Below are 144,179 nucleotides of genomic sequence, written 5' to 3' on the forward strand. Positions count from 1 at the left end.
GTATTTGCCCAGAATGCATGAGCCCCTTCCATATACCTAGGAAAGCCTGGAAGTGATGCTGTGGCTCAAGTGGTAGAGCATTAGCCTTGAGCAAAAGAAGCCCCAGAACTGGCAAAAAAATAATAATTCTCTAAAAATGGTTTATAATAAACACAGTTTTAAAGCCCACTTGATATTGTACTGTGAGACCATAAGAGTAATAATTTATTGGCTATTTGCTTTCCATGCATATTATTTATACCCATTTACAAATAGGAAGAGAAAGGTGAGAAAGAAAAGAAAGGGCACATACAGATTTTGCAATGTAAAAACTTAAGTCCGTGTTCATATCTAATTGAAGAGATGACCTCCGTACATCCATATGTATCTCTTCATAATCTACAGTTATTTGGGCTAGGTGGGAAGCAGAGGAGTCATTAACACTAAGACCTTAGATGAACAATATATTTTATTTTATGTAACATGGACTACAAGTTTTTTGCTATACCAAAATTGTCTATAATACTCCGCTGTGGAATTTTAAGCTTCCTCTGATCCATTCTGATTCTCTGCTTAAACCCATAATTATGAACAAAAGTACATTCTCAGAGCCAGTGCCAAGAAGCTTTTAAATGTTTTTTCATACTCAAATGTTCAAAAATAACTATATCACATTAATACTGTTGTATCCTTTGACTAAGTTATGAATCTTCCTTTATTCAAAATTACATGCAAAGTATTTCTTTTTCTTTTTTTTTTTTTGCCAGTCCTGGGCTTGAGCTCAGGGCCTGAGCACTGTCCTTGGACTTTCTCAAGGCTAGAACTCTACCTCTTGAGCCTCAGCACCACTTCTGGCTTTTTATCTATGTATGTGGTACCAAGGAATCGAACCCGGGTCTTCATGCATGTTAGGCAAGCACTTTAACCACTAGGCCAAACTCCTGGCCCCATGCAAAGTATTTCTATGTCTGTCTTTAAAAATTTATCTAAGAGCCTGGTGCTAGTGGCTCATGTGTGTAAACTAACAACTCAGGAGGCTGAGATCTGAGGATCGTGATTCAAAGCCACCCAAGACACTTAAGTCCACAAGACTCTTACGTCCAGTTAACCACCAAAAAACTGGAAGTGATGCTGTGGCTCAAGTGGTAGAGTGATAGCCTTGAGAGCTCATAGACAGCACCCAGGCCCAGAGTTCAAGCCCCACAACTGACAAAAAATTTGCCTGAAGCGCTCTATTAAGCTTGTAACCTATGCTTACAGCCTATGTGCACATTTTATCCATGTATAGCATCAGTTGAACATGTCATATACCAAATTTTTTTGTGTTAAAATAATTTAATTCTCCCTGTACATTTAAGTTCATGAGAAGACACATATTTTACAATATTTACCTGTTTTGAGACACTCAAGTCAATTCAGATGGCAAAAGTAGAATTCAATCACTAGTGAAATGTTTTAAATATATATATTAAACCAAAAAATGTTTTTTACAAGATAAAAAAATAATCTTCCACAATGCGATAAATTGAAATTTTTAACTCTTTAGATGATTTCAGTTCAGTTTTTGGTTTCAAAATTAGAGACAATTAAAAAAAATGCGCTGACAAAATTTCTATCTGGTTTTACGTTTTTCTTTCTTGCTTCGACAACCTGTTATACTGTTTAAAGATGATGATGATGATGTAGGTGCTCTTGCATGACCTGTAGCCTTTAGATGGTCAAAAAGCTTATTCCGGAATGGAAATTCACTATGGCAGGCTTTACAGCTGATAGGAACATCACTCACTGTTTGTGGTTCAGATGGTATTTTGATGGACTTTTTCATATCTTTGGTTTTCTTTCCTTTGAGTTTAGGAACACTTTTAGCTTCACGTGTTAAATCGACACAGGGTTCAATGATCTCTGTTGCAGTGACATTTTCTTGGGGGGGCTACCTTGCACTTCTTTGGCACTATCTCCATTTAAATTAGTATCTTCTGGGTCAACCTTTATTGCCTCTTCCATTCCATTTTCATTGTGATTATCATCATAATTCTGTACTGGTTTATGTTTCTTATTCTTCTGTTTTTTTAGAAAGCTTTTGTTTTGGTGCATTATCCATTTCTTCCTCAGAAGTGGCATTCAACAGATTTTCATCCACTTGAGGTTTTGAAAAAATTTCTTCCTCTTCCTCCAATTGCTGTTTTAACAAGGCAACCATTTCCCGATGCTTCTTTGATTTTTCATGGTTCTTCATCGCCTTTTCTATCTTGAAAGACTTGTCACATACTGGGCAGTAAAGATCATCATAAAACTCAGCCTCCTCAGCTTCATCGCTGTCTTTTCCATCCTGTGTGTCTTTGGTTTCCTGCTGCTCCACTTCATTTTCATCTGTTCCATCTCCAAACTCCTTTTCATACCGTGCTTCCATCTCCTGGAGCTCCTTCTCCAAATTGGCCATGCTCATCCAGCTCCGCTCTCGGTACTGCTCTGCGAGTTTGGCCTGCTTCAGCTTCTGCTACCGCCTCATCTCCTCAGCCTTCCTGGCCTTCTCTGCATTCTGCTCTTCCACCAGCTTCTGTTGGTCTTGCACTCTTTTGTCTCTTTTACGAATGAAAGCTACCAGCTGACGCACAAGCTCCTTCTTCTCTTTTCTTGCTTTGTCTCGAATCTTTTTGTTTTCTTTCTCTATAGCTCTTTTTTCCCAACGGTTTGAAGCTTGCCCTGTATCATATTCTTCCTTCCACGCAAAATTCTTTTGAGTGCAGACATTCTGCCAATAAGCGTAGAACGGATGGACCACCATATCATAGTCTCTCTGAGAGTATCCAAAACTTGGAAAATCTTCAACATTCTCCTCTAACACAGATTCTAGTTCTTCCTTTGCAATCATTTCAAAAACATTTTGATATACTGCATAAAAACCCTTTTTATCATCTCCATAACCAGAATATCAACTAATGGTGAAACAGTGAAGCAAATCTAAGCTGTCATCTTGATATTCTCCATCAAGCCCTCCTTTAAGTAAGGCCTCTCTGTGATTATAATACCATGCTCTTTCCTGAGGATCACTCAACACGTCATATGCCGCTTGGATTAATTTAAATTGTTCAGCAGCTTCTTCAGCATTATCCAGATTTTTATCTGCGTGCCATTTCAGGGCCAGTTTCCCATAGGCCTTTTTTTTTTTTTTTTTTTTTTGCCAGTCCTGGGCTTGAGCTCAGGGCCTAAGCACTGTCCTTGGACTTTCTCAAGGCTAGAGCTCTACACCACTTGAGCCTCAGCACCACTTCCGGCTTTTTTCTATGTATGTGGTACCGAGGAATCGAACCCGGGTCTTCATGCATGCTAGGCAAGCACTTTAACCACTAGGCCAAACTCCCAGTCCCTCCCCTAGGCCTTTTTGAGCTCCTCCTTGCTGGCGTCGCGCCGCACCCCCAGCGCCTTGTAGTGACACTTCATAGCCGGGCCTGGCGAGAAACTGAGGCCAGGGCCCCGTGCGCGATTGGGGCCGAGACCCTGGCCCGGGCGGCGGCGGTGCTGCCTGTCTTCTCCTATATACCAAATTTTTACCCACAAAAAAAATATACAGTTAATCAGATTGTACTTGTCTTGGTAACTATATTCATCATTTAAAACTCCAGAAAAATTAGGTTTGTCAAAGATTCTTTTTTTTTCCCTTCCACTTCAGTGACCTGCTAACATTGCTATTTTCCTTCATATAATTTAATAGGGAACATTAATTATCCATTAGCTGGTCCTTTAGCTTAAAGTTATTTGCTTGAGTCTACAAATAAGACAGCTGTGGCTTGAAGTTGTTAGCACTGGGATTCTATTAGGATATAGCATTTATCTTGGCCCTTCATATTAATTCAGTTAATTGCATTTGATTTTTATTATTATATTTAATAAAAAGAAAAAAATAGTTGCATGTAGGGCCAGCCTTATGCCACACAGTTAAACTAGTTAATACAGATCTTCAATAATCTATCCATTGGGTTTCTCTGATATTGAGGGGTAATACTGCAAGATTTTTATTATGTGAAATGATAAATTAGAAAATTGGATTTTCAAGCATGATAGCAAATGAATAACTAGCGTTCTTGGAACAACAGCATCTCTCATAAGATAATCACATGGTGCATTTGTACATTAGAACATGAATACATCATGATTTAAAGGAAGTAAATACAACAATAATATGATTCTTGAGAAAACCTGCAATATACAGTCAATGAAGTGCAGCAGAATCAATCAATGGTTGCAAGCATATGTTAGCAATCATGAAGACAATATGACAACAAGTCATTAAAAATATAGCTTCAAAAAATCATGAGTAGCCATTTTAAGTAACTATTTAAACGTAATTTCATGCTGCCATAAAATACATTAGGAGCAGTGGCTGAAAACATTGCAGAATTAGGAACAGTGGAAAAAATTCAGTGCACATGGATTTATAGTTCCAGAAACTTCTACCTTGCCCCATATCTTACCTGAAATTACTGCAAAAAATGAGGATGGCACATATATATATATATATATATATATATATATATATATATACACACTACCTAACAGTGAGGTTCCAGGATTAGAGAACCAGCATGAGGGATGGCCTATTGTTTGTCCTCTAAGGCTGAGATGAAGCCCAATCGATGTCACCTCCTAAAAGATCCTCACATGGCCTATGAAAAGCCTTTTAATTCTATTCATATGGGCTCTCCCTTCATTACCTAATACTTTTTCACTGTTCTCTCTTCAATCAGCAAAGCATTAGGGATGAGGTTTTGATATATGTATTTTGAGAAAACCAGAATTCAAACCATAGCTATCAAGAGAGTACGAAATTCTTCTTTGAAGACTGAATTAATTATAGAAGAGAGAGGATAAAGGAAGAATCATAAAACATGCTTATGTAAATACAGTGTCTTCAAATATAATATTCTCTGTATAATCTTGAATGAGAAAATACATATATATGTATATATATATAACATCATATAAAACTGGAGATCTCAAATTTACCACTGGAAAAGGAAACAAAAATCCAACAAATAAAATACCTAACATGATAATTCAGAAGGATATGCTCACCATCCTGTAATTCTTAAAAGCTTGAGGTAAAACATTTCATTTAAAATATCTTTTGATCAGATTTGTTTCCAGGTACCTGGAGGAAGCAATCGCAAATCCTCTTTGGAGAATGACTTCTTTCATTCCACAACGCACTTCACAGATAAGTGCAGAAATCAGGTTTCACATCTGAAGAGAAAACACAAGCAAATAAATGGCAAAGAGACAACTGATCATAGAACTAGAAGTGTGGAGCAATGAGGGAAAGTATTAGGAAAGGATATAGATAAACATTGAACTCAATGATTGAATTTTAATGTTCTGTATAATACTATAGTATCTAGAATACTCTAAAATATAGAAAGAATGCTTCTTTTATGAAAGTTAGTAAAGGACATATAGCAATGTTCTGCTGCTAAACCAACAGCAGTGATGGGATACATGGCGATATTCAAGTGAACCACAATAAAACATACCATTACACATGAACAAAATACTTAGGCTGGTATGTGAACGCTTCCAGTCAATATACTAGGGATATTTAGAGAAGGGGATTGAAATCAGAATGTAGGGTAGGCTACATAAGTACAATAGCATTTAAGTAATATACTCAGCACTTTTGTTTTAGTTTTTATTTCTTTCAGTCATAAATCTAGGTATTTTGCTTGGGAATAACCGTGGACTTCAGTCTTCAACATTCCTTGAATCACAGGTTTGAACCACTGTGCTGAAATATTCATTAAAATGTGGCCTAGATGGTGTATTGTTTGGTGTGGTCTTGAGCTGTTTTTCTCCTGATATCTGGGCACTACCAAAAGCCATGCAAGTATCTGCAAGAATTATCTTTCCAATAGAAATATGTATACAATATTTTTTGAAATGTTGTTTTGTATGGTACTCTTATACACGTTGAAATTGCCACAAGAATCAATGAATGCCATAGGGGACATTTTTGCAACGCCCATTTTAACAAATACTTAGGACCACTGATGATACCCTAAGACAGAAAACCTTTTCTGAGGGATGGCATGAGGAGAAACACATTGACTTATCTGAAAGCAGTAGTGGGAGTGGTGTGATCCAGAAATTTTCCAGTTTGAAATTTATTTATTTCCCAAGATATTCTATGTCATTCAAATGAATGAATCTATGTGATATCTTACTACACAAAGAAATTACTGAAGTGCCCTTTGATGTTTTCCACATTTCTGTCTTGAATATATTTTTTTCCTATTGGTGAAATCAACATACAATGTTAGGTAAAATCTCAGAGTATTGTATTAGCAAGATTAACTAAATCCACTTGAATCTTAATTTAATATTTGAACTACACTGCACTTAGTACAAGCCTGTAATGGTATGTTACATTTAGTTGGTTAAATATGTTGATTTTTGAAACATTTGACAGTTTCCTAAAGATAATGATATTTCTATTATTTAATAATGTACTGAAGAGTAATCCACAAAGTGTTGTACTTGCTGTCCTACTATTTATGGCATTTATTCATCACTGGTCATATTTTTCAATTTATAATATTCAGTATTTGTTTAAGTTTTTATGTATTTTGTATTCATGTATTATTGTATTTTTATGTGTTCTGTTCCCATTTAATGTGACAGATATGAGTGTTCTACTCCTGCTAAAATTTTGCTTTCATTTATCTTTTGTTTTAATTTTATATTCTCATACTTTCAACTAAGTTATACTTCAGACTAGATATTTCCATTTTACAGTAAATATTTTGAAAGGCTCTGTTTATAGGATTCACAGTAATCACTGGCTTTCAGTTCTAGATGTATGTAATCAAGTTTCTGGAGTCAATCTCTTAGAGAGCTTTCTGTGTGAAAAATGGTCTATAACAGTACATCCAAATGGGCTTCCTAGCCTCATAAGAAAATCACAAAATTGTTTTGTTTCAGTTTTGAGAATATTTCCTTATGATTCACAGGTAAACAAACCACTCTTCCTTTCTCTCATGAAAAGTGGTTGCTGAAGATGTGGGAGGGGAATCTTTTCCACTTTTATTCTTTTCACTGGAGATTATTTCTTGTTGTTTTATATTGAGGGAAATGCATAGTTTCTATGACTAATATACCTCTTGGTCTTAAGAGGGTTTTCATTATTCATATGCAGTAGCAATAGAATTTAGTCACATTTTGCTATGTAACTTTTGGTAAGAGGATTTGAAGTTTCATTGAATTGACATTTCTTTCCAAATTATATAAAAAGATGTTATATATGATTATAATTCATAATTATAATTACTATTCCTAATTTCATTATAAAATTTGCATTGAAATAGGAATTCTATCACTGATTTAAAAATCTGCTTAAATTATTTTAAAAAAAAACATATTTAGGGGCCGGGAGTTTGGCCTAGTGGTTAAAGTGCCTGCCTATCATGCACGAAGACCTGGTTTCGATTCCTTGGTACCACATACATAGAAAAAAGCCGGAAGTGGTGCTGTGGCTCAAATGGTAGAACTCTAGCCTTGAGAAAGTCCAAGGACAGTGCTCAGGCCCTGAGCTCAAGCCCAGGACTGGCAAAAAAAAACAAACAAACAAACAAAAAAACATATTTACTTTCTGGGAGCTGTGGCTCACTCCTGTCATCCTAACTACTCAGGAGACTGAGATCTGAGGATCACATTTCAAAGTCAGCACAGGCACAGAAAGTCCATGAGACTCTTATCTCAATTAATCACCAGAAAATCAGAAGTAGTACTATGGCTCAAGGGGTAGGGTGGTAGCCTTGAGCTGAAGAGGTCAGGGGCAACATCCAAGCCCAGAGTTCAAGTCCCATAGCCGACAAAAAAAAGCATATGTACGTTTGAGTTTGAAAATTATGGTGTACCAAATAATAAAATATAATAAATCAAAGTTAATCTAGTAAAATGATATGTTTAATTTATTAAATATATATTATTAAATGTATATTATTAAAATATAATATAGGGGAAAGAAAATTTCATAAGATAAACATATAGCAGCAAAAAATCTAGCATCTTGTACTTTATTAAAGCATATTTTAAAACATTAATTATTCATTTTTCAGTGTATTAGTAAATTTAATAAAACTTCTGTTACCAATAACTTTTTTATATTTTAATACATTATGTTCAATAAGATAATGACCTAAATAACAGATATTTGGAGCTATATATCCCAATTTCATTTGTAAAATATGACAGGACAAAAAGTATGGGATTCTGTTAGTTTAATTGAAGTGACCAATCTATTTAGAAATAGATTTTTAGAAATATATTGATATGCACTATGATAGCTCCACTTCTGCTATTTGTGTGGTTAGCTGGAGATAAGCATCTCCCAGCAACATTTTTGTTCAGGTTGACTTTGAACTACAGTCCTCAGAGCTTAGCCTCCTGTGTAGTGAGGATTAACCCAAGAGCCACAGATTTCTGGCTCTTATTTCTAAATTTATATATGTTATATTCCACGTGATTTTCCAATCATGAACTTCAAAATTTAATGTTGATTCAGGATATTTTATGTCACAGTTATAAAGGCATTTATGTTTTTGTTTAGCATTTCTCAGGACAAATGTGGGAAGACAAATCAAATCATTACTGTCATGCATGCTTCTACTATTTTCAAAATTTTATGAGGTAAATGAATAAAATCATTGGTAATCATTCTACACTGGTTAATGAATTTATAGGTAGTTATCCATACATTTATGGTTTATTCAGTGAAGAGTTTCTAGTTATTTATGGTGGTTGAAACTTTTGTAAAACATAGAGATACAAGATTCAATTAAGGGCCAGGAGTTTGGCCTAGTGGTTAAAGTGCTTGCCTAGCATGCAAGAAGACCCGCGTTCGATTCCTCGGTACCACATACATAGAAAAAAGCCAGAAGTGGTGCTGAGGCTCAAGTGGCAGAGCTCTAGCCTTGAGAAAGTCCAAGGACAGTGCTCAGGCCCTGAGCTCAAGCCCAGGACTGGCAAAAAAAAAAAAAAAAGATTCAATTAAGTAGATTATTGGCAGTCAAGTTTTACACAGTGTGTTGTGAAAAACAGTAGAATTCTTTTGAGTATAGCCTAACATTCATCACTAATTAATCTGCACAGAAACAATATTATGAAGGTATAAAATATACAGAGTGGTTTTCCCTAAAAAAGTTTTGTAATTGTAATAATAAACTTCAAATGTAATCTTTTTTTATATTGCTTACTAGCATGTCTTTATTTCATCTTGGTAAGACTGAATGATACCGATCTATATACATTGTATTTATAATCAGATTTGTTGAAATGCAAATTCTTTGTACAACTACTTAAAGATAATAAAAATATAATTTTAAAGACTGGTTTTAATCTGAGTCATACCTATAATCATGAGATATACATAAATTTTGTATAACATCCAGAACATTAAATATCACTGTCCTATGAAATACTTAATCTTGAAATGCAAAAATATTTTGATTCATAGCAATTCATTTAGGTACTTACATTTTTAAAATATATTAGAGATACTTCATCACAACAGAATCTTCATCTCAATAGAAATGAAATGTCAATAAATTCAACAAGGCATATTATCAGGTAATTTTTGTTGGTACTATTGAAAGAGTAACGTTGAGTGCCTTTCATATTGTACAGAGTATATTTTTCTAATTATAAACAGATATATTGTTTAATTCTGAAATTCTATATTTAGGAAGAATTAACTTTTCAAATGAAAAGTGATACTGAGTTGACATTTTTTTTAAAATACCAAGACACATATATTCCTGGCATGGGCCAGTTTTAGCAGATTTTCCCAATATGTAGACTACACTCAGACCACCACAGCTGTTTATCTTGCTGAAGACACTCACTCATCTTTCTCTCCTCTTCTCTTGCACTAAGCTACTTCCTATCCTGTTTGGATATAGCAGGAATATTACTAGATTACTGTGTTAATTTACAAAGTGACCATATTCTTGCAACCTTTATTAATGTAAAAGAATTATAGAAAGGAACCCTGCCAAATAAAAGGGTAGGATTAATTGAATTTCAATCAGGACTTTGAAGAATACTTAATAGCATTAGACATTTCATGGTCTAATAGTTCATTATAAAGAGAAGATAAACTTCACTAATTGTTTTCTTCAGCAGCACATACCATGAAATTACAACCATTGAGATAAAACTATCATTGCTCCTATCAAAATATGATGAATTATTTATGAACTATTCTATATAATTTTATTTTACTGAGATTTGAACTCATGTTCTCATGCTTGGTAGGAACTCTACCTAGATAGGCCCTGAAGCTTTTTCTGTTTTCTCATAGAGTCTAACATTCATGATGCATTAGTCCTCAGATCCTCTTTCTGATGACTTTCTTATTACTGAAATTACAGACATTTCTCACCAAAACTGGTTTCCTGATTGAGCTGAGATCTTAACAAGGTTTTCTCTGAAATAGCTTAGGACACAAATCCTCATAATCCTCTGCCTTCTGAGTAGCTACAATGGCAGCGATAAGCCATATAGGTCAGCTTATATTTTGAATTCTAAACATAACAATCCTAAAATTTTAGTCATGCTCAGAATAATATTTCTGTAATGGAAAAATTGCATACACAATGGTGGTCCAATAATATTGTATCATCTAGGGATAAGATGGCCATTTAGTTTGTGTAACTACACTTTGAAAAATGTGTATACTGAAGAAATAGCAAACACATTGCTGTGAGTACATTTGCAAAGTTGAAGAATAAGAGACCATATGATTCTATGACTCAATACATAACTCACCTCTAAAAATGCATTATGTTGATCATTTTTTCATGTGGTTCTGTGCCTTTCTTCCACGTGTATCTTCTCTTTTCACTACTGTGCCTTAGCTGTCTCATAGTAACAAACCACATAGAAAATTCCCATTAGGCTGAGTATATTTCTACCTTTTTGGCCCTCATTTAATCAACTGTCAAAGGAAAAGAAATCATGCAAAAAACCATAAAATTTGCACTTTTGCTTCAGAGAACACCAGATAATTATATAAGAATGATTTTAATAAAAAATTATCAAACTTGAGTCTAGTAGAGCTGAAGAAAGTCTCATAGACCACTTGTAAAGTAGCTTTAGACAGAAGCACCTCAGTGAAAGGTAGGCACACATCAATATGGATTTTTCTTTTTCTTTTTCTGATGAATATTGTCAAAGAGTAATAATGAAAAATGGTTAGCTGTTGTAAGAAACAAAGAAAATAGAAAACTTATACCTCCTCTTTAACTGAACTTTATAATGTAGAGAGTGAACATCTACTAATCATTATGTGCAAATTAGGCTACCTTATTTTTAATTTAGAAAGTCAGAATTTATACTTGAGGGGATGAATGGGATTGAGAGATACGGGAGAATATGATAGAATGGATAATGTACTCATAAGTTGATGTGCTGAGCTAAAATTCCCTTGTTCAATTATTTAAAGATAATAACAATGAAAAAAGAATCATATCTAATAAAAATATAAAATTGTTTTGAATCAGAGTCTTTTTTCACTATTTTCCACTCTCTGCATCACTCTCTCCATCTTGGTCTTTGTTTCTCTCCTCTCCCCTCTCTCTTTTCTGCAACCTTTCCTACAAAATATTAGGTGCAGTATTCCAATACCAACACAAACATTATTGCTCATCTTTCTGGGAAGATCTTAAAAGTAGCATGAAAGGAATTGGCCCATCTCAAGAAAGACAGAGCACAGTGGAGTTGAGTAAGTGTTGCTAGGGGAATAGACAGTATCACAGGAAGAAAGCATGGAAATAAAGGGAATTCACTGAGAGGCCTCTGAGAAAAAAACAAGACATCAGAGAAAAGCAAACAGCACAACAGAAAGAAAACATACCTCAACACATAAAAAAGGAATGGCACAGATAAGAAAAACAACTGAAAGAGGCTGTAAGCCTTGTTACAGGCATTATTAAAGGTCAAAAGAGAATGAATGTTAAACTCTAAGAAACTGCGAAATAAAAGAATATAGAAGGACAGAAAATAAGATTGACTAGAGACTGAGAAATCTTCTCTGTGTTAAATTTTGTGTCATCTGCAGCTACAAAATTTATCCTGGGGGGAAAAGAGGGAAGGTAGCCAAACCATGACATAGGTAAGTATGTACAAACTATACATTAAGCATTTTCTATGTTACATATTAATATGACATAACTGTACTTGAGTGAACATTACCTAAAAATAAATCTTTATTAAAAATCAAATGCTGAACTGTTTACCATAGCAAAGATATGGAACAAACCCAGATGCCCCTCAGTTGATGAGTGGATCAACAAGATGTGGTATTTATACACAATGAAATTCTATGCTGCAGTCAGAAAGAATGACATCGCCCTATTTGTATGGAAATGGAAAGACTTAGAAAAAATCATATTAAGTGAAGTAAGCCAGACTCAAAGGAACATAGGCCCAATAGTCTCCCTCATTTGCATTAATCAGTAGAAACCTTGGGCTCTCCTAGCAGAGATTTACAATAGAACAAAATCTAGACCAAATAGTATGACACTAAATGTAAGGACCTCCAAGATAAGGAAACAAAAGCCATAAAATGAGTGACTGTTGTCCTTAATATACTATGTTATCTCTCATCTCTTTTGCTGTCCCTTGGTTATCTCATATTGTTGCAATATTTCATCTTGTTATCTGATATATTTTAAATGTGCTTAATTGGTTATTTGAAATTGGATAGGGAAGGGGGGAAATCAAGATAAGCGGGGGGAGGGTGGGACGGAAATGGGGACCATATCATGAGAAAGGGTATCAATGTTTGTGAAGTTATGCACCTTCTATCTGGTGAATATAATGTATCCCTTCTATTAATCACAATAAAAATTATTTAAAAAAGAAAAAATAAAATACTGACTAAAAGAGAGCAGTTGATTAGATATTTTGGTTCCTTGAATATCTTTGAAAAATATACTGGAAGATAGTAAGTTTTCCCAGAGGAAAGAAACACTTGAAACAAGCACATCTATTGTGTTGACATGGATCAATAGCTAGATATATATAGAGATGATAGATAGATAGATAGATAGATAGATAGATAGATAGATAGATAGATAGACAGACAGACAGACAGACAGACAGGGAGTATTATCTGGGCTTCCTGGTTTTCTTGCTCTTGGCTACCATGTTAACCATGACTTTAGTCCAAAGTTTTGCAAGTTATTTTAGAGTATGGCAGAATTTATTTTTCTCAGACTTTCAGCCTAGGCTGGCCTCAAAATGTTATTTGCCAGCCCTCACTTCCTGAGTAGCTACAATCATTTGTATGAGCCATCATACCTAGGTATAATTAGAATTTTAAGAAGTTATTTACATTTTTCAGTAAACTAAATTTTAACCTTATAATCAGTAGTCCTTATAGAACTTGAATTTGAATTTATTTTTGGCTTATCAACTTGTGAGTAAGTTAAGCCATTCATCAATTTCTACAATTTATTTTCATGATAGAAAATTTCCAGCTCAAAGTAGATATGTAGTTTTTACAGAGCAGACATTGATTTAATAAGAAATTGGAGAGTTATGTCAATCAAGATTTTAATTCACCAAGATCCTACACAATTTCCTTCAATTTTTAAAGTCACACGTGTCAAGTTGAGGGTCATGCATTCTGCTTGCCATCAATAAAATGACTATCGGGGAATTTTCTGTAGATTACCAGAAAATGTCATTTTCTGACATCTCTTCTTAATACTATCATGTAATTTAAACATTTCAGAAGTCATTTCAAACTCACTAAAAGTATATTGTATTCTCCAAATGTATGTGTAAAATAACGTTACTATGTGTATTACAATTTTTAGTGATTTATTTGTCTGTTTTGGTGAAGAACATCCCAAAATTATATTTTCTTTCAACTAGTGAGCTTTAAGTATATTTGGGTTTTATTATATATTACTTATTGAATCAATGTTTCCAGGATAAAAATGGTTTATGGTATTGATCAAGATACAAATATTTGGCAGGAAACAGCTTAGTGATAGTGTGCTTGCCTAACAAATTCTTGCCTAACATGCACGAAGCCCTGGGTTTGATTTCTCAGTACCATATACACAGAAAAAGCCAGAAGTGGCAGAGCACTAGCCTTGAGCAAAAAATGTCAAGGACAGTACCTAAGCCTTGAGTTCAAGCCCCAGGACTGGCAAAAAAATATGTATATACATATATATATATGTATATATATACAAATAATGATCATTCAAATTGGCAATACAGCCTTACTTGAGACATTTTCTAGTTAAATATGTATGTTACAGACTGTTTGCATATTAGTAGACATATGAATATATTAGTATATAAATTAGTATACTAGAATATATATTAATTTTAAAAATGAATTAAAATTCAATATTTCTATTTAGTATTAAGCAACATGCACCTCTTTTTTTTCTTTAAGCAATCTGTTGTGTTCTTTCCTATTATGTTCTTCAGCTTTCAGACATTAAATTTAAAATTTCAGATTTAATGAAAGGACAGACTTCAAAGTTTACACACATGTAATTATACTTTTATCTTGAATTCTATAAATCTTGTCCATTTATATTCTGCTCACCAACACTAATGAACAGCACAAATGCAAGACCAGGATTGTGAAATAGTGGTCGAGTGTTTGCTTGGATGCATGTATTCCTGGATTCTAATTCTCAAATATATATAGAAAAGTTGGATGTGATGCTGGAGCTCAAGTGGTAGAGTACTAGCCTTAAGAAAAGCCAGGGATGGTGCTCAGGCCCTGAGTTAAAGGCCTAGAACTGAAAAAAAATATGTTATACCCAACCATGTGTCTGTCATCCATTTATCTTTATGGTAATCTATCAACCATTCATCTTTTATAACATCATTTAGCTATATTTCTAAACCAGCTTCTTCCCTTTTTTCTCCATCTATACCAATCTGTGTAGTTATTCATATTTCTTGATATTATGAACAATTATACTTGTTATAAGAGACATTATTTTCATTTAAGAAAGGTATAAATTTAAAAGGCAGCAGAAATAACCAAAAATAGTTTGCATTCTAGATCCAGAAAGCCATAGTTTCTCTGACACAAAAAAAGTCAAAGCAGAATCAAAAGCCCTTCCCTGCCCGCAAAAAGAAGGGGCAAGGTACAAGCCCAAGAAAATAATCACCAGCAAAAGGATACATGCAAAAGGAGGAATGAGGCAAACAGGAAGGCAGAGGAATGAAAAGGAGAAGGTGGAGGGTATGCAGTCAAGAATTCAATTTATCTTCTACAAATTTTTTTTAAAAAAAGGAAAAGATAGGAGTGGGTTGGAAGGAGTGGGTGAGAAAGTAGAAAGTGGTGATACTTATCAGAATGCATTTTATTCATAAAAATTGCTTTATTGAATGGCAATTCAATGATAATACTACTTAACGACAATAAAAGTGAAAAGAGGGCCTGGAGTGTGGCCTAATGGTAGAGTGCTCACCTAGCATGCATGAAGTCATGGGTTCTATCATGTACACAGAAAGAGCTGGAAATGGTGCTATGGCTTAAGTGATAGATCACCAGCTTAGGGTAAAATTTTGCCCCAGGACTGGCAAAATTAAATAAATAAATAAAAATATGAAGGAAAGGAATGAATACGAGACTATATTATACTCTCTAGGATATGGAAAAAAGAGCTTTATCTTGTGTGATTGTTATTCTTAATGTACTATATTATTTCTCTTCTCTTTTTTGCCCTTTGGTTAAATTCATATTGTTACTGTATCTGCCTCTGTTACTTGGTGTATTGTATATATGTTTGTTTATTTGAAAAAAGGAAGGGAAGGGGAAAACAAGATGATTGGGAGGGGTTGGGGAAAGAAAATGGGAAAAAAAAAAACATGAGAAGGGATATCAATGTGTGGGAAGTAATACACCTGACAAATATAACTGTAACCCCTCTATACATTACCCTAACAACAAAAAATAAAATTAAACAAGAGTACATTATACTATAGAAAGCTATATTACCTGTAGCTTACAATATGTTCTTTAATGAATAAATCATAATAAAAATGTTTTAAAAATAAAAACACTCGTGACATAAAGTTTCTCATTGTTTTCTTGAATTCGTTTTTGCAGTTTACAAATGGAGCTAATACAAAGAGTGGGCTATCATTTGAACATTATTTTTGTCTCTCAAGACTTTATCCTAGAAACTTAGCCCCCAGGAATGAGGGGTGGTAATGTTGTATGTGTGCTTTTAAGGAGTTTCCTGGGATATTCAGGCAATTCCCAGGATTCCCTTGTGAAGGGTTAGAAAGCTTATGGGCAAATATCACCATGTTTTTGATTAGGCCACTGCACATTTCACTGGGCAGGGTGATATAACACAGTGCTATATCATATATAAGATATGCATATGTTATATAGACAGAATCTTCACTGCTAAGCTGATGGTAATTGCTAGTATTTGTAATTTCCAGTTGAAGCCCATCAATAGCTATACTATAAAAAAATAACTTAAGTCACTATAAACACATTAGTTAGAAAGTAAGTTTTGTGGGCTCTCTTCAACAATATATTTTGTCTCTTAATTCTCTTGTTTACAATTGTTCAGTCTGGCTAAAGAAGTTAGCTTTTTGAATGAGAAAAGTATTTTATCTCTTCTGTGAGTGATGTGGGAAGCATTTCTACTTATTGGTGGAATTCTATTTAATAAGTTGAATAATTATAATAACTATGAGAGACATGTTTTAAAAAATCCACCTCAGTGTAAAGGAGTATGAATAAATTCTACCAAGTAGAGACTATCTAATCATGAAAGAAGTAAGAAATACCATTATATATGAAATTAGAAACAGCAACCGAATACTTGAAAAATTAGCTATAAATTGCAAAAGTAGTGCTGTGGGAGGAGGGTGTTGTGGAGGGTTGGAGAGGAAGAAAATTTCCTTCTATTGTCAATTTAGTTTTCATATAACATCATTCATGAAATAAATTATTTCATAAGCATCTAATTTGTCCTATTTTATGGATTTTTTCATTCATTTTCTCCTTAATATATAGCTACAGAAAGCTATTTTCTCTGAAAGAATTCTTAAAACATATAGTTTTGATCCCCACAAAAGGCCTCCGTATTTGACTACAAGTTAACCCCAAATTAAAGAAATATAACATCACAGCCAGGGGAAGTGGCTCATGCTTGTAATCCTAGCTACTCAGGAGGCTGAGATCTGAGGATCAAGGTTCAAAGCCTAGTCCAAGCACAAATGGACCTAAGACTTATCTCCAATTAACCTCTAGAAAATGGGAAGTGGATCTAAGAGCTCAGGGACACAATGCCCAGGACCAGGGGTAGGGTAGTAGCCTTGAGCTGTATAGCTCAGGCAGAGCACCCAGGCCTAGTTCAAGCCCATAACTCACACACAAAAAAGCAACATTATAGAAAATTATATAGCAATTTCTTTTATTGAAGAAGTAGAGCACTTTTCTCTTACATCTCAGCAATGAGTTTTCATAGCTGGTTGTCTATGGCTCACACCTGTAATTCTAGCTACTCTGGAGTCTGAGATCTGAAGATTGCTTTTCAAAGCCAGCCTAGCACTAAAGTCTCAGTGAGATGAGACTCTTATCTCAAACTGACGGCCAGAAAACCTGACATGGCATTGTGGCTCAAGTGGTAGAGCTCTAGCCATGAGCTGAAGAGCTCAGGAACAGTGGCCAAGCCCAAAATTCAAACTCCATGACCGACAAAAAAAAGAAATTGAGATTTCTTATTTTTCACGTTCTAAATTTCCTACTTCTCAATAATCTCCATTTTCTGTAGAATAAATTTAAATTCAACAGACTTCTAACCCTTATATACCCAGTTTCTCACATATTAAACTATTTTTGCTTGAATATTTTAACATAGCTTTTTTTATTGTGCACACCTCACATTAGTATATATTTATAGCTAAGCATAAGGCAGTGGTAGTAATTACCACTCATTCCCAGACATGTCTGAACTTTAAAGTAGCTACTGTCTTAATGATTTTAACCTTAACCAATTCTTGATAAAGGGTTGAGATAATTTGACTATTTGAATGAAAATGATCCTGAAGAATTCATGTCAGTTTAATGCTTTTCCCCAAAGATAGAAATCCTATGTTGTGTAATATTGGGTGTTTACAAGCCCAAACATGCCATTTATCCTGTTTCACTGGAGTTATGAAGACCTAAAAATACATATATACATTTGCAGACACACACACACACACACATACACACACACACACACATTTAGATTTTCTATGAAGCTAGAAATCTACACTTGAGAGAAAAAAGAATGCTACAAAGCTATGGCTATTTAAATCAGAGCAGCTGGTTAGGCCCAGGAGAAAGTGCTAATCTTTATACTCAGCCTCTGGTTAAATTGCAATGTGAAACAGATTTATTTGGAATGTCTTAAATTCTAAAGTTGGGCAACCTTTGTTAAACTCTGGAGAGGACAATATTTTATTTTGAGCCTAACAAATTAAAGATCAACCTGGGCCATCTGGGTCTGTAATAAGAACAAATAGCAAAATCATAGTTAGCAAATATCATAGCTTGGTGTAAGGGATGTTGCAAACATAGCTGTTCATAGAGGCTGCAATTTACAGACATTTTTCTATTTCCTGTGGTAATACATTAATTTATTCTTTGGCTATTTATTCTAGATAATTTTCCTCCTACTTTATCTGTACATTTCTATGGTGTACATAATAGGGTAGAGTTTAATATGTTCAGTAATTTTCTGCAATGTTCAGTTGCACAAATTCAAATTGCTATGAATTTTCTGTGTATATTTTTCAGTGTAAGATTTATTTCCCAAATGAAAGCTATTTGAGTGTCTAGCAAATTTATTAATGCTACCTTATTCATCAATACCATTAAGTATTAAATTAGCATGAAAGATATTTTTAAACAAATGATCATATGTATGAGATAACATGAACTGCATGAAGGAATTATAGCAACAGAGCTTCTTTTTTTTTTTAGATTTGCATTCTGCTGCAGAATTGAGCAGTCTATCTATCTATCTATCTACCCATCTACATTGTACCAATATTGAGAGTATTAGCCAGTGATTCTTTGCTTTTTACCCTGAGGCTTTTCCCATTTGATCCATAACTTTAAAGATAAAAATGTGACCAAGAAAGCAATTTGAGAATGGTACATTGATAATGAAAAATTTGTAACAGATGTAATATTATCTTCTGCCTCAGTGCTTTTCAACTAGGATGTGTACACCAACTTTTCTGGAAATTTTGGAGATATTATTTAAATTACTCTAATAAACCTACTTATTATCACACAGAAAGTGGTTTCTTGAAGTCTTTAAAATCCTGCAATGTGAGAAGCAGTGAAATGTCCAAAAATGAAGAATAGCCTCAATAAAAGTCCTGGTGTTACCCATCTAAAAAATAAAAAAAAAAATAACTCCCTCTCTGATAAAAAGTCTTCACATAAACAGCTATCACATTAATAAGTGGGCTAAAGAATTAAAAGGAGACTTCTTTAGAGAAGAAATAAGAATAGCCAATAGACACAGGAAGAAATAATCTGTCTGCATGGCCATAAAAGAAATGCAAATCAAAATAACTTTGAGATTCCACATCATCCCAGTTAGAATAGCCATTACCAAGAAAAGAAATAATAGTAGATGGGGATGAGGATGTGGCCAGAAGGGAAAACTAATGCACTGTTGGTGGTAATGTAAACTCATTTAACCACTCTGGAAAGTATGAGGTTTCTCAAAAGCCTAAACATAGAACACCCCTAGGACGCAACAATCCTATTCCTGAGCTTTTTCCCAAATGATCAGAAATAAGGCAATTGAATCTTAAGCACTGAATCTTGGTAATTGTCAAGAAGTAACTAGATTGAAACAAACTGAATTGTGGGTGCTTCCATGAATGTGTGTGTGTATGTGCATGTGTGTGTGTGTGTATGTTTGAATTGAGATTTCTTTAATGGACAGGACTGGTGCTTATCATCAAACTCAACAATCAAACCAAATAATTGATTTTGTGGCTGTGAACACCCAATTCATCTTTTTTTTTTTTTTTTTTTTTTTTTTTTTTTTTTTTTGTCTATCGTGGGACTTGAAATCTGAGCCTGGGCCCTGTCCCTGATCTCTTCAGCTCAAGGCTACCATCCTTCCCTTGAGCCATAGCTCCACTTGCAGTTTTCTGGTGATTAATTGGAGATAAGAGTCTCACAGACTTTAGTGCCTGGGCTGGCTTTGAACTGCAATCCTCAGATATCAGCCTCCTGGGTAGCTAGGATTACAAAGTACTCATAAAAAATGTTGTACTTTGGGAAGTGGTGCTGTGGCTCAAGGAGTAGGGTGGTAGCTTTCAGCTGAAGAGCTCAGGGTTACTACCCAGGCCCAGAGTTCAAGCCCCATGACCCACCAAAAACCCCCAAACAACAAAAAATGTTGTACTGCATTGTTATGTAAATGCTCCAAATTGTGTAATTTATAAAATTTGTATCTACATTAAATTGGAAGGCATATTATTTTCTTGTTATAAAATTTCATGGATGCTGAACATTTTCTCATATGCTTTTCTGCCATTTTCATCTCTTCTTTTGATTAGTCTCTCTTTAGTTCCCTTGCCCATTTAGTGATTGGTTTGTTGGGTTTGGGGGGGATTAGTTTCTTTAGTTCCCTGTAGATACTGGATATTATGTTCTAAAAACTAAGTGCCAGTGATTATATAGAGAGATTCCCTTTTTGAATACTTATTTCTTAAACACATCATTTGAAATATGATGTAAAAATAAATGTTAATAAATTCTTTAAAAAAATTTCAGAGTACTGAAAAATGGTAGACATACATAGAATTCATCACATCAATGCCATTGATAAAACTTGTTTGATTAGCTGTGCATAGTGTCTCCTGCCTATAATCTCAACTAATTAGGAAAAGGTTATTGGGACTAGCCTAAGGAAAAAGTTAGTAGAACCCAATTGATTGCAGCAAATAATCTACATATTGTGTGATGTTAATCTAAGGCACATGAAACACATAGATATGAGAATGGAAATATTAATTTGAAGATGGTACCAGAAAAAAACAGGTCATATATGTTTCTATCTCAAATAGAACAAACCTAAAAGGCTGGAGATGAGGCTAAAATGGGAGAGTGCCTGCCTTGAAAGTGTAAGGCCCTGATTTCAAACTCCAGTAGGGGTAAAGTAGAAAAAAGAAAACAGTTCCTCAGTAGCTAAAATGTTAACATTATTTTTTCTTAAATGTAAATTGGAGAAACAAAACACATCATCTGTTTTTGTTTTTGTTTTTTTTCCAACAGTGATTTCGGCAAATGACCTTGCTTTCTTTGTTATTTCTGCTTTCCATTTTAGTTGCAACAAATGTTTGACTGGAAAAAATAATAATGTAACATTTCAGGTGAACTCAATTTTGAGATACTTACCAAAGTAAAACTTTTTTTTATCATTCTCATGGCTGCACTGTATTAGTGAAAAATTTTCTTTCACTTGATAAGAACAATGTATTTTTAGTTGAATGTTTTCAATTAATCTATGAACAAAAGTGTGAAAATAGAATAGAACATCATGTAAGAGTGACCTAGTAATATAGAAAGATCATATTTTTGGTGCTTTTTGCATCTAGTTCCATCAAATACCAGATGGTCTTCAAAGGTAAGCTATAGATAATGAATCTCAAAATATTGTGTGTGAATTAGTGTAGCAAATGACATCAAATTACTATATTGGTTCTATAGAACACTTGAACTTGTAAACAGATTTATTTCATAGAAAAAGAGAAAAACATGCAATCTCTTGCTATGCACATAGATGGGTACTATATTAACATGAACATAGTTGACTTTTGGATGTGAAGGCTTGGGTACATATTAACATATCTCTGGGTGATGCTGCTGTGAGAGAAGAACTATAATCGAACCTGGACCCTGTAGATACTAAGCTGCAGTCTGATGTTCACTCTAATAGATTATAACAGTTTTTCTGCTCAACTTTTTGAAACTGTTGATGTGTATGCACTTTAAAGTATCAAAGCATAATTTGCTAATATGTTTAGCTTAACAATATATATGCATACATTTGCATATTATTTTATATACACACATATACACATATCTTTTGAATGTGTCTTTATAACTACATTCTTTTATTCTCTAGCTATGCTATAATAATATTTTAAGATGTATTCAATACTTTCAAGAATAACAATTGTTATTTACTTGGCAAATGCTTCTCAGTAAAGTGTTTGATAATTAATAACCATGAAGGAAATGCCAGTAGTATATCCAGTAACATTCTAGGATCCACCATGAATTCAAAACACTAACTGTGCATACCTTTAACACAATAATATCCTGCTCTTAATATGGATTTTCATTGTGCTGCTATAGTAACAATTATAGAGATATTTTACTAGTATAAGTGAGTTGTTGACTATTCAGTTTTCCTGTGTGAACACACTACTCTTAAGCTTTATTGTTCCATGGGTTTCTTGAATATTGACTGCTTAAATTATCTAAAATCCTTCTAAAACATTTCTGCTGAGTTATTTACCTTTATTTGTGGTAATAAGACTTGAACTCAGGAATTGGTATGGCACTGTATCACTTGAGTCATGCATTCACTTCTGGATTCATGATGGTTAATTGGAGACAGAGTGTGGAGGATTTGACACGCTCACATCTCAGCCTCATGATTACCAAAGATTATAGGCATGAGCTCATTTAATTTCTTCTTAAAGGAAAATAGATTGGGATGATGTTCAAAGTAAAAAAATCTACTGAGTGAGTGTGATATTCAGACGTAGAATTTCTAAATTCACTTAAAATGCATTGCTATTTATTTAAAGAGAAAGTAATGCTGCGTGCTCTTAGCTCACAATTGTAATCCTAGTTACTATAACTCTGAGGATAGTGGTTCAGAGTCAGCCCGGGCAAAACGTCTGCGAGAGTTCTATCTCCAATTAATCCCCAGAAAACTGTAAGTAGTGTTGTGGCTCAAAGTAGTAGAGCACTAGTCTGGAACAAAAGAGCTCAGGGACAGTACCCAGAGGTCAAACTCCACAATCAACCTAAACCTAAATGTAATGAAAGAAAAGAGGAAAGGAAGGAAGGAAGGAAGGAAGGAAGGAAGGAAGGAAGGAAGGAAGGAACGAAGGAATGAAGGAACGAAGGAAGGAAGGAAGGGAAAACTAATTTTCAAATGTTATGATGCAAAATTTGAATAGGATAATTTTATGATATTTCTATATCAAATCTTTTTTGCAATGATCTTAGATCCTCCTGTCAATGTCTTGTAAATTTAAAGCAGCTTTTAATGTTCTTAATTGAAATGTGAAGTATAAAAGGGTGACTAGTACAGAACATTTAATTTCAAAATATGTAATATCAATTTGGGTAGAAATATGTATATATATTTAGAGAAAAAGTAACTAGGGGAAAAGACAAATTTAGAGACAAATTTGCTGTATTTAGAACCCAAGAAAGTTAACCCTAATCTTTTATTTTCAATTTTCCATCTTTGGATGTGTATGTCAAAATTCAGATTGTTTATCATCCTTCAAATTATTTTATTTGAAATTCAGAATATATGGATTTTGGATGGTACCTAACTACTGTTTAAAGAAATTGTGCAAAAGAAACACATACAAATATTAAAATGATGAATTCCTGGTAAAACTGATGATTTACAAGACAATGAAGAAAATGTGGAAATCATATCAGAAAATTTAAGCAAATCAGAGAAGCAAAATCAACATGAGAATTTTCCTCTCCTCTGGAGGTGACTAGAGGAAAGGCAGCTGAGATCCTTAGTGAAGTTTTCGATGGACTAGTGGGAGAGTTCTCAAATTCAAAGCCCTGGCGTGGGGAGGGAGCGCACGATAGCTTGGTAGTGCTTTGTGCTCAGAGAGGGATATCCATCCTAACAAGAAGCAAAGTCCAGCTCTCAAAAGCAAAGGAAGCACAGGATTCTCATTACATAATTGTTATCTTCAATGTCTGGATCACTTAGAAGAAAATTAAAATTCTTATAATAAAAAAGAGCATTCAGAGAAACTTGACATGATCCATAGGGCAACATAAAACATTCAGACATATAAATGGGTAGTAATACATTGACAAGTTATTTTGACCATAATAAAATTCAGATTGTTTGCTCAGCTCTTTTTCTACATTTTATAATATGGCTTTATCCTACAACTAAAGCAAATTGCCTTAACAATAGAAGTGCTTTTATCTCTGTACCAGTAGAAGTATTTGATTAGATGTAATGGAATAGAAACAGATGAATATATAATTAAGTTTATTTTTCCTAGGTAAACAAGCATTTAGGTATGTGCTTCTACAGTTAGTTTAGTCAGTTAGCATATTAGAGAATTATTGTACATTATGAAGATGTTTGACTCTCCTCTTGAGGCAAAAATTTAATCATTGAAGCTCTAATGTGTTTTCAAATAAGAATACATAGGAACGGAAAGACTCTACCCTTTAAAATAAAGAAAGCAATTTTAAGAGTAGCATCCTCCTGAATTCCCAGTAAGACTCATTGGCTATAACTTGGTTTTGCATTGGAAGCTGGCCTGAAGAGTACAGGATTATATACAAGGTCAAGCATGATTTACATCCAGAAAGTAATTATCAAGTCTTTAATTAAATTGTGAAATTTTTGGTAACCAAAGCAGGACAGCAATTTCTTTGGCTAAGATACAAAGATAGAGTTTTGTATATCAAAGGTTGCTTTTATAGCTGAGATTATATGTAAGTAAGTAATTCAGGGAACTGACATTGATTTTAATTAAATATTTTCAGAAAACAAATATTTAAAGTGTGATGATAAAGTTGAAAACAGAGAAAAGTTTATGCTGAGATCTAAAGTCAAGATCCAAAGTCCAGTGGGCAGAAAAATTCTTGAGCTTCTTATCATCAGTTAACCAAGAGAAATCTAGAAGTGGAACTGAGCCTCAAAGTGACAGAGTAGTAGCCTTGAGCAAAAAGAGCTCAGAGAAACAAGTAGGCCCTGGATCTAGGCTGAGACCAAAAGCAAACAAACAAACAAAAAGAAAAAAAAACAACTTTAAAGATAAAAGGAATTGATTACTTTTTGCTATATTATTGGATGATGTTGTTTTTAAATAAGATAAATAGAAAATCATTCAAAATATGATGACTCATAACATACACAGGTAAAAAATGTTCATATTAGTTAAAATATGTATTGTGTACTATTACAAATCATATTATTATTTTGTCTTTTAAGGGAAAATTAAATATCTCAATATACACAAAAAATCCTCAAAAAATTGCTAAAAAAGGATTATTATTGTGTTCTTGAAAAACATAATCCACTAAAACTCTCTCAAGGAGAAATATATGCACTGAATTAGAGTTTAACCAATGCAAGGCAGAAAACAAGAAATTCAAATCTTTAGTAAAAACACAATGCACAAAAGGTGTAGAGCAGGCCATGTGAAATAAATTAATATATGTACTAGAGTTTGGAAATGAAGTGTCTGCTACAGGCTTATTGTGTAGCTGCTGTGCCATTTGAGTCAGTTACTAACACTTTAGTTCCAACTTAGTCAGAGCCATAGTCACAGTGGTCATGCATTTGAAGGTTGTTTCCAAACCCTGGTCTAAATCTGTATGCAAAAAGTTGAAAACCTTCTCCTCACATTCCTGCCACCATATTTTGCATAATCTTGAACTCAGAAACAATGGACCCTAAAATTTCAGATTCAAACCTCTGAAAAGTGGTTCAGGGAGCCGGGAGTTTGGCCTAGTGGTTAAAGTGCTTGCCTAGCATGCATGAAGACCTGGGTTCGATTCCTTGGTACCACATACATAGAAAAAAGCCGGAACTGGTGCTGAGGCTCAAGTGGTAGAGCTATAGCCTTGAGAAAGTCCAAGGACAGTGCTCAGGCCCTGAGCTCAAGCCCAGGCCAAAAAAAAAAAAAAAAAAAAAAAAAAAAAAGTGGTTCGGAATAACTCCTTCCTTGTGCATTGTTTTCTCAGGCATTTAATCAAAGTCACAGTCACACAAAATTGAATTACATAAAGGTTGTATTAAAGGAATGAGAACACTGTTGTGGCCAACATGGATTTTTTAAATTATATTTTAGTTGTGCAAGTGAGTTGTCATTTAACAAAATTTATGAATACAATGATCTTTAATCCAATGTCAGCCCTTGCAACATTCATATTATCCCTGTTCTGTACTCATCCCTTCGCTCACTTTTTCTAATTTTGTAGGCTATAAATTGGATTCTTGACAGTATTCTTCCCCTCTTCTCTTCATTTTTCTACACTTTTCCATTTTACCCTACCCCACACTTTTTGAGTGCCCTGTTATGGTGTTTCATGTTGCTTAAGTTTGACATCATTCTTCTGAGGAATAAGACTGAGATCTGTACTTCAGTTAATAAATTTGTATACTCTTGCATACCAAAGAATATATTTACTTATACATTTATAAGCTAAATATAAGTTCAACAGATAAGGGAAATGTGCATCCTTTATCCTTTTGGACAAGACTTACTTAAACATAATTTTTAAAGGTCGTTCCATTTTGTTACAAATGATATTGTATAATGTTTTCTATTGGGTGACTAAATTTTCATTGTGTCTTTATACCACAATCTCTTGCTCCATTCATCCACTGAAGAGCATCTGTGTTGATTGTATAACTTGGATATGGTAAATAGTACAACACGGATTTTTATTTTGCTTAGGTACTGTCTTTCCCTGATATTAACTTCTAATATTTTGGAATACAAATGCTTATATTGTGTTATTGTATAGTGAGAGTATGCAATCATTGTACATTGAGAGTATGTAATTTGATTTTGCTTTCCTGGGGAACACAACTGAGTCTCCCCGAGTCTAGACTTTAAACTTAACTTCTGAGCACCATTGTAACTGTTAAGAGTTTATAATTCAGACATTGATTGAATGCAGTTTGCTTTAGGCCATGGTTCTGAGACTTAGAGGGCCAGATGAAGAATTTTATAACTTAAATATGAAATATCTACTATAGCTTCATGTGTGGATACCCTGGTTCTTAAATGTTAGTGGTATTTAGTGAAATATGTCATCCTACAAATATATATATATATATATAACATATAGTTTATAAGATATACATTAAAGATAATATACAGAAGAGTTACAATTATGTAGGCAGCTAATGAGTACATTTCTTTTTGACATATGTTATCTTTTCCCTCACAATCTCCCTATTTATCTTTCACTTCATCATCCCTAAATTGTATAGTACTGGAGGAATAACAATATCAAACTTCAAATTCCATTATGAAGCTGTACACACACACACACACACACACACACACACACGTATAGATCAGCTTGTACTGGCACTTGAACAGGCTTGAGGATAAATAGAATATAATTGAAGACCCAGAAATGATTCCACATACCTATTGCCACCTAATCTTTGATAAGAGAGACAGAATTATAAGATGGCAGAAAGATAACCTTTTCAACAAATTGTTTGGGCTGAATTGTCTATACATATATAGATAACCGAATTTAGATCCTTATATATCACTTTGCACAAGAATCAACTTTAAATGAATCAGGAGACTGAGGCAAGATCAAACTCCATGAAATTAGGGGATGCACTAGGGTTCATAGGCACAGGTCAAAACTTCCAAAATAAAGATCCAAATATACAACAACAATAAATATTGGATAGGGGGGATTGCATTGAACTGAAGAGCTTCTACATTGCAAACTCCATAGCTAGCAAGATACATAGAAAGCCCACAAACTGAGGCAAGATCTTCCCTAGTTATACAACAGACAAGAGCCTCATATGAAAAATAAACCTAGAGCTCAAAAAACAAAATCAAAAACCAATCTTCAATGAATAAACCTCACATTAATAAGTGGACTAAATAATTGATAAAAGGGATTCTTTGGAGATCAAATAAGATTAGCCAGAAGACACATGAAGAAATGTTTAACACATCTGTCCATAAAATAAATGAAAATCACCAAATACAAATATATCTGATATATCAGGTAACAAAGTGAGATACTGTAACAATATGAGATAAACCAAGGGACACCAAAAGAGATGAGAGATAACATAGTACCTTAAGAACAACAATCATTCATTATATGGCTTATGTTTCTATACCCTAGAGATCTTTTCATTTAGCATTATACTATATGGCCTTTTGTATCAAGGTTTTGTTCTATTGCAAATCTCTGCTATGAGAGCCCAAGGTTTCTACTGATTATGACAAATGAGGGAAACCATTGAGCCTAAGTTCCTTTGAGTCTGGTTTACTTCACTTAATATGATCTTTTCTAAGTCTTTCCATTTCTTAAAAAATGGGGCAATGTCATTCTTTTTGACAGCAGCATAGAATTTCATTGTGTACAAATGAGTGGATCTTGTTGATCCACTCATCAACTGAGGGACATCTAGGTTGGTTCCATATCAAGATGAGGGGTAGGGGTGGTGGGGAGGGAAATGGGGACCAAGACATGTGAAAGGGTATCAATGTATGGGAATAATGCACCATCTATCTGGCAAATATCATGTAACCCTTATATTACTTACAATAAAAATAAATGAAAATCAAAACCACAATGGGATTCCACATCACCCCAGTTAGAATGACCAGTAAGAAGAAAACAAATAACAGTAGTATGTAGCAGGGATGTGGCCAAAATGGAATGCTACTACATTGTTGGTGAGAATAGAAAGAAGTTCAACAACTATGGAAAGCAGTTTGGAGGTTCCTCAAAAGACTACACATAGAGCTCCCCTGACTCATCAATATCACTTCTGGGAATTCTGACCACAAACAAGGCCACACAAAAGCCTCCTAAACAACCATGCAGCATTAGTTACCATAGCTAAGATGGAATTAACCCCACATGGCCCTCAGAAGATGAGTGAATCAAGAAAATGTGGTATTCACACACACACACACACACACACACACACACACACACACACACACACACAGTGGAATTCTATGATCCCATCAGAAACAATGACTTTGGCCCATTTGTAAGGAGATGGAAAGACTTCGAAGTCCCAATCATTTATTTCAATAATTCCTGGCATCCCATGATTGTGAGTGGTATTCTAAATTTTCAAAACATCAAATGAGAAGTCTCTACATCTCAAACCTGTAGGTATTTATACATCATGCAGTGCAGTTTTGAGGATTCAATATACAATCATTCTCATTTTCATAATAAATCAATTCAGCATCCATAGGAATTATTACCTTAGAGACATGCTCTTAAATTCAGCTCCCTTAAGGAAGATCACAAAACAGACATGTTCTCTGCTTCAGTATAGTCTTGAACTTCATCTTTTCTGCTCAGTAAGTATGTGGTAAAATCATACACAAAATCATTGGAAGAGAGAACTTAAGAACATATAAAATAAGGTTGTTAAGCTCTAATGAAGAAATATAGGAAATTCTCCTATCTCTAGATATTGTTGAATATGAACATAAAATACACATCTATCATGAAAACATGTGAGGGAGATATATAATTTATACTATTACCAATCAAATTCATTACATTTGTTTATGGTGTCTATTCTTTAATACTATGTGATTCATTTATTATTAGTAGTATTTATATAAACATTACTGTATCTTTTAACATAACAATTTGTTAAACTCAGAACATTTATAAATATGTTTTTAAGTTTTATAGTAAGAAATGAATTCACATTCACTAAAATTTTATTTGCTTTTCATAAACAAATATGTTTCTTTCTTGCTATGGGCCAGGCATTTTTTAAAATTATATGTTCTTATCAGAGTGGTATATAGAGGAGTCACAGTTATATTCATAAGGTAGTTAGTATATTACCTCTGGAACATTGTTACTTCTTTCCATGTTTTTCTCACATTTTTTCCCTCAGCCCCTCCCAAGTTATAGAATTCATTTTTAACATATTGTCCTGTGAATATCACTGTTACACTGGTTTGTCTTTGTCCTTTGGCTCATCATCTTGTTTTTACCCTTTTCTTCCTTGATTCAAATAAACAAATAAAGGAATATACAATATACCAAGTACCAAAGTCAGATTCAGCAACAACAGAGCATAAACCATAAGTGAAGGAAAAAAGAAAAATAGCAAAAAAAGAAAAGTGTAAAGAATTAAAACAGCAACCAAAAGGATAAATCTCTTGTTTCACTATCCTGAAGTTCATTTTGCTTAGCCTCTTCCTATATGGTCAGAGAGTTTTTAAGCTACTGTATTCCTCTGCTAGGAAAATCCTACCTGTATACTAATTATAACAAGTGAGGAAAACCATGGAACCTATGCTCCTTTGGATCTGGCTTGCTTTACTTTATATTATCTTTTCCAAGTCTTTTCATTTCTTTTACAAATGGGGAAATTTCAGACTTTCTGATGACAGTATAGAATGCCAGAGTGTATATATACCACATCTTTTTTAATCCATTCAGATATTGAGGGGGCATCTGGGCTGGTCACATATCATAGCTATAGTAAATGATGCTGCAAGGAACATGGTTGTGCTGGTAGGTTTTGTATGCCCTTGTTTCAGGACATTTGAATAAATGTCCAGGAGTGGTACTTCTGGGTCATAGGGGAGCTCTCTGTTTAGACTTTTTGAGGAATCACCATTCTGCTTTCCACACTGGCTGAATGAGTTTACACTCCTATCAACAATGTAGTAGTGATCCCTCCTGGCCATATCCCTGCCAGCATCTGTTATTAGGTTTGTTGATAATGGTCATTCCCACTATGGTAAGGTGGAATCTCAAAGTTGTTTCAATTTATATTTATTTTATGACCAGAGATGTTGAGCATTTCCTCATGTGTCAATTGGCCATTCTTATTTCCTCTGAAGATAAGTCTTTCAGTAAGTTTTTAGCCCACCTTTTAAATGGGATAGACGTTTCTTTGCAGATTTGTTTTTGAGGGATTAAATTTTTGAGCTGTAGGTATATTTTAGATATGAGATCCTTGTGTGTTGTATGGCAAGTGAAGTTCTCCTACTCTGTAGGCTTTCTATCTAACTTGTTGAACAGAAGCCACACAGAATCTCTGCAGTTTAATGCAATCTCATTTATCCAACTTTGATTTGTTGTGTTTCTGTGGGCCAGGCATTTTCATAATCAAAAACAAAAAATACAAATGACTATGAGGAAGTCAATCAATGCAATACAGTATGATAAATTATTTTGTAAGGTATGAAATAATCACATATTGCTAGGTCAGTGGTGACTCATGCCTGTGATCCTACCTATTCAGGATGCTGAGATCTGAGTATCATGGTTCAAGGCCAGCCCAGATACTCAAGACCATGAGACTCTTATCTCCACTTAACCACTAGAAAACTGGACGTGGTGCTGAGGCTCAAAGGGTAGGACGGTATCCTTGAGCTGAAAAGCTCAGGGACAATGCCCAAGGCTCAGAGTTCAAGCCCTAGGACTTACAAAAAAAATCACATGTAGTATCATCTAATACTTAATACTTTCTATTTCATTCTAGAATGCTGAGGCAATGTTAGAACTTTTATGCCTCCTATATGTGATAATTTCACCCATTTTTAAGCCAGAATTACTGAACTAAGCATATTATAAGAATCCTTCTTGAATTCCAGGAAGTATGATGTGTAAAAGGCAAGTATGAAATTTAAGTTAAAATAATCAATAGAAAAGAGATCTGAACCATGTTAATGAGAATCAAAGTGCAATATTTTAAAGTTCACTGAAGCAAACTTGGAAGCATCTGAGGTTTTTTTCTCCCCTTACAGTGCAGATATGAGATTTTCATCAAGATGCTTCATATCATGGTAATTCAATTTCACATAAAATATTTATTTCAGTGAGTTAGGCAAAGTAAGCAAGAATAAGAAAAAAAATCAGGAAGTCCTTTCAAAAATGGAAAGAATTAAGTATATAGTTATCAAAAAATATTAGAACAAGAGGGAGTGTTTGATATGCAATTAATTAGAAATAAATAGAAAAATAATAAATGCATTCATTTACATAAGTGACCATTTTCAAGCTCCATTAGAATTACTATTACTCTAGGAGAGAAACAGTGCTCTATATTTGGTCACATTTCTATCATCTAAGGTTTGTTATTGGTACTGAAATCAGAGAAAAGCTCCTACTGAAGGGACAGAGAGTTGTCTGAGCTGTTGATGCAAACATGTACCCTTGTTCCATCTACTGAGGTGGGTGGTAATATATTCACAATTATTTGATTTAGATTCCCTTTATAATAAATAAGCTCATTTGCACATCTGCAAGTGATCCTTCTGTTCATTTGTTTCTCTGATTATGTATTTTCATACACAGTGGTGAAGAGGGTAATAAAATAACCACACAAAAACTTGTGAATGAGATTAGTGATACAATTAGAGGGGGTGTACAGTACGTGTGTTAGCAACCACAGATAGTAGAACCCAGGAAGGAAGCCAAGGTCAAGTTTAAGAACCCTACCAAGGGCCAAATAAGAATGAAGCATGACAGCAGCAGAGGAGTCAACGAAACCTTGGAATGGCCAATATAGTGAAAAATATATAGACTTATTCTAATTACAATGATAAGTTAATTTGTTGAAGCTAAAGTTAAGATTTCTTGCCTGAGTGCATTATCATCATATCCATATAGTTTTATGTTTCTTTAAATGCATGCATCTCATGAACACACACATCTAAATATGAAGAAGAGTAGAGGATTTCAGTCTACTTGTGTAATCCATGAAGTTGTTTTCGCACTATTTCTTCCATCTATAACTTGCAGACTACCAGCTTGCTACATAGTCTTTAATTTTTTTGAAAGAAGGGCTTTCAATTCTATATGTCAGTTTATGGGCATGATTTATCTTGATCAGTATCACTCCTCTAATACTTTTCTCACATTAAGTATTTTAGGTACACACTAGCATTAGATTTTGAATCAAATAAATGACTCAATGCTTCATAATCTACTTGGCATACATTAAACAAAGAAAAGCCATTTGAAGAATCCTCTGTGTTTCAAAAGAAAACTTACAGATTATCCAAAATACTGAAGAATATTATGTTAAAGCTTAAGAAAATCTAAAAAGTGTAAGGAGGAATTATGAACAAGTTAAGAAGGAAAGGAACAGAATAAAGATAGATAAACCACTAATCTTAAATTAACATTTTTTTCCTCAGGGTCATTTGTCATAGTACAAAAATGTGTAATGACAATTGATGACATGTAAATGGTGACTCCTGATATAAGAATAATAATAACTTTGTAGCAATAAAATATTCCAAAGTACTGTTGTGAAAGAACACCAGGAACCCAAGAAATTAGATGCCTCTAAGATTGGCCTGTCAAGTTGGATTCACTCCCTCAATTATTTTACATATCACTATGATACAACAGAATGGAGAACACAAGGCAAAAAAGATGTAAGAAAATTGTAGTCACTACATTCTTAAAGAGTACATCAAGAGTTCCTCAAAATGTATTTACCATATTCTCTATTGCTTTAATTTCCATGGCTTTAATCTATTGAGAGAACAGTTCTGTACATAGGTTTTCATTTCCTCTTGTTTACTCTAATGAGTCACATGAGGCACTCTTGGGTTATCAGTTTTCAGAGCTATTGGAAGCTTGGTTATTTCCTTTCCAATTTATTTTATTTTCTTCCTTATTCCTCCTGGATTACAGCTTTTTAAATAATTTTCCATTTTCTATGGTGTCATTTTCTCTCTGGTGTTGATTATTTTTAGAGTGGCCAGCAGTATGTTGGACAAGCAGTTATTACGTGGTTCTATTCAAATTCCTTTGATTTATATATATATATATATATATATATATATATATATATATATGATGATTTGCTCATGAGGGAAATTGAGAACTGTCAGATCCATAACCTTATAGTAAGTTACTGAGTTACTTTATAGTTACACAATGAATGCCACCTCTCAAATATTTTAAAATAATTTCCTTCCTATGTATAATGGTTCCCTTATTGTTAATTTAAAAATCAACTTTTTTTCTAACTCTCTTATCTACCAGTGAGCTATAGAATTTCGTTAGCTTCCAAATTTCCTTTATGAGATTGGCCTTTGTCATTGTTCTTTTTTTTTTTTTTTTTTTTGCCAGCTGGGGCTGGGACTCAGGGCCTGAGCACTGTCCTTGGGCTTTCTCAAGGCTAGAGCTCTACCACTTGAGCCTCAGCACCACTTCTGGCTTTTTTTTTTTTCTATGTATGTGGTACTGAGGAATTGAACCTAGGTCTTTGTGAATGCTAGGCAAGCACTCTACCACTAGGCCAAACTCTCAGCCCTGTCATTGTTCTTTTTTAACTAAACGTTGTACTGGAATTTGAACTCAAAACCATTTTACTTGCGGTCAGGTGTGCTCCCATTTAAAACATGACTTCAACCTTTGCTTTTTTGCTTCAGTTGTTCATTCACTACATGTCTGCTATTTTATCAACTAAGCACTAATTGACATTGAGTCAGTTGTTTTTCCTCCCTTGAACTGATCTGAAAACATGGTCTGGCCAATCTCAGCTTAATAAAGAATAAGATTATAGGTATGAGCTTCCCCACTTAGATCCTATTGTTATTTTTAGATGATATTTGACAATTTCCCTTCCTAACAAAATTATCATTGACCTTTAAGATTGAAAGGGCTATTAGCATATTATTAACTTTAAAATAATAAATTCTATCTTTTTATGTATCTTTTTGCCAGTCCTGGGCTTGAGCTCAGGGCCTGAGAACTGTCCTTGGACTTTCTCAAGGCTAGAGCTCTATCACTTGAACCTGAGCACCTCTTCTGGCTTTTTTTCTATGTATGTGGTAACAAGGAATCCAACATGTCTTCCTGCATGCTAGGCAAGCCCTCTACCACTAGGCCAAGCACCCAGCCCCCTTTTTATGTATTTTTAAATTATTATTTTGGTCAAATAGTTGGCTCATTCCATATGTACTTTCAATATTTTAGGTTAACACGAGAAAGATTAGAAAAAAATATAACTTAAATTGTTTTAAAGTTAGTAAACACATGCACATGTTCATGTATGTATTGATTATACTCAAGTATTTTTAATATCAACAATACATGTGAAAATTTAATATTCAGTGTAAAGATTCATTTAGGACTATACTCTAGAGTGACAAACAAAAATTTGAGTTCTTTTCACATATCCTGAGCCTTATTCTTGGATTGTTTTCAGAAATCTCAGTCAATTATGAGTTTTACTAATTCACTGAGAAGAGGGATTCTTCATGTATGGACTATATATTACTATGTATATTAATATATGATATAATATTAAATACTACATTTATCATTATTATACATTATATATTCTATGTTGTACATGTTATATATGCATGTATGCATATATTATGTGCATATATACAATAGGTTCTCTAGGCATACATATTCACTTATATGTCTCTATATCTTCATGTCTGTGTACATTTATGTTCTTTTTGTACATTTGAATTCTTTCTATAGTTGTGTTTATCAAAGTCAAATAGCATAGTAAGCATTACTAAGCATCACAGACTCTAGAAAAATTTGCAGAATAAGAAGACAAAGCATACAAAGGGAATTGAAGTATAAAATAATATGCATTCTTTGCTATTTATTTCAGAATTACAGGTTTCATAGAAAAATAGCTAGATCTTTGGCACAATTTCAGACATTATATACAAAAAGGTATACATTGATATAACTCTTGTAGTTGCTTAGCAGCATATTTGGCTCTGAATTATGCTGTGTATATAAAATTATTTAGAATAATATAAATATTATTTATAAAATGTTGGAAACTAAGATTATGTCTCAAACTTTGTTAAGGGTGTAGGGTTAAGTTTATACCTGTTTATAGTTAAAGTTTTCTTACTTTTTAGGTTTAGCTTAAGGTTATGACTAGGATTAGATTTAGAGGTAAACTTGATTTAGGTTTGAGAATAAATTTAAAGGGATAAGTATGGGTTAGATATAGATCAAAAACAGGTTTATATTTATGGTTAGATTCAGGTTTAGGAATAAAATAAAGGGTAGGGTTACAAATAAGGATGAGTTAATGGTAGTCTTATGATTAGGTTTAAGTTGAGAAATGGGTATAGAATTAGGAGTAGAACTAAATAGTGACAGGATCAGGCTAGTGATGCAGACTGGAGATACAGTGAAGATTAGGTGCAGTATAGTATTAGGGTTTTTCATAGTTGGAAATAGTAAATACTGTAAATAAATCATATTTGATACATTATTTGAGATGATCAAATTTATTTAACAACTCAAATAATAGGAGACTTAAAGTAATTAAAAAAGCATATTAGTCTTAATACTAATAGAATTTATCAGAAAACATATATGAAGAAAGGGCACGTATAATCTTTTAATTATATATAATAAGAAGAGTAGATAAAAATTGTACAGATAATAGTAAATTGTGACATATATGCCTCAAGTTAAATATTTTATTTTTGATACTAACATTCTAGAATGTTTTATTAGATTTAATTATTCTTTTCACAGAGAACATCATTGTAATTCTTATAGGGATCAAAGTAGAGTTTTCTGTTATTTCTAGCAGCAAATTAGAGAAGACTATGGAAAGGATCAAGTAAGTTCCTGAATCTTTGGGACAGAAGCTGATTGAAATGGGGCCTTCCTTATATTGGCAAGTAAAATAGTTTTAGCAAGCTTTTTGGGCCCTGTGTGATGGTACATTTCGTACCTTCACAGGCTGTGTAGTGGTAGAAGCTGCTCCTAGTTGTCTGACACAAGATTCTGGGACTACTCTAGTAAAGTAGTAAATGTGAATGCTCAATGAGGGACATGAATAGAATCAGTTTCTCTGAAAAATAGACTGACCAGCTCTAATTTGAGCCTTGAAACGGTCATGATCTCATTTAAACACATGCATTGCAAAAAATATGCCATAGAAAATGATTAAATTTTTAGAGTCATGTATTTAAGCAGAGATTTTAAATAAAAATCTGAGCCAGCACAAAGTAAATTCAAGTTATGCTTATTAAGAAAATATTTACCTACAGAATCCTATCCAGGGTCAGACTCATAGTGCTTGAAAAGTATTTATTATTCACGATCTTATGTGCACCTCTAAAGGTTTTTTTTATGGCATTGTTTTCTCTGCATATAGTCTGTAGTACATAAAACATTGTGCAGACCATTTCCTTGACTGCTCAGCAGTATTTCGATTAAAAACCCAGCAGTTTGCCTGCCTCACCTCTGGCTATGTTCTTCAGTTTAAATTATCTCAACACAGATCATTTCAGAGTCCAAGGCATTTATCTCTGTTCTGAATAAATGCTTGCACTTCATCAAACCTTTACTTGGGATTCAGATTATCAAATATGAAACCTCACTGCTCAGGAAATGAGTGCAAGAATGGACAAATGGATTTGCATCAGGTTATAATTTCAATTCCAAGAATGGAGAGGCAGCTCACAAAATGAGACAAAATCTTGAACACCTGTGTAACAAAAGTTGAATATCCAGAATACCAAAATGCAAGCCAGAAAAAGCCCAAACAGTGATATTAAATAATAGGTAATTTTTGCTGAACAGGCTGTTCTCCAAAGCAATGCAAATAGCTTATTCTTTCCCAAACAAATGTTAGAATTCCTTAGCCATAAAAGAAATTCGAATTATATCAACAGAGAAATTCTATCTCACCCGACACAGAATAGCAACAATGAAGAAAACAACAGCAAAATTAGGAGAGAATGTAGTGCAGAGAAAAAATTCTAATTATAGGTGAAATTTTAAAATAGTGCTACCACTAAGGAAATTACTTTGGTGGTGCTCAAAAAAATGGAAAGCATCATTAATGAACAAACCTGCCATAGCTTTATTGTACATTTATCTGAAGCAGTGAAAAATCAACATAAAGAAACCTGAATGTGTGACTCATATTCCTAGTCAATAGGAAAACTGAAGAATCAGCTTAGGAACAGAAAATCTGTTCAATTAAGTGTGTGTGTGTGTGTGTGTGTGTGTGTGTGTGTGTGTGTGTGTGTGTGTGTCCTATTCACCCATAATGAAGAATGAAATTATATCATTTGTATAAAACTGAATAGACCTGATGGTCGTCATGTTGACAAAGATAAACTAATCTCAAGAAGTAAGAAATTCATGTTTTCACTTATATAGACTCTAGATCTAAAATGACTAGGAAAATAAAGGGAAATGCTTCGAGGCACACAAGCTCAACGGGGTAGCAGTAGTAGGAAAAAGAAAAAAGAGAATGATTAGAACCAATGAAGATCATGTGCAGGTATAAAAACAAAGACATCAAATGAGTTTGGTAAAGAACCTTCATTTTCAATTTCGTTGAAGAGCTTCAGGAGTATTGGTGTGAGCTCTGCTTTGAAGACCTTATAGAATTCAGCTGTGAATCCATCTGGCCCTGGGCTTTTTTTAGGTGGAAGTTCTCTAATTGCCATTTATATTTCAGAGCTTGAAATAGGCCTGTTGAGTTGGGTTAGTTCTTCTTGGTTCAGTGTGGGTATGTTAATATTGGCTAGGAATTCATCCATTTCTTCTAGATTCTCAAATTTGTTGGCATAAAGGTTTGAGAAGTATTCCCTCATGATATTCTGGATCTTGGTAATTTCTGTCATGTTACCATTTTCGTCTGTGATTTTGTTTATTTCGATACGCTCTCTTCTTTTTTTGGTAAGATTTGCTCAATGGTTTCCCTCATTTGTCATAATCAGTAGAAATCTTGGGCTCTACTAGCAGAGATCTGCAATAGAGCAAAACCTTGATACATAAGGCCATATAGTATGAAGCTAATTGAAAGGACCTCCAGGATATTGAAACAAAAGCCATATAACGAATGATTGTTGTCCTTAATGTACTATGTTATCCCTCATCTCCTTTGCTGTCCCTTGGGTATCTCATATTGTTACAGTATCTCACTTTGTTATCTGATATATTGAATTTACTTGTATTTGGTTATCTGAAACTTGATAGGGAAGGGGGGAAAACCAATACGGGGAGTGGGTGGTGGGTGGGGGGAGGGTAATGGGTACCAAGACATGTGAAAGTGTATCAATGTATGTGAATTAATGCACCTTCTATCTGGCAAATATCATGTAACCCTTTTATTAATTACAATAAATATATATATATATAAAAACAAAGACATCATAATGAAAGTCATGAAATACTGAGTAAAAAGGGGAAAGTAGTGTAAGAAGTTCAGAAAATATGATAGTGTTGAACTTGTTGAAAGTCCAACATACACATCTGTGGAATTATCAGTGAAATGCACTTGCATGATTAATAATTTTTAATAAAAGTAAATGGTAAAACATATAAAGTATTACTAAAAGAATTAAAACATCTAACAAGTCTACCCCAAAGTGACATGTTGACTTGAAGCTAATTTGTGCAACTCCTTAGAAGTAATAAGTTAAAAAAAACTACTATAGACAAAGTAAAATGTTTATTACTGTAATATACTGTACTTTCTATTGGCTTCTACAGGTAATAATTATAAGCATATTGCTAAAATATTATTTTTTTAATTATTATAAATAAATCCTTATTTTAGGAAAAGTGGAAAAATAGATTATCTTAATTCATGATAAAGAAAAATATTTAGGCAATAAACTTCAATTGCAGTTAAAGTCCTCTGAATTAATTTTTAAATATATTTCAATATTTTTCCTACTCAATTTTGAATTTTTTATATTGTATAATATGATTTAATATGGCATGTACAAATTTTTGAGTTAGTTATAAATGGTGTTAAGTATATAATTTCATGTAGATTCTTCATGGTGACATTTTCAAATGATACTGGTATTAACCTTTAAACAAATCCAATGAAATCTAAGACCAGATGGATTTTGCAACCAACAATATTTACTTAGAATTTACTTGAAAAATTGACTCAAGGATGGAATCCTTTAAAATATTGATTATGTATTTTGAAAAGAAATTTAATAGGTAAATATGTATATATAAGCACACACATTTGAATTTTGGTTAGATATTATAAGCATGAGCTTTCAATTTTCATAAATATATCTACTAGAGAGATAAACTATGAAATGTAATGCAATGTTTTTGAATTAAGAATTAATGGTTTAAGAATAAAGCTATTTATAACTAATATTGATTCCAGTGTGATTTATTTAATTGTGCAAATTAAACTTGTAATAAACATAAAAATACATCAGTGTTCATGAGTAATTATTAAACAAGGAAATAAAGCAGAGTGATATCTCAAAGAAATATTAGTCTGTCTTCCTACATTATTGAAAAGCCATTACTTACTAGTAAAACACTATTTATTATCAATTCTATTTAATTTCTTGTTAGTATATGTGAATAGAACAATGGAGTTTAATTGTATATCTTATTGAGACTTAGTTGAAAGCTAAGCAACAGCAGTATAAATCACATTAATAAAAATATTGGGTAAAACCCATAGGAGTTTGTTGATTTCATCCTGTGTGTTAGGTTGATGGAGACTATTACTTCATTTTTAATTTTTGGTTACTAACATTTTTAATGTTTGTTTTGTCCTTTGAAGCAGAAATACTTCTAATTTAGTTAGTATGCATTTATTGAGCTCTGCTATTTTGTGTTTCTGTTATTAGTTTTTATGTGTAGCAAGAGTGTAGTTATTATATGTTCTTTGTAGTAAAACCATCTTCAAAAATTTCCTTTTGCATGAATACCCCTCCCCTTAATTTTATGTTCTTTTAGCAAATATTATGTGTTCTTGGAAAAATTTATTATTCATGTCTTTGGAGGACATATGTGATGTCAGTCTCATTACACCAGATATTTGCTTCCAAATAACTGGTCAAATATGCCTATATACCTATATACACTTATGTGTACCCATATATATGTACAAATATATATACGCAGATATGCACATATATATAGTTATTTAGATTTCAAACATTTGGTAAACTTGCAATTTAACTATACATCCATGAGGGACTACTACTTATTGCTTATTAACTAGCAGTATACTGCTTATTTGTAGAACTAAATCACTGAATGATAATTTTTATTGTTCAAAAATGACTTTGTTTTAATTGCCACTCTGGGATTTAGTAGAACCAATAAGGTCTCAGTCTAAGATCACATTCTTAAACAAAATTACTAATCTTTTTTTTTTTTTTTTTAATGAGCAACCCAGGTGAAACTGTATGCATCTGTAACTGAAGCCACAGAGGAAACAGGTAGAAGTCTCCCATTCTGAGGCCTACTTAGTAAAAATTACAAGAATAGTTTAAGTTGTGAACAAATACCTGCCAAAAAAATTCTGAAAAACTCATATTCATGGCTCTGAATTCAAACTCTAATACAGCAAAATAAAATTAATAAAATTACTGTCTGTAAGATTTTTATGTTAACTAAAGACAATTTAATAGGAAAATACTAATTACTTGCAAAATTTATAATTTGTAGCAAATGTTCTGATCATAGAATTATTGTTCAATGGATTTAACAGCAGCTATTATGGCTAACAGCTTAAATGAAAACGTATTTTCGATTTTAAGTATCATGAAATTCAAAATGACAAACTTTCATTGTTTTGTCTACCAAATTATAGAAGAAGAGAAATTTTAAAATATTGTAAAATACACCAGAAAGATTCATCATGGAGGATAACTAAATTTCACACACATACACACACACACACACACACACACACACACACACACACACACACACACACACACACATATATTCTTTTTTCCAGAACTGGCTTGAACTCAGAGCCTGAGCACTGTCTTTGGGTTTTTTCAATGCTAGAGTTCTACCACTTGAGTCACAGAACCGCTTCGGGCTTTTTTACTATGTATGTGGTACCGAGGAATCGAACCCATGTCTCTGTGCAAACACTCTATCACTATGCCAAACCAGATATATATTTTTAAAAATTAAACAATATTTAATTGAGCTCAGATAATCTGAGTCTAAAATTGTATTTCAAAAATTTTATACATATATATGTTTGATATCTTTACCATTATGCTCCAAAATTTAAATATTATTGACAGCATTTTTTCAGTTCATGATGCTTTCTTTTACCATCAAATGCGTAAAAGACTCATATCATCCCTGTGTTTTTCTGTCTCCCTACATCAGTTCCATCAGAAAAACTTGAGAATGCTACCTTTGAATTATATCGAGAAACAAACTATTTTTGTCCCATTATTGTTAAAATTCAGGTATAGCAGCCATCACCCCTGTTCTAAATTACAGGAAATATATTCTTATCAGTCCTTCCCCCGGTGACAGATACAAAGATCACAGAAATCAGAATTATATTCTGTAACTCAGAATAAGTCAGGCTACACAAAATCCTTTATGTATCTCTGTACCTGTCTCAGAAAATGCCAATCAAGCTGTCACTTTGGGATATGGATTTCTCTAAACACTAGAGGTGTACTCTTGTATCAGCAATTGAGTTACTATGGAATCTTTATTCAATAATATTTATTACTACCAGATGTCAATCTTAAACTCCTTGAATTATATTCTCCCATTCCACCGCACAGCTGTTATATTATGTAGCTCTGGTGACCTCAACACTATAGCCTACCTCTGCCTCGCCAATAATAAGCTGTAAACCACCACCTCTCTCCCTTCTTCCTTTCTCTTCCTCTTTGGCCTCTTCAATCTCTCTCTCTCTGTCTCTGTCTCTCTCTCTGTCTTCTGTCTCTCTCTCTGTCTCTGTTTCTGTCTCTGTGTCAGCCTGTCTGTCTGTCTGTCTCTGTCTCTCCCTCCCTCCCCAACCCCCTGCCATCTGCCCGGTCCTGGGGCTAGAACTCAAGGCCTGGGCACTGTCCACTTGAGCCACAGCACCACGGCTGGCATTTTCTTTCTTTCTTTTTTTCTTTTTTTTTTGTGGGTCGTGGGGTTTGACCTTGGCCTGTAGCGCTGTCTTTGAGCTCTTCAGCTCAAGACTACCACCCTACCCTTGAGCCAAGCCCCACTTCCCATTTTCTAGAGGTTACCTAGAGATAAGTCTCAGCAGGTCCTTTTGTTCCTGGGCTGGATTTGAACCTTGATCCTCAGATCTCAGCCTCCTGAATAGCTAGGATACAGGTAGGAGCCACGGCGCCTGGCATGTCTGTCATTTCCTACATATTTGGAACCAAGGATTTGAACACAAAACCTCAGGGCTAGCAAGCACTCCACTACTAGGCCATGCTCCTGGCTCATATTCTTTCTTTGCTGAAGTTTTTGCTTTCATGTCATTTTCAGTTGTTTATTTCGGCTGTACTTCGATTGCATTTCTTTTGTGAATTAATCTTTCTTGGACTTTGTTAATTCACTAATTCTAGATAGTTTTTTGAAGGCATATTATAATATCCCTCCCTGGTCTTGAGTTATTTGTATTTATTAGTTATCCTACTATTTGTTTTTTCCTGTTCCCTTTGTTTCAAGATGTTTTTTTTTTCTTACATGTACAGCAAAACTTCATGCCATCTCATAATTTTTTCATTCTCTTATACTCTATTTTCTTTCCCTGTTTCAATCACAATGCTTTCTATTGTTTCTTCCCTAGGACAGCAGTCTTCTGTGGCACCTAAGCTTTTATTAGAAATATTAATTGGATCTCAAAAATCAGTTTCAAAATTTTTCACCTTAAAATTTTCCAAATGATTATTTTAATTGAGTTTCTTGAAATTCTCCATTTTAATAATACATTCAAACTAGTATTTCATAATCTGTGCCTTTTGATTATGTCTGAATTTACAATATAATTATGTCTGTTGTTTGTCTTAATTTATGTTTGGAAATTTGGGTCCTAATTAAGATAACTTTCAATTTTGTGCAAAATATTTTTCATTAAAACTTACAAATATACTCCATGAAGATCCTTTTCCCTAATATTTTGGTGGTAAAGTGCCCTTACTTGTGCCATAACTAATACATGAGTTTTGTAACTTAGCCCATAGAAACAACATTTCTTTAGGATGCAATTCAAAGAGGATGTTGATATCTTTGTGAGCATCCCCAGTGAGATTTTCAGATCCTGTATCTCTTGCATCTTAGTCTTATTTCTTGTACTTACCCTTCAAAACCATCAGAGAGGGGGTTATTGTTGTTGCTGCTATTGTCTTCTCAATTTGTACATTTTTTTTACAATATCTAAGTTGTACAAGTTTTAAGATTTCACATTAAGATAAGAAGTTAAACTTATTGAAATATTTGGGTCAGTGCTGTCCATCTCTCAATTTTATTTGCAAGAAAATAATTGACTTTGAGGAATGTACCAGAGCAGAAATGTGGAACATATAGTTTGATTTGAACAGTTCTTCATGAAGCAGGCCAGGCGGAAAGCAGTGAACCTCTAAGAGTGGCTTTACAGTTTTATCACTGAATTCATTAGTGTTCAGATCTCTTCAGCAGAGTAAACTTTTAATTTGAATTTTCTTTTACAATAATTTTGATTTTAAGTATAAAATTAATTTATTCCTTTATTATTTGTTGTATAGTAGGATTTTTTTTCCCCAGTTCTGGGGCTTGACCACAGAGCCTGAGCACTTCTTTTGGCTTTCTCAAGACTTGTGCTCTACCACTTGAGTTACAGCACCATTTCTGCCTTTTTTTCTATGTATGTGGTACTGACAATTGAACATCAGTCTCCGTGCATGCAAGCACTCTACCACTAGGCCAAACTCCTAGCCCTATACAGTAGGATGTTAAGAATAAAAAGCATCAGAGGGAATACCTCAGCAGTAGTGAAACAAATAGGTTGTAAGTTAGAAAAAAGTTGAAAACTCGATTAGAAAATGGGAAAATTTCATACGTATTTAGCATTCTAAATTTCAAGTTGATAGGTGGCAAGTAAGTTTTTATATCCAAATTATTCTACTAAAGTACATACTTTATTATGTGCTTTTTGAGAACTCATTTGTGAATAAAACAAGTTTGTTGGTGTCAGGGAATTTTATTTTAGTTAATCAATAAACATAAAATTATCTGACCTAGGGGAAAAATGCTATAATTTAGAATCACTTCTCTTCTACATAACACATGAGGATCACACTGCATGGAAAATGAATGATAAAGTTCTTGTGTATGTAGGCCAATTAAGTTACATATAGAGATAGGTTTACTATCATTTAAGTAGTTGCAGAGAGAATGAAATATTTTTGTAGAAAGTATTTTTAAAGTCTTCAAATCACGAGAAAGTTAAATTAATTATAATAATTTACTTTCAAAGAAATTTGTCAAAGTATAGTACTGTGATTTTTTAAAGACTTCTCTGTTTGCCCAGAAGCAACAATAATGTAGTTTCACATACATATCATTTCTTGATTTCTCTGAAAAATAATTTTGTCTGAATGCTTATTTAATATTTCATTTTCTGAGTACCCTCTGTATAAATTTTTCTAGTTCAAAAAGTTTTGTGTAAAATAACATTTTGACTTTTTACATAACAAGAATATCTAAATGTTATAATGAATGTGTATAGTAAACTAAAATTTTTGTCTTGATTAAGAATGAAATCAAGAAGCATTCCCTAAACAATTGAATCCAGCAAGGCATAATGGCTCACGCCTGTAATCCTAGCTACTCAGGAGGCTAAACTATGAGGATGAAGGTTCAAAGCAAGCCCAGGCACAAAAGGACCTGAGACACTTATCTTTAATAAACCTCTAGAAGTGGGAATTGGAGCCTGCCTCAATGATAGGGAGGTAGCCTTGAGCTAAAGAGTTCATGGAAAATGGCCAGGCTTGAGGTAGAGTGGTAGCTTTTAGCTGAAGAGCTCAGGGATAGTGCCATGACCCACAAAAATAGATAGATAGATAGATAGATAGATAGATAGATAGATAGATAGATAGATAGATAGATAGATAGATGAATAAATGAATAAATAAATGATAAAAATTGAATCTAATATTGAAAGTATATTTATAAATTCTACCACTAGAGAAAAATCTGACAAGCTTTTCTGTGATAAAATGTTAGAGCACACATCATGAACAATAGCAATTCTTTATGTAAACTAAAATACATATTAGGGAATTTTCTCTGGAAATAAGAGCAACAACAAAACCAAATCTACAAAAACCAAAAGTATTTAGTTTACATAAATATGTGAAATTATGGTTATGGATATATTGTGTATGTATTTTTTCCAGAATCTCATATTAGATTCATATGTTAGTCATGGTAAAGAGACTACTATCTCTCTTTTATTGCCCTGATTCTAGATTCATATGTTAGTCATGGTAAAGAGATTAGTATCTCTCTTTGTTTCCCCTCATTCACCAAAAGCATATATATTAATTGACAATTTCAAATACAGAAGAGTGACTAGGGATGAAGGAAAAATCAAAGAAAGAATGAGACAGAGGTAGTCTGATTTGAACCTGAACTCATAAACTGGGTGATGGTGACTCATACTTGTAAACCTGTCTACTCAGGAATGTGAGTCTAGGGATCAAGGTTCAAAACAAGCTTGTACAGGAGCCAGTTGAATTTATTTTCTCCAAGTAACCACTGGAAAACTCACAGTGGAGCTGTGGCTCAAGTTGACCACTATCTTTGAGCACAAAAGCTCAGGGACTATTCCCAGGCCTTGGGTTCAAGCTTCGCACCAAAAATAGTTAAAATGAGAATAAAAAGAATAATCTCATAGCCCAAGGAAGGCAAGCCAATATTTTCTATGTTATTGAGATTTGGGGATATGGAAGTATCTTTGGCATTTACTTTTTGATCAAATGCTGAAGCTTACAAGGAAATAATGAGAGAAATTTTTTGTCAAAATTCTGAGATCTCCATAATTGTTTTCTTGACTAAAATTTTAGATTAAGTAATTCTATTTTAAGCAAACAGAAACAGCAATATGAAAAGTTGACTTCATCACTTAGTAATAGAGATAGTTCACATACCTACTTACTGCCAAAATCTTCTTCCCACACACTTCTAAATTCTGTCACAATCATGGGGAGAAAATGTAAGCGAAGGGTAGGCTATAAAATGCTTCCTCAGCATCATTTTACATGGTCATATGTACATAGCTATTGTGAACCTTGACTTGGACTATGCTAACCATATACTCATTATTACAAATGTGGGAAATCATGGAGCCTATTACTTCATTTAATATGATTTTTTTCCAAGTCTTTCCATTTCCTTATGAATGGGGTGATGCCATTCTTTTTGATGGAAGCTAATCAAAGTGAACTCCAAGATATGAAATAAGAATTGTGTGTTTGTGTGTGTGTATATATGTTGTTATTGTTGTTTGCATTATTTCATTTTTTCCTTTAGTTTATTCTCTTTTGTCTCTGTTTTCGATTCCAGTATCCTTTTTCTTATATAGGTTTATGTAACATATAATTGCAATATCTTTGTGTATTGTGTTTACAATATAAACAAACAAATAAAATGCTTCTTTAAGATAAGACTGGTAAAGAAAATTAATTTTAATATTTACTTAAAATTTTATGAGTGGAAGAGCTTTTCTTTTTTCCAGCTTTTTCTTCTATTGTCATTCTATTACTCTTACTTTTTTCTGAGTGCTCTTTCTTCTTTGACATTTATTTTTCATTTCAATTCAAATATTAGTATCTACTTTGACTTCTCAAGCCTCAGACAGAATGAGGATACTTAACTTTGCAACTGGATTAATGGAAGTGATATATATTTTAAGAGCTGAGTACTTATGTAAATATATGGATATATACACTATATAACATAGAAACATACATATATGTATATGTTGTATATATGTTATGTGTATGTGTTTTACCATTCTAAATCACAAATAATTCACAAAATATTAAAATAATTTTTAATAAAGGATAATAGGGTGTGTTTGTATAGATAACTCTCTCTATATACATATATATACACACACATGCCACAATGATACAGTCTGTACAATTTATATTAACAGAATATAAAAATATGGAAAGTGGTGCTGTGGATCAAGGGGTAAGGCGGTAGCCTTGAGCTGAAGAGCTCAGGGACAATGTCTAGGTCCAAAATTCAAGCCGCATGACCACCACCACTAACAACACTACCTTGGGCTTCACCAGGGTCTTCACGGCCTCGGCCCTTGCGCTCAGAGCCTTGGTGTTGTTGGCCTGCACTTTCTTAAAGCCCTTCTTGTTGTGCTTCTTAGCAAAACGCATGTTCCTCAGGAACTTGGTGTCCACCCCCTTCAGAGACTCATATCTTTGTGATCTGGGTTTCTTGCCATTTCCGGGACTGGTTGTGCATAGTGTGGTTCTTGGACTTGGCCATGTCTGAACCGCCAAGCCTCAGGAGCCGATGCCAAAGTAAACTTTTTTTTTTTCATAGAAGTTATGTGCATTTGTTTACCCCTGTAATTGTAGCTACTCAGGAGTTTGAGACAGGAAGGATCATGATTGCAAGCCAGCCTGAACAGAAAAATCTAAAAGATTCTGTCTCTAGTTAAGCATCAGAATTTTGGATTAGGGTCACACCTCAAGTGATAGAGGGCCAGGTTGAAGAAGTTCAATGAGTACAAGAAGCCCTTTGTTTCAAGAAGATAATTATGAATATATTACTTATAATCTAAAGGTGATTTCAACTAACATTAAAAGCATCAAGTGACAGGTTCTAACTTTGTATATCTTTGGCAATTCAAAGTTGTCATTTTCTTTTCATTTATCAGTTTCACAAATAATTATGTTTACACTTTGGAACTAATATTTATTATTTTTATTTCTGGTGAAATACTATTTGCTAGACTCCAATTTTTCTCTAGGTTCCACTTCCTTTGTGTTAAATAATTTTCTTTTTTTTTCTTTCTTTAAGTAATTACAACACTCCATACAGATAATTCTATATTTTGGTCAGTTATGGGGCTTGAACTCTTGGCCTGGGCATGCTCCCTGAGTTCTTCAGATCAAAACTGTGTTCTACCACTTGAGCCACAGTGCCACTTCCAGTTTTCTTGTGGTTTATTGTAGATAAATGTCTTGCAGATATTTGTTCCCTGGCTGGCTTTGAACCACAGTTCTCAGATTTCAGCTTCCTGAGTAGCCTGGATTGAAGGCAGAAGTCAATGTGCCCGGACATAATTCTGTTTTTAATTAACTAATATTGATTCTTACTGTTCACAGAACTGCCTACAATTGAGAGATATTTCATGTGTCTTCAGTCATAGGAAGGACGAATCCTGAAATGTTTATTTTTCAACCTCAAGTTTTTTAAGTCCTCAAGGAAAAGTAAAAATGCATACTAGACAAGGCGCTGGTATGATGTACTACACAATATTAGCTTTGATATTGATTAGATGTCTGGGAGATTGGACAGAGTTTGTCCTGAGACCTGAATAATATTTTCATTGGTTCTAAAGTGGAGGTGTTCTAAGTTTCTTGATAAGGTTGTCAATCCAGCAATTTTCATTATTGCAGTGATTGAAGGGTCTCACCTTAGTGGCAAAGATACAACAGTGATATTGTTCATGTCTCAATGTAATTTAATAACCATATGAGGTACTAAGGGCATCTCATTTAAAATTAATAATAAGTTTTACTGATGTTGCTGTTTCGTGTGCTGAATAGAATGCGTGCTCCAACTCTACAGGGGAAAAATGTTCATTAATTGTCTGAAACCTTATTTTATACATGCGTGGAAGAATAAAATGGTGGGAGAACAGGAAAGGATGGAATATGTATGCCCGTGTGTGTTATTTTATGATTGCATGTGCATTTGTGTGTTCATGTATTTGTGAGCACATGTACTCAGATTTGCACATTTCATTCCAACTGAGTTTTATAACTCAGTTGGTCAGTAAATATTTAATGATTGCTTCTCTGATTGAGTAAACAGCATTAACGTTGGCAAAGCCCATGGTCTCAATGAGCTTTTATTTCATGAAAGACATGAAAAACAGAGTTCTTAAGAAGATAAAGAAGGGGCCAGGAGTTTGGTCTCATGGTAGAGTGCTTGCCTAGCATGCATGAGGTTCTGGGTTCGATACTTAGGTACCACATACATAGAAAAAAGCCAGAAATGGTACTGTGGCTCACATGGTTAACTTTTAGCCTTGAGAAAGCCCAAGGACAGTGTTCAGGCCCTGAGGCACAGGAGTGACAAAAAAAAAAAAAAGATGAAGTACAAAATAATGGTGTATGTATGGTGTATGTGGACAAGTCTGTAAGCAAAGACCTTGTGATATATGTAGGCTTTACTTCTGAGACAGTGCTCTATGCAACAAATTGAAGGTAATTTTAAGTCTGTTTATTCCAAAGGAAAGAAAAAAAATGACTTAGAAATTACCATTTAATCAAGATTAAGAATGAACTCAGAGACAAATTCAGAAAATAGGAATGTTCATATATTACAATCTGTATATTTAGGAACATATAATGAGTACCTTTATTAAATAATGATTTTCTCCCTTCTGACTCATAGAAATGGTCTCTGACTTTTAGCTACCCCATACCTGTAACATTTAGAGAAAATCAATAGGATGTAGTACCAAGGTTTTCTTTTCTTTTCTTTTTCTACTTTGTCTTTTTCAACCATTTGGTAAGTAGATTTAGGCTTGGCTGGCCCTTGATGTTCAACTCCTACCTGTCAACTCTCGTATTTTGAACTGAAGATGTGGGAAGGGCAGGGTCATTTTATCATGGAGCTATGAGTGTTTCGCGCCCTCACTGTGTGATTCAGTATATTCTATGAAGTCTGTTTAAGCAGTGACAGGTGAGATGGATGAAGATTATATTTCACTTCTACAAAATTTAATATCCACCCAGAAACCACATCTGTATGTATGTTTCTAATTAGAACATAAGTAGGTGGCTTCCACAAGGAAGTGCAAATATTGTGAAGCTAGCCCAAACAGTAACAACTGAATATAAATCAAGAGTTTGTTATAATTACATTTATGTTACAGACAAGGGAAATGAGATTCTGATGAGCAAAGTGTATTTTTCAGCTATTTAAAGTCCAGAAACGAATTAAAAAATGAAGAACCTATGAATAAAAGTGTTACGCTTCTTATACAATGAATAATGTAATCTTTGAGACAAACTATCCTAGCTTTAAATCCTGGCTTTGTTCACTTATTACTTTTTTTTACAGTGGCAAGAAATTAGTTCTTTAAAAATCTCAAATTCCTCTCTTGTATATTCAAGATTATGAAATTTAGTGTATGCTTGAAAACTTTTTTGTGGGGAATATGACAGAAAAATTAGCACTGGGATTATGGTCTAGTGGTAAAATGCTTGCTTAGCATTCATGAAGCCTTGGGTTCGATACCTCAGTACTACATACACAGAAAAACAAACAAAAAAAAAAATAGAAGTAGAGCTATGGCTCAAGAAAACTCAAGGACACTGCCCAAGCCTTGAGTTCAAATGCCAGGCCTGAAAAACTGTTTATGTGTGTAACAGATAACAAGTATCCTTTTATTCTAAATACTTGTATAACAGATAACAAGTGTGTTTTATTCTAAATACTTCTATATAAATTAAGTATTCATGGTATGTAAAGATGGTAGGGAATGAAGATATGGGTAAATGAGAGATGGGGAAGAATATTGAAATTGGTGACACTGATCAAGATTCATTCATAAACTGCTTTGTTGAACAGTAATTCCTTTGTAAAACTACTTAAACATAACATAAAAATTACAAAGCCAACACTTGGTGGATGCTAATGTATTACACTCAGGAGGTAGAAATCTGAGGATCACAGTCTGGATAGAAATGGCTATGAAATTTTATTTCCAGGGAAAGAAACAGAAAACAAAACTGTGTATGTACTTTGGCTCAAATGGTAGGGGCTGCTGGTCCACGAGCAAATATCCTGAGAGGACCTGAATTCAAGCCCCAATACTGTCAGAAATAAACACAACAAAGAAACAAAGTAGCAATCAATATTTTTTATAACTTACTCAAAATCTGAGTACATAGAGGGTTCATGGAATAGTCTTTTCAAGTAAAGTTAATAATTTTTAATGACTCGTATTCATAACCCAATTGTCTCTAGAGGTTGGAAATAGGAAAATTACTGGTAAAGGGTGGCCAAAGTGAACGCAAGAATATCAACTAACAAAAAAGGGGGCTAGCGTTCAGCTCAAGTGTTTAAGAATGAATTCTCATACCAGTATCTAGATAATACTACTACTACTACTAATAGTAATAATAGTAACAGGAACAATAGCAACAAATCAACAAGGTTTGCTTTGTAGATTAGATGAGTGAACATTTATGAAAACTCATGAATATTTTCATCTGCTATCTTGGAAAAGGAAGTGGATACTTGTGCCCTGTCCTCTTTGTTTCCTAGTCGGGCTTATTTAGACAGGAGATTGGGCTCCAAGTATGTCTGCAGTTGATAATAAATCCTTCAGTGGGGGAACCTAGACTTTCAAAGTTTCCCATCTCTTCACTGACTAGTGAAGAAGTGTCCCTGTACTAACAGTTGCCAAAGAGTCAAGAGACCAAAGCTAGTCCATATTTGTACCATTGCTGACTCTGCTGTTATGAACACATGCTAAACATCTTTAATAAAGCATACATCCAGGGAGACTATAAGGAACACCTATGAGTATTGCACTCTGAGGAAAACCTGATCCATCATCTTTTAAACCATACATATTGCAATCAGACCCACTACAGGTCATCACAACAGCTGTCAACGGAAGACAAGGGTTCGTGCTAGTAATTAAGATAAACTTTGTTTTTATATTGGTTAAAATGTCCTATTCTTTTTTGTTTTTTGATCCATAAACAAAGTTTGGCTGTAAAGTATTTGTGGCTGGATACTGGGAATAATGAGAGAAAACAAAATAGATATCGTGAAACTGAAAACAAGCTAAGGAGTTTCATCTAGTTCAGTGAGCAATAATTAACAATATCTGCCTTCATTCCTGTCTTCTTCATCCCTGGTACCAAGTAATCACTGACTTGCATTCATTCACTATATTCTCATTTGATTTTGATGAGAGGTAATGTTAAAAGCAACACACCATGAAGTTTCATGGATTTATTTAGTTTTACTACATACACGTATTGCTGATGGTTTGTTATGAGTTGGTTTTAGTGTTTGTAGTATTATTATTTCTACATGGCTAACTAGCATACCAATTCAAACATACTGTAATTTAAATATTTCTTCACACATTTTTGGACACCAGGGTTTTCTGTCCATTTAAATGATTATATACAAAACTATAGGTGCAATTAAACAAACATAGAATGGCCATACATTAATGCCTTTAAGCTTGTGCTTCGGATGAAATTAATCTGATATCTGCAAATATATTTAATTAGTTACAGCTTCCCATGGTATCTTAATGAGGCTAAGTATATGAAAATGTACATTGCCCAGATCTTATTATTACTTGTTACTGTCAGACTTTAAGATCTTAGCCATTCTGGTGTAAATATAACATTTAATTTACATTTCCACTTTCTGTTGACTAAGAAGAACATTGTGCATATTCTTACAGGTATACAGCGCATTTATTAAGAAGTCCACATTAAAATTTACTATTTATTTTTTATAATTATTTAAATATTTTATTGAGACCTATAAGCCTATATATTGTTTTATCAGTCATGTGGCTTTATTCTCATTTTCATAACATTTCTTTGATTTTGCTTCATTTTTAACATTCTAACATTCTAACATTTTTAATGTTAGATATGTTGAATTTGAAACTAGTTGATCTTTAAACACATTTTCCCAACAAAACGTTCTCTTGCATTGGGAAAAGTACCATCCATTGTTTTCTAGAGGAGTTCTAACCAGTCTCAATGGCTTTTCGTAAATATCATAGTCTTAACCTTCCCAATAGGTTTACGGAAACTTCTCCAAGCAAGCATCAACCAAGGTCAACTTGGAGAGAGTAGAGACACAACTGAGTTACCACCTGTAGTCCTCCTTATAGATGCCATAGCAAAGTATCACATATATGGTGGCATAGAACAACATGACTTACTTTATAGGTGTACAGGGCTTTAGGAGTCTGAAATCATGAGGTTAATAGAAGTGTGCTCCTTTGTCAAATCTTTGATGGTTGGGGTCTAACCACTGTCCCTCGTAGCTTTCAATAGACCCAGTTATATTTTTTTCTTCGAGAAGCATCATTCTAATCACTTCCTCTCTCTTTATATTGCCTACTTCTTCTTGAGTCTCTATATGAATATTCTGGTTTCTTACAAGGAAAGATATTTAATCTATGATAATTTTATCTCCTTCTTACCTTAATTCACAAAAGGCTTCATTTCTATGCAAGGTTAGTATGCGGATCTGGCTGAACAGGAGTTTGGACTCCTGACTCAAGAAACTCTGATGCTCTGCATCCCATCTGGGATTATATTTAGTCACCTCATGAGGTGGATCAGAAGCATCTGTAATGAAGCACCATTACATAAATTTTAACTCATTTTTGAGAAGCAAAAGAGGCTTTGCCCTATTTTAAAATAATCCTCTTCTGAAGCTATTTGAAAAAGCATGGTGAAATTACTCTCAGAATATATATGTATTCAATTCAGCATGTATGGGCTCTTAAGGCTAAGACAGTTAACATATTACAAATTAAAGGATCTCCAGGCTTCACTTAACAGTATTTTTGTAAACATGGCTTCTACAGTCTATTTCCAGAACACTGAATTTCTGTCCATTCTAGATGATTTAATTTGTCTTATTGAACCCAAAAGGTAAAACTTAATATTACTAAATTTCACCCAAATTGTGTTGATAGAAAAAGAAGTCAACTGAAGAAACCTTGGGCTCTACTAGCAGAGATTTGTAATAGAGCAAAACCTTGATACATAAGGCCATACAGTATGAAGTAGGATATTGAAACAAAAGCCATATAATGAATGATAGTTGTCCTTAAGGTACTATGTTATCTCTCATCTCTTTTGCTGTCCCTTGGTTATCTCATATTGTTACAGTATCTCACTTTGTTATCTGATATATTGGATATATTTGTATTTGGTTATTTGAAATTGGATAGGGAAAGAGGAAAACAAGATGGGGGGTTGGGGGGAGGGTAATGGGACCAAGACGTGTGAAAGGGTATCAATGTATGTGAATTAATGCACCTTCTATCTGGCAAATATCATGTAACCCTTTTATTAATTACAATAAAACATATCAAAAAAAGAAAAAGAAGTCAATCAGTTATACAAAGGAAAGTCTTTAAGCAAATGACAAACAAATCCATTATTTTTGGTTTTGTTTTAGTACTGTTAATAACATATATTATTAGCTTCTTAATTATCTTTTTTCATAAGAGGAAAATTGATGGTGCAAGTCTAGGTAATTTCCAGAAACATCATTGACATGTAGAAAAGCTTACTGGAGACTACACATTACTACTTTATAGAAAACTTAAAAAAATATTCATTTTAGAGTTTTACCTTTAGATGTTCTCTAATTGATAGGATCTTTCCTTATGCATCTAAATCACATTAGGTATTGTTAACTTATAGTAGCTTCTGTTTTCTTTCCAAAAGGAAACTAAAAAGGGTAATAGCAATAAATAACTTGACAAGTTAATTAAAGAAACATGCAATTAACATAAATGTTATCTAAATTGAAAACAAAATAATTGCCAGAAGCAGAAATAAAGTAATATCAATTGTGTATTAGGAGTAAATGGGACACCAGGGTATCACTTGTGTAATAATAGTCATTTTAGGAAAAAAAGAAAGTAAAAGAGAGCTCTGGGTTTGTGACTTTAGTCTGAAACAAGGTAAGAACAATATAATTTTTTGCTGAGGGAATTACCTGATGAATAGCTAGTCATCTCTTGTAAATATGCCAATGACTGATCAACTCATATCATAAAAAAGAGAACCCTCCTCTTAAATTGGGATGCTTTAGTTCATTTAAAGACTAATTTCCTAGTCTGCACTAATATTTTTTTCTAATCAAACAGTAGAAGAGTTTTGGTATTTTCTTTAATTTAGATATGATTCATTGAGATAAGAGATAACATTATTTTGCTGCACTCCTAAATCTTCTGTCTCAAATTGGTACTAAATTGTTTATGACTCTTCAGGAAATCAATGATAAGCAGTTATTTAAAAAACAGAATGATAAAGTGCTAGTGGTAAAGCTTAGGGATTGAAATTTTAATCTTTGATTTATAGTTCACACTAAAGTAAATCTAAAATTACTTTATTCCTGCTTTTTAATTTTTCCGTGGATTTCTTCAGAGATGAAAAGTGACAGTATATTAACTGTCTTTTAATTATTTTCTGATACCTGGATGAAGAATGATACTTTACAAACCCTTGCTTAACATCAGTCCATGAATCAAGATTATTAGCCAATATGTCATGGCATCTGATTACTGTTATTTATACCTGCGGCCCATTATATCACAGCTTTTCCTTAATAAGTACCTAATAACTGCACATTGCCCTGTCCTTCTTCTGAAACTAATGAGAAGTCACAAGGAGAATAATAATATAAGTGTTTCCTACATTGCATCATTTTGAAAAGTTACCTTAAGTGAAGTCAGTCAGTCTCAAAGAGAAAAAGATCATGCTACTTTTCATATGCAGTAAATCTAAATTGCTAAATGAGTAAACATTCAGTGTCCTATGCATATATACATAGACATTAAAGAAACTATAATGTAGAGGAAAATTGAAATGGTATTACTCCACTAAAGAACTACATTACATTTGGGCATCTAGGTGGGTTCAATATCTTTGCTATGGTAAATATGAATGTTGCTGTGCTAGTGGCTTTAGCGATGTTTGGATCCAGATGTATTTATACACAGTGGAATTCTATGCTGCCATCAGAAAGAATGATGTGGCCAGATTCATAAGAAAATGGAAAGACTTGGAAAAAATCATATTAAGTGAAGTATGCCAGACTCAAAGGAACATAGGCTCAATGGTTTCCCTCATTTGTAATAATTAGTACACATCTAGGACTCTCCTAGCAGAGGATTACAATAGCATTAAAAACTAGATACATAAGGCTATGTAGGATGAGGCTAGATGAGAGGATCTACAGGATATGGAAAGAAGAGCTTTATCTTGTGTGATTGTTGTTTTAAATGTACTATGTTATTTCTGTTCTCTTTTGTTGCCCTTTGGTTAATCTCATATTTTTACTGTATCTGACTTTGTTACCTGGTATATTGTATATACATTTATTTGATTATTTGAAATAGGAAAGGGAAGGGGAAACAAGATGATTGGGAGGGGTGGGGGAAGAAAATGGGGACAAAAACATATAAGAAAGGGTATCAATGTCTAAGAAGTAATACAGCTACTATCTGGCAAATGTAACTGTAACCCCTCTCTACATTATAATAAAAAATTTAAAAAAGAGTTACCTTACAGTAAACAAAATGAATATCTGGAAACTGGAACACGTGTTGGGATATGGTGAGAATAAGGTGCTGATGCAATGAGAGGATATACAGAATGCAGTAATAACATTCAGGGTATATATGTTTAAGTTATAGCGTTCAATGTCTATATGTGAAAATGGGGCCAGGTAAATTGAAGGAATGAATAGGGTTTTGGCAGATGGAGGAAATGATGAAACGGATCAAGATGCATGGGATAGTCATGTGGGACTGAAACCCTTTTGGACAACTATGGAATTATGAAAACATAAGATAAAAAAGGAAACAACAAAAAAGAAAAGGAAATAAAACGCTGTATTTCCTCTAAAAGCCTCCGGTTGGGAGTTCAACTTGACAGCACACTATAGAACAGACATATGGAGTCACTGCCCAAAAGGCTGCCTCTCTGGGACTTATGCAAAATATGATGTATTTCTCCTCTTCTTTAACGAGTATTCACAGCTGCTCTGTGCCTAGCCTTTTCACTGTCTTGCTTGTCTATCGTATGTTTGTAAAACAAAATAATCATTTTTTTTCCACAGAAAAGATTCTATAGACAGAAAGTAGTGATGTGTATAATTTCTTGAGGGTATTATTTGTTGGAAGGAATGAAAATTTCATGCACGTGCATGGAGAAAGGAGGCTAGAAATGACAGATTATTAGCAATGTTGAGGTTTATGATATCCATGAAATTTGTTTAGATTATTACAAAAACACATTTTTGATGGTTGTTATTTATAAAAGGAGCCAGAACACTAACTAATGTCAAAGTCAACATGAAAGATTCTATAGGATCTAAACACAGTAACGAGGTGGAGCCGATCTACATTTCACATAAATATAATGATAGATTACTTGGAAAATGACGTTTTGCTAGAAAAATTTTATGTAACTTTAGCAAATAAATATGGATAATTTAATTATGATTTTCCCAAAGGGTTCCAAATCATTATGTTAAGCCAAAATTTTAAGACACTCCACTCAACTGTTACCTCATATTACCTCTCAAATAAAAAAAATATGGAAAGTTCCATGGCATTTTAGGGTGATTATACAAGCGATGGGTGGGTTCCAAATTCATGACTTTTAAACACCAATTGACACCAATTATTATATGAAAGTGTGAAGCAAGCACTTTCTGTAAGCGCTGGTGTATATGCAGACTATCCAACACACATGATTTCTTAATAAGGCTCATCACTGTCCCATACTTAGGAATTAGAGTGCAACACTGGAGATTATTTCAGTGAATACCTGAAAAATGCATACAAATCTGCAAACTTTAAATAGATTTGGGCTTGGATACATTGTGAAATCAGTGAATGAACTGAGGAAGACTGTGAGCTTGGTCTGCAATGGCACACACCATTGAATTTGATGCTTTGTCACTTTCCAAGAGGGCACATGTAACTACAAAAACCATCAATTGCTCATTCTGTGTTAATAAACAGACTGTAACAAGCCAAAGAATTTATTAATATGAAATGTGCACTGGTGAATATGTACTATGTTGAGCTTTTTAGGCCCTTAATGACTGGTGTTTATTAACTTGATGGGACTGAGAAGTGCTTGATATTGTGCAGCAAACTCCAGTGTTCTTGTAAAAGGTTCGTTCTGCAACCATTCCAGCCCTGATTTTGGGTGGCATCATTAATGTCCTAACAATATCTTAGCCTATCACATTTCTATGCACTGAGTAACCCCTCTTCTAAATCTTCTGTACCATGGTGTCCTGCCTTTCTGAAGCAGAGAAATGTGGAGCCAAACAACCATAGACCAGAGATTGAAACCATAAGCCAAAATAAACCTTTCTGCATTTACATTGTTTTCCTCAAGTAATTTTCTTTCTTTCTTTCTTTCTTCTCTCCCTCCCTCCCTCCTTCTCTCCCTCCCTCCCCTCCCTCCCTCCTTCTCTCCCTCCCTCCCTCCTTCCCTCCCTCCCTCCCTCCCTCCCTCCCTCCCTCCCTCCCTCTCACTCTCTCTCTCTCTCTCTCTCTCTCTCTCTCTCTCTCTCTCTCTCTCTCTCTCTCTCTCTCTCTCTCTCTCTCTCTCTCTCTCTCCCCCCCCTCTTTCTTTCTTTCTTTTGTGGGTCCTGTGGCTTGAACTCGGCCAGGGCCCTGTCCCCGAGATCTTCAGTTCAAGGCTACCACCCTACCCTTGAGCCAAGCCCCTCTTCTCATTTTCTAGAGGTTAATGCAATGCAAGAGTCTCAGGTCTTTTTGTGCCCAAGCTGGCTTTGAACCTTGATCCTCAGATCTCAGCCTCTTGAGTAGCTGGGATTACAGGTGTGAGCCACTGCAATGATATAAAGCTTATATGTAGTAGAAAATTAACTTGTTTTTTTCTAATCAGCATTGTGAACTCATATTGTAAAATACTGCTTCATATATGTTATCTTTTTTTTTCCTCTGATTTTTATTTGAATATTAGGTAAAAATATTTCAGTATCTAAGAGATTTTATGAATCATTATCACCACATGTACATACTCATGTTTCTGTTCTTAATGTCTTAATGAAAAAAGTGCTAGGATCTCTTCATAGATAGATAGATAGATAGATTGATTGATTAATAGATATATCTACAGTCATGGGTGGCTCACTTCTGCAAACTTATCTTTTTCAGAAACACAATTCTAAGCCAACCGTGGGCAATGAGCTTTGGATCAAGGGACAGGGCACTAACTTTTATGAAAAAGACTCACAGACAACATTCAGGCTTTGAGTTCAGGTCCCAGGACCAGCAAACACACACACACACACACACACACACACACACACACACACACCTAAATTGAATGCAACATTTAAAGTATTATTCTCAGCATTGTTCCACTTAAGTGTCCATGTAAATATAATCACAACTGTAAAATAAAGTTTTTACACTAGAAAGTAATTAACATCATCTAACTTTCAGTCAGCTGCTTTCACAGACCTTCATCACCATTATATAACTCTTTAGCTTTGCCTTTTTCAGAATGTCAGTGAGTTGATATCACATTGTATGAAGCCACTGCAACATCTTTAGTTTTAATTAGTATTATTTCTATGAAAACTATGTATGTTCTGACACTATTAATAATTCATACTCTTAGGTCGCTAAGTAGTGTTCCACATATGACAGATTATTCCTCAACTTGTACATACATTACTAGGTAAAAGATTTCAAAGATTTCTCCTGTAGAACTATTGGAAATAATATTTCTATAAATATTCACATACAAGTTTTTGCATAGTCTCCCATTTTTCTTAGCTACATACATTACTAGTTATTTTGATAAATACCTTCCTACAAATTTAATAAACCAACTATTCTAAAGTAGTTAAAAAGTCTTGTTACTGGCAATGGTAGTAGTTTCCTTGCTTGAATACTTAGCAATTTAATATCTGTTCACTTTAAGCTCATTGGGGATTGTTGTGTGTGCCCTATTAAATGTTCTTGGTGAGGATATTTTGATTTCTTTTTCTTTGTTGGTTTTCATTGGGTAGAAATGTTTCTTACATATTTTTCATTTACTGTTTAATACATAATACATAGCACAATAATTTTTGCTTTCGATGAGTTAACTTTTTATGTTTTATTTTACAGTAGCAGGAGTTCTTACCTCACAGTGATTTTTTTATGGAAAAAATATTTGTGGTGATTTACCTAAGAGAAATTTGTCAAGTGACAGAACATAGAAATTTTCTCTTTAGGGTGTTTTTGTTTCCAAGTAATTTCAGATCATATATTTGCTCCATGGTCTATCATAAATTAATTAGTTATGAGTAAACAAGTTACAAATCAAATTGTTTGTATTCTTTTACCTTTGTGGAGCAGTATTCACACTTTCCACAACTATTATGTAATGTTAATTATTTTTCTCTAAAATTATGTTTTTTTTTTTCAAAAATCTTCTTGTACTGCAGGCTTGTAGCTCATGACTCTAACCCTATCTACTCAGGATTCCCAGATCGAAGTATGCTTTTTGAAGCTTGGGAGGGCAGAAAGGCCTATGACACATTCCTGTCTACAATTGAACAGCAAACAAATCTGGAGTAGCACAAGTACAGAGAGGGTGATGCCAGGGAAGCCAACCATGGGGCTGGGAGTTTGGACTAGTAGCAGAGTGCTTGCCTAGCATGCACGAAAACTCGGGTTCATTCCTCCTTACCGCATACACAGAAAAGCCTGAAGTAGTGCTGTGGTTCAAGTGGTAGATCTCTAGCCTTGCCAAAGCCCAAAGACAGTGCTCAGGACCTGAGTTCAAGCCTCAGGACTGGCAATGAAAAAAAAAAAAAAGGAAAAGAGAACAAAAGCAGATTCAGTGACTTAATCCACAATCCTAGCTATTCATAAAACAATGATAAAGAGGATCATAACTAGAGGCCAAAGGGCATGTGAAAACTAACTAATGTATCTGTAAAGTAAAACTTGAAATTAGAGTGAGTCCTCAATTTTTCTTCTCTCTGTCTCGTGTCTATCTGTTTCTCTATGTCGCTCTGTCTCTCCTTCTCCCTTTCTCCTCTCTGTCTCTCTCCCTCTCTCTCTCTCTCCTCTCTCTTTTACTCTATACTAGGATTTGAACTCATGTATTTGAACTTCTTAGATAAGAATTATGAAACTTGGCTCAGATGTGTAGCCACCCTTTCATTGATTTTTTTTTGAAATATGGACTTGTGTTTTTCCCTGGCTAATCTACACAGCTATCCTCATAAATTTGCTTCCCCTATATCTGGAATATCTGGCACTTATTACTAAGCTGTTTGATATTTGTTTTATCTCAGAGATTATGTCTTCAAAAATCTGTTTTCTTTACCAGAGTTGTTCAATTTATGGGTGAAGATTTGCCTATAATCCTAATAATGTTTATTAATATAGGCTCTATGCTAATGGTTATTTTATAATCCATTGTAGTTTCATTATTCATCTTGTATTTTCCTCTTTTCCATTGTGCTAGTTCATATATGCTTCAAGTCAGCAACTTCATATATGCTTATTTTTTTTTCATTTTATTGTCTGAGTAATGTATAGAGGGGTTACAGTTACATTCACCAGGTAGTAAGTGCATTACTTCTCACACATTGATATCCCTTATGTTTTTGTCCCGATTTCCCTCTCTCCACCCCTTCCCAACCATCTTGTTCCTCCCCTTCCCTTTCCTATTTCAAATAAACATATATACAATATACCAGGTAACAGTCAGATACAGTAACAATATGAGATTAACCAAAGGGAAAGAAAAGAAAAGAGAAGTACTATGAAGGAGGGAGGGCATTTTAAAACCATCTTACCATTTTTCTGAAGTTTCCTTGTGGTAAGAAAATGTTATCATTGTTTTTCATAAATATTTTGTCTCTTATGAATTAGTTTATCCTTATGATTGCTATCTATTTCTGCTATGTGTTAGGATTATTTTTTCCCTCTTGTTTTGTCTCATTTCTCGAGATAATGAGAAAGAAAACATTTGAGTTTATTTTCTTTTATACTATACCAATTAATAATACAAAAATTCTCTAAAGGCTTTAAACTTGCCTCTGTGGTTGATCTTTGGTATATTCCATATGTGTGTGCTTTTAGTTTCAAAAAAGATAAATTTCAAGCATTCTGATAATTCAACTTTGAACTACTAGTATATTAAGGCATATTGCATATATTTTGAGTGCTCATTTGGGTAATCATCTGGTCTATTTTATTGAGTTTTCCTTTGTTTGATAGAATTCCTACATGTTGAATGCTTGATGTAACTAATCAATGGTGCTGGAATCTAGCAGGCTAATATCTGAGGATCACAGTTCAAAGCCAGCCTACACTGGAAAGTCCATGAGACTCTTTTCCCCCCCCCATACTCTGAATGAGATGTGATTCTTCTTTTTTTTTTTCTTTATTGTCCAGGTAATGTATAGAGGGGTTACAGTTACATTCACCAGGTAGTAGGTGCATTACTTCTCAAACATTGAAATCACTTTTTACGGTTTTTGTCCCCATTTCCCTCCCCCCACCCACTCCCAATCCATCTTGTTTTCCACCAAAATAAGACAAAAATGGAGCTGTGGCACAAGTTATAGAGTGAAAACCTTGAGCAACAAAGTTCAGGAATATTATCTAGGCCCTTAGTTCAAGTCCCAGAACTGACATATATAAATGTGTATGTCACACATATATACATACAAATGCAACATATATGTATATAATCATATATGTATATATGCATATATAATATATAATATAATATTATTAACTTGCTTGCACTTATTCTGTAAATTAATGAGATATAATTTCTCAAGCTCGAGATGCTAATTTGGGACTGGACTACTGTTTTGCTCTATCAGAAATTTTGAAGATATGTTATTGAGTTACTGGGATTTTAATTTCTATCTTTGTTGTCAGTTTGTAAACTGAGGCACATCTACTTCCTTTATATCAAATTCCTTTATAATTTTATTAGTTCTATGTGTGTTCAAAATTTTTCTGAAAATACTTGAAATTTATATATAGTGGGTATACCTATTTGTCTAATAAGCAATAGTTTGGTTTCTGGTTGATTATTTTAAACTAATATTGTATGCAATATTAATTGCATACAGTACTTTCCTTCTTTTCTCTCTCTTTCTCTCTCTTTCTTTTATTCTATGTGTTCTCTTGGGAAATTATTTCAGGGATTCTTAAAGTTTGAATGTTAACATAATTTCCAACATGCAACCTCTATGGCAGTATCAAGGGAAAATTTCCCAACTTGTACTTCTTATGCAGTTCAGAATTTGTGTTTTTATCACTTAGATTACATAAATTTGTTCTGTAAATGCATTTAAAAATGAATTTTCTGCTGCTTCCTCTTAGATATTCATTTTAGCCTCCAGCTTTGCTCACAGGTGTGGCAAACGTTCTATCGGTTCTCGGAGCTGAGAGGCCTCAATTGTTACTGCACACTGAGGCTTGAGTTTTCAGTGTCTCTGCCTGAACTGGAGCATCACTCATCATTAATTACTCTGCCGGTGGCTATGTCCTCCTATTTTCCACAAAGTCGTAGAAACCAAAGTTCAAATTACATAAGAGTCTCCATATGGCATCAAAACATATCTTTTCCCTTTTTCCCTGAGACTCTAAGTAGATAATTCATATTGTCTTTGAAGAATTTTCATCATATTTGAGGATATTTTTGGAAGTCAGAATGGATACTTAGAAAACCGCATTATGAAATACTCTTCAAAGATAAGTTTCCCCACTTTTCTCAGACTCTGAAAAGTGTATTATTCCATTAATTCCTGCTTTTATTTTGTTTTGAAGAGGTGGTAGTAGAAGGGTTGAGCTCAGGATGTTGCTTGGTAGGCTGGTGCTATTCCACTTGACAGTGTGTCCCATCTGCTTTTTGCACTGACAGTTTTCCAGACAGGCTCCTTCTGGATGGCTTTCCCAGCTTGATGTGCAATGCTTTTACTTGTGCTTCTGAGTAAAACTGTGTCTGCAAAGGATAGGTAGGTGCCACAGTGCCACCATGATATCCCCCATCCACTCTACTTTAGCTGAATTAGCAAGCAACTGCAGTGTACATCTCATGGGTTGACATGAAGTCTCCTCAATTATTTCCCACCCAAGAGGCTACAAACTGTGAGCTCCTCTGTCTCTAACTCTCAAGTAGCTAGGATTGTACACTAGAGACACTGAAAATGGGTTCCAGATTCATACATACAATTCTTCAGATATTGTGCTTGAATATCTCTGAGTCTTGTGAGCAACTTTGCACTTAAAATCTGAGATTTCTTTCTCTCTCTTTTTTTTTGGTGTTGTTGTTGGTGGTTATGGAGCAGCCTCGATATTGTCTTTGAACTCTTCATCTCAAGTCTACCACCCGACCCTTAAGCCAAGACTCACTTCCCATTTTCTAGAGGTTAATTGGAGATAAGAGTCTCAACGATGTTCATTGCAGCACTATTTACCATAGCAAAGATATGGAACAAACCCAGATGTCCCTCAGTTGATGAGTGGATCAACAAGATGTGGTATTTAAACACAATGGAATTCTATGCTGCTGTTAGAAAGAACGATATTACCCCATTTGTAAAGAAATGGAAAGACTTACAAAAAAATAATATTAAGTGAAGTAAGCCATACTCAAAGGAATATAGGCTCAATGGTTTCCCTCATTTGTCTTTATTAGTAGAAAGCTTGGGCTCTCCTAGCATAGATTCACAATACAACAGAATCTAGATACATAAGGCCATATAGTATGACACTAACTGAAGCACCTCCAGGATATAGAAACAAGAACCATATAATGAGTGATTGTTGTCCTTAACGTACTATGTTATCTCTCATCTCTTTTGCTGTCCCTTGGTAATCTTACATCGTTACAATATTTCACCTGGTTATCCCATACATTTTATATATGCTTAATTGGTTATTTGAAATAGGAGAGGGAAGGGGGGAATCAAGATGAGTGGGGGGGAGGGGGGAGGGAAAAGGGGACCACAACATGAGAATGGGTATCAATGTTTGTGAAGTTATGCATCTTCTATCTGGTGAATATAATGTAACCCTTCTATTAATTACAATAAAAATATATAGAAAAAAAGTTATCTGGAGAAAATCCTCAATGAATAAAGACAGTTGAAGTGAAAAAGAAGAGTCTCAGGTTCTTTTGTGGCCAGACTGGCTTTGAACCTTGATCATCATATCTCAGCCTCCTGGTAGCTAGGATTACATGTGTGAGCCACTGAGCCCAGCTTGAGATTTCTTTCTGTGATCCCTTGTAGATTCTCCTTTGCCTGTGGGAGAGACACATCCTGATCCTTCCTTGTGTCTGATGTGACAGTAAATTTTCCCAGCCAATGCTTTCAATTCTGTTCTGGTTTGCAATGATATATGTGGCATGGTATCTTGCTATGCTTAGGTATTTTAAGGTTCAAATATGAAATGACACTGTATATAAAGTCTAAATCCAGAGTATCCTGTTATTTCGGTATGGCCACTAAATTACATTTTGTGAATGTGTTTCTGATGTATTTCATAGGCGTCTAACATTTTCCTTGTTAGTTGTCTTTGCTTACAGTTCAGTCTAGCAAGAATGTCAACTACCATCCACAGGATAGCCATGAGGGAACATTTTCATTTCTGTGCATGCTAAGCAGTTCCTGTGCAATCACCTGAGGCACAATTCACATTAAATTGTTACATTATCTACTCTAACCTTACCCCATATTTTCCCATGCCCATGTTTTATCCAGAAACAATGACATTTCTGGGTTTTTTTCTGTTAATGTTTCTTTTTATTGTATTCTGGATCAGTCCAATCATTTCAAATATTTTGGAATTGTTTTCCAGCTCAGTTTGAGATATAGTTTAAGAAAACATTCAAGTGTATGTGAAAATAATGAGCCATAACAGAGGTAAAAATTATCATATTGGTAAGTCAGATGGTTTAATATTTTTTCCATAGAAAATTTCTCCAAGTATATCATCCTAATTTGTAAAAATTTGTTTTGGCTCTATTAGTTGTTTTTAATTTCAGATTTTCTTGTATTCTTAATGCATAGTTCCTTTTCTTCACTTGTGTTCCATTTCCCACATTTCCTCCTATATTTCTGGGGTGCAGTAACAGGAATTGGTTAAGTAACTTCTACTTTGGACGGATTTGAACTTGAAAAGTTTCTATTCACTACAGAAAAGCTGTTAAACTATCCATGTTATCCAAATAGCTGATACTTTCTTTGAAATTCTTGAAGTTAACTTTATGTTCATAAACAATTCAGAATTAATCCAATGACACAAAATAGATTTCTCTGCCCATTTGATGTACATTTTTGTATGTGTGTTTCTGGACTCTAGCATTTATTTCAATGGTTACTATAAAAATATTCAATTTTCACCTAATTTTCTTCTGTATGATACTAATTATTAGAAAATATTATTTAGAGTATAATTAAATGGATTGGTCAGGTGTAGGACTTGTAGTTTTGCACCATGCTGTAGTCATAGAAATGATAAATTCACCTGTTATTGTTGAATATTGACAAAAATGTAAATTTGTACCTTGAATATAAGTAATAAATTTGTTAAAAATAATTATTGAAGATGTTATATCAAAAATAAGACTAAGTTTTAAGGAGATCTGAATGTATATATGTATATGTATGTGTGTACACATATGTGTATATGCACATATATTTATATACAAATACATTTATATTATATATTTATATTTACATATGGATATAAATGATTAGTTTGTTTCATCTACTTTGAGACATCGCTATCTCAAAATAATTGTTTCAATAGACACTTTTATACAATTACACATTTTAAAGCATACACACATAGTAAAACATACATTGTTTTACGTGGGAGAACACTCAGTAGTCATAGAGTTAAATATCTTAAAAGCAGTTGCAATGAGGAACTATAAAATGGAACATTATTACAGTAAGGAGATTAGATACTATATTTAAGTTTTATATGTAAATATTTATGAATTCTTTCATTAGCAGCTTTCTACTTTTTACACATATACAGACACACACAGCATTTCACTATTTTCATCCTTATCATAAATAAGAAAAGTCAAACCTACAGTGTTCAATTTAATTGTATTTGGAATTGTAGTAACTTTAAACCCGTTGCAGTGCTTTTTTGTTGAAATATTTCTTGTCTTGACAGCCATTATATGCTAACTTTGTCAATTTTCCTTGTCATTTATTTCCTTCTTCCTTGCTTGTTTATCTTTTTCTGGCACAGCCCTCTTTTTTTGAAATAACTTAAGCCTTGATATTAAACTATCTCTCTTTTTTTTTTACTATAGTCTCCCCTTTAGCAATGGTATAAATTGACAAAAATGTACTCATTTCCACTCAAATGCACCTTTACTATATTTCATATTCTATCTGCAACCTTACCTATAATTGAAAGAACTTGGAATTCAACATAGATAAGCCAAGCTGATCACTCCTTTCCCTCATCTTCACTGTGATTCTTCCTATTTTATTTACTTAGGTAAGATTCTAGATTCATTCCAGTTTTGTCTCCAGAGAGCTAGCAATCGATCATGACATCTGTTTCTTTCACAAAAAAAAAAAATAGTCAATTTATCACTGAGCCTTCTCTCTTTTCTTTCCTGACATATCCTCTATCCAATCTACTTATCATTTTCCTGTATTGCCTTCTTGTAATCAGGATACTTGCAAAAACAACTTTTCCAATGTTTCATCCACACTCACTCTGTCATTTGTTCTTGATACTGATGTACTTTCCTTGCTCTCGAGTCCATGTGTTAGTACCTAACCATTTTCAAGTTTAAATAGCTTAAAGGGTTTTTTTAAAATTTTGTTTCCTAGGATAAATACTGTCTTTGACATGACTAATTTTCCTCTCCTAAATGCTAGCTTAATAAATGCACTTTTTAAAAACCTTTTCTCCATTTTAGACATTGTGGACATTTTTCATCCTTCTCTTATAAAAGATTGTACATAGATGTCCTTCACTTTGATACACAATTATGTTTGAATTAGGCTGCTCATATATATCCCACATAAACTCTTCTAAGTAGAAAAACTATTGTATTCTCATTAAGGCAAGAGGATCACCTAATTTTTGTTGTCATATGAAACTTTATGTCTTCCATCTCAAATTTAATCTCAATTACAATTTTAGCAGTATAATTTAAAATGACAAATGCAAAGAATATTTTGTTCACTTAGCTCCTGTAATTCATGACCATGCTTATTCTATGAATGTGAATTCATTTTATGCAACACATAATATAGCAATGCTTATTCTTAAACATTTGTGCATTACTTTTGGTGCTGTTGAGGCTTAAATTAAATATTGTCTAACATTTTTTGTAGTGGTTAATTGACAATGAGAATCTCCTGGCTTCAAACAATGATCCTCAAGCCTCTTGCACTTAGATTTTTTTTATTTTAGATAAAAATGTTTCATTATTTTTTGGAATTAGAGATTACTAAGAATAATTTATCTTTATCATTTAAAAGAACTAGTTATAGGGTGTTTGGCCTAGCAGTAGAGTGCTTGCCTAACATGAACGAAGACCCGGGTTCAATTCCTTGGTACCACATATATAGAAAAAAGAAAGAAGTGGTGCTGAGGCTCAAGCACTAGAGCTCTAGCCTTGAGAAAGTCCAAGGACAGTGCTCATGCCCTGAGCTCAAGCCCAGGACTGGCAAAAAAAAAAAAAGAACTAGTTATAAAGCTACCTAAAATTTCTTATCCTCTTAAAGGTTTCACATAAAACAATTGCAAATGTATAATAGAAAAATGGTTTCCTTTCTATTTCTATTTTATATAACAATTTGAAAAGTATTGATGTTAATATTTTATAAAGATCTTGATAGTGTATAGATCTACGTACCAAGAAAGATATCTGTATCCTTCTATATCTGTGTTTTCCTTTCCTTTTCATGTCCCCATATTTATTTCAGCTCTGTCACAATATCCAAACTGTGCCATCAACAAGACTGTCCAGCAACTCATTAATGGAAGGGAAAATAGGACATATAATTACATGGTATAATTATGTCACTCAACAACAACAAAAAAGATAGAATAAGCTATTATACCAGAAATCAATGGGCATGGAGATCACTATGTTCAGTAAAATTAACCAGGATCACCAAATACAGAGTGATTTTAATAATTTATGCAGTGTGAACATAAAAGGTATAGACAGTCAGAATATGTGTGTATGCAGGTATACACTCATGTGTATATGTAGTAATATGCATACACACATATATATGAATATATATAGAGAGAGAGCTACCATACTATATGTGGTTATGGGTATGTAAACTTGATTCAGTCATGACATGGAAAAAGCAAAGGGAATGAAAGAGCACTAATACTATTGGAAGACATTGTGTTTGTGTATATATAGGTCATAGCAAACCTCACTTAAAGCTGTTGTATATAGTGAGTTGGAGGATAGGGAAAGCCACAGATGAAATCAGTATCAATACATTACCCTCCGCATGTACAGAGAAATGCTAAGACTGCTGTATATTTATTGCATGTGTGAAAAAAGTGCAAAGAATAAAAGGTAACAAACACCCTATTCCAGGATAGCTATCTGTGGGAACAGTGGTTTCCTAGGAAGTAGGTAAAAGGATGAGTTTTTAAATTATTCCATATGCATGTATGTATACACATATGTATACATGCATGTGTCTACATATGTATGTCACAATAAATCTCCCTTTGTGCAACTACTACTTTATGCTAATAAATCTGCCTCTCTCTCTCACTATATATATATATATGTACATATTCTTTACCAAAATTCTATATTCCATACATGAATTCTTAGTTAAGCTAGTTGGACAAAAGGAAGTACAAGCCAAGCCCCGTGAAAAGATGAAAAGATGATAATTGAAAAGAAAATCTGACTTGAATTTGGTTGTTACCTCCATGTGGAAAAAAGGCAGTTTATAGCAGATATAAAGAACACTTCAAAAACTAAGACACCAGAAAGCCCAAATAAATTCCACTATATAAAATGAATTTGTTTTAATGTAAGTCTGAGCAGGAAATGTCATTCATTTACAAAAATGTTAGCATATTTTTAAAGCCAAAGTAGAGGATGTAATTCTTGTTTTTCTCAGTACAGCACTGAAGCAGAGAGTGCTTTTTGTACATTTGAGGCAGGACATAGTGAATCCAGGACTGAACTCTGTGGAATGGTAAGAGCGGATCTGGGAAGGCTATAATAAAAGATGCAATTGGCAGTCAAATGCAATTTTAGTACATTAACTTTACTCTGAATGTGAAGAAAATTCATTGAAATGCTTTTAGAACTAGAGACTTTTTGTGATCCAATTAATGATTTTCCAAAATTATTATAGCTACAGAGTAAATTAACAATCTTGATCAGTCCATTAATTTGGGAAAAGTGAAATAGTTTGACAGGGATTGATGGGCTCTTGTAATACTAGCTATCTCAGGGTGCTGAGATTTGAGGATTGCTCTTGAAAGCCAGTGTAGGCAGAAAGTCCATGAGACTCTTATCTCCATTTACCTAACCCCTCATTCCCCAACAACAAACAACAACAACAAGTAGAACTGTGGCTTTAGTGGAAAATGGGTAGCCTTGAGCACAAGAGCTCTGGGTCAGAACCCTAGATCCTGAATTTAAGTTCAGGACTGTGACAGAAATACGCCTACACACATCATCATCATCATCATCATCATCATCATCATCATCATCATCATCATCATCGTCATCATCACCGCTATCATTATCATTGTTATCAACATCAAGTTACATAATTCAAGAGAACTTGTGAAAGAAATTACATTTATGAAGAGTGTCCTCCAAGATTAATTTTGTATGATTAAACAAAGCAGTTTATGACTATGAAAAGTATCTCAAATATTTATCAAGAGAAGTTCAAGGAGTGTAATTAGAAATTGCATCACCAGACAAGCTAGAAAGCAGGGATCTGTCCTTAGAACATTCTCTTGAGAGTACTGACTCAGTCCCCAATTGGGTTTACTGTAGTTCTGGGTGTTCTGGTACCCAACCAACAAGACATTGTACACTTAAGTGTACACATTATCTTCTCACATTACACTGGGGGTCACACTTCCAATATAAGAACCATGACAGGACAAACAATAACCTAAAATAAATTTATAATCTCAAAATTTTAATGAATGGAACTTCAGTTCAAGCTTTTGGCAATGCTAATTTTCCTTTGGAATATCCACCTAGATCTACCTTTTTATCACTTGGTGTGTGTGTGTGTGTGTGTGTGTGTGTGTGTGTGTGTGTGTATGCATGTACTGACTGGATTATGTGTGACAATTTATTATAAGGACTCACTCATACTATCTTAAGGGCTTGCTGTATTTTACTATGTCCTCATCTTAAAACACACTTAAAGCATCCCTGTTCTCAGTTGTCACACTCTCAAATACTAGGGAATATCATAGGCATTATATTCATGATAAGAACATGATTATGTGAACTTGGAGTGGGGTGACACAATTTAAAACAATTCATAGAAAATAATTGAAAGTATAACTATAAATTTGAACCTTATAATAAAATTATATATGCAGATGTATATAATTTGCTAATTCTACAGCATCAATGCTTTAATGCTTTCATATAAAATTGCATGTGATCCATATATCACTTCTATGTGCTACAAATTGTTTTCTCTCTTATATGTAAAGCTGAAACTCTGAATAATGAAATGCCTTCGTCAATAAGTGGCAAAGTCCTTTTTTCATCCTAAAAATCTGTTTAGAACCCTTGAGAGGGGGAAAATTTAACTCAAAATGAATAATACATATGAAGCTTTGTACTGTAATAATATAGAAACTATACAATAATTTACTACATAAGACTACTTTAAAATAGTATTTCTATAACTACATAATTTTACTTTAATAATATTATATTTAGTTGAAATTTTGTGTGCTAGGCTTTTTTCTTGGTCATATTTCCATATTTTTCCTTATTCTTCAATTTTTGCTCGCAACAAGAACAGCTTATCAGTGAATTCAGTTCTCATTTCCCATTTCAAGGCCAATCACCAATTTTTCTTACTGCTGTCTTGCAGTTCTACACTTTATTTTCTATTCTAGTTGCCCTAGAATGAAAGAATACTGAAGGAGGCTGTCAAATATTCACACCTACTGACAGGCAAGGATCTAGTTATCATCAAATCTCTCTGGTTTGCAAGAAGATATAAAGGGGAAAGAAGAATTGTTATTTCCTTTTTCTATAACACATTTCCTATGAAAGGGAGTCTTCTTCTCGGTGTTAATTCCATAGTCAGAATCTAAATTCAATTGGATATCACTGAAAAATGCTACCAGCTTAATTGCCTCAAGCTTATTTCCATAAATCTGTCAAATGATAGGAAGTCAGATGTGACAGTCAGGCTAACCTCCATTTACAGATATGTTCCCAGTCTCAGTAAGACAGTATGTAAGTTTCACTCACATCATATTCATATGGTTTTTGAAAAAGAAGACAAATTATCTACTGTAACTATGGCAGAATGTTTTTGTTTTTCTAAAGCTGAAAGAATAATGAAATATATGAATATATGTCCAAATTATCTATGTTTATGTATGTGTATATATTTGTAACTATCTATATGTGTACTACTCAGTATCTACATAGAAATAAAATTTTCATACTATATTAATTCTACATGACCTTTTCCTTACCAAAGACCTATTCTAGCCTCATCCCTGTGCTAATGTTAATCCTCACTACAAAAGCAAGAAATATTGTCTTCCAATAAAAAGAAACATAGTTATCAATTTACTTAATTTTCATTTACCAACTTATTTTTATATACTGTGCTGAAATTTTGTTTAGTTTGACTTAATTAAACTTGCCTTTTATTTATTGTTTGTTTGCATGATTATTTGTTTATTTTGCCAGTCTTGGGGCTTAAACTCAGGACCTCCACACTATCATTGGACAATTTTTACCCAAGGCTAGTACTCTGCTGCTTAAGCCACACTACCACTTCTGGCTTTTCCTGTATATGTGATACCTAGGAATGGAATCCAGGGCTTTGTGCATGCTAGGCAAGTACTCTACCACTTAGGCTACACACCTCAGGTACTTTTATTTACTTATATATTTTATAGGTTTTGCTGTCTTTGTACAGCTATGTCAGAATTTTTAGCACTTTTTCTAACAAAGTATAGTGCTTACATTTTGTTTTTTGCTGTAAGGGTAAAATTTATCACTTCTCACAATACTCTGGTCCTCATCCTCTTTTTTGTTTGTTTGTTTTTTATTAAAGATTTTTTATTGTGATTAATAGAAGGGTTACATTATATTCACCAGATAGAAGATGCATACCTTCACAAACATTGATACCCATTCTCATCTTGTGGTCCCCTTTTCCCTCCTCCCTCCCCCCACTCTTCTTGATTCCCCCCTTCCCTCTCCTATTTCAAATAACCAATTAAGCATATATAAAATGTATGGGATAACCAGGTGAAATATTGTAACAATGTAAGATTACCAAGGGACAGCAAAAGAGATGAGAGATAACATAGTACATTAAGGACAACAATCACTCATTATATGGTTCTTGTTTCTATATACTGGAGGTGCTTCAGCTAGTGTCATACTATATGGCCTTATGTATCTAGATCCTGTTGTACTGTGAATCTCTGCTAGGAGAGCCCAAGCTTTCTACTAATTATGAGAAATAAAGGAAACCATTGAACCTACATTCCTTTGATTCTTGCTTACTTCACTTAATATGATTTTTTCTGTCTTTCCATTTCCTTAAAAATGGGGTGATGTTGTTCTTTCTAACAGCAGCATAGAATTCCATTATGTATAAATACATATCTTGTAGATCCACTCATCAACTGAAGGACATCTGGGTTGGTTCTATATCTTTGCTATGATAAATAGTGCTGCAATGAACATCACTGTGCTAGTGGATTTAGTATGCCCTTGTTTCTGGACAATTGGGTAACTGCCAAGTAGTCCAATGGCTGGGTCACACAGGAGCTCTATGTTAAGTCTTTTGAGGAACTGCCATACTGCTTTCCATAGTGGTTGAACGACTTTACACTCCCACCAACAGTGTAGTAGTGATCCCTCGTGGCCACATCCCCTCAAGCATTTGTTGTTATTAGTTTTCTTGATCCTGGCCATTCTAACTGGAGTGAGGTGGAATCTTAGAGTTGTTTTGATTTGCATTTCTGCACTAGAATTAACTCCAAATGGATCAAAGACCTCGAGGTAAAAGCCTACACACTCAAAACCTTACAAGAGGAATAGGAGATAAACTAGGCCTCCTCGGCACAGGTCAAAACATTCTCAATAAAGAACAAGAAACAACAAATCAGAGAAAGGTTGGATAAATGGGACTGCATTAAACTGCAGAGCTTCTATAAGGCAAGGGACATAGCTAGTAAATTAATTAGGAAGCCTACAAAATGGGAGAAGAGCTTCACTAACCATACAATGGACAGAGGTCTCATATCTAAACTATATCAACATCTCAAAAAATTGAATCATTCCAAAACTAATCTCCAAAGTAACAACCATCCCATTAAAAGATGGACCAAAACACAAAATCTCAACAGAGAAACCTTAGAACTGAACAACTATATGGAACAAATAGATCTAACAGACATCTGCAGAATATTGTACCTAGCAACAACACAATATACATTTTTCTCAGCAGCACATGGAACATTTTCCAAAATAGACCACATCTTAGGCCATAAAACAAACCTGGACAGATTCAGAAACACTGAAATTATTCCCTGCACTCTCTCAGACCACAAAGGCATCAAATTGGAACTGAACACACATCTCCACCAATGAAAACCCTGTAACTCATGGAGACTGAACAACACATTGTTGAATCAACAATGGGTCATCGAAGAGATCAGAACAGAACTCCAACAGTTCATGAAATTTAACAATAAGGAGCACACAAAATACCAACTCCTTTGGGACACAGCAAAGGTAGTACTCAGAGGAAAATTTATAGCACTGAATGCCTACAACAACAAGTTGGAAAAATTGCAAACCAACAAGTTAATGTCTCACCTTAAGCTCCTGGAAAAAGAGCAACAAACCAACCCTAACCCCAGTAGAAGGAAGCAAATTATTAAAATCAAAGCAGAATTAAATAATTTGGAATCCAAAAAAACTATAGAAAGAATCAACAAAACAAGGAGTTGGTTCTTTGAAAGAATTAACAAAATTGACAAACCCTTAGCAAATCTTACCAAAAAAAGAGGAGAGCATACTGAAATAAACAAAATCGCAGATGAAAATGGTAAAATCACAACAGAAATTACCAAGATCCAGAATATCATGAGGGAATACTTCTCAAACCTTTACACCAACAAATTTGAGAATCTAGAAGAAATGGATGAATTCCTAGCCAACATTAACATACCCACACTGAACCAAGAACTAACCCAACTAAACAGGTCTATTTCAAGCTCTGAAATAGAAATGTCAATAAGAGGCCTTCCACCTAAGAAAAGCCCAGGGCCAGATGGATTCACAGCTGAATTCTATAAGGTCTTCATAGCAGAGCTCACACCAATACTCCTCAAGCTCTTCAACGAAATTGAAAATGAAGGTTCTTTACCAAACTCATTCTATGAAGCCAGTATAACCCTCATCCCCAAACCAGACAGAGATTCATCAAAGAAAGAGAACTATAGACCTATTTCTTTGATGAACATCGATGCAAAACTTCTCAACAAAATACTGGCCAACTGTCTACAACAACTCATCAAAAAAATTATACACTATGCTCAAACAGGATTCATCACAGGGAGGAAGAGCTGGATCAACATATGCAAATCAATTAACATAATTCAACACCTCAACAGGAGAAACAACAAAAATCACAAGATTGTCTCAATAGATGCGGAAAAGGCATTTGACAAGATCCAACACCCCTTTATGTTAAAAGCTCTGGAGAAACTAGGAATCCATGGAACATTCCTCAATATAATAAAGGCTGTGTATGACAAACCCACAGCTAGTATTATATTAAGTGGTGAAAAGCTAAAGCCATTCCCTCTAAAATCAGGAACAGACAAGGATGCCCATGCTCTCCACTCCTCTTTAGCATAGTATTAGAATTCTTAGCCAGTGCAATAAGGCAAGAAGCAAGCATAAAGGGGATCCAAGTAGGGAAAGAGGAAGTAAAACTATCCCGCTTTGCAGACGACATGATTCTGTATTTAAAGAACCGTATAGATTACACTCAAGCTCCTTGTGCTGATTCAAAACTTTGGAAGGGTAGCAGGCTATAAAATTAACCCCCTCAAATCAACTGCCTTCCTCTACGCCAACAGTGAGAGGAACGAGGCAATAATCAGGAAAGAAACTCCTTTCGCAATAGCCTCAAAGAAAATAAAGTACCTAGGAATTAGCTTAACTAAGAATGTAAAAGACTTTTTGATGAAAACTTTAAAACACTAAAAAAGGAAATTAAAGCAGAACTAAGGAAATGGAAAAACCTCCCATGCTCCTGGATTGGAAGAATCAATATTGTGAACATGACAATCTTGCCAAGGGTTATCTACAAATTCAACGCAATACCCATCAATATTCCAATGGCATTCTTTAAAGAAATAGAAGAGGCAATCCAAAATTTCATATGGAATAATAAAAGACCCCATATAGCAAAAACACATCTTAGCAGAAAGAACAGCGCCGGAGGAATTTCAATACCAAACTTTAGACTCTATTACAGAGCTATAATTATCAAAACAGCTTGGTACTGGCACAAGAACAGGCCTGAAGACCAATGGAATACAATTGAAGACCCAGATATTAAACCACAGACCTATGGCCACCTAATCTTTGAAAGGGGAGCCAAAAAATAGACTGGAAGAAAGGCTGCCTCTTCAACAAGTTGTGCTGGCAAAACTGGTTAAGCACCTGCAGAAAACTGAAGTTGGATCCTTCTTTGTCACCCTGCACTAGAATTAACTCAAAATGGATCAAAGACATGGAGGTAAAAGCTGACACACTGAAAACTTTACAAGAAGGAATAGGAGATACACTAGGCCTCCTTGGCACAGGTCGAAACTTTCTTAATAAGGACCAACAATCAGAGCAAATAAGAGAAAGCCTGGATAAGTGGGACTGCATTAAACTGCAGAGCTTTTGTATGGTAAGGATATAGCTTGTAAATTCATTAGTAAGCCCACAGATTGGGAGAAGATCTTCACAAACCAAACTATGGACAAAGGCCTCATATCTAAAATATATCAAAGCTCAAAAAATTGAATCACTCCAAAAGTAATCTCCAAAGTAACAACCATCCCATTAAATAATGGGCCAAAGACTTAAAGAGAGTCTTCTCTGAAGAAGAAACAAAAATGGCCTATAGTCATATGAAGAAATGCTCAACACCTCTGGTCATAAAAGAAATGCAAATCAAAACAACTCTCAGATTGCACCTCACTCCAGTTAGAATTGCCAGGATCAGGAAAACAAATAACAACAGATGCTGGAGGGGATGTGGCCAGGAGGGATCCCTACTAAACTGTTGGTGGGAGTGCAAACTCGTTCAACCACTATGGAAAGCAATATGGCAGTACCTCAAAAGGCTAAACAGAGCTCCCCTATGACCCAGCAATTCCACTACTTGGCATTTACCCAACCATCCAGAAACTAGGACATACTAAATCCATTACCACAACAATGTTCATTGCAGCATTATTCACCATAGCAAAGATATGGAACCAACCTAGATGTCCCTCAGTTGATGAGTGGATTAACAAGTTGTGGTATATGCACACAATGGAATTCTATGCTGCTGTCAGAAAAAACGACATCCCCCCATTTGCTAGGAAATGGAAAGTCTTAGAAAAAATCATATTAAGTGAAGTAAGCCAGACTCAAAGGAAATTAGGCTCACTGGTTTCCCTCATTTGTCATAATCAGTAGAAACCTTGGGCTCTACTAACAAAGAACTGCAATAGAGCAAAACCTTGATACATAAGGCCATATAGTATGAAGCTAATTGAAAAGACCTCCAAGATATTGAAACCAAAGCCATACAATGAATGATTTTTGTCCTTATTGTACTATGTTAACTCTCATCTCTTTTGCTGTCCCTTCGTTATCTCATATTGTTACAGTATCTCACTTAGTTATCTGATATATTGAATTTATTTATATTTGGTTATTTGAAATTGAACAGGTAAGAGGGGAAAAGCAAGACGGGGTGGGGGAGGGGTGGAGGGGAGAGTAATGGGGAGCAAGACATGTGAAAGGGTATCAATATATGTGAATTAATGCACCTTCTATCTGGCAAATATCATGTAACCCTTTTATTAATTACAATCAAAAAAAAAAAAGATGGGCCAAAACTTAAAGAGAGTCTTCTCTGAAGAAGAAATAAAAATGGCCTATAGACACATGAAGAAATGCACGGCATCTCTGATCATAAAAGGTCTTCATCCTCTTTAGTGAGATTATTTCTTTTTTAATGTATTTAAATTCTCCTCTCATGTTCTTAATTTCTTTGAAGTAACTTTTCCTCCAAAATCATTTATTTTTAAGTACATATAGTGAGTTGCACTGTAAGTTGCATAGTAAGTTGCACTTTAAGATTATATGTTTAAATATGCATATCATTATATTTTAATAATTATAAAATTGTTTTATTCTAAAACATACAAATAATTATTTATATTCTTCCCCTACCAGTAATTACTCCTCTTTTGCAATTCATGGAAAATACATAATTTTTTACATTGCCTTATTGTTCTTGCTCATCAAAACTAATATACTTGAAATAAAATTATGATTATAGCAAGTAATCATCTTTCATATAACAAAGTATAGGTCTTTCATGTCTCAGTAGTTCAAGACTTTTATTATTATTTTTATTATGATTAATAGAGGGGTTACAGTTATAGTCTCCAGAAACACACTCATAGATACCCTTTCTCATGTTTTTGTCCCCATTTCCTTCTCCCAACCCCCTCCCCTCATCTTTTTCCCCATCCCCTTTTTCCATTTGAAATAAACAGATAAATGTATATACAATATACCAGATTACAATGTAAGATACTGCAGCAATATGATAATAACCAAGGGACAACAGAAGAGATGAGAAAAAAACATAATACATTAAGAAGAACATTCACTCATTGCATAGGTCTTCTTTCCATATCCTGGAGGTCTTTTCATTTAGCCTCATCCTATTTGGCTTTTTGTATCTAGGTTTTGAGCAATTGTCATTTTTTTGTGGGTCATGGAGCTTGAACTTGGATTGGGCACTGTCCCTGAGCTCTTCACTTAACGTTATATACCTATCCTTGAGCCAAGCTCCACTTCTAGTGGTTAATTGGAGATAAGAATCTCAAGTCCTTTGAGTCTGGCTTACTTCACTTAATATAATCTTTTCTAAGTCAGTTTCCCTCATTTGTCTTAATCAGTAGAAACCTTGGGCTCTCCTAGCAGAGATTTGCAATAGAACAAAACCTTGATACAAAAGGCCATATAGTAGGATGCTAAATGAAAGGATCTCTAGGATATAGAAACATAAGCCATATAATGAATGATTGTTCTTAAGGTACTATGTTATCTCTCATCTCTTTTGCTGTCCCGTGGTTATCTCATATTGTTACAGTATCTCACTTTGTTATCTGATATATCGGATATATTTGTATTTGGTTATTTGAAATTGGATAGGGAAGGGGGGAAAACAAGATGAGGGGTGGGGGTGGGGGGGAAAGAAATGGGGACCAAGACATGTGAAAGGGTATCAATGTATGGGAATTAATGCACCATCTATCTGGCAAATATCATGTAACCCTTCTATTAATTACAATAAAAATATATGAAAAAAAGAATCTCAAGTCCTTTAGTGCCTGGGCTGGCTTTTTACCTTGATTCTCAGATCTCAGCCTCCAGAGTAGCTAGGATTACAGGCACAAGCCACAACGTCCAGCTAATAGTTCATGATTTTTGTACTGAATAATGTTCCATTTTAGGAATATACCAGACTTAGCTTTTTTATATCATCTATTAAGGAAACTACAAGATGTTTGAGGTGCTTTTACTTAGAAATAAAAATCACCATAATATTTTGTTCATAAATTTTATTGTAATAATTGAAGGGTTACATTATATTTGCCAGATAGAAGATGCATTACTTCCCAAACATTGATACCCTTTCTAATGTTTTGGTCCCCATTTCCCTCCCTCCTACCCCTGCCCTCATCTTGCTTTCCCCTATTCCCTATCCTATTTCAAATAAACATGTATACAATATATCAGATAACAAGGTAAAATACTGTAACAATATGAGATGACCAAATGAAGCAAAAGAGATGACCACAGACACTCATTATATGGCTTTTGTTACTATATCCTGCAGTTCCTTTCATTTAGTGTCATACTATATCTAAAATCAGTAGAATTAACAACTAACCTAGAATGAATTCACAGATGCCCTCCACCGTTCCACACATTCGAAGAACCCGTTTTTGCTGTGTTGCAAACATCTGCTAGAAGAACTCACGTTTTCTACTGATTATGACAAATGAGGGAAACCATTGAACCTATGTCCTTTGAGTCTGGCTTAAATCACTTGATATGATTTTTTCTAAGTCTTTCCATTTCCTTATAAACAGGGCGATGTCATTCTTTCAGATGGCAGCATAGAATTCCATTGTGTGTAAATACCACATCTTGTTGATCCAATCATCAACTGAGGGACATCTGTATATATTATTTGTTGAGGAGTCTGTTTAGATTTTTAAATTATTATTGTAAAGTTGATGTACAGAGGGGATGCAGTTACTTAAGTCAGATAAAGAGTACTTTTTTGGTACAGAGTCACTCTTTCCTTCCAAAAGTTGTAGTTGGATTTTAACATAGTGTCCAGTGACTAGCACCATTGCTGTGCTTCCTCATTAAACTGCCCCAAACAGATCAATTTACAAACAAGAAAAAAGGTACAGAAAACAAAAGCAGCAGTGAAGGGATATAAAAGAAAAAAGAAAAACTTTTTGATTCCATGTCTTGAAGTTTATTTTGATAAAGTTTAGGTCTTTTGGCTCATTTTCTTCAATTAAATCATCTTTTTTATTATTTGCATTCTTGTATTTTACCTACTTTCTTCTCAATATGTATTTAGTTATATTGTTTCTCACTTCACAATGGTCAACAAAAATTATGCTAGTCCAAGAGTTAGAGGCTACTTTGTCTTTCATTCTGTACCACTACTATGTGCTTTCCTTCCTTCCTTCCTTTCTTCCTCTTTCCTTCCTACCTTCCTTCCTTCCTTTCTTCCTCCCTCCCTCCCTTCCATCTTTTCTTTCATTCTTTATTTGTAATGGAATGGCAGAACTACTCGTAGTGAGATAATTTTTCTTTTGTTTATTAATTTTCTATTGCTCTTATTAAAGAAATGTACAAAGGAGTTATAGTTCCATAAGTCTAGTTATTAATGCAATGCATCTTGTATAATGTTTCTGCTTCTTTCATTTCCCTTATCTTTCCTTCTCTGGCTCTACTGACAAGATAACACAATTCATCTTTTACATTGTATACATTAAATATAGGAACGCTTTTCTCACCATTCCTTTACTATTACCTTTCTAACAAGAACTGGTTGCCCCATACAAAGAAACCTACATATGTTTATCCAGTATTTTAGACTACATTCAGTCTTCTCTATATTATATTCAGATTTATGATATATTTTAAATTATACCTTGATAAATATGTGAAGGTGAATTTTCTTCTTTGTTTCTTTTTTTGTAATTACATGCCTAATTATCCCTACACAATTATGTCAAATAAGCTTATAATATTTAATTTTAAAAACTAGTCTAAAAAGCCATTTCTCTTCATTATAAAGGAAACAAATTAATGTCTGCTGGGCTGTAGGAGAAAAAGAAATCCTGGCTTCCAATTAGTCTGTTCCCTCTAGATCATAGCATAAACTGGTGTGGCACAGCTTGTCTTTTTTCCCTCCCTCCCTCTCTGCCTCCTCCCTTCCTCCCTTCTTTCCTTCCCTTCCTCCCTTCCTCCCTCCCTCCATCTCTCTATCTCTCTCTTTCACTCTCCACTCTCTCTTTCTTTATTTCTCCCAGGTTTTTAGTAATAATTATTTCTTCAAGTCACTTTTCTGACTAGCATTTTCTTGGCATTCTACTCTGGCTTTCTGACATGCCTGTCTCCTTTTCCGTGAAAGCACATATCTGTCTATTCATTTCCAGTTCATTGTGACACAGGAGAGGTGGCAGTCAAGAATCTGTCATTTACCTCATATTACTAATGTTCATTGATTTTATTCTGTATACTGATATTATTTTAAAGTATGCTACTTTTGTAGTAATTTAATTTTTACAATAAAGCATTTACTGACTGCAATTATATTATAACTCTATTGATTTCTGTAGCACAGTATATACTGTTAAGATTCATTTCCTACTTGGGAGAGCAAGAATTGGATTGTCATTTTTTTGCTAAGCATATATTAAGGTTAGGACAAAATTAAACAATCATTTATGTAAATTGTTTTATAAACAATTTTGCTTGTAGATATTTTGTTAATAATCTTAGGAGAAACTCATAAGTTTAACATTACTCAGTAAATCTTGCAGACAATTATTCTCTTGAATTCCAGTTTCATTTTCTAGGTTTTTTAATAATGGTTAATGATATGGTATGTTTGGGGAGAATAATTACTTTTATCCTTTTGCAGAATCTACTATTTTTTAATTACAACAGTGATATACAGAGGGGTTATAGTTACATATGCCTGGTAATGAGTACATTTGTTTTTGAACAGTGTGAACTGTTCTCTTGATTTCTCCCATTTTTCCCCTCCCATCCATCTTTCTCTCACAAATTGTACATTCATTTTCAATGTACAATCTGTGTATATCACTGCTGGATTAGTTTTGTCCCTTGATAAGAGGTAATGTCTCAAAGATAGTTGTCTTCTCTTCAACACCAAAGTGTAGGTATTCTTCTATGCTACCACTTTGAACAATGTCTTCTCTTATTGTACGTAATGTTTTCTAACATCTATAATGAAAAATAGATATACAAATCTGTTTATGAAATTAAATCTGTCTTTTTGATTTTGATGCAAAGTAATATATAAGGACCTAGTTTTAGTTTTCTGTATACTGAACTGTTGTAATGTGAGAAAACAGGCCACATTTTGAGGGGTCAAATCTTAAAATCTTTAGTAAAAGCCCAATGACTACAGGGTGTACTCCTGTCTCAAAGACCATCAGCCAGCAAAAATACTTAACACAGTTAGATAACAGTGTCATGAATGCCACAGAGGAAAAAAAATCAAGAACAATACCAACAAACCAATACTACTTCAATGGAGTGCTATATTGGGATGCCATGGTGACCAGAGAAGAGCCAGGAAACAGGAGACAGGAGAGGAACTTGGAGACATTTGTCATGGTGTACTAACCCCTGAGTTTGTCTGGGCTTAAATAGGGTTAGGTTAGGGAACAAGGTAATAGGAAACTTCCAGTCCTAGCCACTGAACTGACAGGTTTAGTAACCTATCAGACAAGAGTCTGTCTCTGTCACTAAAGATTCAGGTATGACTATCACCAGGGATGAGCCCTTCACTTTCTCACCATAATGACACCACCATAAAGACAAGCTGCCAAAGTGTATATGGACATCTAGGGAAGATAGGCCTTCACCTTCCATATAGGGTACACTTAGAGATTACTCAGAGACTGGTGATTTAAGCCATTTAGGGAGTTCTTAATACTATTACAACTGTATTTCTCTGAAGCAGAGCCCTCTTTGCTCACCTTGAGGTAGGGATCTGCATTGAATGAATGGTCTCTGTCGCTTCTAGGCTGTAGAAGTCTTTCCACCAGCAAGAGGTACCAGGATAGATATAAGAAAAATGAAAACTTAGCTTCCTTATATCAGTACATATGTTGAAGAGGCTATCTTCTTCAGGAATGTAAAGCTGGTTCAACATACATGAATCAATAATTGTAATACAAAACATCAACAGAAGTAAGGTCAAGAATCACATTCTCTTCTTAATCAATGCTGAAATATCTTTTAACAGGTTCCAATATCTTTTAACACTTATGATAGAAGCTCTGGAGATGCTAGGACTATATATACAGAATTTCTCAATGGAATAAAGGCCGTGTGTATCAGACACAGCCAACATTATTTTTAATAGTGAAAAACAAAAACAATTACCTCTAAAACAAAGAGTGAAACAAGGGTATCCATAGTCTATGCTCCTCTTCAATATAGTACTGGATTCCTAGCAAGAGAAATTGGGCAAGAGAAAAAATAAGGAAACCAAATAGGAAAGGAAGAAATTAAATTATCACATTTTGGAGATGACATGATCCTGTACTAAAAGGACTCTACAGAGTACTAGAGTTGATTAAAAACTTTGGTAAAGTAGAAGGTTATAAAATCAACACACAAGAATAATTAGCCTTTCTGTACAGAAAACAGAGATGACTGAGACTGTAATTAGGATAGAAATTCTATTTGAACTAACCTCAAAAAATAACCAAAGATATGAAGGGTATCAATACTGAAAAAATTATAAATGTAAAGAAGGAATGAAGAGGTCTTAAACCTCTAGATTAGAGTTCCTAGATTAGAACAATTAACATTATGGAAATGGCAATGCTGTACAAAGCAATCTAGTAATTGTATACATTACCATCAAAATCTAAACAGCATTCCTTAATAAGATACAGAAAGAAACCCAAAACTAACATGAACAGCAGAACATTTGAAATAGCAAAGCAATCCTTAGTAGGCAGAATAGTTTTGAACAAAAACAATACCAATACTCCAACTAACTGTATTACAGAACCTTAAGTAATAAATAGTTTGATATTGCCCCCCCCAAATCCTAATGACTAATAGAACAGAAGACAAAGGAATAAGCCCAGAAATTTAAAAGTTATTTACTTATTCGTTAAGATAGCCAAATTATTCTTAAATAAATACTAGAATTAAAAATGAAGTTACCACTCCTATGTATTCTTTTCTGAATCATTTAAGTTAACTGGAAATTCTTGGACCACCATCTTTTCCTAATTTGGTTATCTGCTGTTATTTTTCTCATTATTTTTAACTGAAAATTCACAATTCTAAAATATACTTTCATTCAAGTCTTGGTCAAGTACCAATGAATTTTACATTCTAATCATGATTGCGGACAGGTATCAATCTAATGTCCCTTCCTATAGTTTGTAACTGTGAGCCAGTTTTGGGCAAAATCAGCAGAAAACTACTGTGTCTTTCCTTTTACATTAAATAATTTTCTTGCACAAATCTAGGTGAGAAATTTGGAAGACAGTTCCATAAATTACTTTCTTCATTATATTTTTTTTTCTTATTAAGTAGTTCTATAAGGTGTTTCTAATCCAAAAGTAGGACTAGGCATACAATTCATCTTATGAACAACAGCAATAGCAACAAAAGTTATTACAAAGGTGATGTGTGAGGGGATACAGTTATATAACCAAGTAATGAGTTCATTGTGTTTTTTTTGTTGTTTGTTTGTTTGTTTTTTTGCCAGTCCTGGGCTTGGGGCTCAGAGCATGAGCACTGTCTTCGGGTTTTCTCAAGACTAGAGCTCTACCACTTGAGCCACAGCACCATTTCTGGCTTTTTTTTTTCTATGTATATGGTACCACGGAATTTAACCTGAGTCTTTGTGCAAGCACTCTACCACTAGGCCAAACTCCCAGACTGAGTACATGGCTTGTTGAACATTTTCTCTCCTCACCCTCTGACTCCCCTTTCCCCCAATCCAAGTTGTAAAGTTAATATTCAGAACAGTGTTTAGTGAGTATCAATGTTGCATTGATTCCGATTATCCCACTGTTTCTGTGATTCCCTTTCCCTTCAACAAACTGGGTAAACTTATAAACAAGACAAAGGGTACTGAAATTAAAAAAAAAAGAGAGAGAGAGACCACAGAGAATAAACCAAAAGGAAAAAAAGAGAGACAAAAGAAATAATTGCAAACAGTACTGTAAATACAAACAAAAACAAAATGAAAAATAACATTTATTTCCATTTCTTGACTTTTTTTAGGTTAGCATTATTTTATATGGTCAGATGCACATAGCTATTGAGATATTCTGAGTTTCTGCGAAGAATATCCAAGATATATTGTGGTTATTACACATAAGTAAAATTATATAGTCTATGTTTCTTTAGGTCTGGCTTGTTTCATTTAATGTAATGTTTTCAAGTCTTTACATTTCCTTATAAATGGGGTAATGCCATTCTTTCTGATTGACATGTGTGTCTGTGTGTATGTGTACATATATACATATGTATGTATGTATGTAGACATATACATACATACACATGTATATACACACAAATGTATGTATACATCCACACATGCATATGTGCATATACTTACATATATACACAATGGAATTCCGTGTACATATACATACACACATACATGTACATATACATATAAACACATGATGTATATACATATATATTTATGTCCCAATTTCTTGACCCAGTCATCAACAGAGAAAGAGAGAGAAATAAAACAAGTGATAATCATAAGCTTAGTTGTGGATTCTGCATTTTAACAGATGCTATGTGATTTACAGAAACTCAACACTTTTAAGATGTACTTATGATTTTATGAAGAGTAATAACTTCTAGTGAATTTTATTAAAATTTAATTATCTTTTAAAATTCTATTAATTCTTGTTTATTAAAATTTTCATTAATTTTTCATTAATATTTCATTAATGATTTACTTCAACATTTAGGTCCTGTAGGACAGGAATTATAAAAAAATATAACAACAAGTCTTTTCTTAGCTCAAAATGTCACAATACATTTTAGGGTCATTTTTCATGTCCAGAAGAAATCTTTCTGAAATTCTTCCATGCCTGCAATCAATGCCAGCTATTTGCAGGAAAAGGGGCTCAAGGGAGGTTTGCTTTATTTTGTCATTTATTTTTTCATTAGCATACATTAAGTTAATTTGCATTATTTCCATGCATGCATGTATTGTGCTTGGATATGTTACTCTGAGAAATAATTTTAAACCAAATTATACATTGTAGTTTATTCTCAGCTAATCTTTCTTTTCCCAAATGTTGTGCCAGAATTTTTTTGTTTTTTGATTTTTTTATTAAAGAATTTATTAACATTGATTTTTATATCATACTACAAATGGCATGTTTAACAAACAAGTGTTCAAGAAGGGAATCTCTATAAACAATCACTCACTGGCATTAGTTTTTAGAACATGATCAAAATTAGGCTAAGGGTTTATATATCATATATACATATAAATTTATGATTATATTTCCAATACCATGTCCACAGCATTGGGTATGAAAATATTGAGTCATCGCTCTTGTACTGTTTGAATCTAACAGCCACATATTAAGGATGCCATGCGCCTTATGTTCCTTTGGACTTGACTTGTTTCCTTCAACATGATTCTCTCTAGATTCATCCACTTCCCTGAAAATGCTATTACTTTATCTTGTCTGTTGGCTATGTAGAATTCCATTGTATAAATAGACCACATTTTCTGTATCCATTCATCTGCAGTAGGGCATCTGGATTGTTTCCATTGCCTGGATATTGTGAATAGTGCAGAGATAAACATAGCTGAGTAGGTATCCTTATCATATCTTGGGTTATGATGTTCAGGATAGATGCCCAGGAGTGGTATGGCAGGATCCTAGGGAAGGTTAATTTTCAGTTCTCTAAGAAACCTCCACACTGTTTTCCACAGTGGCTGAACTAGTTTACAATCCCATCAGAAGTGTAGTAGAGTTCCTTTTTCTCCACAACCCCACCAGCATCTCTCATTGTCTGAGTTCAAAATCTTGGCCATTCTTGTTGGGGTAAGGTGGTATCTTAGGGTTGTTTCTATTTGGATTTCCTTTATGACCATGGATGATGAAAATTTCCTCATATGCTTTTCTGCCATTTTAATCTCTTCTGATAGGTCTCTCTTTAGTTCCCTTGCCCATTTAGTGAATGGTTTATTGGGTTTGCGGGGGCGGGGGGGATTAGTTTCTTGAATTCCCTGTAGATACTGGATATTAAGCACTTGTCAGATGTATTATGGGTAAATATATTTTCCCAGTTGCTTGGCTGTCTCTCTACTTTTGCGACTATGATTTTATCTGTGCAGAAACTTTTTATTTTTAGGTAGTCCCATTTATTTAGTCTCTCTTCAGTCTGTTGTGACCCTGAGATTCTGTTAAAGAATCTTTTCCCTGTGCCTATGAGTACCAGTGTCTCTCCTACTCTGTCATGTAGCAGCTTCACAGTTTCCAGTCTGACATTGAGGTCTTTGATCCATTTTGAGTTAATACTTGTGTGTGGCGAAAGACTAGGGTCAATTTTTAGTTTTCTGCATGGGGCTGCCCAGTTTTGCCAGCAACAATAATTGAATAGACTGTGTTTGTCTCACTGTATATCTTTGGCTCCTTTATCAAATACAAGTTGACTATAGGTATGTGGATCTATTTCTGGGTCTTCTATTCTGTTCCACTGATCTTCTGGTCTGTTTTTTTTGCCAGTACCAAGGGGTTTTTGTTATTATGGCTCTATACTAGAGTTTGAAGTCTGGTATTGTAATACCACCAGCAGTGCTCTTTTTGCCTAGAACTGTTTTGGCTATTCTAGGTCTTTTCTTGTTCCATATGAACCTTTGGATTATATCTTCTATTTCAGTAAAAAAATGTCTGGGATTTTAATGGGGATTGCATTGAATTTGTATTCCAATTTTGGCAGTATGGCCATTTTCACTGTATTCACTCTTCCTACCCATGAGCATGAGATTTCTTTCCATTTCCTAGTGTCCTCTTTAATTTCTTTCTTTAGGCTTTTATAGTTTTCATCAAATACTTCCTTTACATCTTTGGTTAAGTTAATTCCTAAGTATTTTATTCTTTTGTGGGTGATTGCAAATGGGATCATATCCTTGATTTGGCCTTCTGTTTATGAATTGTTGGTGTACAAGAAGGCTACCGACTTTTGAAAGTTAATTTTGTATTCTGCACTTTGTTAAAGTGGTTTATTAGTTCTGGGAGTTTGGGAGTAGAGCTAATTGGGTCACTCAGGTAGAAGATCATGTCATCTGCGAATAGGGATAGTTTAAGTTCTTCTTTCCCTGTGTGGATCCTTTTGATGTCCTTTTCTTGCCTTATTCCTCTGGCAAAGGGTTCCAACACTATATTGAAGAGTAGTGGAGAGAGTCTATTTCCTGATTTTAAGGTAAATGGTTCCAGTCTTTCACCATTTAGTTTAATACTGGCCATAGGTTTGTCATATATGGCTTTAATTATTTTAAGGAATGTACCTCTTATTCCTATTTTTTCTAGTGCTTTCAACATTAATGGATGTTGTATTTTGTCAAATGCCTTCTCCGCGTCCAGAGAAATTATCATTTGATTCTTATCCTTAGCTCTATTGATGTGATGTATTACATTGATTGATTTGCGAATGTTAAACCAGCCTTGCATCTGTGAGATGAAGCCTACTTGATCATAGTGTATATTTATTTTTAAATGTGTTTCTGGATTATGTTGGCTAGTATTTTATTGAGTAGTTTTGCATCTGTGTTCATTAGAGAGATATGTCTGCAATTCTGTTTTTTTGTTGGGTCTTTCCCTGGTTTGGGGATGAACATAGTACTAGCTTCATAAAATGAGTTTGGTATTGCTCCTTCTGATTCTATTTTTCAGAAGAGTTTCAAGAGTACAGGTATTACTTCATCTTTAAACATCTTGTAGAATTCTGCAGTGAAACTATCTGGACATTGGTTCTTTTGGGTTTGCATTTCCTTGATTGTTTCTGCAATTTCACTGTATGAAATTTGTTTGTTCAATTTGTTTACCTTTTCATCGTTCAGTGTGGGTAGCCTATATTTATTTAAGAAATCATCCACAGAATTTTTTTTACCAAGTCTGCTGTCAGAAATCAGGTTCTCTTCCACAACTCTGCCCTTTCCTATGACCACGAGAAGACCATAATTCCACTAGTACTTCTGGATTTGGGATCAGCCTTCTTGTGAAGGAGAAAGTACAAACCATGGAGTGAATTCCATAAAGTTCATCACATTTATTGTTGAAGTGCATAATAACTTATTCCCACGTAGATAAATTTTAAGCAAAGCATTTCCTCTCTAATGTTTATTAAGATGAATTTTCTAGAAAGTGTTTCTTCTTTTCTTAATCTCTCACCTATGTGATTCATCATTTGCCTCCTGTCTTTAAGAGGCTTTTTAGCCAAAATATATGTCACTCTCTAAGCTCTGTACTCGAAATCCTGGTGGATTGTCCCTTCCCCATTTTTCCATTCTCTTCCTGAGACTCGTTAGCTATACCTCTAACTTTTCACATATGTTGGTATTGTTTTCCATTGTATAGACTAACTGTAGCAAGTCTTGCATCCATTTTAGCTGTTAAATTTAAATACATCTCTCCTACGGTAAGGTGAGACATAAATTAGTAAGCTTTGATGCTAGAAAGAATTCTGATTTAAAATAAGCTTTCATCATGGAACCAACCAGACACTGTGTTTCTTATTATTTTTGCAGGCATTTTTTTCTTATTGTATATTCTCTCCTGTTACAGGTCTCAAGCACACAGAAAATTAAGCCTTGGTAATTTATGCCCCAAACTACTCCAAATATAGGTGTTACTATGCTTACCTATGTCAGTCCTACAAAAGCTGATACAAATTTCTTAAATGTTAACAACTGCAGGGCTGGAAGTTTGGCCTAGTTGTGGAATGCTTGCCTAGTATGCAAGAAGACCACGTTCAATTCCTCAGTACCACATACATATAAAAGCCAGAAATGGTGCTGTGGCTCAAGTGGTAGAGTTCTAACCTTGAGAAAGCTGATGGAGATTGCTCAGGTCCTGATCTAAATGCCCAGAACTGGCAAAAAAAAAATGTGAACAACTGCCTTTCTCTTTTATTTTTTCTTTACTCTTCAGTAGAGGTAGTATTTGTACTGAAGACCTAACAATTGACTCTCAAGTGTTTGACTTCTTAAGTCACTCCCAGGCATTTTTTTTCTTTGACAGCTTTTCCCTAGGGCCAGCCTTGAACTAATATTTTCCTTCCTCTACCACTTACCCAGCTGTCATTATAGGCATAAACTACATCTTCATTTTCGAGATAATTTTTTAATCATTGCTGTTGAAGATGAACTCTCACAGTTACATTATTTTTTAAACAGAGTGTTTTCAAATTTTTATCCTAGAGATCTCTGCCTCCTGAATAGCTAAGATGACATGCAGAGAACCACAAGTACCTTGGTGGGAGGTCACTTTAATGAGACATTTTGTTAGATGCCTGACTGAATTTTAAGGCACTAAGTGGAGTGAATTTTGAGCAGTAGAAACAAGTTCAAAAGTACTTAGGGGGAATATATCCAATATAGACTTTACTTTTTAGTTTTCATTAAATGTTTTTCATTTAAAAATTCAATAAAAATATGTGTATAATTTAGGTGTAAAGGTAAAAGTTAAATATATATCTGTATATATAATTTGAATATAAGATATTTATAATAAATATCATGTCTTGTTGATATTTGATAAATTGTAAACATCCATGTAGACTTAAATATATATTTATATACAATTAATAAAGTAATTTTGTTTCTTTATTTGAACATGTCCTTCCACAAAAGATTAGAAAACAAATACAATTGATCCAAGGGTTTTTTTTTGGCACTTTATTAGTAAAGACTGCATATTCTCTCTTTCACAGCATTACATTTCCATTTCTGTCTGATGTTTCACAATCTATCTTTCCACTTACATTCTGTAGATTGTATTTTGTGAATTTTCTAAGAAGTGAGGGGCTAGATTCCAAATTCCTCTTGTTTCTGGGCCCTGGGCAACATCAGCCTTTGCATCTGCTTCCTAGCATAATTGCCTTCTTCTGACATGCATCTCACACCACTTCAAGCTTCTTGTCAAGAGTCAGCCCCAATTCCATATCCAGCTTTTGTTTAAACAGCAGTACATTTCTTGGCAGCAGAAATAGCTCTCACAGTCTATTTGGACAGATTTTAAGGAGGGGAGTGGGGATAAAGAACTTACAAAAATATTGTCATACATAGTATCCAAGACTGGGATTATGGAAATCTTGTGGAAACTGATACTCTCTCTTTTCAAATCTCCATTTCTTCATTATCCTCTTCCTTTGTCTCTACCTTCACATTGCAGAGAAACAGTCTCTTTTCCTATTAAGGTCATAAATTTCATCATGACCAAACAACCCTCATTATGTTCTCTAAAACTAATTATCTGCCAAAAGTCAGTCTTTCTTTCTTTCTTTCTTTCTTTCTTTCTTTCTTTCTTTCTTTCTTTCTTTCCTTCCTTCCTTCCTTCCTTCCTTCCTTCCTTCCTTCCTTCCTTCCTTCCTTCCTTCCTCTCTCTCTCTCTCTCTCTCTCTCTCTCTCTCTCTCTCTCTCTCTCTCTCTCTCTCTGCCTTTCTTCTCTCTCTCTCTCTATTTATTTTTCTCCCTCTTTCTTTCTTTCTTTAATTCTTTTTGCTTGGGAAGAAGCAAACAAATAATCCATTAAAATCAAACACAGGGGCAAACACCTGCAATTTAGATAACAATTATTTTTGCATGCAGCAAATAGAAATCTACTTTAACAAGTTTAAGGAAAATGAAATTAATTTGAAAGACTTAAGCCAAACAGAAATAATTACTCTATTAGCCTAGCTGATGTGTTATGATTCCCAAGGCTCCTGGAATAGAGAAAAAATCACACTTAACAGTGTTCACAATGTGAAAGAATTATTTGCCAATGAAATCAAGGAATACTTTTTATTTAAAAAAAAGACAAATAAAACTCTTGGTGTCTCAAAAATGAATATTCACAATCCTATTTTAATAATGATTTCATTACAGTTGTCTACACCCCAATATAAACTCATGTAATATTTTTAATTTAGAAATTGACAAGAATTAATAGAAATTAATCAGCTTCCTGAAAAATACAAAGTCAAATTTCAGCAACAATTGATGTTCTCCAAAGACCATATTCCAAGATGGAAGAGAATGAATAGAGAGGAGAGTAGTAGTAGAGGAATTAGTAGGAGATGTTATTAGTACTACAGTTAGAGTTGTGCAGGATTATGATTTATGAGATTGTTAATTCCTAGTCTTGGAACCATGAACAACAATTCAATATGATTCCTTGTTTTGCTCTTTTAGAAAAGTAATATATTGCTATTAGCAGTGGTATGATGACAAGTGAAAGCTCATAATGCATTGGGATTCTGTAAATACATTTATATTATTTACAGGATAGTGACGTTTATATATTTCAGATAGAAAACTATTCATTACTGAGACATTGTAAATGATAGAGTTGCTCTTTTAAATTAGGTATAGGCTGAATTTAGACCTGTCTTCCCTATCATCTTTCTCAATAGTGCCATGGTAATGGTGACTTCATGGAGCATTTACTGTCAGAGAAACACCATAGCCAAAGTAGAAAAACCATAGATATGGCCACTTGTTGCAAAGTAGCTTACTAGCCTACATGAAGACTATATGCCCTGGTTGTATTCAACTTTCTAGATACTGCTAAAATAAAACTAAGGCCTATTTCATCTTATTGCAGAAGCTCTGACCTAATATCCTCTTTTGTCTTCATTGTTATCAGAAAAAAAATACTGAGAAGATTAGACTTAGTAATTCTCCCTCTTGTAGGATATTGCTGGAAGTACACCAAACTCAGTGTCTCATCATTTATTTCTCAATTTAAACTATATTTGGTGAGTACAGCAAAAAATACTTGTGGATTTCTAAGCATTGAAGGAATTTTCTTACAAGGATTATAATTTCATGATTATTCCAGCTTTAAAATTTTGATTGAAAGTAAAATCGTTTCAGTTTTCCAAATCAAGTTCAATGAAATTTAATTCTTATTCTACTCAGAATAATTCTGAATACCCAAAAGAAATTTCCATAAATTTACAATATTCTAAAATATTTTAATTGTAATCATGGAAATGAATTTGTATAAACATCCATTCATCAACTTCTGGTAAAAACAAAAAATATTTAAATGCCTTATACAGGTAATATTCGTTTAGTTTTGTTTCTTCATTTCTGTCCACAGGAGATGGCAATAAGGAGGCTTGTAATCATGAGGATTCTGTTTTAATGCTGACATTCTAACACTTGACAATCACCACCACCTTATTTTTGTTTTTCAGTTGAATATAGACAGTGTTAAAGACTTGTCTATCCAGCCGTACTTGAACAGTAATTCTCCATATCTGTCTCCTGAGTAGTATAAAGTATCACCATGTAGCTGATGATATTCCTGATGATGATTATGATGATTAAAATATTAATAAAAATTAATAATAATAATCCTTCTTTCCTTTCCTTTCTGCAGCTGTGTGGCTTGAACTTACGCCTGGGTGCTATACCTGAGCTTTTACATTGAAGGCTAGTATGAATGTTTTATTTTTTCATATATCTTTTATTGTAATTAATAGAAGGGTTACATTATATTCACCAGATAGAAGGTGCATTAATTCACATACATTGATACCCTTTCTCCTGTCTTGGTCCCCATTTCCCTCCTCCCGACCCCAACCATTCATTTGTTTTCCCCCATTCACGATCCAATTTCAAATAACCAAATACAAATGTATCCAATATATCAGATAACAAAGTAAAATACTGTAACAATATGAGATAACCAAGGGACAACAAAATAGATGAGAGATAACATAGTACATTAAGTACAACAATCACTAATTATATGGCTTTTGTTTCTATATTCTAGAGGTCTTTTCATTTAGCGTCATACCATATGGATTTATGTATCTAGGTTCTGCTCTATTGAAAATCTCTGCTATGAGAGCCCAAGGTTTCTACTGATTATGACAAATGAGGGAAACCATTGAGCCTATGTTCCTTTGAGTCTGGCTTACTTCACTTAATATGATTTTTTTCTAAGTCTTTCCATATCCTAACAAATGGGGCAATGTCATTCTTTCTGACAGCAGCCTAGAATTCTTGTGTACAAACACCACATATTGTTGATCCACTCATCAACTGAGGGACATCAAGGGTGGTTCCATATCTTTGCTATGGTAAATAGTGCTGCAATGAACATTGTTGTGCTGGTGGATTTAGTATGTCTTTGTTTCTGGATGATTGGGTAAATGCCAAGTAGTGGAATTGCTGGGTCATAGGGGAGCTCTATGTTTAGTCTTTTGAGGAACTGCCATACTGTTTTCCATAGTGGTTGAACGAGTTTGCACTCCCACCAGCAGTGTAGCAGTGATCCCTCCTGGCCACATCTCTCCAGCATTTCTTGTCATTAGTTTTCTTGATCCTGGCCATTCTCACTGGAGGGAGGTGGAATCTCAGAGTTCTTTTGATTTGCATTTCTTTTATGACCACAGATGTTGAGAATTTCTTCAGGTGTCTATAGGCCATTTTTATTTCTTCAGAGAAGATTCTCTTTAAGTCTTTGGCCCATCTTTTAATGGGATGGTTGTTACTTTGGAGATTAGTTTTGGATTGATTCAATTTTTTGAGCTAGTGTTATATTTTAGATATGAGGCCTTTGTCTGTTGTATGGTTGGTGAAGATCTTCTCCCATTCTGTAGGCTTCCTAATTAACTTATTAGCTATGTCCTTTGCCATACAAAAGCTATGCAGTTTATTGCAGTCCCACTTATCCAGACTTTCTCCAATTTGTTGAGATTCTTGGTCCTTATTAAGAAAGTTTCAACCTGTGTCAAGGAGGCCTAGTGTATCTCCTATTCCTTCTTGTAAAATTTTCCATGTGTCAGCTTTTACCTCAAGGTCTTTACCCATTTGGAGTAAATTCTAATGCAGGGTGACAAAGAAGGATCCAACTTTAGTTTTCTGCAAGTGCTTAACCACTTCTGCCAGCACCACTTGTTGAAGAGGCTGTCTTCCTTCCATTCTGTTTTTTTTTTGGCTCCCTTTTCAAAGATTAGGTGGCCATAGGTCTGTGGTTTAATATCTGGGTCTTCAGTTGTATTCCATTGGACTTCAGGCCTGTTCTTGTGCCAGTACCAAGCTGTTTTGATAATTATAGCTCTGTAATAGAGTCTAAAGTTTGGTATTGAAATTCCTCCTATGCTGTTCTTTCTGCTAAGAAGTGTTTTTGCTATACGGGGTCTTTTATTATTCCATATGAAATTTTGAATTGCCTCTTCTATTTCTTTAAAGAATGACATTGGGATATTGATGGATATTGAATCCATCTGCCCCTGGGTTTTTTTTTAGGTGGAAAGTCTCTTATTGCCATTTCTATTTCAGTGCTTGAAATAGGTCTGTTTATTTGGGTTAGTTCTTCTTCCTTCCTTGTGGGTATGTTAATATTGGCTAGGGATTCATCCATTTCTAGATTCTCAAATTTTTTGGTGAAAAGGTTTGAGAAATATTCCCTCATGATGCTCTGGATCTTGGTAATTTCTGTCATGATATTACCATTTTCATCTGTGATTTTGTTTATTTCAGTATGCTCCCTTCTTTTTTTGGTAAGATTTGCTAAGGGTCTGTCCATTTTGTTAATTTTTTTCAACGAACCAACTCCTTTTTTGGTTGATTATTTCTATAGCTTTATTTTGGACTTCAATTCATTTAATCTGCTTTGATTTTAATAATTTGCTTCCTTCTACTGGGATTAGGGTTGGTTTGTTACTCTTTTTCCAGGAGCTTAAGGTGACACATTAACTTGTTGGTTTGTGATTTTTCCAACTTGTTTTTGTAGGCACTCAGAGCTATAAATTTTCCTGAGTACTGCCTTTGCCATGTCCCAAAGGAGCTGGTATTTTGTGTGCTCCTTTTTGTAAAATTTAATGAACTGTTGGATTTCTGTTCTGTTCTCTTCGATGACCCATTGGTGATTCAACAATGTGTTGTTCAGTCTCCATGAGCTACAGGGTTCTCGTTGGTGAAGATGGGTGTTCAGTTCCAATTTGATTCACTTGTGGTCTGAGAGAGTGCAGGGAATAATAGTGTTTCTGAATCTGCCCAGGTTTGTTTTACGTCCTAAGATGTGCTCTATTTTGGAAAATGTCCCATGTGCAGCTGAAAAAAACGTATAATGTGTTGTTGCTGGGTGGAATAATCTGCAGATGTCTGTTAGATCTAGTTTGTCTGTTCAGTTGTTCAATTCTAAGCTTTCTCTGTTGAGTTTTTGCCTGGTTGTTCTGTCCATAGGTGAGAGTGGTGTGTTAAAGCCACCAACATTCACTGTGTTTCGATCTATGTACGGTTTCAGTAAAAGTAAAGTTTGCTTGAAGTTTGGAGCTCCGGGATTAGGTGTGTCAATATTTAGGATGGTTATGTCCTTCTGGAGGAAAGATCCCTTTAGTAGTATGTCTTTTCTCACTAATTTTAGTTTGAAGTATATTTTGTCTGATATGAGGATGGCAACTCGAGCCTGCTATGGGGCCGCTAGCTTAATAATCTTTCTTCCAACTTCTCACTTTCAAAAAATGTTTGTTTTGGGGGGTAAGATGTGTCTCTTGAAGACAGCAGAGCGATGGATCTTGCTTTTTGATCCAACTAGATAGTCTATGTCATTTAATTGGAGAGTTCAGTCCATTGATATTAAGAGTCAGGATTGAGAAATATTTATTAGTTCCTGCCATTTTTGAAAGATTTCATTAAGGCCTGTGTCTTGACAGTTCTTGTGGTACTTAGATGGTATGAGTTTTAGGTGCCATTTCTTTCTCTGTATTACATTTGTGTTGGTTTTCTATGTGTAGAACATCTTTGAGAATTTTCTGTAATGATTGTTTGGTTGCTACATAATGTTGCAGCTTTTTCCTGGAATGGAATGTTTTTATTGTTCCTTCAGTTATGAATGAGAGCTTAGCTGGGTACGGTATTCTTGGCTGGTAGTTATTTGACTTCAGGGCATGACATATATCCTTCATGCTTGCATGGTCTCTGCTGAGAAATCTGGGGTTATTATGATTGGTTTACCTTTGTAGGTGATTGTCCTCTTTTCCCTGGCTGATTTTAGGATCCTTTCTTTGGTCTCTATTGATCCAGTTTGGATTATAATGTGACAGTGGGATGTTCTTTTCTGGCCAGATCTTTTGGGGGTTCTAAAAGATTCTCTTTTTTTTCCATGTATTTTTTATTGTAATTAATAGAAGGGTTACATGATATTTGCAAGGTAGAAGGTGCATTAATTCACATACATCGATTCCCTTCCACCTGTCTTCATCCCCATTTCCCTCTCCCCAACCCCCACCACTCATCTTGTTTTCCCCCCTTCCCTATCCAATTTCAAATAACCAAATACAAATATATCCAATATATCAGGTAACAAAGTGAGATAATGTAACAATATGAGATAACCAAGGGACAACAAATAGATGAGAGATAACATAATACCTTAAGGACAACAATCATTCATTATATAGCTTTTGTTTCTATATCCCAGAGGTCCTTTCATTTAGCATCATACTATAAGACCTTATGTATCAAGGTTTTGCTCTATTGCAAATCTCTGCTGGGAGAGTCAAGGTTTCTACTGATTCTGACAAGTGAGGAAAACCATTGAGCCTAAAGCTTACTTAGGATCAATTTTTGGTAACTGTCTCCTACGCTGCCGGAACTTGAATCTTGGTGGGTGCTCAGTATGACTCACACTGAACCACCGCCATCTTCCTCCGATCTCTCTAGTGCTACTGTTTTGAACCACAGCCAAACTTCTGGTCTTCTGCTGTTTAATAAGATATAAGACTAAGAAGGATTTTCCTGTCTAAACTGGTTTAGAACCATAGGCATCACTTCTCAGCTTTTTTAGAAGCCAATAGCTAGCTAGGACCCCCAACTAGACTAAAATTTTGAGGATGAAAACAAAGTTATAGGAAAGTAAAAAAATAAAGTGTATAAGTTCAAGTAAGGCAAGTATATAGAGAAGCACTGAAATCATTGACTTAAATTAAGACTCAAATATGGTAAACTCAATAGCTTTTGTGTGTATATATATATATATGAGACTCATATACTATCTCAAAAGAATTCCCAGTTTCTCATACATATATTTACATGTCTTCCAGCATTGAATTGTAGAAAAACAATTTCATGAAAATAATCCTAATCCTAATTACAATGAGTATCTGGTGAGTAATGTAGAAAATGAATTCACATAATCAAATTGCCTAATAGTTTTTTTTAGGTATTAAATTTTCTTTTAATCAGACTTGTGTGACTAAGGTGTCCTTTTTCTAAAGTTTGTATATAAAGAGGAATAGAAACTTAGGAATTCTATTGGAAGATTAGTATGAAAAACAAACACAATCCCCTACAAAAAATTCAAAATAGCACATAATTACTCGTAATCCTCAATATTATTTGAACTAAGTAAAATAATACTGTAAATGTGTAGACAATATTTTTTCAAAGTAAGTTACATTCTTAATAATGCCAAATTGTTGAAGATAACAGGTATATAACAGGAACATAAAAGAGAGAGAAAGAGAGGTAAAGTAACAGATATGTATGTTTCTATCTACTCAAGAAATGTAGAAATCATTGGAATAGATATTTGAAAACTATCTAGGATGGCCTGAAGCCAATAGCTTTTTCTGATAGTTCATGTGTGTTTTCACAGCTATGGCAAGAAGCATAAACAGAAAGATCAAAGTTGAGTCAATTTTAAAAGAAATACTTTATTTCAAAGTTGAAACCAAGGAAAATGGGCATTACTTTTCTCAAGTGTTAGAATTCCAGCCTGGCAAGCATGAACCATTGAACTGAAAAGCAGTCCTAAAAATCTAAAGTACACACACACACACACACACACACACACACACACACGCACACAGAGACACCAGGCACGTGTATGTATATACACTGGTGTGCACGCATACATTTTAGATTTTATTCTTCATTTAATTTTGTCAGAATGTAAAAATCAATCGAATAGCAGAATGTTTAGTTATTGACAATAGTAAATACCCATTTAAGGAATCATAACTGTTATGTGGTGTTATAGGACTTAGATAACATCATTTCTGTCATCTCTACTCTGCTAAATTTCTGTCCTTTTCTGGTTAATTTTAAACTTTCTCATTATTCCATGATCATCTGAACTGGAAATAATCAACCCATCCCTAGAAACTATTTAGTGTCTGCTGACTACTCCTACCTCAGAAATGACCTATAGTGTTATTTTTACTATTGTTGTATTAATAGACATGTAGAAAGTTATTTGTTTTTGAAAAGGCTAAATAAAAAACAGAGGGGTTATAGTTACATAAATCTGGCAAAACACCCATTTCCTTTTGGACAATGTAGCCCTTAGTTCATTTTCAACAAAATATCTAATCAATATCATTCATTGCTGCATTTGTTTGTCCTTTTTTTGAACATTTCTGTGTTTCCCTTCCATTCCCAAATACATATAAACAAACAGGCCAAAAAGAAAATAAAATCAAAACAGTAAAATAGAAAACAATGCAAAAACTAGTGTTTATATTTTCTATTTTCCTAGGAAGCAAAAGTTTATGGAATGATTTCCTGTGTAAAACTATTTCAAATATCTGGGGCCGGGAGTTTGGCCTAGTGGTTAAAGTGCTTGTCCAGCATGCATGAAGACCCGGGTTTGATTCCTCTGTACCACATATAGAAAAAAGCCGGAAGTGGTGCTGAGGCTCAAGTGGTAGAGCTCTAGCCTTGAGAAAGTCCAAGGACAGTGCTCAGGCCCTGAGCTCAAGCCCAGGACTGGCAAAAAAAAAACAAAAAAAAAAACAAAAACTATTTCAAATATTAAATTATTGTGGAAAATAATTTGAAGATAAACAAAGGTCTTTATCAATAAAGTTGAAAACTCAGGAAACTGAGCATTGTCCAATATCTCATATCTGATTTTAAAATATGTCAAAGGCTTCAAGGCATTACAGGCAGCCAATAACTTAAAGATTTTGAGAAGAAATAATTACCTTGAATTTCACATGTAGACTCTAAATCCAATGTCAAAAATCTTTTTTTTTCTCAAAGTGAGGCAGAAGGTTATTGATAGAAGAAACTTAGATAATGTGATAGAAGAAACTTAGATAATGTGGCATCAAATGTACAGATAGGAGTGAGAAGGCTGTAAGTGAAGGAAATCCTGTAGCCAAAAGTAGCAAGAAAATACAAAGAAGTCTTTTCATCAGACCTTTAGAGTTACCATAGTCCTGGTTGCAATTTGATGTAGAACTTGTAGATTCCAAGAAAATGAATATATTTTACTAAACTCTCTAGACTCAAGCAATTTACATATTTGCTACAGAAATATAGCTAGGCATGGAAACAGACATATGTAATCAATTACTGCAGATATCATGCTATCACAGAAGACTTGATATATCTGATTCTCAAGACAGGGGCAAATAACTTAGAAATTCTTGGCCACAACTTTGTCAATAATAGTAAACAAGCAAAGGATGAAGATAAAAATCCTAGACTCCACAAATATAAGCCTAAACAAAAGTGATATCACAATTTGCATTAAAAGAGAAACATAAAAGAGTGAAATTATCAGTTAATAATTGGCAGAATTAAAGATTTTCTCACCTATGCATTAGCTTTAATTTAATGAGATATAAATATGGTTTATATTTAAAACTATTAAATTTATGATGATAAGTAGTATACCAGTAATCTTGATGAGTCGCATTGCAATCTTCATCATGCCTGTTTCCATGATGGGAAAACTATACTGAGAATTTTCATGAAGTGAATGAGCAATATGCAAAAATCAATGGGCAATAAATAATGAAAAATATAAAAGAATAATCTTCGAAGAAATAAAATAATGAAGCTAAATCCTTAAGTTTATGAGCAAATAATTAACATTAAATAAATGAGGAAAGACTTATATTGTTTAATGCTCAGAATCTAGATTAAATATGTAAAGGGTAAAAAATAGAGATAATAATAATTAGGAAATCACTACAGTATGCAGAAAAACTCTTGAGAAAATATCTAAGACAGAATAAGAATACATTGAAAAAAGTTTAAATCTAAATTAAAAATAGTAATAGTTAAAAAATAGAAATGGAAATTGTGACAGCAATACAGATATATTGTACTCCTAAACTGACATTGTGAGTTAAAACCTCTTTTTTACAATTATTTAAAGGCAATTTAAAAAAAATGAAAAAAACACACACACACACAAACCAAACTACAGTGAATCTCATTGACTGCATCAATTAGAGAAAACATTGAGAAATGGGCTAATTGAGAGATATGATGCTAACTACAGTATCCATACTAATAAATATAATGGTAATTTTGGTTGTCATCAATATATTGTGAGATACATTTTTAATACTCAAAAAGAGCTTTACACAGCTAGAAAACAGCCACACAAACTATGCCAGGCTTTATTTTTGGAGGCTTCCTTCTCTCACAAAAGACATGCAAATCAATGGATCCTACTATGTTTAATTCCAGTTCTTATGCTTTATTTGTGTGTATGTGTTTTTGTGTATATATGTATCCATGCATGTATGTATTTGTGTTAGTGTATGTGCTGGTCCAAGGACTTAACTCAGGATTAGAACTATTTCAGAGCTTTGTTTCTCAAGGGTGGCCTATATACAACATCAGCCATATCTCCACCGCACTTTTTTGGTAGTTAATTGGAGACAGTAATCTTTTTTTTTTTTTTTTTTTTGCCAGTCCTGGGCCATGAACTCAGGGCCTGAGCACTGTCCTTGGACTTTCTCAGGGCTAGAGCTCTACCACTTGAGCCTCAGCACCACTTCTGGCTTTTTTTTCTATGTATGTGGTACCAAGGAATTGAACCCGGGTCCTTGTGCATGCTAGGCAAGCACTCTACCACCAGGCCAAACTCCAAGCCTGGAGACAGCAATCTTATAGTCTCTTCTGCTTGCACTGGCTCTAAGCTGCAATATGCTGTTCACAGACTCCTTGACTCACTAAGATTACAAGATTGAGCCACCAATGGCCAGATAAAAAAACTCGATTTTTTTACTTCGGACAGAGCTTTTATTACTAGGACAACATTAATTCTGAAGCTTCTTCATATTTTTCAAATTCCAGAATCTAAATCTTAAATCTTGATTTTTAATTTTAATTTGTCTATGTTTATTTCTAGTGTCCTGTATTGTATCCTCATGCAGTACATCTGGAATTTGCAGAGTTAGGTATATCTTTCAGAGGGAGAGTGTTCACGAACATCTTGCTTGGCAGTAATCATGTTTCTCTATCATGCCTCCTTACTCTTAGGGTTATAGGAATGCTACAAAATATAAGTTTTATTTCTTTTCAATTTTGTTGAAAATGAAAAATTATAAAGGAATTAATGTACTTATATTTTCAATACCTTAACTTTATCTATTGTGTAAACATTAGATGAGATCTAAAAAAGTAATAATTAGCTAAGTTGGGCATCTGTGGCTAATACCTGAAATACTTGTTTAGATACTACTAAATACCTCATATCAGGGAAAATTTACATTCCTGTAGCATTACTATATTCAACAAATAAGCATGGTGTAGGGAGTCTGTCTTTATTTCTTTCAGCAGTTTTTTTTTTTTTCTCAATCATCACCACTCTTCATCTCCAGAAATTTACCATTCTCTAGAACTGCAATTTTGAATCTGGTAGCAACAATTTTATCTTCTTCCTCCATATAGTCTCTGATAATCACAGTTCTATTATTTGTCAGTCTGATTTAACTTTTGTGGTCAACCCATATAAGCAGAAACTTCAAAGAATGGCATGCTTATTTTATATAAGGTTAATTAGCAGAGTGTCCTTAACATCTATCTGTATTATATCATGGATCAGTATTTCCTTTTTTTCCCTAGTATTGTTTTTCTTCCTGTAAACATGCTATAAATAATTTTGTTTCTCCCTTCTACAAAAGGGCACCTGGATTATTCCAGACTTTTGGTTATTTGAAGTTATGCTGTTTGGACACTGGAGTATCTTATGCGGGTCCTGATATTCCTAATTTCAGAATATTCCTAGCAGTAAAATTGCTATATGTGGGTTGATAGTTACAGTTATCCCTCTCTTTTTAGCATTTTCACGAAAAACACTGGAAAAATTATGAAATATATGACAATTTCATTTTAAATATGTTCTGTAACCACTACTTCATTGTTCACAGCCACTCAACACAGCTTATATTTCTGTTGCATAATGCTTCTTGTATCATCTGTTTGCCTGAAAAAAATCTTTTCTGTTTTATAAAATCCACCCTGGAGCCAGAAGTTTGACCTAGTGGTAGAGTGCTTGCTTAGAATGCAGGATGATCTGGATTCAATTCCTCAGTACCACATATATACTGAAAAAAGTCAGAAGTGGTGCTGTAGCACAAGAGGTATAGCACGAGCCTCCAGAAAGCTCAAGGACAGTGCTCAGACCTTGGGTTCAAGCCAGGACTGGCCAAAAAATCTAACATAACAATATCTTCCAGCATCTATTATTATTCATATTCCTGATCCTGGCCATTCTAACTGGAGTGAGGTGGAATCTTAGAGTTGTTTTGATTTGCATTTCTTTTATGACCAGAGATGTTGAGCATTTCTTCATGTGTCTATAGGCCATTTTTGTTTCTTCTTCAGAGAAGACTCTCTTTAAGTCTTTGGCCCATTTTTTAATGGGATGGCTGTTACTTTGGAGATTAGTTTTGGAGTGATTCAATTTTTTGAGTTGTTGATATATTTTAGATATGAGGCCTTTGTCTGTTGTTTGGTTGGTGAAGATCTTCTCCCACTCTGTAGGCTTCCTAATTAATTTACTAGCTATGTCAATGCTGGAGGGGATGTGGCAAGGAGGGATCACTACTACACTATTGGTGGGAGTGCAAACTCGTTCAACCACTATGGAAAGCAGTGTGGCAGTGCCTCAAAAGGCTAAACATAGAACTCCCCTGTGACCCAGCAATTACACTATTTGGCATTTACCCAACCATCCAGAAACAAGGACATACTAAATCACTAGTACAACAATGTTCATTGCAGCACTATTCACCATAGCAAAGATATGGAACCAACCTAGATGTCCCTCAGTTGATGAGTGGATCAACAAGTTGTGGTATTTGTACACAATGGAATTCTATGCTGCTGTCAGAAAGCATGACATCGCCCCATTTGTTAGGAAATGGAAAGACTTAGAAAAAATCATATTAAGTGAAGTAAGCCAGACTCAAAGGAACTTAGGCTCAATGGTTTCCCTCATTCGTCATAATCAGTAGAAACCTTGGGCTCTACTAGCAGAGATTTGCAATGAGCAAAACCTTGATACATAAGTCCATATAGTATGAAACTAATTGAAAGGACCTCCAGGATATTGAAACAAAAGCCATATAATGAATTATTGTTGTCCTTAATGTACTATGTTATCTCTCATCTCTTTTGCTGTCCCTTGGTCATATCATATTGTTACGGTATCTCACTTTGTTATCTGATATATTGGATATATTTGTATTTGGTTATTTGAAATTGGATAGGGAAGGGGGGAAAACCAAGACGGGTGGGGGGGGAGGGTAATGGGTACCAAGACATGTGAAAGGGTATCAATGTATGTGAATAAATGCACCTTCTATCTGGCAAATATCATGTAACCCTTTTACTAATTACAAAAAAAATTAAAAAAAATATCTTTTGGTATCTTATTCTGATTTTTACTTGAATTTTCTAAGTGTGATGTTAGTCATCTTTTCATTCTTCCCCATAGTATAAATTAATTGAAACCATGGGCCTAAATATATATGTCTGCTCAACTTTATCTTCAACAAGGCTAGGAAAGGACCAGCTGCTGCCATGAGAAAATAGTTTCATTAAATTCAACTTTCGCACCATTTATTTCAAATTTGATACTTGTTTAGGGTACATGAATTGAAGCTATAACCTTCAAATGTCAGAACACCTTGGAGCAGTTGGTGTGATTATTTGGGTCAATGTTTGCTATAATTTTTCAATAAAAAATGAAGAGCAGAGAATAGCATTTCTCTTTCAGCTCAGATAAACTTATACCCGTGTATCAAAATGTGAACCTTGAAGCCTGATGCTATTGGTTCACTACTTTCCTGATAGTTTCTTCGGAGACTGAGTTATGAAGATCATAATGAGAAATCAAACCACTTAGGAAAGTGCATTAGACTTTTATTTCCAGTTAATCAGCAAAAAGCCAAAAGTGGAGGCATGATTCAAGTGGAAGGTCAGCCTTGAACAAAAAGTAGTCAAGGGAAAGAGCTCACATTCTGAGTCCAAGCCCCTTTACCAATACAGATAAACAAACAAATAGACTTCAAATCTAAATGTTCCAGCATTTATCATTTTCATGATAAATAAATATTGAGATTCATTCCTAATTTGGAATTGAAGTTGTACATCCTCTTTCTTACCAATTACACTGTAGATCTCTAATATTTAAAACTCAGAAATAGCAATCCAAAATTGAGGTAAGTGAGATGCATAATGTGTTTTTCTTTGTTCTTTCCTTCCTTCCTTCCTTCCCTCCTTTCTTTTTCTTTCTTTCTTTCTTTCTTTCTTTCTTTCTTTCTTTCTTTCTTTCCTCTTTCTTTCTTTCTTTTTTCTTTCTTAATTTTTTTCTTACTTTCTTTTCTTTCCTTCTTTCTTTTTTATTATGAGGGAATGACAACATAGAGAGGAAGGTAAGGTCAAATGATGCTGAACAAAAGACATTCTGTCAAACATATCAGAGTACATTTAGTGTGTACAAACAGCCTTCCTTGTTTATACAAAATTGTCATGTACTACTAATATGTGCATATCTAAGTTTGGCAATTGTTCTCTGAATGTACTTTGCATTTACAATCCAGTTCACATGATTACTTGAATGACTTATTATTATCATGTTATACACTTGTTTGTAAGGTAAATTTGGATTTTTATTCTGTCTTACAAAATTGGATTTGTCTTTCTCAATTCTGTATAATTCTTACTGACATTTCTTTTTTGCTTCTAATAACTGTATATTTTATTTTGTTTTAAAATATCTATTTATGTTTCTATTTTTCAATAAAAAGTATTAAGCCCAGTGGAAGGCAAATCAATGTAAAGAAAAATAAACTATCATTCCTTAGTGAGATCTAGCCTTTACTATAAAGCAAGCTTAGGATACATAAAAGGCCTAGGCTACCATTTGTTAAATGGGAGACTACCAAAGTACTTTAAGATAGACTGAGTTCATTGTCATTGCATTGATTAATATAAAGTATCAAATTTATAGACACTCTATGGTAGAGGCAATACTTTAGACTGACAATGAAACTATCTTTCCAAGTATACATTTTTCTCATTTCTTTATACTCAATATTTGTCCATCGTTATGGGATAATGAATTTGATACATGATATGGTATATGATAATAAAGTAGTTAGCATTTCCATCTCTTAAAACAATGATTGATATTTAATGACTGAGATTTTCTACTCCTCTGATTATTGTGAAATATATTCGGCATTGTTTTGATCAATAATTGCTGTAGTATAAAATAAACTAAGATCTACCTCTCTTGTGGTTTTTACATCTATTTTCCAAATTATCGATGATTCTTAACACATACTTTTGACTATTTTTTCAATATTTGCTTGTCTTTTGAGAAATATTTATATATTTAGCCCAGTTTTAATATGATTAGTTGTTCTTTGGTATTCAGCTTTTTGAGTTTCTCATATAATCTGGAGAGTAAATGCTTTTCTGATGAAATAGATTGTAAATATATTCTCTCCTTCTATAGACTGTATTTTAATTTTTTTGCTTATTTATTTCCCTGTTCCAATGCTTCTTGATTGATATAATCACTCATGTGTTTTTAATTTTGTTACTTATGATTGTTCTGTCTAAAAGTATCACCACCCATATCAGAAGCAAATAATGTGGCCTCCGTATTTTCTAACATACACTTCAGAGTTTCAGATTTAAAACCTATGTGTTTGATTCATTGTGAATTAATTTTATGTATAGATAGAATAATGAATTCAGTTTCACTCTTCTGAATGTGCATATTTGCTATTGTCATTGACACTGAATAAATAGAGCTGTCTCCACTATATTTTCTTTGTCAAAAGTAATTTGGTTGTGTGAGATTGGAGTCTATTTGGGTTCATTTCTGGGAATATGATTATAAATTATAACACTATTTTACATTAAGATATAATTGTACCTAAGATTTCATTCAATTGTTAGCTCAGCAACTAACAAATGCACACATCTGTGGAGTCATTTTCCATTCTGTTGTGCTTATTTATATGGATAGTTCACATATTAATTAAGCAATTGTTCTGACATCATTTAACTTGCTTTAATTCCTTCCATTCAATCACATTTTAAACAATATTGATGTATTTTCTACCAAAGGTACTTTTATTAATGCATAGTTGTAATTGTTGTCTTTCATTCAATTTTGATTATATAACTTGTATATTTTCACCTTTTCCTTATCAGTGTCCTTTGGTTTCAGTATTTGGTTATTTGAAATTGGATAGGGTAGGGAGGAAAACAAGATTAGAGGTGGGGGTGGGAGGGAGGGAAATGAGGACCAAGACCTGAGAAAGGGTATCAATGTATGTGAAGTAATGCACCTTCTATCTGACAATTATAATGTAACCCTTCTATTAATTACAATAAAAATATATGAAAAAAATGGACATAATAGTTGTGTTTAACCTGTGATTTTAAATCAGGAATACCCTGAGTACAAAGGGCCACATAATTCATTCTATTGTATTTCTATATAAAAAAAACAAAGTGCAAAAGCTAAAAGACATTTGATAAATGAAGGTTTCCATTAATAGGCCCTATTTCTCCTTCCAGCTATAGATATAAGCACTGTGTTCCATTTGATGAAGCATCTAGTAATGGGTACTGAATTTCTCTATGGGTGTTTTTCCTGACATGAGCAACTAAATTATTTAATACAAAACACAGACCATTTTTGTACAGGTTAGAGTGTTACAGGGAAACATAAAGGCTGATTTGTAGTTTATTTGTTTTTTTTATATCTTTCTATAATAAAGCCCTATATCAGTTCAGACAAACCCTTTCAAATACATATCTCATTATGTGACCATAGTTGCAATATTCTATAAATTTTTAGCCCAAATGTTTTGTATTTGACATAAAAGTGTAACATTTCTATAATAGGATGATAACGTATCACAGAACCTAGCATATTGAAGCTTGAAAACTTCTGGAAAGCCCAATAAATCTGTGTCTCAAAAGTGCACTTTAGCCAGGGGCTGGTGTCTCCAGCTTGTAATCCTAGCTACTCAAGAGATTAAGAGCAGAGGATCACCATTTGAAGTTAGTCCTAGAATGAAAGTCCCTGTCATTCTTTCTGTTTCTTTATTTATAGTTTGCTCTATCATAGGGCTTGAACTCTGGTCCTTGGTGCTGTCCCTAAGCTCTTCCGATAAAGCAGAGCAATCTAAGACTCTGAGACACAGAGCCAGTTACTCCATGTGATTCATATTTCCAATTAAACAAAAGTCTGAAGTGAACTTGTGGCTCAAGTGGTGGAGTGGTAGGTTTGAGTAAAAAAAAAAAGCTAAGGGAAAGTTTCCAAACACTGAGATCAAGTCACAAGGTAGGCCATACACCCAGACACAGTCATACAGACACACACAGACACACGCACAGGATTCACTTTAATTCTCAAAATGCTTTCAAAAGTCTGTGCATATTTCTAGTACTGTATATTTCTTCTAATTAATAGAAATCTGTCTTTATAAGTGCAAAATACACAATGTTTAAGATATCATTCCCAAATTTCCAGAAGTCATGAACTGTCAAAATACTCATTTCTCCATTTTCTTTCAAAGCTAGAAACCAGCTAAAATATTTTAATGTTTTCAAAATGATCTATCTTATACTTCTCATCAAGTATAGGGTATGAAGTCTTACTTAGATCTAGCTAATGCACAGAGCTGAAATTGATCTTGAAATTTATAATATTTCTTCGAGTGTAGCATAAGAATTATAAAAGATAAGCTAAAATAGAATCCCCATGAAGCCAAGAGAGTGATCTAAGGATAATGACAATTTATAATGAAGGATACATAGGAGCACTCTCCATTTTTGGTAGTTTGAATCTACATATTCTCATGATTTTCATTTTGCTTCCTGTATATTTATATATATGTACATATATATATATATATGTATATATATGAATTTCTGCACAAAGGATGATTGATATCTTCAGAATTGCTTGACATTGGTCCCCAGAGTTTAAGGGAAAGTCACATGTAAAGATTGATTCTATGGGCTCTCCTGGCAGATTTACAATAGAACAAAATCTAGATACATAAGGCTCTATTGTATGACGCTAAATATAAGGACCTCCAGGATATAAAAACAAAAGCCATATAATGAGTGATTGATGTCCTTAATGTACTGTGTTATCTCTCATCTCTTTTGCTTTCCCTTGTTTATCTCATATTGTTACAATATTTCACCTTCTTATCTGATATATTTTATATATGCTAAATTGGGTATTTGAAATAAGATAAGGAAGAGGGGAAATCAAGATGAGCAGGGGGGGGAGGGGATGGGAACCATGACATGAGAAAGGGTATCAAGGTTTGTGAAATTATGTTCCTTCTATCTGGTGAATATAATGTAACCCTTGTATTAATTACAATAATAGATAGATAGATAGATAGATAGATAGATAGATAGATAGACAGACAGACTGGTTCTAAAATGCCAGTCGCTCAGATTTGAAATCCCTTGAGATTCTTATGTCCAAGTTACCACCAGAAAGTGACGCTGTGGTTCAAAGTGGTAAAGCTCAAGCCTGGAGCTGAATAGGTTAGGAACAGCTACAAAGCCCAGAGTTCATATTTTCAGTGTAATTTAATATTCCTTGACAATCTGGTATAATTTCCAAACAAAAACCGTATAATCTGAAAATATTAAGGTAGTTTCTTTGCAATGAAAACATTTAAAATCCATAAAAATGACAAAATTCATTAAAATTATATAAAATAAAGTTGTGTGAACAGATTTTTAAATCTTCATTATACATCCAGAGGAATGCTAGACTATTTAGGCATGCATTGGTTGCAAGGATACTAGAGTAAAATGTTAAACCTTAGCCAATGATCTGAGCTATTTTGCATGCAATTATTTACTGTAACAATTTATTATTTTTTAGATAACTCTTCATTCAATGTCCTAAACTGACTACCATAGATACTACATGTGCATTTAAAATTGACTAATAAGTATAGTGCTTACTTAGCTTTTTCATTTAAAGCTGATTCTCTACCAATCAAGTCAAGTCACTTAAGGTTTTTTGATGTTTAATTGGAAGTAAAAATATTATCAATCCATCTGTCCACAGTAACCCTGGTGATTCACGACAATTATAGGCATAAACCACCATTACGCAGCAAGTTCGAACCAATCTGCATTTATGTTTCTGATTTTCCAAATCTGACAGAGCATCACATAAAGCACAAGAGCTACTCCTTTATAATTTGGATCTTGCAAGTGGATTGTGTTAATTGTTTACTATGAATCTAGCTCATGCTATGCAACTACAATATTGTGTAATTGATAAACATAGTTTTGAACAAATTAGAACAATATAAGTATGTATTATACTAGATATGGACTTCTATTTAATTTTCTGATAATGCTTAAATCATTTATATTTACATTTTTCACCATCAACACATCCATAAAGCTTAGTTTTTAAGATAAATTCTGTTGTAGGGATTCTATGAATTCTATTAAGTGAAAATTGAGAATTATATGACAGCTAGGGCTCTTTGTCATACCTGAAAATATATACTAATTATAGATACCTCTTTCAAAGAATTATCCCTGCATAGCTTCAAGTATCAACTCAGATGACATTAAGTCATGTGAGATCTCAAGATAATAAGAGCTAAGATTCCAAGGAGAACATGAATTTTTTTTTCTTTTTAAATTTTATTGTAACGGTGATGTACAGAAGGGTTACAGTTACCTAAGTCAGGGTGAGTACCTTCCTTTTTTCCTTTTCTTTTTTTCATATATTTTTATTGTAATTAATAGAAGGGTTACATTATATTCACCAGATAGAAGGTGCATTACTTCACAAACATTGATTCCTTTTCTCATGTCTTGGTCCCCATTTTCCTTGCCCCATCCCTCCCCATCTTGTTTTCCTCCCTTCCCTATCCAACTTCAAATAACCTAATATGCATATATACAATATATCAGATATCCAGGTGAAATACTGTAACAATATGAGATAACCAAGGGACAGCAAAAATATTTGCTTTAAAAGAGAAATTCAACTCACTTCTGTTGTAGAGAACTAAGGCGCTTACATATGTATGTGAGAAATTGTAATGAATTTACAGCACTTAAAATGCAAGGTTCTGTTCATATGTTTTGTTTTTAGCTTTTCCATGAAAACCCCAAAATATAAGAAATGCTTTAAATATAAACATTTAGGTTTCAATTTTTGAATTAATAAAAACCTCCCTGAAATGACATAGAAATTAAATTGTATTTGAATTAGCAGTGAAATTCAGGAATCTTATTAGAAAAAAGTTCAAAATAAAATAGGAATGCATATTTCAAAAAAATAAGGTATTCATTATACCAACAGAGACAGAAACTTCTCATTAAATATCTAAATGAAATGCTAAGGTGCTATGTCACAGTATGTAGAAGAACTGAATTTTCATACCTGCTTCTCAAAGGCATTTACATATGGTGCTGCAAATCATGCCACTTTTGAACAGAAAAATATATAAATTACATTATTCAAGAAATATTCAAACTGGATTTAGCAATGGCTTATTGCAAAATTTAACTAAATGCATTTTCTCTAAAACTGATCATCCATTTCTATGGATATACAATTATATAACCTTACAGAATTATCAGTCATAATCTAAGATCCACAATTTGGACTATCTGAAAATACTCCTTTAAATTAGTATTTCTATGTATCCTTAAAAGCTAGAAGAAATTTGATAAAGTACCCAGGTAAAGAAAGATGACACTGAATGCAGTATATCTAAAACCAAGCTTTCTTTGTTTCTTGTTATTGTTAAACAGCATAGTCTGTTATCTTAATGTAAATGCTTAAAAGAAAAAAAAGGAAACTTCTGATTATGCTAGCTTTTTTCATTTTTACCTGGAAAGAAAACTTTCCTTTAGTACTTCAAATATGTTGACATTTTTTTCAAAGCTTGAAATGAAAAGATATGCATTTTAAAATTTATTGATTAAAATTATCAATACAAAATCCAGCCTTTATTGTACATTTTCAATTTAAGCCTACAAATAATCTTGGCAACATAAATGGATAGCTTACAGATAAAACTTTTATACAGTTCAGATTATAGTGTTTTTCTTCAAAGTTCACAAGGATGTTATAATAGAGTAAAAATGTCAAGATTATATTTTTGTTAGTAAAGATGATTTAAGCGAATAATATAAAGGAATTGATTTTTCTAGAAAATGTATTTTATTTTCTTTTATTTAAAATTTTAGCCTATCTCTTTAAAGAAAATTAACATGTGGCCTCATATCTAAAATGTATCTGCAACTCAAAAACTTGAATCTCTAAAAAAAAATCTTAAAAGAAACAACAATGCCATTAAAAGGTGGGCTAAAGACTTAAAGAGATATTTTTCTGAAAAGGAAATAAGAATGGCAGATATATATAATAAGAAATGCTCCACATCTCTGCCCATAAAAGAAATGCAAATGAGGCCAGGAGTTTGGACTAGTTATAGAGTGCTTGCCTAGCATGCACGAAGACCTGGGTGTGATTACTTGGTAACATACACATCGAAAAAAGCTAGAAGTGGTGCTATGGCTCAAGTGGTAGAGCTCTGGCCTTGAGAAAGTCCAAGGACAGCACTCAAGTCCTGATCTCAAGCCTAGGACTGGAAAAAAAAAAAAAGAAACGCAAATCAAAACAATTTTGAGATTCCACCTCACTCCAGTTAGAATGGCCATTATCAAGAGCTCTAATAACAATAGATGCTGGCAGGAAGGAGGCTAGAAAGAAGGAGGCTACTACATTATTGGTGGGAGTGTAAACTCTGGAAAGCAGTAATGCAGTGCCTCAAAAGACTAAAGATAGAGCTCCCCTATGACCCAGCAATCCCACTACTTGGCATTTACCCAAATGTTCAGAAATAAGGTCATCATAAAGCTACTAGTACAACGATGTTCACTGCAGCATTATTTGCCATAGAAAACATATGGAACCTATCCAGACGCTCCCGAATAGATGACTGGATCAAGAAGCTGTGGTACTTGTGCACAGTGGTGGCATTCCATGCTGCCATCAGAAGAATGATATTGCCCCATTTGTAAGGATAGGGAAATAGTTGGAGAAAATCATTTTAAGTGAAATGAGCCAAACCCATGGTTTCCCTTATTTGTAATAATTAGTACACATCTAGAATTCTCCCCTCAGAGTGGCATAATAGCTCAAAACCTAGGTACATATGGCCACATAGGATGAGATAAAACAAAACGGATTCTAAGATACTGAAACAAGAGATTTGTCTTTGTTATTGTTGCCCCTAATGTACTATGTGCAGTTATTTCTTTTCTCTTTTATACCCCTATGGTTAAACTCACATGGTTACTGTATCTGACTTTGTTACATGGTATTTTGTACATACACTTATTTGTTTATTGGGTGGGGAAGGAAAGGGGGACAAAAACCTGAGAATATCAATATGGGTGTAAACCCTCTATACATTACCTTGACAATAAACAAAGAAAATTAACATGCGTATTCTATCACTTTTAATGAAAACTCTATTCCAAAATTTTCCATTAATTTTTTTTAACAATATGACATTGCCTAAATTGTTTGGAGCATAATTTTTGGATTTTTGGAAATAAGTCTAAAATATCAATCACTCTATTTTAATATAATGAATGAACCAGCTAATAAATGAATATTCCTTATATGTTTTACTTTTCCATTTTCTTTCTTTTTTTTTTTTTTGCCAGTCCTGGGCTTGAACTCAGGGCCTGAGCACTGTCCTTGGGTTTTTTCTCAAGGCTAGAGCTCTACCACTTGAGCCTCAGCACCACTTCTGGCTTTTTTCTATCTATGTGGTACCGAGGAATCGAACCTGGGTCTTCATGCATGCTAGGCAAGCACTTTAACCACTAGGCCAAACTCCCGGCCCCTACTTTTCCATTTTCTGCAAATCACTTTTAGTTAAAATTATTGGAGAATATATCATCACGGCCTTCTTAAGCAATCTTTGCACAGTTTTAATTGTTCCCAAAACAAATTTTAGAATAAATAAAAAGTTAAACACATGAGAATTGTTGGTGAGTTCCAGCTGTATTTGGAAATTCAATACCCTTTATTGAGGCTTGGGGAAGTGCCTATATTCAGAAGTGATTTCAACTTATAGTATACTAAATTTACTTCTGTATCTATTTCCTATTTATTCAATAAAATAAAGAAAAATAAATCTAAAGAAAAATTTAACTGCCACACCAGGCTTCAGCTCCCAATCTATGAGTTGTGGAGAAAGTTGCAATCAGTCCATGTCCTTAACCTTTTCTGTTTAAATCACTGTGGTGACCTGTAGGTGTTTCCCTGAATTTAATTTTTTGAAAACATGTCTCCTAAAATACAAAACTTATGTCCAAAAAATAAAGGAAAAATTGATATTCTTAATTTAAGTAATTCAGTGAAAATTTTGAGACTTGTTGAAAGACAGTATTTCTTTAGCAGAATTTCAGTGGCATCTTAGGAAAAATGAATCACTACACTACATTGCTGAACTCGATCCATTCTGAGTATATGGGATATTTTCTTAGTGAAAATCTCCTTCATACCATATGATCAATAATTCTTTTTTTTGCATTTTTTATTGTAATTAGTAAAAGGGTTACATGATATTTGCCAGAGAGAAGGTGCATTAATTCACGTACATTGATACCCTTTCACATGTCTTGGTACCCATTTCCCTTCCCCCGCCACACCCCCCATCAATAATTCTTTAGTGGTAGAAAAATATACCTGAATTGCGATGTTGTGAGTTGTCAGTAAAAGAGAATGATATACTGCTTTCCATAGTGATTGAACGAGTTTGCACTCCCACCAACAGTGTAGTAGTGATCCCTCCTGGCCCCATCCCCTTCAGCATCAGTTGTTATTCGTTTTCCTGATCCTGGCCATTCTAACTGGAGTGAGGTGGAATCTTAGAGTTCTTTTGATTTGCGTTTCTTTTATGACCACAGATGTCGAGCATTTCTTCATGTGTCTATAGGCCACTCTTATTTCTTCTTCAGAGAAGACTCTCTTTAAGTCTTTGGCCCATCTTTTGATGGGACGGTTGTTTCTTTCGAGATTAGTTTTGGAGTGATTCAATTTTTTGAGCTGTTGATATATTTTAGATATGAGGCCTTTGTCCATTGTATGGTTAGTGAAGAGCTTCTCCCACTCTGTAGGCTTCCTAATTTACTAGCTATGTCCTTTGCCATACAAAAGCTCTGCAGTTTAATGCACTCCCACTTATCCAGCCTTTCTCTGACTTGTTGTGTTTCTTGGTCCTTATTAAGAAAGTTTCAACCTGTGCCAAGGAGGCCTAGTGTGTCTATGATCCAGCAATTCCACTACTTGGTATTTAGCCAACCGTCCAGAAACAAGGGCATACTAAATCCACTAGTACAACAATGTTCATTGCAGCACTATTTACCATAGCAAAGATATGGAACCAACCTAGATGTCCCTCAGTTGATGAGTGGATCAACAAGATGTGATATTTATACACAATGGAATTCTATGCTGTTGTCAGAAAGAACAACATCTCCCCATTTGTAAGGAAATGGAAAGTCTTAGAAAAAAATCATATTTAGTGAAGTAAGCCAGACTCAAAGGAACATAGGCTCAATGGTTTCCCTCATTTGCCATAATCAGTAGAAACCTTGGACTCCTCTGGCAGAGATTTGCAATAGAGAAAAACCTAGATACATAAGGCCATACAGTACGACACTAAATGAAACAACCTCTAGGATATAGAAACAAAAGCCATATAATGAGTGATTATTGTCCTTAATGTACTATGTTATCTCTCATCTCTTTTGCTGTCCCTTGGTTATCTCATATTGTTACAGTATTTTACTTTGTTATCTGATATATTGGATATATGCGTATTTGGTTATTTGAAATTGGATAGGAAAGGGGGGAAAACGAGATAAGGGTGGGGGTGAGGGAGAAGGAAATGGGGACCAAGACATGAGAAAGGGTATCAATGTATGTGAAGTGATGCACCTTCCATCTGGTGAATGTAATGTAACCCTTCTATTAATTACAATAAAAATGTATGAAAAAAAGAAAATGCTAAAAGCTTAAAGTAAATTTGCATCACAAATTTAATTTAAATCACAAAACATACCATTTCCAGTAATTTAAGTGATTGATCTGCTTTTGAAGTTTTAACAAAATAAATAAAAAAATAAAAGAGGATGAAAATAATGAAAGTAAAATTAAATTTAGCATTTGAGACTTGTATCATCAAGCCAAAATTTCTAGATACACCTTATGCACTATATTATTTATACATTTAAAAATATAACCAATTCTTTCTCTTCAAAAATGTAACCAATTCTATCTCAGTACAAGGATGGGATCATTGACTATATTGGTTCAGGAAACACTTTCAGTGATCCACTGAATATTTTTATAATACTATATTGCTTTCCAGTAAGAAAAACATCATAAGCATAGTGATAGAAACTGGGGGCCAGCTGTGGTTGCTCACACCTAGAATCCTAGCTACTCAGAAGGCTGAGATCTGCCAGCTGGGGGCACTAATGATCTTGAGATTCTTATCTTCAATTAACCACTAGAACATAGGAAGTGGGGCTGAGGCTCAAGGTGTAGGGTGGAACCTTGAACTGAAGAGCTCAGGGGCAGTGCCCAGGCCCCCAGAGTTCAAGCCCCATGACCTCCCCCCCAAAAAAGGAAAGAAAGAGAGAAAGAGTGAGAGAGAAAGAGAGAGGGGGGGGAGACTGGACAGTTATTCATATTCAAACGTAGTTTCATCTGCAATATCGTTTAATGTTATTCATATTAATGTGGCTATCATTAGTTAATCACTAATCTGAAATACCAATTTTCCTTTTGATATTTTATACCTATATATATATGTGCTTAATTTCACATATATGATATGGAATATATAATTCCATAACATATACATATTTGGTCCTCAGAATTGAACTCAGGGTCTAGGGTGGTGTCACTGATCCCTTATGTTCATAATTCTCTTCAAAAGGGGGAAAACAAGATGAGGGGCAGGGGTGGGGGGAGGGAAATGGGGAACCAAGTCATGAGAAAGTGTATCAATGTATGTAATATAATGTACCTTCTATCTGGTGAATATAATGTAACCCTTCTATTAATTACAATAAAAAACATATGAAAAAAACCACAGTGCCACTTTAGCTTTTTGAATGATTAACTAGAGATAAGAGTCTAGGGGGACTTTTATTCCTGGACTACTTGCAAGTCATAATCACTAGATCTCAACCTCCTCAATAGCTAAGATTACAGTAATGAGCCAGTTTCATCCTGCCATAATTCATTTAATTACCTTTATTTGTTCAAATAAGTTGCCTATCAACAGCACAATCTATGAATACAATGCATCCTGAACAATTGCACCCCTTTCAACATTCTTTCCCATCCTCTCAACCCTACATCATTTCTCATTTTTTTTTATTTTGTAAGATATTCACCCTAAACTAATACTTACATATATGTAACTTAATACTAGGTCCCATACATGAGAGAAAAGATGCATGCTTTGTCTATCAAGACCTGACATTTTCACTTATTTTTTTTCAGATCGTACCATTTGCTTGTATATATGATATAGTATCATTAGAAATAATGATATCCTATCTATATTTTCTTCAAGTTTTTTTTATTAATATAGGGCTCCTTTCCTATTTCACTTGAGAGCTGAAATAAAAATAATTCACATGTCTGGCTATTTTTCTGATTGACCTAGATTCTTTACTTTTCGTTGGTTATAATTTCATTTTTACTGGATTTTTCTTCATATTTATCTTGTAGGGAATGAAGCTGTCTTCATTGTGTATTTTTTATTCCAGGATAAATCATCATATATCTCTTCTAATAAAATTTTCAATAACTTATAAAGGTCTCTTGCATTTATAAATCACTCATTATATGGCTTTTGTTTCTTTATCCTGGAAGTCCTTACATTTAGCGTCATACTGTATGGCCTTATTTATCTAGATTTTGTTCGATTGTTGATCCACTCATCAACTGAGGGACATCTGGGTTGGTTCTATATCTTTGCTATGGTAAATAGTGCTGCAATGAACATCGTTGTGCTAGTAGATTTAGTATGTTCCTGTTTCTGGACGATTGGGTAAATGCCAAGTAGAGGAATTGCTGGGTCATAGGGGATTTCTATATTTGGTCTTTTGAGGAACTGCCATACTGCTTTCCATAGTGGCTGAATGAGTTCACACTCCCACCAACAGTGTAGTAAGGATCCCTCCTGTCCACATCCCCTCCAGCATCTGTTGTTATTAGATTTCTTGATCCTGGCCATTCTAACTGGAGTGAGGTTAAGCACCTGCAGAAAACTAAAGTTGGATCCTTCTTTGTCACCCTGCACTAGGATTATCTCCAAATGGATCAAAGACCTCAAAGTAAAAGTCGATACACTGAAAACTGTACAAGAAGGAATTGGAGATATTCTAGGTCTCCTTGGCACATGTCGAAACTTTCTTAATAAGGACCAAGAAACACAACAAATTAGAGAAAGGCTGGATAAGTGGGACTGTAGTAAACTGCAGAGCTTTTGTATGGCAAAGGACATAGCTAGCAAATTAACCAGAAAGCCTACAGAATATTTAAATAGTCTACATATGTTGCTGATCTCACACTGTGTAGAAGACATTACTTCAGGAATTATATTTAGATAACAAACCAAAAATAAATAGTATTTTCTACACAATGAAGTGATAAAACAAATAAATTATAAAATTAGTATGAATGCATTAACTGGAATATAGTAGACTCCAGGGAGAACTCAAATAATTCCACTGAAAAATACAAATATCAACAAAATAAGCATTAGGAAATGGACATCTGCAAAAGGGAATGGGGCCAATGAAAGAGAAGTGAGAGAAGTAGGGGGTATGCAATCAATAATTGATTGTATGTCCTACAAAATTAAGTAATGTAAGAGATGGGTCATAGCTAGTGAGAATGTGGGGAAAAGGAAATTCATTAAGATCCCTAAACTGATCTGTGACATAGCAACTCTTTTCTACAGTATTTAAAAAATACTAAGTAATATAAGGCAAAAATAGATGAATGAATTATTATGATAAAATTATTAAAATAAAGCAATATACAAACTGAAACTTCATGAAAATACAGTTTAAAACTGTGATGTATTCTATATTCTCAAACCCCAAGAGAACAATACTCACACAAAAAAAATGCAGCAGCAACAAAAATCGACATATATTCATGACTGGACGTATGTATGATTCAATGGAAGCCAAACAGTACAATGCCCTCAGAGAAGCACCAGTTCTGTGGAAGAGTAAATAAGTAAACAAATCTTAACCTTTACAAGTTGTTTATCTCAAATTTTGGCACCAAAGGCTTATGGTTGGCTATTGTAAAATGAATATTTTAGATGATATATGCTGCAAAATTATTAAGAACCAAATAAAATAATTCCTGGTTTGAAATCACTTTGTCAGTCTTCTACTCTGACTCCAGACATTTTTACCAAAGATAAGCTGCTGCTGGGCTTTAATTTTGTAAAGCATATTATTCTCTCATTTCTGTAAAAAAAAACCTGAAAGAACAGAAGCTAAATGTTCAACCTCTTCAAAAGAAACAAAGGGTAGAACCATCCAAGGAGATCATGCAATCTGAATGAGCCTGGCTCTAAGAGTCATGGCAACCAATCCAGATGATAATTCCCTGTTTGGCCTTATGAGAAGAGATGTCTTCTGTGTCCCAGGGAAACTCTTAGGAAACTAGGATAAGTGGAATTTTCTTCTTAGATTTCAAGAAGGAACAACCTCTGTCCATAGAAATTCAGATCAGCACAACTTCAGGGTCCAGAAACAGAAATAATAACAGAGGGAAGTGGCACGGTGGCTCCAGTGACAGAGGGATAGCCTTGAGCTGAAGAGCTCTGGGACAGTGCTCAAGCCCAGAGTGCAAACTCTATGGATAACCAAAAAAAAAAAAAAAAAAAAAAAAAAAAAAAAAAAAAAAACGTGGTATTCTAAGGGTAACACATATTAGAGATGTGAATGTGTGAGTTCACATATATGTTTCCATGTAAATGCATGTGTGTGAGTAGAATAGTGGTGAAATTATCAAAAAAGAGGAAATAATATCCAAAATATATGAAACACTTTTGTTTGTGCATCAACATTGTGCATGGGCCATGCAAATATTGTCTGTATCATTACAATTTTGAGTATGCATGCTATCATATATAGCAAGCACTCAATATTACTTTATAGAAAACATTTATGAAATGATCACCAGAAAAATAATTTATATGTAAATAAATTCCTAAGTATGTGGTGCAAAACACATGTACATATATTTCATTTTTCTTTCAAATAGTTCTTTATGCATGTATACATGTTTTTTTTATCTATCATCTATCTATCCTTCTATTTGATAATTGATAAACTGAAAATCAAGCTGATGTATACATTACTGCAATGACCTTGTTGGAGATGTGACCACACAATTTTCAGTCTTGTTAAAAGTCATTGTTGCTGTAGTCCTAGTAGTCTTAAAATGACAGCCTAGAGCCACTAAATTTTATCTTTAAGATGTTGAGAAGTTGCCCCATTTCTCTGATGATTGGCACCTTTCACTGGTGCTTGGGTTCACTACCAGAAGCCTTAGAAGGTACAGAATGTTTGGGTGGCATTGTAAGGCTTAAAGTAAATTCACACTTCTGTGAACATTTCATAAAACACAACAGTATAGAGAAAAACTACTCACAGGGATCAGATTCTGATGTGAAGTAGTCAAGGAGAGGTTCTGAATGTAAGGGAACAGTGAGGGAAAGCATACAGACCAGTATTCTGGTCACTGAGAGACAATCTGTGTCCTGGATACAGAACATGATACAGTGGTTGGTCACCTTCCATTACATCAGCCACTAGTGTGTCTTGTACAATCTCACATTGGCATACTTGTGTTACACAAGAGGTAGTGGCCTACTGCATTTCTATTGTGTACAGTATGGTATTCATCTGCTCATAAGAAACATATTGTATTTCAATTTAATTTTAATATGTTTAACTTTTTTACATTTTCATATGTAAATTCTAAGGGAAAATCATTGAAATTATAGATACTGTAGAAATACTGTTTAATAACACTATAAATGCTGTATCATTACTTATATTGTGTACAAAATCTATATAGAGAAAATTTCTGTGATACATCAAAAACTCAGCCATATACAATTATATGTATGTATATACACATATATGGATATGGATATATGTATATGTAAAGGCACATATGTATTTATGGATATATGTGCACATATGTATATCTATATATATGTGTATACACATGTGTGTATAGATATGTGTGGTATATATATATATATATATATATATATATGATACAGTGAAGCTGCACTAAATAAACCCTGATATAAAAGAATGGACCTCTAAAATTATACTCCCTTTAATTCATTTGAACTGTATTGAATTCATTGCAATGACTGATTAATCTCATGCAAATGTATTTCTAATAAGGTAATGAACATATTATGTAACAATGTTTTTCTTTTGAGATGATTAGTGTTCTGAAAATTGAAGCTTTTAAACTGTACAGAAAAAGTTTTAAATTTTATTTATTTAGTTAGTTAGTTAGTTAGTTAGTTAGTTGTGGGCCATGGGGCTTGAAATCAGCTTAGGCACTGTCCATGAGCTCTTCAGCTCTAGGCTACCACACCACCTCTGGGCCTGAACATTGTCCCTGATCCTCTTCAGCTCAAGGCTACCGCCCTACTCTTGCAGCAAGCCCCACTTCCCGTTTTCTAGGGTTTAATTGGAGATAAGAGTATCAGGTATTTTTGTGTCCAGGCTGGTTTTGAACCTTTATCTTCAGATCTTAGCCTCCAAAGCAGCTAGGGTTACAGGCCTGAGCCACCACACCCACTGCCTTTTATATTTTTGTGACATTTTTATCTTTGTACGTTATTCCTAATTCTTCAAAGGAGCTACTATAAAAAATTATAATTCATTTTGATCAATATCACCCTCCCTTCCCTTCAGACCCAACTCATAAATACATAGGATATGAATTGAATATTACGACTGCATTTCACACCTTTATCATTCTTTTCATTCTTCTACCCCTTCTTTTTGGTTCTTCCCACCTCTCAAGCACATTTTCTTGGACTATAAGTTAGTTTTCTTAAGGAATTTACATCATTTGGATTAATCGCTGTATATACCATATCTTGGTTAATATAATTGTGTAAAATTCCATAGGACCCCATTGTATTTAGTAGTGTATTTCCACAGAAGTTCTAGCTTCCTCACTTAGGGAGAACATGAATTCTTTGCTTCTCTGGGCCTGACTTCTTGCCCCAATTAGAAAGGCCATCATCAAGAATACAAACAATAATACATTAAGGAATGAATAAGCAGGAAAAGGTTCTCATTATTCCTTCCCTATCTCGTTGTTGGTGGGATTATAAACTTATTCAAGCACTCTGGAAAGATTTTGGAGTGCCCCCCCCCAAACTAATCATGGAACTATTCTAACCATACCACTTTATCCTGTAATACCACATTTGGACAAATATCCAAAGTACCATGCCGATGGCAACAAAGCCATCAGCATAACAATGCTATTGCTGCCCTATTCACAATGGCCAAGAAAAGGAAATAGCCCACATGCTCTCAAACAGACAAAATAAACACTATATACACACAATGGAATTTTACTCATTCATTAGGAAGAATGATAGGACACTATTTGGAAATCAATGAATGCATTCCCCCTCTCCCCTCATCTTGTTTTGCCCCCTTCCCTTTCCTATCTCAAATAAACAAATAAACATATATACAGTATACCAGATTACAAGGTAAGATACCATAACAATATGAGAACAACCAAGGAACAACAAAAGAGATGAGAAATAACATAGGAGGTAAAGGGAGGAAAATGGGGACAAAAGCATGAGAAGGGGTATCAATATGTGTGAAGCAATGTTCTGTAACGCCTCTATTATTTACAATAAAAATTTAACAAAGAAATGAATGTACTTGAAATGCTTTAAACAGATAAAAAAATATATGAATATTGCATACTAAAACTTGCAGCAGGAGTTTGGCCTAGAGATAGAGTGCTTACCAAGCATGCATAGAGCTCTGGGTACAATTCCTTGGACCACATACATAGAAGAAAAGCTGGAATAGTGCTGTGGCTCAAGTGGTAGAGATAGCCTTGAGAAAGCCCAAGGTCATCTCTCAAGCCCTAAGTTCAAGCCCCAGGACTGGAACAACAACAAAAAAAAACTTGCAGCAAACTTCAGACTATATATTAGAAATAAGAGTTGCCCTAAACACATTTAAGAAAATTTCAGAATTATATAATAGTCCATTTAATTGCAGCAAAATGCAAAAATAATTGTTTACTAAACTCATAAATGGAAATTTTTGAAAAATTGTATAATTTGTGAAAAATTAATAATTCCAGTAATTGTCTTAATATGATTCTTATGTAAAATCTACTCTTCATGAGGATAATTTTAAAAGTAATGATCAAATAATATAATTTACGCAAATAATAAATGATTACATTAACACTTAAAATGCTTCATAAATATGCAACAAATGAATTTTCTACATCTTTATAAGCACTTAACATAGTAAATATTCATTGCTAAATGAACATTTCATCATCTAGCATTTTTAAAATATGCCAAATTTTAGTCCTAGAAAGTTGGTCGGTTGCTCAAAGTGGTAGAGTTCTAGCTTTGAAACTAAGAACTTAGGGAAGCTCCCAGACCCAGAGTTCAAGTGGTAGAGCAATAACCTTGAATTGAAGAGCTTAGGGACAGTGCCCAGAGTTCAAACCCCACAACTGACAAAAAAAGAGAATTTAGATTCTACAACTTTACATATTTATTTGCTGAAACTTTCTGTATGAAATTCTTCTTTCTTTCATCCAGCCTGGTAAACTCCCTCATTGTTAGTTCTGAAAGCTACAAACACATGTTGGACTCTAGGAAAGGTGGGCAGGAGACATGTTCAAGTTGGAAATGGAGACTCATAATTATATGACATAAATAATTTTCAAAATTTAATATGTTTTGTTAAAATCATTTAATCACAAGATTTTATAGAAAAAGCTGTGTGTGGTGGGTCACGCCTGTAGTTCTAGCTATTCAGGAGGCTGAGATCCGGGGATCGCAGTTCAAAGCAAGCCTAGGACTAAAATCCAAGAGATTCTTCTCTCCTATTAACCACTAGAAAAGAGGAAGTGGTGCTGTGGCTCAAGGGGAAAGTTGGTAGCCTTGAGCTGAAGAACTCAGGGACAAAGCCTAGGCTCAGAGTTCAAGCCCCATGACTGGAAAAGAGAGAGGGAGGGGGGAGAGAGGAAGAGGGGAAGAGAGAGGAAGAGAGGCAGAGAGGGAGAGAGGGAGACATGAAGGGAGGAGGAGAGGAGGAGAGAGAGAGGGAGAGAGGAGAAGAGAAGAGAGATTTTTTGCAAACAGTGATTTTAAGCACATCCCATTACCTTTTATGGAACCACTATCAGAGGTTCTGTAAATGATGTGACTCTCTAAACTTCCTATAATTTATGTTATTTTTTACCTTTTTACAAACCTCCTGAGGTACAAGAAGGATGTATTGAATCAAGTCTTGCAAATGGAATAAATAAAATTAATAAATGAATGAATAATCAGGAATAATAATAATGATATAAATCATTGGCAATTACTGAATTGTCTTCCTTCCTGCCTTCCTGCCTGCCTGCCTGCCTGCCCTCCTGCCTTCCTTCCTTCTTGCCTGCCTGCCTGCCTGCCTTCCCTTCTTTTTTTCTGTCTTTTGATTTTGGGTGCTATTTCTGGGGCTTGAACTCAGGGCCAGGTGCTGCACCTAAGCTATTTTGCTCAAGGCTAGCACTCTACCACTTGAGCCACAGCTCCATGTCCACCTGTTTGGAAATTATTTGGAAGTAAGTATTTAATGGACTTTCCTGCCTGGACTGGTTTTAATTGATCCTCAAATCACAGTCTCTTGACTAGATAGGATTAAAGGTTAATTGCTTTTCTTTAATGATAAAGTTTAATGATGGTTTCTTCTCTTCTTTAAAATTCAGTCAGTGATAGGGATTCCATAAACACTAAGGTAGGGTGAACAGTCATCTTGGTGACTATAGAACTTTACTTTGGGCAGAGGCAAGGAATCTATTGTTTGCTAGGCACAGAGGAAGAAACTGCTAAACCTCATCTTCTATCTGGGGAGGTAGTCAGATCTTTACTTCTCAAATCACTAATCTGTGTTTGCCCTAAACATTAAATGGCTAAGTGTAATAGTGTAATAACAAGGCGAACTAGAAAAGCTTTGGTAAACAATTTTATAACTTCCTGAAAATTCTGAAACTACAAAAGGCAAGGAAATTAAAAAAACCTGTGTTTACAATAGTTTAAATCGGTTATGTAGTTTGAGAATGTGAAAGGTTTGTTGTTCTGTTAAATATATCATACCTTATCAAACTTCTGTGGTATGATTACTTGAAAAGTAAGCTCTCAAGACACTTATTCATTAAATTTCTTCATCAAATTTTTTAAACTGCATACTATTTATTTTTAATGGGTTAGGCAATGGATCACTTCATGCAGGAATTCATTATTAGGCATTCCTAATGGCATTTTCATCAAAAGATTAAGTTTTAGAAAATCAAATTATGATTTAATTAATGCACATTAATAAAATGGCAAAAATTCTCAAAGTGAATGTGATTAGATATAATGTTTGAGATATCATTTATGAAACAATACTACTGGTAATTTATAATAGTTATGTTTGCTAGTGTAAATACAAATTTGTTACTAACTTTTCTTTAGTTATTATAGCAGTAAATTTATTGAAAGACATAATAAATAAGTTGTCATAATATTAAATTGGCTCCACACTAAACTTGTTGATGTTAATTTCAATCACTTATTGGGAAACATACAATATTATTCATGAATAATAATCTATTTGTGTATTTGTGTCCAGATTTCACTCATTAAGCTTTAAAATAGTCTTTCTCATATTACATTTCAGTTTGCTAACACTGTATTAATCAGTATATCTATATCTATATGTCTGCCTAACTAGTCACTCTATCACAACATATAACGTCATCTAACTTCTCAAAACTCATCAGATATTTAGTACTTTGTGTTACATTACATTGATTCTCTTGCCAGGAGACTTGTCTTCTATGTGGACATGCTGTATGTACTTGTTTTTGTATATGCTGAAAGATTTTTTTCTACATACAATATTTATTGTAGTTCAATCGATATTACTTAACATCATTTCCAGTTTCTAAACTGTTACATTTTCTGAAAATCTTTTTTAATAAAAAATACTCCTTAAGTGATGCTTTTATTAAATTTAAGATAGAGAGTTGCTTTGTGGTAATTTCTTTTTTTTTAAACTGGTGTATTGTATATAAGTTTATTTGTTTATTTGAAATAGGAAAGGGAATGGGGAAAACAAAATGATCAGGAGGGATGGGAGGAGGGAAATGGGGACAAAACATGAGAAGGGCCGGGTTCTGTGGTTCATGCCTATAATCCTACCTACTCTGGAAGCTGAGATCTGAGGATCAAGGTTCAGAGCCAGCCTGGGCACAAAAGGACCTGAGATTCTTATCTCCAGTTAACCCCTGGAAAATGGGAAGTGTGGCTTGGCTCAAGGGTAGGGTGATATCCTTGTCCTGAAGAGCTCAGGGACAGTACCCAGGCCCAGTTCAAACCCCATGACTCACTAAATAAATAAATAAATAAATAAATAAATAAATAAAAGCGGTATCATTATGTGAGAAATAATGCACCTGCTATCTGGCGAATTTAAGTGTTACCCCTCATACATTACAATAAAAAAAAGAAATTACTTCAAATATTTTCTTCATAGAAGAAAGTAAGATCTACATTTTCATTCAGACTTCTATAGCCCAATTTTCTCTCACCACCTATTATTCATCAAATTGAATGGATATTTATGTCACATGTCACTTTATTGTGTCATGGAGATAAAATCAAGTGGGCTAATTAATAAAATGTTAGTGAATAGATGCCAAAGAATATTTTGTATATTTGGATTAGAATATAAAATTTCCTCATAGGAAAAAGCTCTGATTTTCCATTATAATTTAATGTTTTTATATTAGAAAAAATTGTTCTTCATTGCAGATAAAACAGAGATAAAGAAAAAAAGTAGTTTTACTCTCCCTCCCAGAAAGTAAATATTTCATCAATTTTCTGCTTCATAAAGCTAACATATGTGTACTGAAAACATTATTGAAAGAATTATTTCCCAAATTAAGTTAAACATTTTTCAGAGAAAAAGTATACTTTTAATATTCTTTGTTATATCTAGTCTTACTTGAGTAATTCCACCATACTGAGATTTTATATCTTACACTCTGAAAACACTTATGATTCATCTTACTTTGTTTGATTATTTCAATGGATTTGGATATATTTGTGTGTAGTGTGAAGTAAGAATATGTTTTATTCTCTTCCATACAAATGATATTCAAAAATTCACACTGTGCATGGTCAGATTATAGAGTTTAGAAAAAAACATTTGTTAATTTACTGTTTGTTATTTTTACACAATTTGGTATTCTCTGTACATTTTATTTTTGTAAACATTTTGACATTAAAAATGTTTTAATGGGCTTGTGAGCTTAGTCTAGTGGTAGAGTGCTTGCCTAGCATGCACGAAGACCTGGCTTTGTTTCCTCCATACCATATACTCAGAAAAAAACAGAAGTGTTGCTGTGGCTCAAGCGATAAAGCCCCAGTCTTGGGCAAAAAGTATGACAGTGCTCACAGTGCTCAGGCCCTGAGTTAAGGCCCCAGTACTGGCAAAAAAAAAACAAGAAACAAAAAAAAAGTTTTAATGAACATAGACAAATAAAATTTAAATTCATAGTACACAGGAATGAAAATGTCAAAAATAAAATTCCTCATTTTTTAGAATTTTTGCATAATGTATGCAATAGAATATGTAATTTCTAGTAAATATATATTGTTATCTAAGAAGAATCAATATCTGAATGTCATTCAGTGTTTCTAGAAAAAAAAGAGTTTTTCTATTTACTGTGTAGTTTTAAACTCTCAGATAAGATTTAACATAATTACTCATAAAAATTAATATTTTTAAAAGAAGAGGTTGTTTTCTAATCTATTTTTGGTAATTAAAAAACTTACAGTTGGAGTCAATGTGATTTCAGTTTTACTACTCTGTTCTTCTAGGGAAACTAACTGTCAAAAATATGTATCAAGGGCAGGATCAGGCTTATGCCTGTAATCCTAGCTACTCAGGAGGTTAAGATCTGAGGATCGAGGTTCAAAGCCAGCCTGGGCATAAATGAACCTGAGACTGTTAACTCCAATTACCCTCTAGGAAACGGGAAATGGGGCTCGCCTCAAGGGTAGAGAGGTTTCCTTGAGCTGAAGAGTTCAAGGACAGCAGCCAGCTTGAGATCAAAAGCAATGACCCCCCCATATATAGATAGATAGATAGATAGATAGATAGATAGATAGATAGATATAGATATAGATATAAACATTTTACATGAAATCTTGTCATGGTATTATCCTTATTGTCATTCTTACTTCATTATTATCATATATATACTTTTCTACAGTAACAGTGGCAAATAATTATAGCTACAAAATAATAATTTTATGAGAGGTTATGCATTTAATAATTTCCAGTTGCATTAATTTTCTTTTCCTTTCTTTTGATTCATGAATTGCTTTTGTTGAAATTAATGTTTCTGAATTTTCCAATATTACTATGACTATTTTATTTCCTCCGAATGTAATTTTGCTGGTTTATGTGAGTTGTTGATTATGAAATGTGCTGCTATATTATTTCTATATAATTTGTAATTTTTTATAATTTGTCTGCTATATAACAATTTAAAAATATAAAATAGCAATTTAAAATTCCTTTCTGAATCTGAGCAGCAGCACTTCAGCGGCGCAGACCCGCTGGCTGCAGACAGAGCCATATAGAGACTGTGTGAGCCCATAGCCGACACTCGGCCGAGCATGGACCTGCCAGCTTCAGGGAAACGGAGAATCCAGCAATTTGTGAGTACCTCCAAGGAGAAGTTTCCACTTCTGCTAGCCAAATGGCATTGGGAGGGAGCACCCTCCAACACCAGCTGAGAGCAGCACCATCTTGACTGCTGACAAGGACCTGGCCAAAGCAATTGGAACCTGAGAGTTGATGCTGGCTGTGCTATCATTACAACTGGCAAAGGATTTCCCAGAGATCCTTAGCCGGAAATCCAGCCCCAGTGCTGCTGAAGTCCATCCCAGGCACCGGCCACAGACCTGGTAAACAAAACCACCCAAGAATTTTTCCGCTTTGTTTTCCCAATCAAGCAATCTGATCTGAAAAACCGCAAAGCCAAATCACAAGAAAAAAAGACTTTGTAAAGTGTTTGGATCCTGCATTTAATGGAGACAGACGTTTCTTTTCCTGTGTCCCCGCTCCCCCCCAAAAAAAAAACCTAAAGAATGCCCTTTTTTTTGTTGTTCTTCTATCCCTTTGGTTTGCATTTTTAGGTGTTCTTATTTTTTCTTTGCCATTTTACCGACACCTTTTTTTTTAATGTTATGATTGATTCCTTTTTTTTCTCCTCTCTTTGCCGCATTCCTTCTATCACTGTGATCATTCCTAGAAACACAGTGACAGCTCTGGATACAATCTGAATAAATGATACAATCATCTGCTTTTTAATCTCCTGGTTCTCAACCCTAGTATCTTATCTCTTAGGTAAAAACCCACAATAGTGAGGAATCTCCCTTCGCCTTTTTTTTTTTTTGGTGTGTATTGTTTTGTTTTGTAATTCTTTTGTTTCTTTTTTCTTTTTAAAATTTTTATCATTGAAATCTTCTATATCTACCTCCTTCTTTTCTCTTTATATTGTTCTTATTACTCTTCTTATTTTCATAAGTTTTATCTAAGTACTTCTAAACTTTCTACTCAAACATTCTACCTGCCTATCACCTTAGGTCAGTTAACCTAACACTATACCTTTTCTTCATTACTATAATAATCTTACATTCCTACATTATTCTTTTCCTACCTCCCTTGTTGTCTTTCATATTATCTTTCTATCTCTGATCCTCTGTTCATCCTTCAATTCTTATAGTGCACAGATCTACATTTGATGGTTGTTAAGCAGTGCTGTGTATCTAGGTGTTCAATTATACTCTAGGTCCAGAGGGACTTAAATAAAATAGAGATTTGATCGAGAGACTTATTGTTTTGGTCATAAATCAGTAATCTGTGGTTGTATTAGATTTGTATGTAAGATCACAAAAAGAGTGATATTACCAGTCTAAAAGTGTGAACACCTATTGTCAGCCAACTAAAAAGGTCTAGGTTGGTTACATCTGAAAAATTATAATCTTGTTTAGTATTAATCTTGCTCCCATTTTCAAATGGGCAGAACAAGAAACTCAAGAAAAATGTAAAATCAAGGAATAGCATCTCCCACCCAATATAAACAGGCAATGGAGCAGTCACTGGCAAATCTAGTGGCGAGTCTTCCAATTGCTTTACAAACACAATTGATAGACCTCATTAATGAAAAGTGTGAAAACATAAAGAAAGAGATAAGGGATGAGCCATAGCTAAAAAAGAGGAAAGCATAAATAAGGTGATATGTGAAAAAGGGGAAGCCATAAAGGAGCCCATAATAAAGGTTTTTCAAAGAAAAATGGATGAATTCATAGAATCCACAAACAAAAAGGTGACCGAACTCCAACAAATGTCCAAAGAGAATAAAGGTCCTGAGATAACCACTCAAATGGAAATCAAGGAGTTAAAGAAATCCATACATGATCTAAAACAAGAGGTGCAAGGCATCAAAAATGAGCAATTAGAGCAAGGGGGTTGAGAATAAAGTAGAAAGCTTTGATAGCAGGTAAGACAATGCAGAAGGGAGAATTTCTGGGGTTGAAGATAATTTAATCATTATAAAGAACAGAAAATGAGTCAATTCAAATCTAGGAAATATGAGAAAACGATTCAGGAGGTCCAAGATACAATTAGGAAGCCAAATTTAAGGTTAATTTGTATTGAGGAGGGTCTGGAGAAAGAGGTCAATGGTATTGGAAATGTACTTCAGGGAATCATCCCAGAGAACTTCCCAAATATCCAGAAGGGCAGGCCTGTCCAGATACAAGAAGCATTTAGAACCCCAAATAGACCTGATGAGAAAAGAACATCTCACCGCCACATTATAATCCAAACTGGATCAATAGAGACCAAAGGAGGATCCTAAAATCAACCAGGGAGAGGAGGACAATCCCCAACAAAGGTAAACCAATCATAATAACCCCAGATTTCTCAGCAGAGACCATGCAAGCATGAAGAGATTGGAAGGATATATGTCATGCCCTGAAGTCAAATAACTACCAGCCAAGAATATCGTATCCAGCTAAGCTCTCATTCATAACTGAAGGAACAATAAAAACATTCCATTCCAGAGAAAAGCTACATTATATAGCAACCAAACCAACATTACAGAAAATTCTCAAAGATGTTCTACACATAGAAAACCAACACAAATGTAATACAGAGAAAAAATGGCACCTAAAACTCATACCATCTAAGTACCACAAGAATTGTCAAGACACAGGCCTTAATGAAATCTTTCAAAAATGGCAGGAACTAATAAATATTTCTCAATCCTGACTCTTAATATCAATGGACTTAACTCTCCAATTAAATGATGTAGACTATCTAGTTGGATCAAAAAGCAAGATCCATCGTTCTGCTGTCTTCAAGACACACATCATTCTTTGTCACCCTGCACTAGAATTAACTCCAAATAGATCAAAGACCTTGAGGTAAAAGCCAACACAGTGAAAACTTTACAAGAAGGAATAGGAGACATACTAGGCTTCCTTGGCACAGGTCAAAATTTTCTTAATAAGGACCAAGAATCACAGCAAATCAGAGAAAGGCTGGATAAGTGGGACTGCATTAAACTGAAGAGCTTTTGTATGGCAAAGTACATAGCTACTAAGTTAATTAGGAAGGCTACAGAATGGGAGAAGCTCTTCACTAACCATACAACAGACAAAGACATCATATCTAAAATATATCAACAGCTCAAAAAATTGAATCACTTCAAAACTAATCTCAAAAGAAACAAGCATCCCATGAAAAGATGGGCCAAGATATTAAAGATTTCTCTGAAGAAGAAATAATAATGGCCTATAGACACATGAAGAAATGCTCAACACCTCTGGTCATAAAAGAAATGCAAATCAAAACAACTCTAAGATTCCACCTCACTCCAGTTAGAATGGCCAGGATCAGGAAAACTAACAACAGATGCTGGAGGGGATGTGGCCAGGAGGGATCCCTACTACACTGTTGGTGGGAGTGCAAACTTGTTCAACCACTATGGAAAGCAGTATGGCAGTTCCTCAAAAGACTAAACATAGAACTCCCCTATGACCCAGCAATTCTACCACTAGGCATTTACCCAATTGTTCAGAAACAAGGACATACTAAATCCACTAGCACAATGATGTTCACTGCAGCTCTATTTAACATAGCAAAGATATGGAACCAACCCAGATGTCCCTCAGTTGATGAGTGGATCAACAAGATGTGGTATTTGTACACAATGGAATTCTATGCTGCTGTCAGGAAGAATGACATTACCTCATTTGTTAGGAATTGGAAGACTTAGAAAAAAATCATATTAAGTGAAGTAAGCCAGACTCAAAGGAACATAGGCTCAATGGTTTCCCTGATTTTTCATAATCAGTAGAAATCTTGGGCTCTCATAGCAGAGACTTGCAATAGAGCAAAACCTGGATGCATAAGTCCATAAGGTATGACGCTAAATGAAAGGACATGTAGGATATAGAAACAAAAGTCATATAATGAGTGGTTTTTGTCCTTAATTAACTATGATATCTCTCATCTCTTTTGTTGTCCCTTGGTTATCTCATATTTTTACAGTATTTTACTTTATTATCTGATATATTGGATATATTTGTATTTTGTTATTTGAAATTGGATAGGGAAGGAGGGAAAACAACATTAGGGGTGGAGGTGGGAGGAGGGAAATGGGGATGAAGACATGAGAAATGGTATCAATGTATGTGAATTAATGCACCTTCTATCTGGCAAATATAATGTAACTCTTCTATTAATTACAATAAAAAATATATGAACAAAAAGTAATTTAAATCAAACCAACTCTGAGATTCCACCTCACTCCAGTTAGAATGGCCAGGATCAAGAAAACTAATAACAACAGATGCTGGAGAGGATGTGGCCAGGAGGGATCTCTACTACACTGTTGGTGGGAGTGCAAACTCGTTCAACCACTATGGAAAGCAGTATGTCAATTCCTCAAAAGACTAAACATAGAGCTCCCCTATGACCCAGCAATTCCACTATTTTTCATTTACCCAATTGTCCAGAAAGAAGGGAATACCACATCCACTAGCACAGTGATGTTCATTGCAGCACTATTTAGCATAGCAAAGATATGGAACCAACCCAGATGTCCTTCAGTTGATGAATGGATCAACAAGATGTGGTATTTAAACACAATGGAAGTCTATGCTGCAGTCAGAAAGAACAACATTGTCCCATTTGTAAGGAAATGGAAAGACTTAGAAAAAATCATATTAAGTGAAGTAAGCTAGACTCAAAGGAACATAGGCCCAATAGTCTCCCTCATTTGTCATAATCAGTAGAAACCTTGGGCTCTCCTAGCAGAGATTTACAATAGAACAAAATCTAGAGACATTAGGCCAAATAACATGACACTAAATATAAGGACCTCCAGGATAAGGAAACAATATAACAAATGACTTTTTTTCTTAATGTACTATGTTATCTCTTTTTTGTCATCCCATGGTTATCTTATATTGTTACAATATTTCACCTTGTTATCTGATATATTTTATATGTGCTTAGTTGGTTATTTGAAATTGGATAAGGAAGGGGGAAATCATCATAAGCGGGGGGAGGGTGGGTGGGAAATAGGGACCATGTCATGAGAAAGAGTATCAATGTTTGTGAAATTATTCACCTTTTATCTGGTGAATACAATGTAACCCTTCTATTAATCACAATAAAAAATTTTAATAAAAAATTTGAAAATTATATTATGTATATAGTATTTCTGGAATCAACAGAAAATTTACATTTTAAAAATGTTAAATAATTGTTAAGGGTATAGCTCATTAGTGGAGTGTTTGTTTGGTATGTGCGATCTCTAAAGTTTATACTGATAGCTATTGATACTTATTATTTGATAATACAATAAGACTTTCTTGACTGAGATACCAAATTGAGTTTATTATAATATTTTAAAATCTTAGTATTTTTATACTCCTACTATTCCACTGCAAGAAATCATTCCCTTTGAAATAAATGCCTACATCATTTTTCCTATAACTTTTGATCAACATTTAATCAAACTATATAACGTTTGATGAACTTTATTTTTAGAAGCAATTTAATAAGTAAATTGCATTTTATGTTCAAGTTGATAATTTGCTTCTTTTCTTTTATTTACAGGTATTTACTATTCATTATTCTTCCAAATTTCAGGCAATGTTTTCCTGTTTTGAGCACATTGATATTTATTTATATGTTCTGATTATTATTCTGGGTTTTAACTTTAATTCCAGTGGTTTCCATGTTAAGATTTCCTTTTGCTTTGTTCACACTAAACATTTCTCCACTAGCGTGAGAAAACCAGACATATTCTTCATCACTGACAGCTAGCTTTTGCCTGTCTCTTCTCTTTCTGCAACAACAAAAAATTATTTGAAAATTATGTCTGTCATTTAAATACTTTAGTTTTACTTTTTGTATGTGCTTTAAAATTCTTGTTTTATATGAGAAATTAGCTTTTTCTTTACATTTAGCAAGAATGTCACATGAGATCATTAAAGTAATTTGTATTTGAGACAAAAACATAGATATTGAGCTTATATCAAAAAAGTTCATTTTAGGGTTGGGAATGTTGCCTAGTAGTAGAGTGCTTACCTAGCCTGCACAAAGCTCTGGGTTTGAGTCCTTGGTGCCATATACACAGAAAAAGTTGAAATGATGCTGTAACTCAAGTCATAGAGTGTTAGCCTTGAGAAAGCCTAAGGACAGTGCACAGGACCTGAGTTAAGCCCCACAATTGCAAAAAAAATATCCTGGCCCAAATTCTAGAAATGAATGAGATTATATATATATATAGTTTATTAATGGGGTTGATTTAATCCATTTATCATATTGACAGTTCCGTTCATTTCCTTATAAATGACATGATTTAATTTTCCTTTGTGTTCAGTTTTATATATATGTTTTGTTTTTATTCATTTCATATTTTCTGATCTCCAGCAATTTTTAAATATTTGGCTATTGTTAACAGCTTCAACAAACCAGAACATGCAAGTACTATACTTACATATTGTTTTTCACGCTTTTGAATATATGCCTGAACATAAGAGCAGTTCTGTTAGGTTAAGGGTTAAAATCAGGAGACCAACAGAATGATCGAGGTATGATGTATGCATGTATTATCAGAGACAGAGATATGTAATGATCTCTCTCTCTCTCTCTCTCTCTCTCTCTCTCTCTCTATCTGTCTATCTGTATAGTGAAAACAACTTAAGGAAGCAACTTTAAACAACGTTTAAATGTTCATTTTGTTGAGGACGTTTTATTGCTTTATTCTTTTCACTTTACTTTTTCAGTCTTTACTCATCAGGAAATGCTTTTATTATCAACTATTATTATATTCATATCTATGTCATTATATATAGAAGTTATAAATAAAACACATATTTATAAATAGTTCTTTTGTATACTACTATGTGTATGTAGGTCTATGCATTTACATTTATATCTGTATGTATGTATGTTGCTAGAAAAAAATAATAATTTTTGCCTCTGAATAACTTATAATTTAGTTTAACAAATATTTATTATATTCATAACCAAAATAATACATGTTTCCCTTGCACATTATTATATATATTTTAGAAAAAGTTATATACTATCCAGTTAATTTTAAAATTTTGTACTACAGGAGAATAGGTCTCAAGGGGAATAATAAACTCCCATAAAGCAAGAAGCACAAAAGTTCTCTAAATCTTTACATTTGTAAACAAGGAGGTATATATCAACTTAACTATAGTATACTTGGACTTGTTTGTTTACTAGACAGTACAGAAAGACAAGTTATGTCATGTGCAAAAAGTGCTGACATTTTAAAATAGTAAATAGTACACATTATTATAAATAGTAATTTATAATATATTATAATTATAAATTATAATAGTACATATTATTATAAATATAACAAAGAGGCCATTGGAGATTTCTTTTTTGATATTTTTATTGTAATTAATAAAAGGGTTACATGATATTTGCCAGATAGAAGGTGCATTAATTCACATACATTGATACCCTTTCACATGTCTTGGTCACCATTACTTTCCCCCCCACCCCCCATCTTGTTTTCCTCCCTTCCCTATCCAATTTCAAATAACCAAATACAAATATATCCAATATATCAGATAACAAAATGAGATACTGTAACAATATGAGATAACCAAGGGACAGCAAAAGAGATGAGAGATAACATAATACCTTAAGGACAACAATCATTCATTATATGGCTTTTCTTTCTATATCCTAGAGGTCCTTTCAATTAGCGTCATACTATATGGCTTTATGTATCAAGGTTTTGCTCTATTGCAAATCTCTGCTAGGAGAGCCCAAGGTTTCTACTGATTATGACAAATGAGGGAAACCATTGAGCCTAAGTTCCTTTGAGTCTGGCTTACTTCACTTAGTATGATTTTTTCTAAGTCTTTCCATTTCCTAACAAATGGGGTGATGTTGTTCTCTCTGACAGCAGCATAGAATTCCATTGTGTATAAATACCACATCTTATTGATCCATTCATCAACTGAGGGACATCTAGGTTGGTTCCATATCTTTGCTATGGTAAATAGTGCTGTAATGAACATCGTTGTGTTAGTGGATTTAGTATGTCCTTGTTTCAGGACAGGTGGCAACAGCTTGATGCTCAATGGTTAGACACCTGAAACCTGAGCTCTGATTCGACCAGTGGTTTGAGTTACCAAATAGCCAATCATTTGATTGTAACTATGGAATTCCCTTATAAAAGCTGTGTAAAATCCTTATTCCGGATCTCTTAGCATTGCCTGCTACGGGTACACGGAGGTCCGAGCCTAGACTCATAATAAACAACCCTTCCATTTTAGCTTTGACTGTGGCCTCTGGTGGTCTTTTCCCAGTTCTAAGAATTCGGGTACAACAGTTTAAACCAACATATGAAAAAAGGGTATTTACAATCTTTTAAATGCAGTCCCACCAGCCTTGAAACAACATGATAAAAGGACAACAGAGTTAGCACCACTGAAGGTGTAGTTGGAAAATAATGGTGTATTTTAGTAGATTTAAGGATATCCTGTATAATGACTGTACTTACAAATGAATGATTTTGGTACATTATTAAATCATCTGCTACACATTCTGAAATTTTTTAATTCTTATTTGATTACCTTTTCTTCTTTTTTTGTAAATTTAAATTTATTATGAATGAGATGTATGGAGTCATTACCATTACATAAAGCAGGTAATGAGTATGTCACTTCGACACTCTTCAAAAGAATAAGTAGAAATCAAAGTGATTGAGTGTTTGTTTTCCTTAATGTACTGTGTTATCTCTCATCTCTTTTGCTGTCACTTGATTATTTCATATTGTTACAGTATTTCACCTTGTTATCTGACGTACTGTATATATATGTGTTTTTAGTTATTTGAAATCGGATAGAGAAGATGGAAAACAAGATGAGGGGCAGGGACAGGATGGGGAGGGAAATGGGAACCAAGACATGAGAAGGGTATCAGTGTTTGTGATGTAATGCACCTTCTGTCTGGTGAATATAGTGTAGCCCTTCTATCAATTACAATTACAATTAAAATATACAGAAAAATAATGAAAATGATTAATTTATTAAGAATATTGCTATCAGGATGAAATAAATACTTTAAGAGACTTGGGTTCCTTTTCTTTTTTCTGTATGAGTCAACTGCCATAAAAGAGCAAGTCTTGTCTGCCTGTCTTGTCATGTGATCACTTTACTTGGAACTCTCATCAAGATATTATTTACCATGGTAAAATAAAGCTAATAAGGCTTCTCTACAGGGATAGGAAGGGCATGAATTTTGGCCCCTCAAATTGAGTGATAAAGTAACCCCGTCTCTTTTTTGTCATAGAAACATAAAATAGACTCCTATAAGTACCTTGCAATCATTGAGTATAACCACATCAAATTCTCACAATTTAGAGTATACAAATTCTCACATACTTATAGTAGTATATATTAGTCAACACGTGTTAGTTGCCCATACTCTTACTGAGAAAACAACTGCTATACTGTCATCTTTCTTCATTATACATTTGCACGCTTGCATATTGGCACACTTGCATACACAAAATATGTATATCTTTTATTTTTCCTAGGCAAATATATTAACACTTCCAGGATAGAATTTTTGTGAGGTCTCTAAGGACATAGGTATTGCACACACACACACACACACACACACACACACACACACACACACACATACAAATATGCAGTATTGAAAATTGAGATATTGAGATCTAGGAAAAATAAAAACAAAATAACAATGATATTTGTAAACTATTTATTTACAAAAAGTACAGGAAAATGTAGGTAAGAGAAACCTTAATGCTGGTTGGGAATAATTTTATTTCTAAACACTGACATACTCAATTGGGATTCTGCATGTCAATCATGTACATCCAGTGAAATAGTGACTTGGATTCACAGAAGCTGATCTAGTATTATCAGTAATATGCCAGGTGATCTAAATCCCTCTGTGCCCATGGGACTCAGTAGTGGCTCTTGGCTCAGGACACATTTTATGAAATATTTCCCATGTAACAAAAGACAGTGCTTTTTAATTAACACAATCAGACTTTTTTCAATTTTCTTTCAATTTCTTCTGCGATTTTACCAGAACATTTAAATAATTTAAATAAATGCACTTAAATAATTCAAATCCATTGATTAATTAAATAATTATATAATTAAATTCAAATGAAATGTAATTTAATAATTTAAATAATTGCATTGCCAATATTGTCACAGAAAACGATGTTGATAATTACAGCATTGATTTATATAAACTCAAGTAAAGTATTTGTAAAAAGCTCATGAAATTCACTGATCTTAACTAATTTTATCAAGAATTAACTGCTTTTAGAAAATTATCAAAAGTTTTTGGCAATTTTACCCCATGGTAAGAGTGCTTGCCTAACCATATGTGTATGGTTATGATGCACCAATGAAAATGTCTTTTTCCTTTAATGAGAATATATTTTTCTACAGGCCATACAGTTTCTATAGTTTTCAAGTAATCTTAACACAGTAAATAAAGTTGAGAATGATATATATATATGATATATTGTTATTCATATATATTCATATGTATATAAATACAAAATCTCTGTCACGATTATGGACTAGATTTATCCTCCCAATATAAGGAAACAGTCAGCAATATAAGTAAAACTATGTACTAATGGAATGAGCAAAATTATGATTTCAGTTACCATTTTGAATATCATTGTTGAAGTAGCCATTTCTATCTAAGAGAGGTTTGAATAAACTGTTCAGATCTAGAACAGGCCTACAATAGGGAACATATAGATATATATTCTAGAATATATTTTTTGTTTCCTACATTACAATACGTATCTTTTAAATTTGGTAAGTATTCTTCATTGTTCAGATTAGCTTTCTTTGGCAGTATCTATTTGATTTCTTTCATCTTTTTAAATACAATGCTGATAGGTAAATTAGGTTGCAAAAATCGGATAGACATTCAGTACACATAACGTGGCAAATGAATAATATAAGAAATAATATTGGGCAACTAGTTTTATTGTGCATGCTTTCATGTTCATGTATGCTTTTTTCTGATCTATGTGTGAGGAGCAGTGACATTTGGCATTCCATGCCAGATTGGACATGTTAAGTTATTCTACTGTGTCTGTCACTGTTGGAAATGAAATGGTGTATTCTGTGGCCTGCCTGAAGTTAGAGATTTCTATATAAAAAATTATTTTTTCTCTATGTATTTGCTACAGTAGGCTATAGTGTTGTACTTTTGAATATGAGGTGGTATAGTGCCACTGACTTAATCTCTATGACAAATCAGTTTTAATACCAATTCATAATAGGATATATAGGGCATATTAAGAGTTCTACAGAATAAACCCTTGATTTTAGTGGATATACAGTTCAAAGGATACTACCACTGAGGAAAAACTGAATATTTACAGTACTGAGAGATTACCTGTACTCTGAAGTTGCATAATTAACTTTTCTTATAATGCTGTTACACATCTACTAATGATACTCTTTTTTTCAATCACATAATAAGTATTTAGATCATCATTAAAGTAAGCATATTTATCTTTTTAGCTTTAGAGATACTATTTACCTTTTGGGAGGTAAATTTAACAAAAGTAAGTACATTTTTAAGCAGATTATTATTTTGGTGGTAGTGGTGGTGGTAGTTATGGGATTGAAGCCCCACTTAGGGCTCAAAGATAGAGCCCTATCATTTTGAGCCACAGGGCCACTGGTGGTTAATTGAAGAAAAAATCTTGGGGCCTTTCTTGCCTATGCTGACTTCTTGCTGCAGTTCTCAGATTTCAGCTTCCAGAGTAGCTAGGCTTACTTGGTGTGAGGCTCCGACACCTGGCTTACACAGATTATTTAAACACAATGATTGAGTAGATCTGATTGGTGTTCTTCATCAGCCGAATTGCAGAATGTGTATAGGAACTTAAAATTTTTTGCTTAAAGATTCTTTTGAATTTGTTTTGTATATTTTTATTGTGCTTGGTTAAAGTTATGCCAAATAAATAAATGACTAATGTAGACTTACTCCATTTAAAGCATTTGAAATATACTTTCTAAAGTGGTTGCACTGTCAACTTTTAACATAGCAATAATAATGACTATTGCAATTAGAAATAATGATTTATCTTAGTAGATCATTTTTTCTTAACTTGAAGGTGTATAAAAGGTAATCTGTTTGACTCTGATTGCTTTGGGTTTCTTTGAATCTATGTGCATTATTTCTATTATGTTAATAAGATATTAACTACATTTGTAATCCCTGAATTACCTGAAGTTAATGAAGTTAAGGAAAAAAATGGAAAGCCTGCCTGTGACTCTTTTTGGTGACAGAAAGAAGAGCCTATCTTAATCTTGGTTTATTGTTATTTATTTTAGCTATTTCTATACCATACCCCAGGGCCTATTCATTCTTTCCTCACTTACCAAATATATCGTTTTTGTCTGCCTTGTTATATCTTTTGGATATCTGATGATTTTTAGAATTCTTAGTTATCATAAATTTCAATTCATTAAAAAATGATAAATGCTATAAAATTACATGCAGTTGGATATTTGAGAACAAGCAATGTGCTTTAATTTTATTTAATTTTTTTAAAGGGGCATATATATTAAAGAGTAATTCCATAAGACCTTATTAAATGCTATGTGGCATTTGATTAACTTAAATAAAAATAATAATATTTGTTGTGATCACATGTGTTTATTTTGGGTTGTTGCCAACCCATAAAATCATACACATTCAATAAATAATTCCTTGAATGCTTAAATGTGTTTTAGTATTGCTTCACATGATAGTTTGCCTTCCAGTTTGTAACAGTCAACATTTTCGTTGTTGTTTTCACTATCCTGAAAATATTTACAGTACAATATGAAATTAAGTGCAAGCATTTTTATCAAAATAATTGTAAAGTTAACGTGTTCATTTTATAAGGAATTTGTTATAAAATGCTATGTATTTTACATACAATACTACAATATACAATACTATGTACAGAGTTGATACATTAAAATGCCTTTAATAAATCTTGGCC

At 33.9% G+C, this 144,179-nt stretch overlaps 1 non-coding gene and 1 pseudogene across 1 annotated transcript; both read right to left on the reverse strand.

Moving 5' to 3' along the window:
• Positions 1-1,500: 1,500 nt before the first annotated feature.
• LOC150057614 (dnaJ homolog subfamily C member 21-like) lies at positions 1,501-81,332 on the reverse strand (annotated as a pseudogene).
• A 40,940-nt stretch (positions 81,333-122,272) lies between these two features.
• On the reverse strand, positions 122,273-122,375 carry LOC150057615 (U6 spliceosomal RNA). The gene has a single exon (XR_016536956.1). It is a non-coding gene; the product is annotated as a U6 spliceosomal RNA (small nuclear RNA).
• Between the last annotated feature and the right edge of the window lie 21,804 nt (positions 122,376-144,179).

Source organism: Megascapheus bottae, chromosome 10, assembly GCF_031878675.1.
Source record: "Megascapheus bottae isolate mThoBot1 chromosome 10, mThoBot2.hap1, whole genome shotgun sequence".
Lineage (NCBI taxonomy): Eukaryota > Metazoa > Chordata > Mammalia > Rodentia > Geomyidae > Megascapheus > Megascapheus bottae.